The following is a 109,240-nucleotide window of genomic DNA, read 5'->3' as shown; positions in this document are numbered from 1 at the left end:
TAGAAGGAAAAGCCTGAGCTTCAGCTTCTGTTCCAGAAGTTACGCTGTACATCATTAAACATCTGAGAGAACCCCTTGGTTCCCCCATGAAGCTTCCCAATCTTTGTTACCTGCTCCAAAGATCAATCTTTCTTACAGAAGAAGAGGCTCTGTCCTCTGTTGAGCATTTTTTCATGAACAGAGATAAGTTTTCCTATCCATTTAGCCATAATAGCTCCAGAACATCTGAGAGCTTGAAAACGGCTAATGGAAAGCCATGGACGATGTGTCATTAAAAATGATTCACTAGAAATACAGCTTTTCAAAAGCCCAAATATAATAAACATCGGACTATGTGTGTTGACCTTACAGGACACTAGACAATGAAATTTCAAGAAAAAGAAGCAAAACGCACAAGGAGTTAAAAATAAGAAACAAAGCTGTCATTATTTACAGATGGTAAGATTTTAAATATAGAAAGTTCAAGATAATTTACATATAAATCATCAAAGTTAAAGGGAGAATGTATAAGATATAAGTACACTTTGTTTACTTCTATTCATGTGACATTCTGGAAAAGGCAAAATCACCAGGCCAGAAAACAGAACAGGCAATGCCAGAGCATGGTGGGTGGCGGCTGCAAGGGAACCACGGGGGAAATTTTAGGGTGGTGGGCCTTCCCGTACGGTCCCCGGGTGGTGGGCCTGTTCTGTATGGTTCTGGGTGATGGAAACTTAACTGTGCATTTGCCCAAACCCACAGAACTGGACAGCATGAAGAGCGAACTTTCCAATGCAAATATAAAACAAGGTCCTAGAATGGAATATGACAAGTAAATCTAAAATAACGACATCTGAATGACAAGCATACGATATAACTTCACTGTAGAGAGTAGATTAAAGATGGAGGTGCCTACCAAAGTAGCTGCTATTGGGACTAGAAACTAAAGACGGAAGAACCGAACCCGACTCTCTGCATCTGTTTGTCACAGGGTGTGAGCTACCAATTCTGAACATAGTCTCCTTCTGTCCTAGAGATGAACAAACAGAGACAGTGGACGTGGGGGCCTGGTTTCTCCATGTTGGGGACAAGGCGCAAATAAGTGAGGATGTGGGAGGTTAGAACACACGCTTTCATCAGAAACATCAGCAAAAATCCGTGTTTCATTTATAGAGAGGGATGAGGGGTGGACAGATAAATGACAAAGAAACAGGGTACACACACATGTTCACACAGGCATGAGTCGCTCTGTCAGCTGCGTGGTAACGTCACCAGTGACGCCCCGTAGCAACAAGCACACCAAATGCTGGGGTCGTGGTTTCTAAATATCATTCTCCAGGACAAGGAGGATGGTATTTCTCCATGATTTTTCGGAGAACTGGCTGACTCTGGGGTTGGGGCAGAGAAAGATGATCCCAGAACATCTTTTCGTAACAGAAAGAAAGACGTTGCTGAATAAAAAGAAACCCATAATCATGGGCGTACATCAAAGGGACAAAAGAGTCAACTTGAAAGGGCCCTAAATAGAAAAAAAAAAAAAAAACAGAACAACTGGAGAAGTACAGTGAATAATGTAGTATTGGGTCATAACCCAAAGTATAAAACAAATAGCCATGAGTCCAGATGGATACAAGTAAATGACTGCATAAATGAAGGGTGAAGAGGAGACTGAGAGCCCTTAGAAGATTTCCAGGAGCATATGGACACACTCTCCAACCCGAGCTGACAGTGGGCTAGACTTATTCACTTACTCCAAGGAACAGATTATGGAAGGGAAAATTGGTAACCTCACAGTGGACAGAGGGGCTGGTACCACCTTCATCAAGGTTTATCATCCCCAGTGATAAGTCACGTTGCTATGACACGTCCTGATATCATGCAATGAGAAAGTGGTATCTTCCCAAACACCCACACCTGAACTCTAAACTTGAGGAAGACACCAGAGAAACTGAATCTGAGGGACACTGCACAAGACTAACAGTCTTCAAAACTGTCAAGGCCACAAGAAACAAGCAAAGACTGAGGAGACTAAGCAGCTACATACGTTGGGGGTCTCAGACAGGCCCTGGGACAGAGACAGACATAGTGGGAGAGCCTGCGAGACCCAAATAAAGTCTGGAGCTTACTCACACTGGTGTGTCCTTGTTAATCCCTTAGTGTGGACAAGCGTTCCACGGTCGTGTAAGATGTAAGGAATCCAGGTGACAGGTACACAGTAACTCTTTGTACCACATTTTCAACTTTTCTGTTGATCTAAAATTATTCCAAAATAAGCAATATATGGGGCACCTGGGTGGCTCAGTCGGTTAAGCATCCAAATGTTGATTTTGGCTCAGGTCACGATCTCACAGTTCCTGAGTTCCAGCCCTACATCAGGCTCTGCGCTGACAGCACGGAGCCTGCTTGGGTTTCTCTCTTTCTCCTCCTGCCCCTCCCTGACGTGTGCACATTCACTCTCTCTCAAAACAAGTAAACATTTAAAAAATAATAAGCAATAGATGAAAAAGAAATTGAGATTTCAGCAAATTTTCCAACATAAGAGCAACACACACAAAAAAAAACAACTGCATTTCTTTTTATGAACAATAAATCGTTTAAAAATAAACTTTTAAAACACCATTTACTAAAACATTACAATTATGAAGTACCCAGGAATAACTAACCACAGATGTTTAAGACTTTATGAGAAAATTATAAAACTTCATTGAGAATTATTAAAAATAGAAAGACCTAAATACACACAGTGTTAGCCCACGTTCTTATATTGGAAGACACGTTCCTTTAAAACATCAATTCTCTCCAAATTGACCTCCAGATTCAGTGGATGCCAATCCAAACTCCCAACAGACTTTTATGTTTTAAACCCTAGGTTTTCCCTATTAAATGCAAAGATTACAAAACTTGGTTAATCAAGATATTGACATGGGGATTGGGAAATATGCAGCAGATCAGAATACCACAAGCCCAGACACAGGGCGAGATACATGTCCACAGATGGACGCTGGGTAAGTGTCCGAGGGGACTGTGTGGGTCACTGGTGCCGGGACCACTGAACATTCACGTGGAAAACACAGGAAGGCGTGCTCCGGTCTCCCACTATATGTAAAAGTTGATTCCAGTTGTGTTGGAGGCCAGGTGTGGAATCTTTTGCAAGATTACACAGAAAACTACCTTTGTAACCTTGGGAAAAGGAAAAATTTCAATAACGTAGATACAAAAAACAAAACCTACAAAGGAAAATATTGAAAATTTGACTCCATTAAAACTTTTTAGGGGCACCTGGGTGGCTCAGTAGGTTAAGCATCTGACTCGGTTTCAGCTCAGGTCAGGATCTCACAGTTCATGGGTTCAAGTCCCACATCGGATCGTGCGCTGACAATGCAGAGCCTGCTTGGGATTCTCTCCCCTTCCCTCTCTCCCTCTCAATCTCTCTCTCTCTCTGCCCCTCCCCTGCTTGCTGTCTCTCTATCAAAGATAAATAAACATTGACAAGATCATTTGGAGAGACTTGAGCAGAGCAGGAACCAAGTGCGGGGCGTGCTGAGGGCAGGGCCCATGTGACTGCCCAGCCACCCCCATGAACTAGCTGCATTTGTTAGCATAGCTGAACAAGGGACATCAGACAGCCCAGCAACTCAGTGTCAGGGAATATGCCCACAAAATCCTGTGCCCACCCACCGGAGACTTAGCAAAGCTCACCCGTAGCCCTGTACCCAACAGCACGGCTGTTCACGCACTCAGGCTGTCCCCTCTTTGTGCCCAGGCTGGGCCTGGGACTGGCAGACGTGTAAACATGGACCTGCGAACACCTGGCTGGGGCCCACCCTGCTGACAACTTCCTCCGAGTCTCCCGATGGCTGCGCCTGGGAGGGCCCTTCCCGTAACCAGGCCAGGCCGTGAGTTCACAGACAATCTTGTCCACAGTGCGGGTGAACTCCACGCGCTGCCAGACCCCTCAGTGGCCGTGAAGCAGGCATCCTTGTCACCAGCCCAGCAGGGGACAGCCACTGCATGGGAAAAGCCAGTGAGCATGCCCAGCCCGGCCGGTACCCACAGAACCAGGGGAGATATGGGCAGAGGGGCACGAGCCACTGAGTTGGGAAGAGATGAGCGGGGCCACCCACCGTCCTCCACTGCAGCTTGGACATGTGTGGCCAGAACTGCTTGTGTCCTGGAGGGTGAGGCCTGGGAGCGTAACAGGACACGGATCCACTTACATGAGACTCAAACACAAGCACATCTGAGCAATCACGACTCAAGGGTTCTATTTCCATTAAAGCTACAAAGAAATGCAGAGGAGTAGTGTCACACACGTCCAGACAAAGGTCACGTTTAGGAGAAAGGAAATCGGGTAGGACGGGCAGGTCTGGGTTACTGGCAACACTCTACCTTTAACTCAAGTACAAGTGCCCTGTCCCTCCTAAATGTCACACTACACCTTGTCTTTAAATCCTATGCAGGCATTTAAGGCGCTGCCTGATAGATGTGGTCAATTTCCGCTTAAAGTTTTTGTTTTTAGAGCAACACCATTCCTAGGTGCTTTTTGTTCCTTTGCTATGGTTTTATTAGTGTATCAAAGATAAGGGCAGTGACTACACAGCACGTAACCTGTGATGGGGAAGGGGTTGCTCACAACGGCGGGTTCGGGATCCCGCCTTTGCGTGTGTGAGACCTGAAGGCATGGGAAGTCGCTCCGTCGGGACTGAAGACCTGAGGCAGCGCTACTCACAGAGGCACGGAACATGCCGGAAGCATCCCCAGACACGAATTCCCACCTGGGACGTGGTGGCATGTCCTGCATCCTGACCGCCGTGGGATCGAGCACGCTGGCACGTGAGAGGCGGTGTGCACGGCACGGGGGCGGTGGCTCCCTGTCCCCAGAACCAGCCCAGAGCCACGGGGCTGCGTTCCCGTCACCTGCCCCTCCTTCCGGGCTCGGGGACACAGTGGTCCCCCACAGCCTTGCTCTTACTCCGCCCCATTCCTGAGCACCTCACACAAAACCACGGGGCCACGGTGGACAGCTGACACCACGCTTCCTTATTTTTCAAAATAAAGCCAAGCGTCAGCCTGGGTTTTGGAAATTCCATGAGAGGCCTGCCCAAAATCGGCCCTGGGGCTCCCACAGGGGTGGGAGGTGTGGACCACCGGCACCAGGACCCTCTGAAGGGGAAAATTAATCAGCAGACGGCCGTCCCAGAAGCTCATTCTCCTCTTCCAACCGACACAAGTAGACGTCTTCACGGGTTTCATGTTAATTCCTCCCGCCGTGGCGCGAGGCCAAACCCTGGGCACCTGGCACGTGTCGGTTGCCTCAGGGACAGACAGACAAGGTCAGCGCACCCTCGGGCAGCACGCACCCCAGGAGAAATCACACGGCTCACTCGGGAGTCGGGAAGACAGGCCGCCCCCACCCTGGGCCCACACAGCAGGTGCACTGTCCCCAGCGGCTTTGCGTGCCAGAGAAGGAAAGGTGGCTCTGAGGGCTGTCACCGAGAACTCAGGTGAGACAAACGCAGTGTCCAGGGCTGGAGCAGGCTTCATCGCGCAGGTAAACACTGGCTGTACAAGACGAAGAGAACTTCGTGGAATACCCAAGAACTTCATCTTGTGAGATTCAAAATTCAAAAATCTTTAATGTTAACCTTATAAAACAATCAAATTCCTATACGTTCTTTCTTTTTAATGCTTTATTTACTTTTGAGAGAGAGTGTGCACATACAAGCAGGGGAGGGGGGGGAAGGCCAGAGAGAGAGGGAGAATCCCAAGCAGGCTCCACGCCGTCAACACACAGCCCAAACTGGGGAACCATGAGATCATGACCTGACCTGAAGTCAGACGCTTAACCGACTGAGCCACCCAGGCGCCCCAAATTCCTAGGTGTTCTTTAGTCTATTGGTGGACATTTCTTTGATCTACCTCTGTGTGCATTTACTACTACTGCACAGCTTTAATCACTATAGATTTTTAATCTCTAGCAACCCCCATCAACATTTTCATGACTAGTTTTACTCACTGCTCGCTTCTGGATTAACTCGTCTAGAATCCTACTCCAAGTTCTATTGGGATTAATTAAATTTATGGACTAACTTTAGGGGGACCGATGACTTTTGGTGTGGAGACTCCTTGCCAAAAGTGTGGAATGCTTTTCCATATGTTCAAATTTTTAAAACATTTTCCGCCTTTTACCCTTTTTTTCCCACCCCCACCCCCACCCTGTCAACCACCAATCTGTTCCGCACCTTTAAGTTTATTCTGGTTTTAGATTCCACATACAAGTAAGACCATACAGTATTTGTCTTTATGACTTCTTTCACTTAGCAGAACGCCCATGACATCCACCCGTGTGGGAAGATCTCTTTCTTTCTCATGGCTGAATAACATTCCGTCGTATACACACCACATCTTCTTTACCCACTCATCCGTCAACAGACACTTAGCTTGTTTCCAGGTCTTCGCTACCGCGAATAATGCTGCAACAAACAGAGGGTGCAGATATTTTTTTGAATTAAGTGTTCTCATTTTCTACAGATAAATACCCAAAAGCTGGATGGCTGGATCATAAGGTAATTTCATTTTTAACTTTTTGGGGACCCCCACACTGGTTTTGGCAGAGCGGCTGCACCAGTTTGCACTCCCACCAGCAGTGCAAGAGGTTCCCCTCTCTCTGCATCCTCGCCAGCACCTGCTGTTTCTTGTGTGTTGGATCCCAGCCATTCTGACAGGTGTCAGGTGGCACCTCCTTGTGGTTTGCATTTCCCCGATGGTCGGTGACACTGAGCACCTCCTCACGTACCTGTTGGCTACCTATTTGTCTTCTTTGGAAAGGTATCTCTGCCCATATTTCAATCAGATTGGGGTTTTTTGCTTTCAAGTCGTAGAAGTTCTTTATATATTTTGGAAATTAGCCTTTTATCAGACATGTGATTTCCAAGTATTATATCCCCTGTAGGCTGCCTTTTCACTCTGTGGATGGTTTCCTTTGCTGAGCGGAAGCTTTTTAGTTTGATATGGTCCCACCTGTTCACTGTTGTTTTTGCTGTCTTTGCTTTTGGTGTCAGGTCCAAAAACTCGTCGCCAAGACTGATGACAAGGTGCTTACTGCCTGGGGTCTTAGATTTAAGACTTTCATCCATTCTGACATCCATTATGTTTGTGCACGGTGGAGGACAGTGGCCCAGTGTCATTCTTCAATGCTGCTGTCCAGTTCTTGCAACACCATTTGTGGAAGAGACTGTCCTTTCCCCATTGTGTGTTCTTGCTCCCTTGTCGTGAATTAATTGGTCACGTAGGTGTGGGTTTATTTCTGGATCCCATCCTGTTCCGCCAAGTTATGTGTCTGTTCTTGTGCCAGTACCATGCTGTTTCGATCACTAGAACTGTGTGACGTAGTTTAAAATCAAGGAGCTCGATGCCTCCAGCTTTGTGCTTTCTCACGACTGCTTTCAATTTTCAGAGTCTTTTGTGGTTCCACACAAATGTTGGGACTTGTTCCAGCCGTACAGATAAATGTCGTTAGAATCCGGACAGGGATTGCACAGAATCTCCATGGTGCTTTGGGTAGCATGGACGTTTTAACAACACTGGTTCTTCCAATCCTTAAGAATCCTGAAGATGTGTGTCCTCTTATACTAGACCCCAGTTTAATCTTCCCATTTCTAAATATTACAACTTTTTAAAAACAGGATTGATTACCGAATAGCACAGAATCTCTGAGATCTGGAGGCCGCAATCCCTGTCTCCTCAAGAATTACATCTTACATATCAAATAGGAGTGGGACATCAGAGATTTGTATCAAAACAACCAGAGAGGGACAGAGCTCACAGGACATGGGCCATGAGATGGAAACTACCAGAACCGGCTGTGGGAACAGGGCTCATCATCCTCTTCTGCTTTTGTGTATGTTTGCAAATGTCCATAACAAGCAGTTTAGAAAGAAGAGAAAAGGGAAAAGGAAACGGTCAATACTGCTGCCCAGGCAACAGAAAATTATGTCTTTACTGCCTTCCCTTCTGCCTTGTAAGACGACGACCCAAGAGCAGATGGCGGGTCTCAGGTGGGAGGGGTGCTGCTCCAGGGCCCTCCGCCAGAGAACGAAGGGCAGGGGGACACCCTGCGTGTGCCCAGGAGCAGCACTCGTCCACAGGGTGCCGTCACCCCCATTCTGTGTCCCCAGCGTGTGTGCATACACACGTGATGCACACGTGCATGAGTGTACATGGGTGACGTGAGCACTGCACGTGTGTGCCTGTGTGTGGTGTGTGCAGTGCACCACGAGCACATGCGTGTGGTGGGTGGTCACGTGCGGCATGCGGGTCACGTGCGGTTACACGTGGGGCGTGTGCACGCATCTGGTGTGCTCATGCAAGCCTGTGGGTGTCCCGTGTGATGGACACGCACGCATGTGCACTGGAGAGAGCGAGCCCAGGGCAGCCGTGGGATCACATGTGGCTCCCAGCTGCCCTCACTGCCTCGGTGGCAGCCACTCACCAGGTCCACACAGCCCTCCTTCCCGAGTTTCCCTCAACCCTTTGCACGTGCCACATATGGTGCCGTCACTGAACTCCCCTCGACTGCCCCGTTCCTCTAGGACCTTCGGTGACTTGACTCTGTCTGTCATCCTGCCAAGGGCTGCCCCGTCCCCTCCTCCCCAAGCTCTCCCTCCAACACCGTGGCCCCGCGTCCCACCCAACAAACGTGCATGGACAGCCCACGTCCTGTCCTGTGTAAGCCTCTCACGTTGTCAGTCTTTCACAGGACAACAGTGAGATGTATCCTGTGCACCTGCTATGGTGCCTGACACACTGGACAGCCGTGAGGAGGGGAGGTCTGGGAATCGCGTCCTCCCCGCATGGTGTGCAAACCCCTGTCTTCAAGTTACAACTCCTGAGCTTGTTTATGCTTCTGTGTCACTAGCATAAGGCCCGTCTTCTGGACGCAAGGTGACAGCTGGATTCTAGCGCCTAGCGTGTGAGCGGTGAGCGTCTGCCCGGACACGTGTGTCGAGAAGGGAGAGGCCTGTGGCGTAATGCTCATGCTGCGGGTGCCTCAGTGAAGGACAGCGAAAAATGCCGACGACCCTGAGTGCTGTGTCCACACCCTAATCCTGACACTTACGGATTATGGCCAAAGTCGTGAATCTCTGAGTCTCCACACCCTCATCTTTAAAATGAGGTCTCCGCCTGGTTCTTGCCGATGTTCAATTTCTGCTCGAGTTCCGATTACCTTTTTCCGTCGTGGTTATCTGCACGACCTCTCAATTGGAAAAATATCGCGTCCTTACTAAACGCTAAACAAACAAAAAGCCTCCAAGAGCGTGCCAGGAGCTGGGAGAGATTAACAAGAAGCCAACCATCCAGGGCCAAATAAATGTCCGTCCTGTCCTTAGACTGCTTCTCCAGTCCTGTCCCTGTGCCTCAGCACCGCCCACCCAGCCTGCCCGGTCCAGACGCCCCTGCCTGTGTGTGTCTCCACCTCCGTCTGTCTCTGCCTCTGTCTCTCTCACCCTCTCCCTGCCTCTGCCTCTCTGTCTCTAACACACACATTTTGTCTCTTGGGCCTCGAACGTCAGGTCAGCACCGCACCCGGCTTCTTCCGCTCAAGAACCCACGAGCGGGTGGCATCACGCAGACACGGCTGCCCCTTCGCCGGCTTCCCTCTGGGATTCGTCTGTGCTCCCGTCTGTACAAGAAGAGGGGTCTCCGTCAGGATCTCCGCTGCAGGCACGGAGCTGTTCACGTGGACATACCAACTGACAGACAACAGAAGGGGCATGTCCAGAAACGCGCCGTGCCCCTCGCTCGACGGGACCCCACACCCGCACACGGAAATCAGGTGGGGACACAGGTGCGCCCCTGCGTGACCTTCTCTGTGACCCTGCCTGGGACAAGCCACTTGTTACACAGCACATTGCGAACATGACGTCGAGCTGATGGGAGAAACTCCCCAGGTGCAGAAGCAAAAGAGCGAACACGCAGCGTCCTGACGAATTCATCCTGCCTTCCTACTGCTGTGTGTAGAGGCCAGAGGGGAGGCCGCCCGGTCCAGGGGTGTCGTCGGGGCACAGGCCCAGCTGCGTTAAAACGGGCTGCTGACGGGCGTACCTCAGAGCAAACACCAGCACACTCCCTCTTGGTGCCTCCGGGCACAGAGGTCACACGGCAGGTCCTCAAGGAGCCCGAGACAGAGGACGCGAGCAGCGCAGGACCAGCAGGATGAGCTGGGCCCCGAGCGGTTCACTGAGACTGCGGACCAGGCTAGTTACGGAGAAGACACAGGGAAGGGGCAGCGTGTGGTCACCCGGACCAACGAGCCCCTGGCAGCCAGGGAGTCCCTGGCTGTCAACCTCAGAGGGCAAAACAAAGAAGCCAAAACAAGACAGCACACTCATCTGGACATAACACCAGACAAATGTGTGTTCCCAGGACCCACAGGCACCTTGTCTGTTTGTGCCTTAAACAACACAGGAAGGGCTGCTGTCTCCTCCCCAGGCTCCACCAGCTTGTCTGGACCCGGACACCACCCTGTGCGGCCTCAGACCTTGGATGGATACGAGGTCTCAGGACGAATCTGAAAACCAGGAAACGTTCAAATAATAAGCAGCTGCTGTGTCCCACCCTCGTGGCCGGACACACTGGGACACAGAGCCACCATCGGCCTCCCGCACGCCTCCCGCCACTCCAGCCACGTCACCCGTGCGAAGGCCCTGCCCAGAAGGGGTGGCTCCGTGGTTCGGACTGTTTTCAGGTCAATTATTCAGCATCACGTGAGCTGCACTCCCTTGAAAATTGGGATTTCGGCATTTCAATGTTTGGAGAGATCTCTTACCTCCCCGTCTGTCCGGCAAACTTCCCTAGAATGAAGATCGTATTTGGACTCTGATGACCATAATAAATTGACAGGAAACCCAAAAATCGGAAATGGGGACACACAGGACGCTTGCTCACATGAAACCACTTCTGTCCAATTTGTAGAGAAAAAGAGAATCCAGGCTAGTAAACGCACGTCCAGGGAACAGCAAAGCCGGGCCGATGTTCGCACCTGTAAACGCAAGGGAGATCAGGAGCTCAGAACTACGTGCGTGTTTTACAACACTGTGTAACTAAACCTCGTTCATGCTGTAGGCATGGAAAGGAGATTCTTTAAGCGGTGACCTCAAATGTGTACCAGCGGCGATCCAGAATCACGGCCCCAGGAACGTCTGCATGTCAAACCCTGGACTCCGGGGACGTGTCGCAGCCGCCCTATACGCAGCCCGTGGTGCAGGGACCCTCAGTCAAGGTCAACGGTTGAGAAAAGGCAGACTGTGGGAGATGGTCCTCGTCCCTTGTCTCTCCTCCCTCCACAGAGACCGTCAGAGCCACTCAGCCCAGAAACCCAGCTCGCCAGCCAGGCGTGACCCACAGGATGCGCCGACGAGCACATTGCAGGGCATTGCGCACAAGGCAGTCTCCACCCTGTGACGCTGGCAAACACTGATAACGGCCAAGGTGACCCATTTGCCACCTGGCGTTGCCCACGGCCGAGAACAGGGGACAGAAGACGGGCTCCCTGGGAAATCACTGCTGCCACATCTCAGGTCAAGTCAACTTAAGAGATACTAATGACCATTCAGAAGCTAACAACGTTGGTTGTTGTTTTCACACATTAAAAATTGTTTCTCGGGGCGCCTAGGGGGCTCAGTCGGTGAAGTGTCCAACTTAAGCTCAGGTGATGATCTCACGGTCTGTGAGTTCGAGCCCCGCGTCAGGCTCTGTGCTGACACCTCGGAGCCTGGAGCCTGCCTCAGATTCTGTCTCCCTCTCTCTCTGCCCCTCCCCTGCTCGAGTCTTGTCTCTCTCTCTCTCTCTCCCAAAAATAAGTAAACATTAAAACAATTTGTTTTCTCAAGACTTGGAGCAGTTCACCGAGGAGATGTTAGCTAGCCCCTAACACGGTGAGCAGAAGCACACAGCCGACCGCAGGGGTGAGGGCAGCGTGAGGGGCGGAGGCCGGGGCAAGTGTCCACGTTCCCAGCAGTCTCCACCTCCGGCCGACGCCACGGTTCCTGGCCGGTCTTAGAGTCCACTTGAGGGTAGAACACACAGCAGTCACACTGAAGCGTCACCCATGCTGCAACAGAGGTCTGGAGGAAACGCCAAGATTACTCTTACAGGCTCCAGGGACGCGGGAGAATAGGAAGTAATACGAGCACCTTGATGCTGATAAATTCAACAGCTCTGATGAGGCACACGCGTTCTTGAGAAACACTACAAAAGCTTACTCGGGCAGAAACATAACCTGAATAAGCTTCTGTTCATTTAGAGTTACCCCCACACACACCCCACATACACACAAACACAGGAAACTGCAGGCCACGACTTTACTAGTGAATTCTGGCAAACATTTAAGGGAGAGATAATAGCAACTCTACAAAAACTCTTACAGAGAACTGCAAAAGAAGGCTTCCAAAGTCATTCTATGAGGCCTGCATTACATTAATGCCCAAACCAGACAATGGTACGAGAATGGAAACAGACCGGTATCTCTCTTAAGACACCAAAATCCTCAACATAGTAGGAGCCAATGATGCCCGGCAATATACAAAATCGTACAATACGGGGGCGGCTGGTGGCTCAGTGGGTTGAGTGTCCAACTCTTGGTTTCGGCTCAGGTCATGATCTCACGGTTCAGGAGTTAGAACCCCGCGTCAGGCTTTACACTTGCCTCGGGCTTTCTCTCTCCCTCCCTCTCTGCCCCTCCCCTATTCGTTCTCTCTCTCTCAAAATAAACTTAAAAAACAAGTATTAAAATTTCTAAAAGAAACAGAAAAAAAAGAACTTAAACACAGAGGTCCTACTCAGATTTCAGGAGATGTTGCCATTCAGACACAGGTGCACTGACAGTGCAGAGCCTGCTTGGGATTCTCTCTCTCCTTCTCTCTCTGCCCCTTCCCTACTTTCACACACGCTAACTTTCTTAATAGTACGTTCTGACAAAATAGGGTTTATCCCAAAAAGGCAAGGTCGGTTCAATATTCATATAAATCCATCAATCTAAAGCATCGTATCCGCTAACTACAAAAAAACAGTCGAGATTACCTCAATAAACACACAAAAATGGCAACTGAGGAAACCCCCACATCTGTTCCTGCTAAAGACCCTTCAACAATCATGAGGAGTTACTCCAATGGAGCGAGCACATGTGCAAGCACTGCTGACGTGGTAACTCGTGGGTCAAACAGGGAGTATTTTCTCCCCATCAGAAACGACGCAGGTCGCCGTCACCAGCTCTTCCAGCACCACGCTGGGCTCCAGCCTGTGCAGGAAGACAAGGTGAGAAAGTGACAGGACCCCCTATGAAGACAATCCAGGGGACGCCTGGGTGGCTCAGTCGGTTAAGTGTCTGACTTTGGCTTAGGTCACAATCTCTTGGTTCACAAGTTGGAGCCCCACGTCGGGCTCTGTGCTGACAGCTCAGAGCCTGGAGCCTGCTTCGGATTCTGTGTCTCCCGGTCTCTCTCTTCTCCTCCCCCGCTCACACCGTCTCTCTCTCTCTCTCTCTCTCTCTCTCTCTCTCTCTCTCTCTGTATTAAAAAAAAGAAGACAATCCAAAAGAATCTATTTTAAAATCTGTTTGAAGGGTGACTTGGTGGCTCAGTTAAGGGTCCGAATCTTCCATCTCAGGGTTGTGAGTTCAAGCCCCAAGTTGGGGTCCGTGCTGGGCGTGAAGGCTAATTTAAATAAACAAATACATTTTTTAAAAATCTGTTAGAACAGGTGAATTCGGGAAACCCTTCAGGCTGAGGGACAGATGTACTCCCCCTGCCCCCAACCTTTACTGTTGGGGAAAAGCTGTCTTCTCCCTTCACTCCTGCAGATCCAAAATTGGAGACTGGCGGTCTTTCCTTCTGAGGCAACTATTCCACTCTCCCCTCCTGTGGCTTGTGTGGTTCCTGATCACCGCTCCTCTGTAGGTGGCGTGTGTTTTCTCTGGCTCCTTTCAAGATCTGCTCTTTTATTGTTTTTTTTGTGGTTTTTTTTTTTAACGTTTATTCATTTTTTGATATAGAGAGACAGAGCGTGAGTAGGGGAGTGCCAGAGACACAGGGCGACACAGAATCTGAAGCAGGCTCCGGGCTCCGAGCTGTCAGCACAGAGGCCCACGCGGGGCTCGAACTCACAGACCGCGAGATCATGACCTGAGCTCAAGTCGGATGCTCAACCGACTGAGCCACCCAGGCGCCCCTATTGTTTGTTTTTTAAAGGCTTTATCTGTAAGGAATTTCTGCGCCCGGCGTGGGGCTTGAAATCACAACCCTGAGATCAAGAGTAGCAGGCTTGACACTGAGCCGCCAGACACCCCAGTGCCCTCAGCTGTCATTTGATTTGCCCAAGTACTGACTTCCTGGCATTTACTCACCTGCTACGCCCTGACTTCCTTGATTTGTGGTTTTGTTTGTGTCATTAATTTGGGGAAATTCTCAATTAGGATTTCAAATCTTTCTCCCGGTCTCTTCCCTCTTCTTCCACTGTTCCCGTGTGTGTGTGTGTGTGTGTGTGTGTGTGTGTCACACCTTTCTATAACTGTTCAACAACACCTGGGCATTCCGTTCTGCTTTGTTCACCCTTCTTTCTCTTTGCTTTTCAGTTTGGGAAGTTTCTATCGACTGATCTTAAAGCTGTCTTGAGGGTTTCCTTCTTCGGCTGGGTCAGGTCTACAGAAAGAGCCATCAAAGACCTTCATTCCTGTGAGTGTGTCTTTATTTCTAGTATTGCTCTCGATTCTTCCTTGGAGCTCCCCCTCTGTTCACGTTCCCCACCTGCCCTTTCCACATGGCCTTGGGCCTTGGGCATGTGCCTCATGCTGCCTTCAGCCACACCCAGGTCTGCCGCGATTTCACAGGGCGCCTGGGCCCTGGGCCGTGACCCCCCGGGGCCGCTCAGGCACCCTTGCCCTTGCACGAGACAGGGCGCAGCTGCGGTGAGGCTTCTCCCTCGGTGAGGAGGCGTCTGGGGTGAATGCAGAGCAGCTATCCCTCCCCGCCTCCGGACCAGAATGACGGGCTTTCCTCTGATCTTCCCAATGGGAACTTTGGGAACTCAGCGCTGCCCCTGGAGACAACAGCCACTGGCTGGGCCCCAGGGGCTTGAACTCTCCAGCCTGACCACCCTCGGCCCCTGATGGGCTCCCACTCCAGCTGCCTCTGTGCACCTGCTGCGTCTCCAGTTTTCACGGCAGCGGTGTGCCCTCTGCCCTCAATTCCCTAGTGGACCTCAGAAGAGTCACTGATTTCAGTCTGTTCGCCTTTTCTCTCGTTATGAGGGAAGAAGAGAGAACTTCTGAGCTTTCCACGTGTCACAGCAGAAACCACAAGTCTCCAGAACGAGCCCTTTGGAAACTGCAGGGCAGTTTCTTCTCAAGAAAAACACTCTCTCCAATGGCCCAGCGGTTCCACTCCTGGGTGTCCGCCCAGCAGAAGCGTGTCAGTGCGTGAACACAGGGCTGACACGCGTGCATTCCCACCAGCTTTACCTGGGACAGCCAAAGGCTGAAAACAACCCACACCTCCATCAACAGGGACGTGCATAAACAAACGTGATAACATCCATGCAAACGACACCAGTCGGCAATAAAGCGGAACACACTCACATATGCAAGACCAGCTTTTGTGGAAGAAGACAAAACTCAGCACAAACTGTGTAAGTGCGTTTACATAAAATTATAGAAAATGCAAAATAAGCTTCAGTGACAGAAAGTGGACAGGGTGGTCACCAGGAACGGAGTCTGGAGGGGCAGCAGGGAGGAAATGCAGACAGGCATGAACAACTGGGTGACAAGCTGCATTTATCTTGACTGTGGCAAGGTCTTCATGGGTGAATATGTCAAAACCTACCCAATCTTACACTCTATAAATGTTCAGCGTATGCTTGATCAACTATACCACAATAAAGCTATTTTTAAAAAGAGGAAAAAATAGGGGCGCCTGGGGGACTCAGTCAGTTGAGTGCCCAACTTTGGCTCAGGTCATGATCTCACAGTTGGTTCATGAGTTCGAGACCCACGTCGGGCTCTGTGCTGACAGCTCAGAGCCTGGAGCCTGCTTTGGATTCTCTCTCTCTCCCTCATCTCTCTCTCTCTCTCTCTCTCTCTCTCTCTCTCAAAAATAAACACTAAAAAAAACTTTTAAAGAGGAAAAAATAAAATTAGTTTCATGTAACACTTAGGGATTGGTTATAGAATATACAGAATTACTGGGGCACCTGGGTGGCTCAGTTGGTTAAGCGTCCGACTTCCGCTCGGGTCATGATCTCGCGGTTTGTGGGTTTGAGTCCCACATTGGGCTCTGTGCTGACAGCTTGGAGCCTGGAGCCTGCTTTGGATTCTGTGTCTCCCCCTCTCTCTGCCCCTCCCCCAATTGTGCTCTGTCTCTATAAAAAATAAATAAAATGTAAAAAAAAAAAAATTTAGAATATATACAATTACTTCTGTCACTGAAAAAGAAAACATGAAGTTTACAGCAGGACTTTTGTTTTTACTGAAAATTAATTCAGATCAAGAAGACACCTGTAATACATGTGCACTGTAGAAAATGATATTTTTAAGCAAATATACCAAAACTTACCCACCTAGACAAATAAATGCTGCTTTCCCCAAAACACAGGCTGTGAGAAAAAACATTCTACTGTGGTATGTGGCCATTACGCAACACAATTTTTGGACTGTCTCCTGGATTTGAAATTACTTCAGTTTATGAGCAACATAAGAAAGCTACTTTTATTGTTTTATGATCACACCTGGTAAATGAAATCCTTATTACATTTCCCACTTTAAAGCTAGAATTTCCAAAATGTATTTGAAAACAACACAATTTTGACACAGTGTAACATGGCCTTTTTGCAATTTCCTTAGTATTTTTTTTCAAGAATATTATCTCGGAACAAAACTGGCTTTGTCTTTCCTCCCATGGAACGCACACACTGAAAAATCAGTCACCGTAGAATCATAAAACTACATGTTTGTAAGAGGAACAAGAATTAATTTCTGGAGTAGAACAGGGGTATGCGAGAGGCCTGAACGTGACACAGACAGAAATATTATTCCAAAACCCCTATTTTATCACCACCACGCTCATCCACCCTTATAATAGCACGCATCTTCTGTTTAGAATTTTTTATATTACCTTAATCGTATAATGTTAGACACATTAACAAAATAGTAATAAGGACACCTAAGTTGTGAAGTACGAAAGCTGGAACACAGGCTTGGTGTCTACATCAGGAACTGGACGCCATGAAGTCTGGGCTCTTCCTGACCCCACCTTACCTCCCATCCCACTACTCCACAGCCAGCCTAGAGAACAGCAGGAAGAATCTGGAGTTTTAACTCCCATGTTCCAAAATATGTGACCCTACTTGTGTATGGCTGGGCTTGCTCATGCTCTATAAAAATGGCTTTTGATTCAACACAATGTTCCAAGATCAACAATCCCACGTAGTCCTGTGTGGCCCGTTCATTTTTACTGCTGTATTTCATTGCACAGACGTGCCACAACTTACATCCCAGTCGGTCCACGTTGCTTGGTCGCTTCCAGTCTGGCGCTACGACCTTGCTCACATCCCCTCGGGCACCCGTGGAAAAGGTGTGTCAGGACTGTGGGTCCCAAAATGGACAGCAGAATCACAAGCAGAGGCTTGTTCGAGGTGCAGATTCTTGCAGTCGATCCCGATCCTCAGCCAGTAGCTCTGGGGCCAGAAATCTTCATTTTCACAGACAGACCCGCATGGTCTCCACACATCATCCTTAACAAACCATGTTCTAAAGACAGCTCATAATTGCTGGGGCCAGGCAGCATTCACACATTCAGATTTGCAAGATCGTGTTTTCCAACTTGCTGCATTATTTTATACCCAAACCAACAGTTATAGGCGTTCCAACAGTATATATGCTTGACAGAGTTTTCCCAAATCTAATGGCTGTGAAATAGTATTTCATTTTGATTTTTTTTTATTATTATTTCTATGCTTCCTTATTGACTAGTCAAGTTTTCCCTTTTGTGACACACCTATTCACGCCTCCTGCCCAATTTCTAATTCTTCTACTGACATGTAGAATTTTGTTTATACCATCCTGGATATTAATGCTTTGTGGATTATATATGCTGTGACTACCATCTGTGGCTTACCACTCACCTCTTCTAGCATGCCCTGTAAAGCACAAATCTTCACTTTTAACATGGTTGAATGTATCACTTTTTTCTAGTATGATTAATGCATTTTTGGAGAGTTGCTGAATAGACCCAAAATCATACAAACATTCTCATATTTTTTTGAAAAGTTAATGTTTTTCCTTTCACATATAATGTTTGCACTGGTTTTCTTTGGTGTGAGGTAGGGATCCAGATTCGTTTCCTGTTCCATCCACACTAGAACCATTAATAATAACTAATAACACTAATAACTAATAACACTAGAACCATTAATTACACAGGCCACTTTCTTCCCGACTTGTGGTTCTAGGAGATGACATGTTCCAAATTTTCACAGATACTTGAGTCAATCTGATCTCTTCCTAACCTCACTGGTCAATTTCTCCAGCCCTGTGCCAAAAGTACATTCTATCTACCACAGCCCTGCCAGGATTAGGAAACCATTTTCTTCTCCTTTCCTTCCTCCTGTTTTCTGGGATATCACATCAATCCTGGCCTTTGTTTCAAATAAATTTAGGAATCAGACTGTCAAATTCCCCCAAGAAACTCTGGAACAATTTGCATTTGAAAGAGCATTTATTTAATCTACTTGGCAATATGGGAAAACTAACATTTTTACAATATTGACTCTTCCTTTTTATCTGTTCATTTTTTTTTTAATGTTTATTTATTTTTGAGAGAGACACAGAATGCAAGCAGGGGAAGGGCAGAGAGAGAGGAAGACACAGAATCTGAAGCAGGCTCCAAGCTCCGAGCTGTCAGCACAGAGCCCGGATGTGGGGCTCGAACTCACAGACGTGAGATCATGAGCTGAACCAAAGTCGGACACTTCACCGACTGAGCCACCGCAGCGCCCCTTATCTTCCTTTTTAAAGTTTGAGAGAGGGAGCATGAGCAGGGGTGGGGCAGAAAGAGAGAGAGGGAGAGGGAGGGAGGGAGGGAGGGAGGGAGGGAGGGAGGGAGGGAGTCAGTCCCAAGCAGGCTCCTCTCTGCTAGCACAGAGCAAGACAAGGGCCTGGAACCCACAAGCTGTGAGATCATGACCTGAGCTGAAATCAAGAGTCAGGGTGCTTATCAACTGAGCCACCTGGTGCCCCAATATTGACTCTTCCTATTAATGTATGATGCTCTCTCATTTTTTTGTTTAATGTCTTGGTTCAAGTTTTTAAGTATTTCCATGGGTGATTTCAAGTCTCTATTTTTATCAGGTTTTTCCCACTAGGTACCTTATGTGTGTTTGTCCTTAGAGTAAGAACTTTTCGAATTCTGGGTGATTTACTATGATGGTTCTAAAATTGTAAGCCCATTAAAAAAAAGAAAACCCACTAAAAAAAAAAAATACTTCTACTCTAGTTCTAACTTACCACACTTCCTAACCCCCTTACATAAGGTAACCACATTTCATCATTTCCTTATCTTTTCAAAGTTTTCCTTTGTGGTTACCCTTGAAATTTTACTATGTACCTTATAAAGACAAAAGTTAAAATTTTAATCCCCCCAGCCATTAAAAAAAAAAAGAAAGAAATTTAAATACTAACTGCAGACACCACTTTAGAGGGGTGGGTGTTGGCATTTTGCCCACTCTGAAACCACTGCTCTGGGACTTTTTCTCCCTATAGCATTTCAAGACGGTCCACTAGAGGAGAACTGGTGAAAACCATCCTCGTTTATCGCTAAGTGTCTGCATCTCCCACTCATTCTTGAAAGACAGCTTTGCAGAGTCCAGGATTCTGGCTGCTTCTTCCTCTCAGCATCTGGAGCTCAAAGTGACTGGAGAGACACGGACTTCCAGTTCTAGTTCCAAACCTTCCAAAGGAGGGTTAGGTGGAGCACAGAAACACCACAGCCAGGGGCTGAGAGGTGAGGGGACACAGTGCCGAGGCTGAGAGAGGTGTTCTCTTCGCTTCCGGACACCCCCATCACACTTCGGGCCAGATTACGCCTCCTGGACCCCGTGTCTAAAGTGGCTCCGGGGCCCACAAAGCCCACAGGCATCACCTGTGCCTCAGAGAGCTCTCAGGGCTCCAGAGATCTGCCTAATCCAGTTTCATTTTGACCAAAAGCTCCTTAAAAATGTTTCAAGCTTGGGCGGCTCAGTAGGTTGAACATCCACTCTTGGTCTCGGCTCAGGTCACATCTAACGGTTCGTGAGTTCAAGCCAGCACTGGGCTCCGTGCTGACAGTGCAGAGCCTGCTTGGGATTCTCTCTCCCTCTTTCTCTGCCCCTCCCCTGATCATGCTCTCTCTCTCTCAAAATAAATATTTTTTAAATGTTTCAATAAAATTATTTTTAAATTACTCAATACTTTTATAGGATTTCATTCTCAGCTTCTTCCCACCGTCATATGGACTATATAGCACACTTTGCATGTAACAATTTAAGTGTTCCCAATTTCTGAACTTAACTATTAATTTATTAAGGGAAACCAGAAAATCTAGGCATAGTGAGACACATCTGAGTGGCATTTTGACGAACTTATAATAATAGCAGTTTTGCCTTTGGGATTTTTTTTTTTTAATATTTATTTAAGTAATCTCTACATGTGGGGCTCAAACAACCCTGAGATCAAGAGTCACCCACTCTTCCAACTGACCTGGCCAGGCGCCCCGCCTTCTCAATCCTTTATACTAACATGTGAACTTTTAAATGTAACTGAAGACATAATTGTGAAATTTGGACACTAATCACATGTTTCTACAGGGTCAGGGAAGAAAGACAAGGAGTCCGTGAACTTCTGCCCTCTGGGGGCTGACTGAAGGCAGGGAGCCCGACCAGTGTGAAGAGGCAGCAGGACGATCCCCGGCCGGGACCGAACGTCTCCTCGGGTTCCCACAACCACCACACCGCTTCGACCACGGGGGACAGCGGTTGAAAGAGCAGCCAGTCCAGATGCGTACTGTCCCCACAGAACGAGCAGGGCCTGCTTTCTGTAAATGCAATTTTTTAAAGACTTTCAAACAAGCTTACCGCAGTAAGAACAGGGCAGACGTCTTATGAAACCTGAGGGACTCTGACAACACCTGCATTGTATCAGATTGTTAACTCCCTCCAGACACTGCAGGGAGGACAAGCATACCTACTTGGCACTTAAAGGGAGCCCAGCACACAGGCAGGATTACAGACCTTTGAAGTCTAAAGTTAAAATTTTTCAAGTGGGCAATACTAGAATTTTCACCAAAGCAAAAAATTTAAAAAATAAGTAAAGAATATGGGGCGCCTGGGTGGCTCAGTCAGTTAAGCATCAACTTCGTCTCAGGCCACGATCTCCCCATTCACGGGTTCGAGCCCCGCATCGGGCTCTGTGCTGACAGCTCAGAGCCTGAATCCTGCTTCGGATTCTGTGTCTCCCTCTCTCTCTGCCCCTCCCCCATTCATGCTCTGTCTCTCAAAAATAAATAAAACGTCTTTTAAAAAATTTTTAAATAAAGAATAAAAAAAGACTCCTAATAACATAAAATTTTTACAATAGTGATTACAGAATGTGGATTTTTAATGAATTTCATGTGGCAATGAAGACATTCAACACTTAAAAACAATTACACCAATACAATAAAAACACTTGCTGTACACAACACTTATAAATGCATACTTTCCCCCCAAAGAAACTTGTTTTTCACAGATTTAAGCAACAAGTGATTTACATAGGATTCTTCAAATTCCAAAATATGTACACAATTTTTGTCTCTACAGAAATCGATGTGCAGTGGTTGAGAAAGAGTGCTGTTTTGTCCAACAACGTAGTTCTTATGAAACTTTCTATCAATACACATTTTCCAGTAACCACACATTTTCCTTCCATTATCAAATGAAATTCTGGACATGTGAGCATACAGAACAAAACCACTCTCATTTCCAAACACGATTTCAGATGAGATCACATGTGGCTGATCACGACTTAATCTCAGCCACACAAGTACACACATGCACATGGACGTTCACACACGCGCACACACACACACACGCGTGCGCACGCACGCACACGCACAATCCCAAATCTCCACGACTCCCGAAAACACCACCACTAAGGCCACAGCAGCAGCTGAATGGAAGCACGTCAGAGGACGACGTGGTCGTGATAGTAGGGTGTCCTGCTCCTGAGAACTCTCCCCAAAAGCATGAGGCCTTGTGCCCTCGTGGAGACGCGGGAGGAGTGAGGTCGGCCACTCCCGTTGGCGAGACAGTGAGCAGCTGCCAGCCACGGAGGGCACTAGTTTGCAGAGAACTAAATGGCCATCAAAAATATTTATTTCAAAGCTTCCACTTTTTTTAATCCGGCAGAGATCTGGTTCTTAAATCTGATTCAACTGTGTTTGTATACGTTTTTCAGTGCTCCTAACAATGATTCTAAGACACCCAGACATTCAAATTAAAACACAACAGGAGCCCAAGAGCATGGACACACAGATTGGAGGCCCGAGGTCGCCCGCACTCTGGCGCTGGGGGTGTGGTGCCCCTAGGTCGGCAGGGGCCAGAAGGCAGGCTTCAGAAATGACTTCCTGTGCCCTCCAGGCACCGACCTCAACCGTCCGTCCGTAGCAGGACGGGTTTCTCCTGGTCCTTCTTCCCTTCCAGACCGTGTCAATCATCTCAAAATCGTTCCAGAGAATTTGGGGCTGGAATTCCTCACGAGGTACCACACGTAGGACCTGAGCCACGGGAGCCTCAAGTGAGGCGCGTTCACTCAGGACCCAGGGCGGCCCACGCGCTCCTCCGCCAGCCGTCACCACCAGAAGTGGGGCACCCACGATCGTCTTCACGGTCACCCTCTTGTGCCTCTCCAAGTGCACACACTCAAAGAATTAAAAATAGGAGGGCGGTATGCAGAGACAGCTCTTTATCAAAACTGTGACTGAGCAAGAAACACGAACTCACAAACAGTGGACAACAGTGAGTCCTACGAAGGCAAGAGCGACGGGCTCGCCCGGGCAGTGACAGGGCTGGCACGCGGGGGCGTCCCGGCTGCCGAAACGGGAGCAAGCTGCCGGCCTGCGACGCATCGCTGCAGCCGCCCCTGCCGGCCGCTATGATTGTCTGTCCTGCCTTCGGAACTGAACTGGGCATCCCAGCCACACGCGGTGGCGAGACGCCCCCGGTCTCCAAACATGCTGTTCTGAGGTAGTACTCATTTATTTGCATTGTTGGCTCTCAAACACCACCAAGGAAGTGAACCCCCTTAGAAATACGCAAACCAAAGTGTAGAATAGAAAATAAATAAGGTTTGTTTTCAGGTAGCAGGCAGGGCCTTCTTCAAAAGGTCAAGTCACATTCAATGGATAAGTCATCTGTAACTTCTCAAAACTGTTTATAACCATGGCTATAAACTAAAGTGCTTTAAATTTTGATTAGTATCTGAAATCAGTGATTAGAATCACATTTTTGAATTTGCTAACATGAGACCTCAGGAGATTGAAATGATTTTCCACAAAAAGAGCAGAAACTTTTTCTTTTCAAACGACTCTCCAAATGTAAAGTCTGCATCCTACTTCTGTTAGCGTCTAACATCCAGGTTGTTTTACGTAACTACGACGGGACGGAGATGAAGCTCCGTGACAGCACGGCACACGCTAAAACCTCACGCGAAAGCAACCCTCAAGTCTTCCAGCGCACCTGCCGTGCGTCAGCCAACGCGGGTGCAGCTCCGCGACCTTCCCGGCACAAGGCAGACGTGTATAATTATTCCAGAAACGCTACACTCTACTTGCGCCTCACAGTAAGTACGCGGGTTCACATTTAACTCACGCAAACGTAATGCCCTCCTGTCAGCTGTCAGACGCCAGCAACTCACAACACACGACGTGCTACGGGGAAGGGGCTTCGTCTCCACTGCACGGAGGGCGCCAGCACACACACAAGACGAAAATAAAACTTAGGACCATACGTTTTGCTGTACATTTCATGCAAGCTGGGTACAATGAGAAAAGAACATACAAATCACCCTCGTGAGGGCCCGACTCTCAGAAAAAGGGCTTGACCAACAGGAGAAAAGCGGCACCGGTCCACAGGTCCACGGCGAACCACGCGACTAAGGAACGCCGGCAACCTCATTTCTCTTGTAACAACGCAGGGATGTTGATGTTCCAGCCAATGGCTTGCCTGTCAAACCCGCAGGTGAACAGATTGCACATGGGGTGGTCCTCGCTCCACGCCGAGCAGCACACCATTCTTCTGTGGCCCTATTATCACACAAACCAGAATTAGTATATCCTTCCCAAAGCAGAAGCGCGATAAAACCTCAGCCAGATTTACAACTACACGAATCAAGGCGATGGAGTCGAAAGAAAAAAACATGAACAGGCGGCATTAGTCAACACGAGCCACAAACCGTGCACGTGGCAACAAGCTTTCGGCCACGTGCTGCGGAGAGGCCGAGGCGGGGCGAGGGGCGTCAGCACACGTGACCAAAAGCATTTTGTGATTCTTTAATTAAACGAGTAAGATTATAGTCAGGGAAAAAGAATATATGATCAATTTGAAGATTTTTAATGAGCTAGATAATATTTGGGAATAAAATAAATGAAATCCATTCAAAGACCTCAAAGACCATTTTAACAAATAGTTGGCTCAGGTAATAAAGTGGCCAGAAAAATACATTTCATATCAAATAAGACAAGGATAAAATAAATGATCTTTCAAGTCAATTCCTGCTACCTTCAGGAAGTCCAGCTAAGTTATCAGAATGCTGGAAAAAATTACTGCCAAACACTAGCAAAGTTTTTAGAATGTGATATACCTAGTGTATACGTGTAGAGACACAGCAATGCCTCGGCACATGTGAATATACTTCCAGATTAACGTGATCACGGTCTAGTGATAAAGTACAAGAAACAGGATTAAGGAAAGCTGACAGAAATTTCAGAAGTAAAAGGAACACTCAGAAGAATGGCACAGGGGACCCCCCCCCCCCCCCCGCCCGCCGGGTGGCTCAGCTGGTGAAGTGTCAGACTCTTGGTTTTGGCCCCGGTCACGATCCCACATTTCTGAGATCAAGCCCCGCATCAGGCTCTGCACTGACAGTGTGGAGCCTGCCTGGCATTCTCTGTCTCCCCCTCTCTCTCTCAATCTGTCCCTCCCCAGCTTGTTCTCCCTCTTAAAAAAAGAAAGGAAAAAAACAAGAATGGCACAGAAGTTCCCTGGTAAAGCATCCACATGTGGAAAGTGCTCTCTATGACAAAGAACACAACAGTCCACAAAATAAAGTATTGCCAACAGAAACCCACACAACAAAGGGTTTCAAGAGCAATGTTGTTAGGCTTGTTAAAAACCTCAGACGAAAGAGGGAACGATGCATCCATTAACTGGCAGTGATCAGGACTCTGCACAGGAACCAGTTAAAGATCAGTCAACTCAAGGCACTGCCGACAGAAACCCTCAGGTCAGGTGCTTAGTAAGGGGGTAAGGCAGGGCCAGCCAGCACGCAGAACGCTGGCAAAGGAGCACTCGCCCAGGACCCACCTGGAGTCCAGCCTCCTGTGTCCCTTGGACCCGAGTGCACACGGACATGCCTGGGGCACATGTGTACTTTAGAAACGCCCCGCCCCCTCTCGGGTCACAATGTGCACCCTGCACAGAGCGCTGCACACCGGCCACGGGCCAGTGTGCCTTCTGGAACAGCTCACAGACACGCTGCACCCAGAGCCTTGTCCCTTGGCCCCTCCAGCGCTCTACAGAGCTCGCTTAGCATGAAACACACTTTTGGGAAACACCACCTGCACTCTCCCCAAAGTAAAACAAGTTCACGCTGTCAGCGACCTTCACTCTAGCTACCAATTTCAAATAAGGTTGTTGTTTTGTCTTCTTAAAGTCTGTCGGTTCAAAGAAGCCGCGGCGACAGAAAGCAGGGACTGCCGGCTGTGGTTCCGGGACACCGAGCCCAGCATTTTTCTATCTGAAGAAGTGTCACAAGTTCAGAATTAAGTGAAACGTTACTCATCAATCTTAAAAATAATTCTATTCGACACAACACTTCAGGAGGAAACAAATCCGAGCACCACAAATTCTACAGTTTCAACAGGGCTACACGTGTACAGACAACCAATGCGAGTTGCCTCCACGAGATCAGCACCACCAGAACCTCTCACAACTCCGTACTTTCTCGAGGAAGACGTTCTCAAAGTAGAAGTCGTGCACGCCCGACCTCGTGTTCCAGGCGCAGCCCTCACAGGCCGCACAGCGCCGTCAGGTACCACACATGGGTCCCAGCGTGTTAACGACGCAGCGTGCACGCACAGCAGGGACTCTGCAGGTGCCAAGCTCGAACCTTCCCTTTGTCGGGGGGGGGAGGTGAAGATTTTATTAAGCACTCTAATTTCACGAGTACCTTTTCTGTGACGTGTACTCAAAGAATAGAGTTTCAAAATGACCTTAGGACAGTACACGTACAAGCCCCGAGGGGGAGAGCAGGTGAAACCCCGTGTTGAGGGCAGAGGCCTTTCACGGAGAGTTGGCGCCACGTAAAGTCAGGCCTCGCTGACAGCCAACACCCTTCGCCGTTGGCCTCTGAAGCCACCTTCGGTCTACAGCTCCTAACACCAGGGCCGGCCTGCGGGTCACAAACCACTCTGTGAGGCTTTACACAAGACGACAGGGGGCGCCTCCACAAGGGGTCAGCAGAGCCACGGCCATGGGGCAGCAAGTGTGGCAGGCGCTGGGGGCACAGACACTGACTGCAGCGTCAGGGGCCACACGAACTGGCTCGCCCACGCGGCTGTCACACTGACACATGGAGAAGGCCGTGGAGGAAAAGGAGGGGGGCCAGGGGGCAAGGCTCAGTTAAGCACCAGGCCTGCAGAGGTGCGGCCTCAGCGATGGGGGTTGAGGGGTAGTGGGGGAAGATGGGAGGGGAGGGGTGGGGGGATGCAGGAGGGAGCGTATGGGGGGTTATGCATCACAGCAACATCCACTGCCCCACAGGAGCCGTCGGGAACCACCTAAGTGCGAACTCCCAGGTGGCACGCCGGGAATGTGCATCAGCAGGTCTGAGCCGCAGCCACGGCCACGAGCACCACACTCCCCCTCCCCCGCAACATCTGGGCTGACTCCCAGCAAAGCTACATCTAGATGGGCTTTTCCCGTCCTGCACCTGCCAGGGAAAGGGCTCTTCCGGTCTGGGCGGGGCGGGTCCTCTTCTGAAAGAGGCCCCTCGGCCCACACCTCTGCGTCCGGTTGAGGGCGCACACTTTCACTTGCCAAGAGGTGAGGCTGTGCTGTCCCGGAGGGGGACCGCCACCATGGGCGCCCTCTGCTCCCCACACGAGACTGGGGGGCGGAGTGCGCCATCTCATTTAAGTTTAAAAACATGTGGCACACTCAGTTCAGGTACTGGGGAACCCTTCAACTTTAAATTTTGTGAGTCCTAAACACAGATCAAGTACTTCCAGTGAAATCTAGCGTCCAATGACAGTAGGAAAATAAGAATGCGACACCTCTGGTGTGTTTATATCGATTACAATTATAAAAGCACTTATGTCTAGTATATCTGGATAATTTAAACATATCCCTAGTTTCTCTCTTTTTAGAAAACCTAAAACGACGTGGGGCTCGTCGGTCAGTGGTGACCTAGGACGCAGACTCCACGCTGTCCCCAAGGCTCGCTGCCAACACGCGGGGCGAACACGCGAGGCGAAAGCACACCTACCTGCCGGCTGCTACGGGGGAGCCGCGCCAGCCGCACGCCCGACATGTCGAACAGCCTCACTTGCCGGTTGTCGTGTGGGAGGGCGATTATCTTCTGGCCGACACATACATTGATCCTGCGAAGGGGAGACGAAGTGGGTTATGGATGAAGTCGGGACGGCACAAGTCTCCGAGTTTACAGACTATCACGCGGTGGGAGACTTCGCACCATTCACGCTTCAAGGCAGGTGCTATCTGTCTGCAGCGTCAGCACACAGAGACCGAGTCACTTACCTGTAATGACAGTGACTCAAATGCAGCCCCACAGCGCTTGCCCAAAGGTGGTTCATTCTTCTCCTTCGAAGCTCACCGCCCCAGCCCGATTTTATACTCACATTTCAGCAGCACACAGGGGATACTAAATCTGCATGAGGATCAATAAAAAATAATCCCCCCTGCAAAAAATACTTCCCCGGAAGTCTAATGCACTTTTCCAAGTGCTCTCTTAAACACCACATGTACATGAATAAAACACTGCATGACAAGCCACCCTCTCAGGACATAACAAGCAGCCCTCTTCACCTGTTGATGGCAGAGTCTGTGCGAATAGTCGCAATGGGGGATCTCATATTCCTTAAATCCCAGACCTTCACGGTGCGGTCATCGCTGCCCGAAACAACATTATCTCCCACGGTGAACACGGCCGAGGTCACGGTGCTACAAGTAAAGGGCACAGGTTCAAAAGATCATCAGCAAGTCCCAGGATGCAGACACAAGTCCTCTCCACCTGCGTAATGAGCACACAATCCCGCTGCCAGAGAGACTGGTGAGGCAGGTGGAAAGGCTACTGGAGATGTGGAAGCGGACAGTTGTCTCCGAATCCACTAACTCCTGCTTCAATCTCCCTGTGAGTGTAAACACAATGAGCGTTAGAAAAGTACAGTCCATTCTACTCAGCTCTACCTTCTCAGGCAATGGAGCAAAGAGAAGCTACCGGAAGACATCGATTAGACAGAACCTGCCAAAATGTCTACATACTCGCACCTGATAGCACAAATGTAAAAAAAAAAGAAAAGAAAGAAAAGAAAAAGAAAAATCCAGCCTAACTTTCAGTTTAATCAGAACATTGGAGAAAAACCTATTCCTTTAACTCAACCACCACCACCAATTTAAAAACGTGCCAAGAATTTAAACAGAACTTTCTCCCCGGAAGATTCACAAAAGGCCAAAAAGCCCATGAAAAGATGCTCACCGTCAACCATCAGGGGAACGCAAATCAAAACCACAGCGTCCCATCTCACTCCCCTTAGAATGCCTTCCATCAAAAAAACAGAACACAAGTGTTGGTCAGGACGTGGAGAAAAGGAACCTCAGGCCCTGTTGGTGGGAATGCAAGCTGGTGCAGCCACTGTGGAGGACAGTGTGGAGGACAGTGTGGAGGCTCCCTGTATAGTTAAAAATAGAACTGCCCTGCGATCCAGCAACACCACTACCGGGCACGCATCCCAAGGAAACGGATCAGTACCCTGAAGAGGTACCTGCGCCCCCATGTTCACAGCGGGCAGGACACGCAAACCACCTGATGTTGACACACGAATGTACAAAGAAGATGGGATGTGTGTATGAACAACGGGGTCTTATTGGGCCATAAAGAAAAGACAGAAATCCCGCTGTCATCACGGGGATGAATGTGGACACCATGCTATATCAGGCAGTGGAGGGGGGCCCACGTGTGATGCACAGAGAACGGGGGAGGAAGGTAAGCCCGGACTTGAAGCCAACGGCCCCTCTGAACCCCCGTCTCAAACACACAGGAGCATCAGGCCTGGCCTGGTGCAGAGGCCGCGACAAGCTGGGAGGGACTCTGACGCCCGGCCTCCCCCGTGGACTCCGGTTCTCAGGGAGTTGTGGCCAAGTTAAATTTCAGTGAACATTCTGCTAAATTAATGAAAAAAGTCTCCACAAAAGACCGTCTCACCTTATGTTAATGAAATGCTGAAAGACATTAGGTTTTTAATAAATCACCATCCTGACAGGTATTGTAGGGCATCAAAGGGAAAAGCTGGCGCGGGGGCCATGGCTCTCGAGGCACCCTCGGACTCGGGTCCCCGGGGGAACCCACTGTGCCATGACTGCTCGCTGGAAAAGCTCAGACTCTGCCGAACTCCAGCCGACTCATTTATCTTGTCGCCGAGAGCAGCCGGGCGTGTGCTTCCAGCTGACAGCGCACTACCTTCTCACCGCACACCACTGGCCGATCTGGAACATTCCGCTCCCTCCGCGGATCTCAATCACCGGAGAGACTGTAATGCTAGCACTCCTCATTAGGACTAACAGCTGTCTTCCCAGTCACACAGAGACACAAAGCTGTTTTGCATAACAATCTGCCGGAATTTCATAGCTAAGAAAAAAAAAAAACACCCGATGTGTGGAAAATGCTGGCCCGGAAATGCCAGGCAGTGCACTCTCCTGGCCCCACATCAGAAACAGCGCAGAGCCCCCCGCTCCTCACCTTTCAGATGGAGCTCGCCACAAAACCAAGAGATCCGTTTGCATCAGAAGGACAGAGCAGAGGAGCAAGCACTCAGGCAAGGGCAGGGGCGTCCTCTGGACGGGAGTCCGCCTTTGAAGAGCGCGTCCAGGAGGAAATCAGTGTGGCCCATCGCCCTACCAAGGACGGGGCAGTGTTTGTGACATCCCTGCGGCCCAGCACAGGCCGGCAGGACAGACCACACCTGCCCTCACGCCTGCACACAACGGAAGACCTGTCCTGACCACGTCCTCCCTGGCTACCGCTTCCCGCTTCCCAGACCGTCCTTTGAAAGTAAGCCCCGCACAGACGAAGCAAGTCCTCTGCAGCCTGCCCTAACATGGAGGGTCCTGGAGAGCACACGCACTGTGCCCGGCCCACCCCGTGTACTCCTCAGTGCACACACGACGCACATGGGCCTGTGTCTTAAGATCTGAGACAACTAAATGGAAAACAACCCTTTTCCAAATGATACATTTCTGAATACTCCTTGATGGCGAACTCTCAAAAAAGCAGGCCCTAAGATAAACATTTAAAGGAAAAGTCACACTTGTGTCACATCTGGTTCGCTTTCAGGATCTGGAATTCAAATGCTCCCGGAAGAAGGAAGTTAAAGCAGCGCCAGCTCAGTATCCAACCCGGTCCCCCTCCTCCCTGGTCCTGTCTTCGGCAAACCGAGACGTCGTCACCGACAGGACCGAAGTGCAGGACTGCCCGCTCAACGGAGCAGGTCCCGCTCGCCTCAGGGAACATGCCACAGCGAACAAGGGCCAGCGCCAGCGGGGCAGCGACGGGACAGGGGCAGTTTTCGGGCAACAGTGTAACTGTGACACTGAAACGTGCCGCTGCTGGGACTTGTGACAATACCTCAGAGAAGCTTCGCAATCACCAGGGTCATCACGCCGCAGCGATGGCTGCGAGCAGCATCACAGGTGCATCAGAACGGTGCCTTTCGTTAACCAACTTCTCCTCCAGCGCATTTTATCAACTAATCAGTAACTTTTCCACAGATTATTCAAAGATGATCATTCTACACAACTTGATTTAAAAGGGTTACAGAGATTTTTAAACAAGGGGGTTACAGAGAAGTTAAACTTAGGAAGATTCACAGGGTAACCTCATGCTTGTAGTATCAAGGGCCAAGGCTCTGATTTCCTTTCTGTGAAGCCTGGTCACTATTTCATTCTGATCAAACAATGTAACAGCCAAGCATAAATAAGTTTTGAACATTTGTAATTACATCAACTGTGACACGGGGCACCTGGGGGGCTTGGTCGGTTAAGCGTCTGACTCTTGATTTCGGCTCAGGTCTTGATCTGGGTTCATGAGATTTTGGCTCAGCAGGGGGCCTGCTTGGGATTCTCTCTCTCCCTCTCTCTGCCCCTCCCCTTCTCTCTCTCTCTCAACATAAACAAACATTAAAATACAAATAAGTTAGGTGAAGAGTGATCTCCCTCAGGTTTTAATAACCTAACTGTCCATTCCCTTAGTTTCTGAATTCAAGACTTTGCTAGTTACGTGCTGATGCGCTCACAGCCAATGTCCCAAAGTCAGCATCACGTGACTCTGGGCATAAAAACTAGGATGTGAACAATTTAAAAGGCTTCCCTTCTTTTTTAAATCTTCAAAAGGAAAACTGTTTCTACATCAGCCTTGAAATAATATGATACAGAAAAGCCCTGTTCATCAGAACAACCAGGAAAATTGAAGTTAGAAAGGTATTAGGAACCGTAAGATTTTTACTCTCCAGAAACTGCAAAGTTGAAGAGAGAGCGCTCTTTCCTGAAGAAGCCCCAGAGGGCACGGGTCCGTCCTGGATCTGAGGTGAGCTGTCACAGGCCTGGGAAGACCCCTCTTCTTCACCTGGACGTCCCTCACACCACAGTGGGGGTGACTCCATGTAAACCCGGGCTGCGGGTGCCTGAGGGCCCTTGTGGCCCGGGGACCGTGTGCAAACACGTTTCAGAACTGGGAGTGTGAGCGCGTCCACCAGAAGTGGCACAGGACACACGGAAGATGATACACGTATGACATGTGGACACATGCACACGCATGTGCTGGCATACCCACCAGACGTGACACTGGCTACACGGAACATGACGTGTGTGCATGTGTGTGTGCATGAAATGAGCCAGAACTGAGCTCTGACACAGAAGTGACGCTCCTTCAACTCTCTGAGGAGCAAGTGTCCTTTACGCCAGCATATGATTTACTCACGGAAGGAGCCTGAGGGGCGAGACACCCTTGGCACCAGGAGGCACCCGTGGGCCCCACACTCAAGCACCCACCCCCTCACTCTGAAAGGTCAGAATTAGCTACCAGCACAGCCTTCCAACACCTCACATTTCCTTTCTCATCCAGAGGAGCAACCCAAGCAATGGGCCCCTGGTTTTTTAACACATGTGGAATTCACACTTACCTTCCCAGGGGGCCCAGTGTTCACAGCCCCTCCCCCAGGACAGGTGCCGCCTCGGCACAGGGCACCGCTCTTCACCAGACATGTCACGGGCGTCAGCAGTCACGGTAACGTGGGTGGGGGAATGCCACACACACAACAGGAAAGCACTTTCATCTGTCAAGTTCACTAAGCTTCCGCCAAACTATACTCCCTTAAGCAAAGGTTCCGACTCTAAAGCTGGTGACTCTCCAGGACTGCAAGTCTTGGAGCCCCGTCCACGCATCAGGCAAGGAGCCCAGGAGACCAGCGAGGGAGGGGGTGCAGGGCTCCCCAGTGCCGAGTCTCACAGCAAGCCTGCCTGCACTCCTGGGATTCCAGGGACCATTGTCACAGTGACACCCTCGACAGTATCCAATCACCTCCAAGTCCGTGCACCCCACACTGGCCCTTGGACAGCCCGCCACAGCACACTGACAGCAACCCACTCCTCACACGGGGCTGTCCTCAGGCACACCCGCTGGTCCGAGAAGCTGACTTTGCACACGCTGTTCCCGGCCCTCCCTGCAGGGACGCTTCACCAGACAGGGAAGGGGGGACACAGCACTCAGTCCACGGGAGATGCCAACACAGACAAGCACTTCCAGGGAGCCAACCTAAACACTCAGAGCAGAAACAGCACGTAGGAGGTCGCTGAATGCACCCAAAGTCCCTCTCAGAGCACCCACTTAAGACAGTCTTTTTTTGGGAATGCAAGCTGGTGCAGCTACTCTGGAAATAGTATGGAGGTTCCTCAAAAAACTAAAAATAGAACTACCCTACAACCCAGCAATTGCACGACTAGGCATTTATCCATGGGATACGGGTGTGCTGTTTCGAAGGGGCACATGCACCCCCATGTTTATAGCAGCACTATCGACAATAGCCAAAGGATGGAAAGAGCCCAAATGTCCATCAATGGATGAATGGATAAAGATGTGGTATATATATACAATGGAGTATTACTCCGCAATCAAAAAGAATGAAATCTTGCCATTTGCAACTACGTGGATGAAACTGGAAGGTATTATGCTAAGTGAAATTAGTTAGAGAAAGACAAAAATCATATGACTTCACTCATGAGGACTTTAAGAGACAGAACAGACGAACATAAGGGAAGGAAAACAAAAATAATATAAAGACAGGGAGGGGGACAAAACACAAGAAACTCTTAAATATGGAGAACAAACTGACGGTTACTGGAGGGGTTGTGGGAGGGGGGATGGGCTAAATGGGGGAGGGGCCCTAAGGAATCTACTCCTGAAATCATTGTTGCACTATATGCTAATTTGGATGTAAATTTTAAAAATAATAATAACATTTAAGAAAAAAAAAAAAAGACTGTCTTTTTTAGGGGGCGCCTGGGTGGCTCAGTCGGTTAAGCCTCTGACTTTAGCTCAGCTCATGATCTCACAGTTCAAGAGTTTTGAGTCCCGCGTGGGGCTCCATGCTGATAGCTCAGAGCCTGGAACCTGCTTCAGATTCTATGTCTCCTGCTCTCTGCCCCTCCCCTCCTCACACTTTGTCTCTAAAAAATAAAAAAAAATAAAAAAAAAAAAAAAAAGACAGTCTTTTTAAAAAAGTCCTGGTCCTTGAGGGACTTTGGAGAAAACACTAAGTGGAGCACCTCACACTGAGAACAGAAAGGAAATGGAGCGTGACTCTGCTCCGTCGGCAGCACCCGCACCCCGCGGGTCCAACGCCACGGCCGAGTGCAAGCAAGTGCGGACGCCGGGCGGGTGATCCGAGCCCACGGAGCCTGGCATGGGCAGGGGCCAGGCACACGCACCACGCCAGCTGTGCCATCGGGCGGCTGCTCTGTCCCCACTCTGCTCACCGCACGCCTCGGCCGTGGCTTCTGCTGACACGTGCAGGTTGGTCCAGACACGACTCAGCTGTGAACGAGTCTGTGACGGTGCAGAGTCAGGAGGTGCTTAGTCTGTGGTCACAGCCTGACGATCTTCTCTTGGGTCATCTCGGTGCGAAGTGAAGCGACCTGACAGCTCACGACCAAGCTGTCAAGTACACTGAGTTAAATGCACTAATTTCCCCGAAGTCCTTATTTTTATTAGTTCCCTATCAGCTCTACTTAAATGGGGAATTTTGAAAGCGTAAATAAATACTACATCTCCTCTTACTTTTAAAAACTATACTCCAAATTGGAGACAACTTTCAAATGCATCAGCAGGGGACTGTTAAGGAAACCGCGGGCCCAAAGCCGGAGGTGCAGGGAGTTGCAGGGGCCACACGGGACACCCCCGAGGTCTCCCGGAGCAAAGCGGCGGCACCCGCAGAACGGCCCCGTTCACAGGAAAACCAGCCTCGCCTGCGTGCATGAGGTGCAGGGGACCCGGCCCAGCAGCTCGAGACGCACACAGTATTCGCTAACATCCCCTGCTCGTTTCCAGGACACCATGACAAAACGTGTGCGAATACAAATGACACTTGCAAAAACACACCTTAACACGACCACTGGGGCAGAATACCAGAAGTTGACACAGTCCAGGAGTCCTTTCTGTCTCTCAACCAACTACTGCCAGTAGTTACAGAACTCTCTAAACCTTCTCAAAACAAAATTATTTTCAAACCATCTAATCAAAGAGAAGACAGGGGCGCCTGGGTGGCTCAGTCGGCTGAGTATCCAACTCTTGATTTTGGCTCAGGTCATGATCTTATGGTTCATGGGACCAAACCCTGCATCAGGCTCCGCGCTGACGATGTGAAGCCTGCTTGGGATTCTCTCTCCTCCCCTCTCTGCCCCTCCCCCACGTGCACACACATGTGAGCATGCACTCTCTCTCTCAAGATAAAAATAATAATAAGGGGCACCTGGGTGGCTCAGTTGGTTGAGTATCCAACTTTAGCTCGGCTCATGATCTCACAGTTCATGAGTTCAAGCCCCACATGGGGCACGTGCTGTCCGTGAGAAGCTTGCTTCAGATTCTCTGTCCCCCTCTCTGCCCCCTCCCCTGCCTGCATGCACATGCTCTCTCAAAAACAAACATTTAAAAAAATAATAAAAATAATAATAATAAAAAGAAGACGACTGAACCAGACTCTCAGGCACTTGGGCAGGGAGTGCAGAACTGCAAGAGGCTTAGGCTCAAAGGCATTTGAGGCCAGCATGATGCTACGGGCCCTTCTGGAGCCATCCCCCAGTACTGAAAAGAAACCGTGCAGCACAACACGCTCCCCACGTCCTCCTTCTCCTCCTCCCGGACAAGGGCTTACAAGTGGCCACCAAGAGTAACAGACTTACAGTCCAAAAGCAGTCTACCAAAATCTCAGCCTCCAAGGTGGTCTGTCACCAGACTGCCACGCATCCACCCCTACCACGGGCCTGCACACAAGCTGAGTCACTGACCAAGCACAGAATTCAAGACTTAAATCAACCACTATCCAATTGAAGGGGTCATGATGTCGAAAGGCTTTCTCTCTTTTTTTTTTTTTTTAAGCATAGAGAGAGAGAGAAAATGCATGCATGCCCAAGTGGGGGGGGGAGGGAGAGGGACAAAGGGAGAGGGGAAGGGGGAGAGAGAGGGAGAGAGAGGGAGAGGGGGAGAGAGGGGGAGAGAGGAGGAAAGAGGAGGAAAGGGGGGGAGGGGGAGAGGGGGAGGGGAGGGGGAGAGGGGGAGGGGGAGAGGGGGAGAGGGGGAGAGGGGGGAGAGGGGGAGGGAGAGGGGGAGGGGGAGGGGGAGGGGGAGGGAGAGGGAGAGGGAGAGGGAGAGGGAGAGGGAGAGGGAGAGGGAGAGGGAGAGGGAGAGGGAGAGGGAGAGGGAGAGGGAGAGAATATGAACAAATGAATCCCAAGCAGGCTCCACACCATCAGCACAGAACTCATCGCAGGGCTCGATCTCACAAACTGTGAGATCATGACCTGAGCTGAAATCAAGATATGGACACGTAACCAACTGAGACACGCAGGCACCCCAATGCTTTTTCTCTTTAAAAGTATAAAGAAAATTGTCAATAACCTGACACAAAATTCAAAGCCACTTTCACCTTCATACATAAATGACCTAGAACTTGGTATTTACTATGAAATATCTTCCCTGGGAATTTGGGAATGAAAGCACATGATCATGTCTTAACTTTAAAGCAATCATTATGAAAAAAAAACTATGAACATTATCGCATCTCCAATTAAAACCAAATACAAAAAATAAAAATAAATAAGTGTTGTTACCAATAAAAAAGCAATCATAATTTTTAATCTGATTTTTTTTTATTTTTTGTTAGATATAGTGTTTTGTTTTCTTTAAAAGAAAGCACCGAAGTTCACATTTGGAGGATAAAGTTATTATTATATAGGGAGAATTAAAGCAAAACAGAAAGAAAAAACTTTGCACTCTCAGAGATTTTATCCACGGTGAGCTAATTCGAGTTTCTTCAATGCCAGAGTTTATTCACACTTATGAACACTGTCAGCTGGGTACAGACTAGAGTCATTGGCCACCCACAGGGAAAGCTTAATGACCAGTGACTGCCTCAACTGTCAGTCCCTTTTTATAGCAACTGAAACAAAACAAAACAAAACAAAACAAAACAAAACAAAACAAAACAAAACATAAGAAAAACGTGAGGCGGGGGTGGGGGTGGGGGTGGTTCCGCCAGGCCCCCAGAGAAGCAGTTGTGCTGGGCAGTGCAATCCTCGTGGGCAGCTCTGTACACACAGCCCACGTGGTAAGAGTCCAGCTGGGATGACCGGTGTGCCCGTGTCTAGGCCGGCGGGAGGGTGCCACTGCGTCCCAGGAGGGAGGGCAGGGCGTCCTACAACGACACTGCCTGAAAAGCTCACCTACTCAATCATCCCGTCAGGGGAGAAACTCGTCAACACACAAGGATTTAGCTTATTTCAGATGAAAAGCACTGGATTTCAGCTCCACCTCCTGACAATAAGACAAAAATCTATGAAAACAAACTGCCAGCGTTTGAAATTCCTGTGACGTTCCAAAATATTTCAGTTACCCATTTCTGTTATTTCCGAGAACAGTACACACTACAATCTCTCATCCCTGACTATTAGGAGAACAATCTGTTACATAAAATATCTAATATTTACCTTCATATAAATCGGTACCCCTTGCTACTATAGCAGATAGTCAAATAGTAACAGACACACATTTATACTAAGTAAATCCTATTATGCTAAAATTCCTATTATAATGAACAGCTTTCACAGTACAAAGTAAAAATACACATGGAACACAACAAAGAAGAAAAGAACATTATTTGTCCTTTCTAAAAATGTACAAGAACCTTAAGCAGAGCTTACGTGAAGAAGTAATAACAACAGCAACATAAATTTCCAGAGAAACCGTGTGGCTATAGATTTGTACCCTTGCAGTGAAGCACTACACCTCAAACTCTCTTTTCACAAAAAGGCACAGAATCCACACAGAAGCATGAGGAGAACAGTCACCTCTCTCCCAGATCCTAGAGAAATCAAACTAGGATGGGACACCTGGGTGGCTCAGTCGGTTAAGTGTCCAACTGGGACTCAGGCCATGATCTCACGGTTCGTGGGTTCAGGCCCCCTTGTCGGGTTCTATGCTGACAGCATGAACCTGCTTAGGATTCAATCTCTCTCTCTCTTTCTCCTTCTGTCTCTCTCCGCCCCTCCCAGCTCATGCTTTCTCTCTCAAAATAAACTTAAAATAAATTATAAAACTACACAAATAATCTTAAAACCTATACAGCTACATCTTGCCTTAAGAAAACCCAATATACAGAAATTCAAAATCACTGAAGAGCTAAGTGAATTACTCACATTATATAAGATACTGGATTCCAACATACTTTACTGGAGAATGTGTGTTGAGTTTCTTGTAAATGAAAATATGCCGTAAGAGACTACGTTCTGGAGAGTGTGTCCCACCTACAACTCTTCGGGTGATACCAACAAGTAAGGAACAGCATGTCTGAGCTGTGCTTTTAACGTTCAGAAAAGAAATGGGTTAGGGGCACCTGGGTGGCTCAGCCGGTCGAGCATCCGACTCTTGATCATGGCTCAGGTCATGATCTCAGGGTCGTGAGATGGAACCCCACCTCAGCATGGAGCCTGCATGGGATTCTGTCCGTCTCTCCCCTGCCCCTCCCCCACTCATGTTCCATGTTCTTTCTCTCTCTCAAAATAAACGTTAAAAAAGTAAAATACAAAAAAAAAAAAAGAAAAAGAAAAGAAAGAAAGAAAGAAAGAAAGAAAGAAAGAAAGAAAGAAAGAAAGAAAGAAAGAAAGAAAGAAAGAAAGAAAAGATAGATAGATTAAAAGGACTCAAGAAAATCACCCTGGAAAACCAAGAGTTAGCTCCCAGTCTAGGAGACAGCACTGCAGGCACCGAAATGACTTATTTCCTACAGGGGCAGTCACTGCTGGATGCCGGAAATATGGCCTTGGGCCCGTGACAGCAGCCATGGTTGGGGTGGCAACGGACGGTGCAGCAGCGGTGGCCGTCAGACGGACCCAAGGCTTGGGGGAGGCAAGAGACCCGAGCATGTTTGAGAAGCCACACTCAGACCGTCACAGGTGAGTGAGGAAACCGAACACAGTCCGAAAGCAGCCAGTTCTCCGCTCTCGGTCGGGAACGAGGCTGTGCGTTTGGTTTGATAAAAGCACGCCTTCTGTAGGTGCACACGTAGTTACTGGCACAGATACCGTATTCTGTCGGATTTCTTTGTCCCCGTGGGCTCAAACCTAGGGAACCCGTGCCGGAGGCAAAAAACCAAAAAAAACACAAAACAAAACAACAAGAGCTACCGACTAAACAGAGCCTTCATCTAAAAACCCTGTAAAATGTCCCACCTCCTGTTTTTTCCGAGCGGCCGCAACTCCCAGAGGCTCACTGCTAACGGATCAGGCAAGGCTGCAGCCCCACCTGCTGGCCACGCCGTGCGGGCTCTCCCCAGGCAGCGGCCTCTCCACCCTGCGGGAACAGAGACTCCCACCTGCCGCCGCCGGCCACAGCATGGCCGAAGGAGCAGAGGAGGGCCTCGGCCCGCGGGCACGGCGCACAAGCCCCCGGCCAGCCCGTGCCAGTGCCCCAAGGCCTCTGAAAAGGTAAAACGTGCCCTTCTCTGACACCACTGGAAATCAGTGCCAAAGGGAGAACGGTCTTATTTTCATACCTTGCACATCAACAAACATGCTAGTTCATCCTAATTTGGTTAAGAGAAAACGCACATGGTCTAAAGGTGGTGCTTGTCCACTTATTCCATTTTCACTCACAAGTCCATGTGTCCTCACTACATACAGAAAATGAAAGCATCAACTTCTGTCTTGGGGCATCCAGATGCAAGAGGCCTCAGGGACAGACACGGCTCCATGCCTGCTCTACGCCACTACTGATCCCGTGAGAAAAACAAACCAAAGAAACCTTGTCACAGGTCCATGCTAGAAATAAGAATCCCTGGGACACCTGGGTGGCTCAGTCGATTGGGCGTCCGACTTCGGCTCAGGTCAGGATCTCGCGGTTCGTGGGTTCAAGCCCCGCATCGGGCTCTGTGCTGACAGCTCGGAGCCTGGAGCCTGCTTCGGATTCTGTGTCTCCCTCTCTCTCTGTCCCTCCCCCACTCATGCTCTGTCTCTCTCTCAAACATAAATAAAGACATTAAAAAAAGAAAAGAAAGAAAGCCAACATTTAGGGGAATAAAAGGGGCACCCGGGTGGCTCAATCGGTTAAGCATCCAACTTCGGCTCAGGCCATGATCTCACAGTTTGTGGTTCAAGCCCTGCATGGGGCTCTGGGCTGACAGCACAGAGCCTGGAGCCTGCTTTGGATTCTGTGCCTCCCTCTCTCTTTGCCCCTCTCCCACTCGCACTCTGTGTCTATCTCAAAAATAAACATTTAAAAAAAACCTTATAAAAGAAACAGTAAGAACCCCTTCGTAACCAATCATGTTCCTCACAGTGTATCTCTCCAGAAACGACCGTTATTTCACACATCCACCAGGTACAAAAATACACCCCAAATCATAGACACATGTGAACCATGACCCCAGCATTTCCTACGCTGCACAGTCAGAGGGTGGCAGACAAGACAGACCTACTATTCAAAAAGTCTTAACGCAGGGCACCGGGGTGGCTCAGTCGGTTAAGCGTCCGACTTCAGCTCAGGTCACGATCTCGCGGTCCGTGGGTTTGAGCCCCGCGTCGAGCTCTAGGCTGATGGCTCAGAGCCTGGAGCCTGCTTCCGATTCTGTGTCTACCTCTCTCTCTGCCCCTCCCCCACTCATGCTCTGTCTCTCCCTGTCTCAAAAATAAATAAAAAACGTTAAAAAAAAATTAAAAAAAAAAAATAGTCTTAACGCTTAAACACACACTTCCAACAACACCCAATAACACAAATAAATTCTTGGCTCTTTTTGCAGAAAATAAAAATAAAATCTTTCAGACAATCAAAAAAAGCAATTGAAAACAGAATGTGACCAAAGATACTTTAAATAACACCCAGAAAAATGACTCTGGAATCACACTTAGAGTCGGGCCCCACAAGAACCCCCCCACCAAGCTCCCTGTGCCTTGGTTGGCCTCCACACATCTGGAGGAGGGCTCCGGACCCCCTGTAAGGACCGCATGTGTGCTGTGCCCAGAGTGCAAGGCCTCCCGTATCACAGGAGGGAGGCTCCCATGGGTGCAACAGAGGGCTGTTCACCTAAAGTTCACACTGCCCTTCTCAGCCCAGCCCCCAAGGCTCGGACCAGATGCCACTCATCCAGTGTGGGATGGGGAAAGTGCAGCGAGTCCGGGACAGACTCCTGCACCAGACGTCATGAGTGCTCAGGACAGAAGGGGCACGTCTAAGAAGCCCCAGCAGCCGAGTCTGGAACAACTAAAACAATAATTACAAAACAAAGACCTACAACCGTCAAAGTGTAATAATCCTTGAGCCTACAGCAGCCTCAACTACGCTAACGAACAAAGCGCCAACTGATGAGTGTGGAAAGAAGGCCAGAATCAGCAAGGCCACCACTTCTACACACTTGAGGTGATAAGAGACCCAGGAGAGGATCACTGAGGACGTCAGACCCAGTGGATGAAAGGTCACCAGGGAAGAAGACTGCTCACGTCTCCCTGCCACTTCACACATTTCAATGTGGAAAACACATCTTGCGGTAGGGACACCTGGAGACGCCCCCGCGCTCCAGGCCCACATCCCCGATAGCAGGACACTCTGCTGGGGACACAGAGCACACAATGGTGGCTGTGAAGACTTCTGGCAAAAAGGCAACCAGGAGAAAAGCAGAGTGTGGGACTTTCTAGCAGAGAATGGCTTAGATTCTTCACAAAAACAACCCACGCCATGAAAATAACAGCAGGGGCGCCTGGGGGGCTCAGTTGTTTGAGCATCTAACTCTCGACTTTGGCTCAGGATCCCAGGATCGTGGGCTCGAGCCCCGAGTCAGGCTCTGTGCTGACAGCGCGAAGCCGGCCTAGGAGTCTACCTCTCTGCACCAACCCCACTCTTGCCCTCGCCCTCGCCCTCGCCCTCTCTCTAAATACATAAACTTAAAATAAAAACAGTAACAACAAATGGTCAGAAGACTAACCTAGATTAAAGGACCACAGAACAAAATGAGTGCATGTAATGAATGAAGCCTGATTGAATTCTAAAACAATGTATCAGAGACATTTTAGCGACAACAGGGATAGAGCTGAACGTGGGCCGGGTATCAGATGCCATCCCAGAACTCTGTTTCCACCCTCTCCGGGGAACGCCCAACAACTCTCCAAAGACGCGCTCGGAGTGCAGGGGAGAAGCGGCAGGCCAAGGGCGGCTCCTGGCACAGGGCCCCGGCAGACAGCACTCATGGGCGCTGTGTGTCCAGACGCTGCACATGTCCGCGTGTGCACACAGAAACACGACCGATGTGGTGAAAACAACACCACCGGTGAGGCCAGGAGCAGAGTACATGGGGTGCCGCCACACGATTCCCTCCAAATTCACGTACGCCTGAGCCTCCTCAACATAAAGCACCCGGGAGAAGAGACGAGCAGGCTCTGGGCAGGGCTGTGCGCACGGGGCCCCGGCTCGCCCTAAGCCCCCATTACTCCACACGGCTCCCCTGTCCTTGGGGCCAAGAGCGAGCCCGCCCTCAGAGCAGCCGGAGGACAGCCGCCCCCCTGCATGGTCCAGGCTGGCCTGACCGGAAGCCGTCCCCTGGACGGGACCGAGACCTGTGAAAGCAGGGACGCGGCGAGAGGTGCCCTGCACGCAGGCACCAATGCCGCCAGATAAGCCGCTGCGAACGGAGACCTTCGGTCCCGGTGCCGCGGCCCCTCCAGCTGCCAGCAGCAAGTCTGTCACAGTCTCTCAGGACACACGGGAGGGGGGACCTAGCACACACAGGCCATGCTCGCACCGCTGTCCCAGAGCACACCACCTCCCTTCCGGCCCCAAGCTTCTTGAAGACCTCTGTCTGTCCGGTTTCCGTGTGAACACGGCACGAATTCTCAACACTGAATCTCTAATTTCGTATCTGACGTTAGACACATAAAACGGGCTTGTTTAGGGAGTGCGTCCAAAGAAGGAATGAAGAAAATCCGTTATTTTCAAGCAACCAAATGAGCAAGCATGCGTTCATTAACAAGTGTTTAGTGAGCACACAGGACCTTTCTGGACACGCAGAAGCTCAGGACACACACTGCCAGAGAGACAGACACAGAGACGATCCGGTCCAGAGAGGCACGTGCAGGGGCAGCGGTGGCATGGGGAGCAGGTGACAGGATACAGTCAGGAGGTGTGACAGGAAGGGCATCCTGCTCACGGAGGGGATGGGGCACGGCAGGGGAGCGGGGATGTCTCTGGAAAGATGGTCATGTGATTTATCGGGAACGGTCTGACTGGAGAAAAGTTTTTGGAAAGAAGTAAGAGTTCTGGGGGTGCCTGGTGGCTCAGTCCGTTAAGCGTCCGACTTCGGCTCAGGTCATGATCTTGCGGTTCGTGAGTTCAAGCCCGTGTCGGGCTCTGTGCTGACAGCTCAGAGCCTGGAGCCTGTTTCAGATTCTGTATTTCCCTCTCTCTTTCTGACCCCCCCCCCCCCGTTCATGTTCTGTCTGTCTCAAAAATAAATAAACGTTAAAAAAAAATAAATTAAAAAAAAAAAAAAAGAAGTAAGAGTTCTGTTAAGACACAGCTATGCCTGAGCTGCCCAATAGATGGCCAGGCAGGGGTGGGGGGGGTGGGGGGGGTGTGGGGGTGTGTCCTCCCCAGCTCTGGCCAGGCGCTCAGCAGAGGCTGTGCGGGCCACCAACTCTAGTGTTTCCTGACTTCCCCACTGCCCCATCCTACCACCATCCAATTCCCTGTGAGAACTTCAGTGACTGAATCTTTTAAAGTCTTACAAATACCCAAATGGAGCTAAACGTTTAGGGAAAGAGCAGCCAGTTTGGAAGACGTGGAGCTGGAAGTTAATACTGGAAATGAAGATACGAATTAAGTTTTAATATCCACCTGCAAAACTTTTTTCACGAACAGTTAAAGAGAGATCTCTAAATGACTGTGACTCACTCCGTATGGCCCTGGAAGACATTCACGGAGTGGATGGAAGGGTCCCTGAAATCCCAAAGACGGAAAGTCGTGTCCCGGGAGGAGGTCACCACAAGCCGCTGGGTGGGGTGTGTGCAACAGTGCGTTAGCTCCTGGTCATGCCCTACAACCAAAGATGACAAAAATGCAAGATCATCCACGTGTAGGCACAGTTACAGCGATGCTTTCTTAAGAACACAAGAATCAAAACCTCTTTATGGTCTCTACTGCTCACGGTCACCGTACAAGGGAATGCAAGTAGGGAAAGATAAGAAGTCACTTAAAACTAGCGTGTGGGGTCACAGCAGAACTGGTTTTCCCTCGGGAACTGGAGTCCTTTCATCCACACATTTAGAGGGATCGGCAAAACAAGTGCGAGCGTGACCCACCTCCTGATGCTGACGGTCAGAAGGTCTGGCAAATCTCTTTAATAGGCTAAATATGTGAACAAACTAATTCTTAATCTTTAATTCCAGAGTAACTTCTAATACTAGAATATGTGGAACCCTTAGTAAAACATAATCTTTAACACTCAATGAGGAAATTCACTTACTGACAAATTTGCAAAAACGTCTGTAGTGGGCATAACTCTAAGATGTCCCGGTGACCCCCTTCCCTGGCATACACACCCTGGAGGATACCTTCCCTTGAGTTGGGGCAGAACCTGTAAATGCGACGAGATATCACTCTGGTAAGCTCGGTACATTAAAAGGTAAAACAGATTTTGCAGATGTAACTAAGACCTCCAAATCAGTGCCTTCAAGTTAATCAAAAGAAACTCTGTCCTAGGTGGGCGTGCCCTAATCAGGCAGGCCCTTGAAAAGAGATGTTCTCCTGGAAGCGGAAAACACAGCAAACAGCTGTGTGGGGAAACATCTCTGAAGGGGCCACGAGGGATATGAGGGCACGCTCTGGATGCTGAGAGTGGTGGGTCCCCAGCTGACAGGTCGCCAGAAAACAAGGACCTCAGTCATATGGGGACCTCAGCCATATGCCACAACAAAACGAATCCTTCCACCAGCAGTAAGTAAGAGGACAGAACCTAACCCTCGGATGAGATCACAGCCTCAGACCACACCTTCGTTTCACCCATAAGACCCTGAGCACAGGACCAGCGAGCATGTGCCCAGAACTCCAGACCCAGGGAAACCATGAGCTTATAAATCCATGTTATTTTAAGACACTAAGTTTCTGGAAATTTGCTACAAAGCAATAGGAAGCTGACAGAACAACCATTTTTCAAATATCTAGGTATTACATGCTACAGTTAAATCCCTTAAAGATAAAATAGGCTTAGCTAACAAACAGTTCTGTAATTTAGAAAGGGTCCCTGAAAAATCACAATCTGGGTACCACAAGAACTAAAAATAATCCTGGACAAGAAGTAATTTGCAAGGTAAGATATAAACACATGCACATAAATCAAAAGCACGCCAACTGGAAATCACAAACACTTGAAGTACCTGTTAGAGAGTGAACGAGTTCCGCCGTCTCCACGTCAAACAGATTCGCCGTTCTGTCCCAGGAGGCCGTCACGGCCTGCTTCCCCCCAACCAGCCAGTCAGCGGCTATGACCACTCCCTGGTGGCTCTTAAGAGATGTCAGCGGCACCCGGATGGTAGGACAGTCACTGGACACATCCGCGTCAACATCAGGCTCGTCTTTATCGGAGCACTCCACTTCATCTTCGCCACATATCTGCTGCTGATGGTGAGAGCAGAGAAGAAATTCCCTGGGAATCTTGAGTCTTTTCTGACACAGCTACACAATCAGACTGTTGTCATTTGTCTTTCTAGGACTTGATCATCGTTATGACCAACAAAAGCACGGTATCTGGCAAGTATCTGGAGCTTGATGACTGTTTATCAACTTCATGATTATCTACTTGGTTAAAACCCACGACCACGTATAAGAAGAGAACAAAATTAAGGCCACTATGACATCAATAAGCTACAGTCCATTTCCAGTCAGCAATAAAATGGCAAATAAAATGATTTTATTTTAAATTTTTACCACATATTAGGAGCAATGTACTAAAATATAAAATACATTTGAAAGTCAGTAATTTATCACAATAAAAAAAGAAACATTTCAATTCTCAGAAGGCTACTTAGAATTCGATTGCTATAGAAACAGATATGAGTTCATTTTATTTTCCTGTAAGGTCTTTTGTCAAAAACTAAAATGAAAACACAAAAGGCTTCAGCTCTTTAAGAAAACATATCGATCTTTCATTCAACAAATATCAGGTGCTTACACACTGCCAGACCACACGCCAGTCCCACAGCAGAGAAAGATGACCTCTGTCTCACATGGACATGCGGAACAATGGAACTAGAGCCACAGAGACTGGAAACGTCCTCATTTCACGGAGTTTACATGCTAGCGAGGAAGACAGACCACACACGGGCATATGTATGCGCGCGTGCACACACATACACACACATCCATACTCGTATGGCAATGTATGGCATATGTATACACACGCTAGTATGGAAATACGTGCCATGTAAACACACATGCTAGAGTGGTAATGTCACAGATAGTACAGGGAAATGTGTCACATGTACACGCACATGGTACAGAAATATAGATCACATATACACAGTGTAGAGATATGTGTCACACGTACACACGGTATAGAGATATAGGTCACACATACACACGGTGTAAGGATACACGTCACACGTACACACACAGTATAGAGATATGGGTCACACGTACACAGTGTAGGGATACAGGTCACAGGCACATGCACAAAGCGTAAGGATGTATCTCACACACACACACACACACACACACACACACACACACACACACACAGATTCAGGCAGTAATAAGCACTAAGAAACAGAGCAGATGGAGGGATGGGCAGTCGCGAGGGCTATTTTATACAGAATTATCAGGGAAAGACCCTCTGCTAAAGTGACATCTGAGTTGGAGCATGAAGAAAACAAGGGATCCAGGCACAAACACTCAGGGGAACAGCATTCCCAACCGAAAAGCAGGTGCCAAAGCCCCAAGAAGCTACACAAACAGCAAAGTCACGGGCGTGGAGGTGGGAAAGGTGGATTCAGAGGAGGAGGCGGGAGAGACACAGATCACATTCCATACGGAGCTGCCCAAGGACTGACAGCCGGGAGCCGGGCCGCATGAGCGAGGCCCCACAGCAGGAGGAACACACAGAGAAGCAGAGGAGGGTGCGGACGGCGTGAGGGTCTGAGGTCTGTGTAGGAAACCCGAGGGGGTAAGGACAGTGGAAAGTCACGGAGGGGGGCAGCGGCCACCGGAGGCAGCATGCCAGGAGTGCACGCTCAGGGCACTCCCAGGTCAAATGCAGGAAGCACAGGGACTCTCCATCCAGCAGGAAAGTTACACACATGTTATGCAGAGTTACCGATCTCAAAGCACACTAAAGACTACAAAGCAAAGTCAGGGAGGTCTGCAGGGTGGAGAGCATAAGAGGGATGAGGGGAGAACACCCAGGAAGAGGGCCAAGCAGGCCGGCAGGGAGGGAGGTACACCGAATGCGTCCGGTCTGGGCTAGCACCAGGGACTGGCAAAGGGCTTGGCAAGGTGGCAAGTACAAGTCCAGAAAGACCACTCCTGACCTCGTGCGTGCAGAGAGGATACAACATGAGTGGCCAGGCCGGAACGGGGAGCCTTGGCAGGGACTAGAGGTGACGGCCCCTGCGGGCTAACAGCATGAGGACAGACCCCAGGAGCGTAACCTGCTCCAGGAGAAAGGACCCTGACCGGTAACCACACCCCAACAGGAAGAGCAATGTGGTCCCTGGAGATGCCACATGGGGATGCTGTGATTCAGGGCTCTCCCCCAGCCAACAATGGCCCCTTGGCCACGAGGTTCCTCAGCTCCCACAGCCACTCGTGAGGAGCCCCCGGGCCCTCTCTGGCCCTGACGGGCAGGGCCAGCCTGCACGGTGCCTCAGGCAGGCACAGAAGAGGGGTGCCGGGTGGAGCCGCGGCTCAGCAGAGATCTCTGGGTAAGTGTTACATAAAGGGTAGATGGGGAGACAGGACAGAGAAGTGCATTCAGAATTACAGAAGAACCAGAAGCAGTGAGATGTCACAGACAGATGGAAATGGAAGATGGAAAACAGGTGAGGAAGAAGAGACGCATCAAAGATAATCCCAAAATTCCTGAGAGTTTTGCTCACTGCTGGCACACAGAACTGGTGCACCTGCTGTGCTTTTCCCTGAGAACTGTGAAGGAAAAAGTGACAAGTAAGCGTGAATGCAGGGATTTCCTCAGAGCGGGTCCAGGGGACCCCCATTTCAGAGAGCTCTAGCTCTCGGGACGCACGATGGAAAGGTCAATAGGAACCTTCACAGAAATCATTTGTCCAAACTAGACAAGAATTGAAACTATTTTAAAATGCAAAGATAGTAAGTCGCATTCACGAATAATTATAAGTTTTTAAACTTTTTTTTCGTGTTTATTTTTATTTTTGACAGAGAGAGACAGAGCATGAGCGGGGGAAGGGCAGAGAGAGAAGGAGACACAGAATCTAAAGCAGGTTCCAGGCTCCGAACTGTCAGCACAGAGCCCAATGCAGGACTCGAACCTACAGACTGCAAGATCATGACCCGAGCCTAAGTCGGACACTCAATCGACTGACCACCCAGGCACCCCTATAAGCTCTTTTAACACTTGACGTGAAGAGCAGGGGAAGGAGAGTGAGAATGGTCTGTGTGCTTTTTGCCCACATCTTGGGGATAATCCATTTCAGTTGAACCATTTTGACCGCCAGCAACAGCGGAGGAGAATGTCCAACATTGTTGACTTAATGCTAAGTGGATCTCCCAAACACAAGCAGCCACAGGACCAAGGAGCCACTGAATCACGGTTCTCGTGAAGGAAGGGTCCCTGGAAGCCACGTGGGTAACCTGATTCGATCTTCCTGTTTCAACAGGGAAAGTGAAGCCACCCAGTGAATTAAAGCAGTTGCTCGACATCACACAGCTGGGGTCCCACAGTGACTTGACAGGCCATCTGAAAGTGTCTCCACTCACCACCCAAACACTTCTTTATCAAATATTTCTTGGTAGATGCCAACTAAAACTCTCTGGTCCAAGCTAAATTTTAAAAAGCTGTACTGGTGAAAACGAACAAGATCTTTTTTTTTAATTTTTTTTTAAATGTTTATTATTGAGAGACAGAGACAAAGCGTGAGCAGGGGAGTCACAGAGAAAGGGGAAGACACAGAATCCGAAGCAGGCTCCAGGCTCTGAGCTGTCAGCACAGAGCCCAACGCGGGGCTTGTACTCACAAAACCGCAAGATCATGACCTGAGCCGAAGTCGGACGCTCAACCAACTGAGCCACACAGGCGCCCCACCATCTTTTTTTTTTTTTTAATGTTTTAATTATTTTAGAGAGACAGAGAGACAAAACATAAAAGGGGGAGGTGCAGACGGAAAGGGAGACACAGAATCCGAAGCAGGCTCCACGCTCCCAGCTGTCAGCACAGAGCCCGATGCGGGGCTTGTACTCACAAACTGCAAGATCATAACCTGAGCCCAAGTCGGATGCTCAACTGACTGAGCCACCCGGGCGCCCCAAAAATGAACAAGGATCTTAACAGACTAGAGTTTCTTCTAAAATGCAGGCGAGCCGCTAAGTCAACCCGAGGCAAGCCCAGGCGGCGAGAGCTTATGACAAGTGCCATCTCCAGGGCAGGCCGTGCGGGACCCTCCGAGGCTCCGTCACTGACTGACACGGGCTGCCCCAAGTCACCCCAAAAGCCTGAGGTGGCAACTATCAATCACAGACAGTCCCTGCACCCAACGCAAGCAAAATCACAAAGAAGAAAACAGGGTCAATTCAACATCGTAAATAATATATTACGTTTTTATAACGTAAGTACTATATGTGATTTTTTCCCTCTGCCAAAACTAGAATTTTTCTTACTTCCTTTGAAAACAAATCCATACAACATTAACACATTTGCTGAACCCTCTCCCTGGCCCCTCTGCCTTATCATCTGTCAGCACTATTTCTTGAGCCAATGGCCACGTTAAATAACAGTCTGGTTATTCCACGAGGGAAAAAAACATGTTAAAATAAAAGACAAAACACTCCATTAAAAATGAACTGTTCAGGGGGCGCCTGGGTGGCTCAGGTTGTTAAACGCCTAACTGATGTCAGCTCAGGTCGTGATCCCAGGGTTGTGGAATTGAGCCCCATGTCGAGTTCCTCACTGAGCGTGCAGGCTGCCTGAGATTTCTCTCCCTCTCTCTGCCCCTACCCTGCGTGCACTCTCACACTCTAAAATTTAAAATAAAAATTCTAATTAAAAATAAAAATGTACGACAGAGTGGCCAATGGTCTGCAGAGCAACATGCCTAAGTTTTATTGTGACTCCTGCGACACATACCTCACCCATGACTCTCCGTCTGCGAGAAAGACACACTGAGGTAGTAGGAAACACAAAGAGAATGTGAAAGATCCACTATCAGAAATGGATGCAAGAGCGAGCCCAGAGCCTGATGGACACAGCAACTGCTGCACTTCTGCAAGGAAAGGTTCCTCCTGCTCCACTCTCTGTCCTCCGTCTGCAGGAGCAATGATCCCACCTCCCCCTCGTCTCCCGGGTCCTCTTTGTCCTGGTATGACGCCAGCATCCCATATGGGGGGCCCTCCTCCTCCTGGGATGATGCCAGTGGGACCCTCTCCTGGAATGAGGCCGCCTATGGGAGGCTACATGCCAATGACGCCTGGGGCCCCCAATGATGAGACCTCCCCCGCCTGTCCCACGATGGTGCCCACTTGGCCAGGAATGACCTGACCAGACAGGTAAGGAGAGACAGAAACCTCCTTATATCCATTTTATATTACTTGTTCTACTTCACCAGGAGATCATGGTGCTGTGACTCTGGGTGTTTTCTAACAGCATGACAAGGAAGACTTGCTCCCCCTTCCTATCAAACAGAGAATAGTTTTTCCAAGGGAGTAGCGGGACAAAAAAAAAAAAAAAAAAAGCAATTTTCATTTGTATTGTGAGATGTGAAAATAAAATTGTCAACTGTTTTAAATAATAAATAAATAAACAGATAGATAGATAGATAAATATAAAAATGTGCTAGGAATTTACCCAAGGGATACAGGAGTGCTGATGCACAGGGGCACTTGCACCCCAATGTTTACAGCAGCACTTTCAACAATAGCCAAATTATGGAAAGAGCCTAAATGTCCATCAACTGACGAATGGATAAAGAAGATGTGGTTTATATATACAATGGAATACTACTTGGCAAGAGAAAGAATGAAATCTGGCCATCTGTAGCAATGTGGATGGAACTGGAGAGTGTTATGCTAAGTGAAGTAAGTCATACAGAGAAAGACAGATACCATATGTTTTCATTCTTACGTGGATCCTGAGAAACTTAATAGAAGACCATGGGGGAGGGGGAGGGGGAAAAAAGTTACAGAGAGGGAAGGAGGCAAACCATAAGAGACTCTTAAAAACATCTGAGAATATACTGAGGGTTGATGGGGGGGTGAGAGAGAGGGGAAAGTGGGTGATGGGCACTGATGAGGACACCTGTTGGGATGAGCACTGAGTGTTGTATGGAAACCAATTTCACAATAAATTTAATATTAAAAAATAAAAATAATCATTCAAAAAATAAATAAAAAATAAAAATAAAAACGAACTGTTTAGATCTCCTCACTGAAGACAATTCCTACTCATCACTGTAATTACTTAACCCATCTCCAAAGAGAACAATGTTTACAACATTTCAAAGAAAGAAACAAGTAACACAACACTCCAAGGCGGAAACAGCATGGCCAGAGGGCGAGTGCTGTCCTCCTGGCGACTCCGGCCACAGTGCATCCCTAGCTCCGCGCTGCCCGGCGCCGTGTCCGCCCACGTGAGAGCACAGGGCCAGGCTGAGTGACCCCTCGGCTCTCCTGCGACGGAAGCAAGGAGAAGGCTACCCGAGGCCTCTGTGTGACCAGAAACGGTGCTAGGCTGAAGGGAACAACTACATCTGAGCGGAAAAAAGTTAACTGAAGGCTTTATGGTCTAAATCCACCCATCCTCCTTCTCAATATGCAACCCGTTGTCAACCACCTACCTTTACCTCCTTGAAGATGACATCACACACACTGACTTACACAGTTTACCTTACGTTTGTTTATTTAATTCATTTAGTTTTGAGAGAGACAGAGCAGGGGAGGGGCAGAGAGGGAGGGGAAGAGAGAGACTCCCAAGTAGGCTCCGCACTGCCAGCACAGAGCCTGACGTGGGGCTTCAATTCACCACCTGTGAGATCATGACCTGAGCCGAAACCGAGACCCTGACACTCAACCGACTGAGCCACCAAGGCGCCCCCAGTTCACCTTACGTGAAAGACAGACTCGTGGTCTAAAACATATAAAACGTTAAGAAACGTGACCTAATTGTATAGTTTTTAAATATTAATAGCCAACGTTTACTAGCTGTGGAAAGGGGGGCGAGAACATACATGCACACATATATAAACAAAGAACTTCACTTTCAACACTGTCCTCTGTTCAGGCTTCCAGAACAAAACACCAAGACCGGGCAGCCAGGATCAAGGTGCAGCCTATTCGGTTTCTGGTACAAGCCTTCCCAGCTTGTCATTACATCCTCACATGGCAGCTCCCAGGTACAGCAGGGAAGGGAAACACATGCAAGCTCACTGGTGTCTGAGGAAGGACACTAATGCTATGCCAACAGGAGCCCGGCGTCAGTACCTCACTTCCAAATACAGCCACACTGGGGGGCAGTTAGGGCTTCAAACTCTAAAGGGGGGTCACAAACATCCAGTCTGTAAGACCATATAAATTTGGGGGCGCCTGGGTAGCTCAGTCGGTTGAGCATCTAACTTCGGCTCAGGTCATGATTTCACAGTTTATGGGTTCCAGCCCCACATCAGGCTCTGTGCTGACAGCTCAGAACCTGGAGCCTGCTTGGGATTCTGTGTCTCCCTCTCTCTCTGCCCTCCCCACCTCGCACTCTCCCTCTATCAAAAATAAATAAACATTTAAAAAAAAAAATTTTTTTTTAAGAGACCATATAAATTTGTCCTAAACTCTGCAAGTGTCCAGAACCCTACAACATACCCCAAGTGGCGCTTTCATGGTAAGTAAAGGTGCTGCTTACAGTGGTGTCAGCAACAGGCTGGGGCGTTGGCAGCTGGACGGCGTATCTCCAAATGTGGGCGGTCTGATCTCCAGAAGCTGAGGACAGAAATCAGGGCACAATTACCCACAGTGCACATCAGGTATAAGATGCTTTCTGCTAGGTTCTGGCCAAGCGTCATCAGACTTCTGTAACTCAATGATCGAGAGCTGCTTCTGAGACTGCATGATGCTGCTGACAACAGGCTAAATGCACACAATTAAGATGGTGGTTAAAAATACCCCCTCCTTTCATTTTACGGTGAAAAGCTGTGAAGGTTCAGGCAACACTTACAAGTACAGGTTATCCTGTCCATCTGTCGAAGCTAAGTAAACCAAACAGTACTTCAGAAAAGTGAGCCCCACACAAATACGTCCTCCCCTGCGCCAACATCAGTGGGCTCACAGCCTGCTGGGCCCCGCGGGTCTGGGGCCTTACTGCCACCGGCCAGGTGTGCCAGGTGCTGTGCACATGGGACAGAGAGAAGGGCCGGGGAAAGGCACACAGACGTGCAGGGCGGGCATCTCCAGCTGCCCTCACAAGGTGCCGTCTGAACCTCGCTTCCCTCTGTGGCTAAGAGGTTCCCCAAAGCGGCCACGTGTGGACAGTGGCACATTTCTCAAGTTGTCAGACGAGCTCACTGCCTGCCCTGCTAGCTCTCCTGCCCCGCGTGCAAGCCTCCATTGAGCATGCCTCTCCCCTGTCTCCTCACCCCAACTCTGGCCATCACCGGTCTCCCCCACCCTCCCTTCTCGCCCCAACTCTGGCCATCACTGTTCCCCCCCACCCTCCCTCCTCACAATCACTCACCGATTACATAAAGTGGAAAATTCTCACCTACTTTATTCCCCATGTGTTTACTTGGGCATCAACTAGCTGTGGTCAAGGCCTGTTCAGACCCACCATATTCTGCTCACATGGAAAAGCACCCGATTGGCCCCACTCTCACCCTCTACCCCAGGGTCAGCAGAATCTGGCCCACGGGCCACAGCCACAGCCACTCACCCGTGCACTACCTCTCCTGCTTTCACACTAACACAGCTGAGTGGTTGTGACATGGACCATGTGGTTGTCAAAGATGAGAACATTTAGTTACGATAATTTACAAAAAAAGCTTGCTGACCTCCACTCTCTCTAAACATTTACCCCTCGAGATTACTGTCAGTGTCCCCCAAAGTCACAGGAGTCTACAGTCAGACAATTTTACTGGAAGACTCCTCAGTTCAACAATGAAGCTGTTGTACAAACTACTACATAAAATCACGGCAAAACCATGCAGCCACCCCTGAGGAGCGCCCAGAAAGGAGGAAAAACGTTGGCCCCGCAGACTGCCATGACCTGGGCTACTGTTTCTGCCCTCCTCTGTTTCAGATGCACGCAGGACTAGGAACTAGCAGTAATGACAGGTGTTCAGAAAACCAAGTTCCCTCTGTGGTGCGAGCAGAAAGTGGGCAACCACTAAGGGCTGCGCAAAAACCAGCTCAGGGTGGGTCTCGTGCAGTCGCCCGGGAGAGCCAAGCTCACCTGACAATACACTACAGGCGAAACAAGTGCCACTTGATGTGTCCTCCTTCCTCCATCCCTCAAGTATTTCACAAAATGAGATCTGACTTTTACGGAAGGGACCAACGAGAAAGGAACGACTATGGCTATTTTTAAATTATCTATAACTTTCTTTAATTAAAGAAAAAAAGATCAACATACCAGTAAGAGCCAACTGCTCTGATGGATGAAACTTGATAGAATTTACTGCAAAACAAAAACATTACAAAACAGGTATAAAATAACGACGTATCATCGTTTCTCATAACAATGTGCATTACAAGGTAACTTTAAGAATTAAAAAAACTTAACGTTCAATATTAGATCCTCCCACCCAGTTAACCTAAGAATAAATGCAGAGATGCATGAAAAACTCACTGAACATGAATGATCAAATTACTGACACGTAAGACATACAGAAAAACAACACTAATAATCGACTTCTTTCTGTAGACAAGGAAGTCCTCTCGAGTGAAAAATGAATCAGGATGAAAGAGAAACCATACTTATGACAACAGATGGGGACAGACCACACCAGGGACACTGTTTACTGCCCACCCTCCCTCCCGTCCCGTTCCAGGAGACGCCGGGAGCAGAGGCGGCAGGCCTTGCCAGCTCAGAGAGAGTCAGGATCCACACGGACGGTCCCCTCCTCAAGCTGGGGGAGGACCGAGGTGCTTCGCAGGAAGAAGGAGCAGGAGTGGGGTACACAGAAGGAGCCAGAGTGTGCAGAGGCCGGAGCCTGGCTGCTGGGACCACCCTGCGAGGGAGCCAGCACTCACACCCACACAGCGAACACACGACAGGACAGAGTGCACAGAAAGTTCCAGAAAATGAAGCAAGTTCTTTCAGAAAGATTCCACCAGCTACACCACTGGGAATTCTCTTTTCCTGAGGAAATGAAAAGCCCAGCGAGTGTAGACTGCGGGTAAGTGTGGGAGGAGCAGGTGGACACCACAGCCTCCTCAGGACCGGCAGCAAGCTGTCATGACCCTGTGCGCGCGCGCGCGCGCGCACACACACACACACACACACACACACACGCACGGCAGGATGCCCCTAGGGCCAGGAGCAAGTGGCAAGCTCTGTGGCCACCTCTCACCTCGACGTCCGTGCAAACCTGAACGCACCACCAGTGCCACAGGTAGCCCTCACAGCCATGACACATGCTTCGTGAAAGAGCACGTGCGGAGCACTCGGCCGGGAACCGGGCACACAGCGGGCGCTTCACGACTGTCACAGCTGCAACATGCACACCGTGCACCAGCTCACCGAAGGGATGGCGCCACTGAATGGGGACGGGCCTGCACGTGCACACAGGTGCCGCCCGGCAGGGGGCGGGCTGCAGCCAAACTGCGCCCCGTCCCCCGGCAGAGGGTCTGCTGACCGTGGCTGAGGCAGAACAGGAAGGTGAGCCCCGCCAGCACCTTCTCCAAAGATGCGCAGCACCCCCAACACGCGGCTAACTCAATTCCCAGAGGCCACACCGGGAGCAGAAAGGGAGAGGCCACCAGAGACCAATGTTCTCCACAGCAAGCTTCAGAGGCACCTAATCTTTAAATGGTTTATGTGCCTAACTTTACCACAAACATAAAAGAACAACAAACAGGAAGAAGCACCATCCCCCGCACAAGAGGGCTCTACTTGGGGGTCGGGCAGGGGCAGCCACGAAGCCCAGCACGTGACTCTTGAGGCAGAGGGGACGCGGCACAGGAGGGTCCTCTGTTCAGGTGATGCCGGAACGAGGCAGGACAGACACGGCAAACCACCTGCATTGAGCTATGCTCATAGAAATCCCAGGCGGGGAGAACCACTCCCTTCAGGCTAACGGGACCTTGGCCACGTCATTGCAACACCACCTAGTGGAAAGACCAAAGCCAGGACACAAGCAATGCAGACACGGTGTCTGTGAGGACAGCACCCCAGAAGGGAAGGCCAGACATCAGCGCTCCACCTCCCGTCACCCAGCCTCCTGACGCCCAGGGCGGTGTGCACCCCACGTGCTGCGGCAAGAGGACACGGGAGAGAGGTGCGCAGGGTGGCTGGTGAAGAGCTGGGCGTCCAGGCCGTCCAGCGAGAGGGGAAGCTCCAGGGAAGGGACAACAAAGGAACAGAGATGCCGCACCGAGTATGGCCACCAGAAAGGCACGTCACACAGGAGCACAGGGATGAGTCAGGGACGGATGCAGAAACCAGGCGGAAGAAAAAACAAGGCACGTTACAAGCAGCTGTGAACAATACACACGTAGCCATGAGTAACGAGAATTGTGCTGTCACCACTTGGTGAGGACAAGAGTGGAGGATCTCATCCGAGGCAAGGGAGACGGCCCTCCTTCCAGCAAGAGGAAGCACTTGTCTAAAACTCCAACACTCAGAAATAATAAAATAGGCTATTTCAAAAAACGGAATAAGGGCGTGCCCGGCTGGCTCTGCTGGAGGAACGTGTGACTCCTGATCTCAGGGTCATGAGTTTGAGCCCCACAATGGGGTAGACTACTTGAAAAATGAAAGAAAAGAGCAGAATACGTAAAGCTGTCGACAGTGGTTCCCTTCAGGGAAGTGAAATGGAGTAAAGAGGGCAGGGAGCAAAGTGCTGTAACTGTCTACACGGGCTGGCTAATACCCTCTGAATTTTCCGATGATGTGCACGTGTTTCGTTTTACAAACGCTTTCAAGGAATAAACATGTGGAGGAAACAAGCCACAGTGCCTCCCTGCGCCGTGAGCACTGCCTCCCCCGCCTGGGCACCATCCCGCAGCTGACTAAAGACACTCACGTGCTGAGGGACCCCATGGGAACGAGACCCCAAAAAAGGGGAAAGCGTGGGTCACAGCCCAGACAGGACAAGATGCGTCCCCCACCCAGGGAAGGGCTGGCACCCAAGCCCAAGAAGCGGAGGGCAGGCACACCCGGGCTGTCTGTGAAGGGCAGGGGTGCAGCGGTGGCTGGGCAGGGGAGAGTGAATGAGGAAGCAGCCGACAGGCACCGGAGTGGAGGGCGTGCCGGGAGGAGGGAAGCACAGCGGGCGCCCGGAGGGAAGTGAGAGAGACGTGGTAGGACACAAGGGAGCGTGCAGGGGCGGCTCACAGGAGGGGACGAGCGGCCATACCGGCGGCAACAGGAGGTGCGGCAGGAAGCCCGGGATACACAGCATCCCTCCCTGGGCCCTGACACGCGCAGAGCACACGCCGAAAGAGAACCTCTAAAACAAGTACACGATCGCAGACGATGCCCACACTTCAGTTCCAAAGCTGTCGACAGGTGGCTTTCTAGGCGCCCGTAAATGAAGCGCAGACAGGTCCTGCTCTGCGTGCAGGGTAGTGGAGCGGTCCCTTCCTGAGGCTCCCTGCCAGAGGCGGCACACCCGTCCGCCCGTCGCGAGGGCCCGCCCGGCGGGCAGCCAGGTCAGTGCCCTCCCAGCACAAGGCACAGCCCGCCCCGGAGCACTCACCTGACCCCACGTGGCCTGAGTACTTGACGAGGCACCGCCCTGTCTCTATGCTCCACAGCAGGGCCGTGTGATCTGCAAGATCCAAAGAACAGGAGTGACCGACCCACCACCAATTCTACAGTCTTCAAATGAAAGTGAGAAGTTACATAACCACTAGTATCTCTTCCGACTGTAGATCAGAAACCACGTTTCCAAGACAGGAGAAGTGGGTGACCTGTCCTGGGTCAAGGGGGTGGCAAACAGATACCCAGGGACTTGGGACTCATGGCACATGGTCACACTGACTGCACCTCGCCAGGGTCCTTCTAACCCATCACAGCTTCACTGTTTTGTTGAATTAACACTTTCCAGATCATCACACAGTAAATAAATGCAAAACTCCAGTTACAAATTATTTGAGATCATATGTATGCGTTTGGGCCTTTCCTCTTACATAATAGAAAATCTGAAAAATAAATGTCAATTATCCAAACGAGATCTCAGAGATACCAGAAACAGACCCTTTCATTCTTTCTTTTTAACTGTAAGGGAATTTCTAAAACACTGGGGAGTGCTCACAAGTGAACATAATTTTAAACAAGTCAACTCTCTTCATTCATGGTTCTATCTGCTGTAAAATTTTCTACTTCTATTAAAAAGCAGATCAGGGGCACCCGGGTGGCTCAGTCAATTAATCTTCTGATTCTTGATCTCGGCTCAGGTCATGATCTCACAGTTTGTGGGATCAAGCCCCATATCAGGCTCTGTGTTGACAGCATGGAGCCTGCTTGGGATTCTCTCTCCTTCTCTCTCTGCCTCTCACTCACTCTCTCTAAATAAATAAATAAACTTTTTCAAAAACAAAACAAAGCAGAATCTAGTGGGGCACCTGGGTGGCTCAGTCAGTTGAGTGTCCGACTTCGGCTCAGGTCATGATCTGAGGTTCATGATTTCAAGGCCGGCATCAGGCTCTCTGCTATCAGCACACAGCCTGCTTCAGATCCTTTCTCCCTCTCTGTGGTTGTCCCTCCCCCCACTCTCTCTCTCTCTCTCTCAAAACTAACTTAAAGAAGAAAAAAAAAAAGCACAATCTACTAAGTACCTGGAAAAATCATTTTCAATAAGTGAGCACCATTTTTAACTTCAGTCATTTTGGTCGGAAAGGGTATTATTAGGTTACGCACCTTGGATAGCTTTCAAAACCTATCTTTTCTTTAATGAGAGAAAAGGGTCTCTAACACCTGCCCCGGGAGTCCCACAGGCTAAGAGGGCTGCCAGCACCCCTGCCTCCACCTAAATCCTAGAACAGCTAGCCCCCTTCAGAAACCGCACAGCCCTTCCCCGGGCCGTACCTCACAACTCAAGCAGACACACGCTCGACTGTAACAAGAAAGTACCTCGCCTGTTCAAAAGACATTCTACCTTATGCTGCCGTAAACACAGGTGGCGCAATCACGGAGCCAGCACCTGCTCACCCGGACACCTGACGTCACACCTGCTGACAGCAGCAAGGCCTGACGGAGCACAACAAGGCCAAGTGCTTGGTTTCAAGGACCGTTCGGCCTCCCGCCAGCTTCCAGCGCCAACTCTGCCACCCACCCCGCAGGGAGTCATCTGCACCGGCTGTCACGCCCGACAAGCAGAGCGACTGGCTGTGGACTTACCGGCAGACGCGGTGCCCAGCACCACGGGCTGTGTCCTCGCCACGCTGACGTCCCAGATGCCATCCCTGTGGCCAATGTACTCCTTCACGAGCTGGCACACGGCCCTCGACGTGGTGGTCTTGAAGCTGGAGACGATCTAAAACCGTGACGGGAAGGAGCATTGTGGACGATTTACTGACCGAATGTTTTTAAGTTAAAAAAGGTAAAACGGAAAAAGATGTGTTGAACGTCATACACCCCTGAACAGGATATTTAAAGCATTAAGGGCACACAACAAAAGCGCAAACAGCAGCATCCCTCCAGCTGGGTGTCACAAAGCAACAACAAAGGCTGTCCTAAGGCCTCTCAGAAGACCCCCGACCCCCCACAAACCACGTGTGTCCTCCCGTGACGAAGAAGAGGGGCCTATTTACACACTGCGAGTGTCTTCCACAAATCCAAACCAGCAGACAAAATTTCCAAATTCTTTAAAAAAAAAAAAAAGCTACCAGGACATAAAGAAGTGAAGAAGTCAGGAAGGTATACCCATACCCTTAACACTACCTTTTATTACTGGGGAACTTTCATTTTTTTCCCATTTTTGGTAATTTACACCAACCACGTATTATCAGGAGGAAAAGAGCCCAAGGTGGGGAGGAATCCAAAGACGACACTTCTAACAGATGAGGTTTGTCCAACAGTGTTTATTGCGCGCGTGCTCGGTGCCGGCGCTGCGCCAGGAGACACACACAGAGCGACAGCAGGCCCTGGCCTCGGGCAGCTCACAGTCTGACGGGAACAGACAGGAGAACCACAAAGGTGCACACGAGGTGAGGCATCGTCTCGTACGATACACACGGCAAACAAGTCTCACTTTCTCTTACAAGGAAAAATAGAAAGTGTGTGAGCAAGAAACTAATTAAACACAAACAACTCTTCAGAGTTTGCTTTTTAAACTGTTCTCAGAGAAAAGGAATGGCTTTTCAGCTTTTAAGCAAATCAGAATAATGGAGATTAATCAGAATAATGACACTGTAAAATCAAACGAAAAAGAAAAATCAGTAGTGTTAAACAGCTATTTGGAACACGGATTTGGCGAAGCCCTGAAAATGAATCAAAGTTCATTCTTATTTAGTATGAAGACATTACAACACAGTCCACTGTTCCATCAATTCGGGTATGAACGTTCAAACCATCCTCCGCTGCAGAGAGCGACTAGAAATGTTTATGAAGACGGACTCTTCCGGCAGTAATACCGACAGGCTCCATCTGACTCGGTCTGCATTTTACCAAAGGACTTGCACAAACACAAACTCCTCGTCTTCTTTTTCCTTCTGAAAGCCCCTCCCCCACCCACACTAGCAGAACCATCCCTCCCAACACAGAAAAGGGCTTTTGCTGGCGCAAGGTGCCATTCGGATGTTCAAGAACGCAGCTGTTAGGAACGTGCACAGCTTGCCCCACAGGAAGTGGCAGTACGGTTCAGTTTCCAAGCCTCCTGCTGTGTGTGACACAGACGTCACTGTGAGGAGAAATGAACTAGTGGAAGCACACTCCTCCCTCACCCACCCCGCTTGGACAGGAACCACACAAGGTCACCGCTCAATACTCATGGCAACCGCATTTCTGGCGGAATTCTGGAAGCAGAGCACATGCAGCTCATCAACACCGTAACAAATCACGTCACGTGTTGCTTCCAAATGCCCACTACGCTCTGAATACCTATTAACTCTTTGTTTTTAAAAATGCTGACCCCTTCACTACTGCGAAGAGGCCCCACAAAAGACTGAATTACTTAGTGTTCATGACAGAGAAGCACAACAAAATGACAAAGTGATGCTTACACCTGTCACCCTAATTATCGTTCTCATTAACATACAATCTAAACTACTCCAGGGGCGCCTGGGTGGCTCAGTCGGTTAAGCGGCCAACTTCGGCTCAGGTCACGATCTCGCGGTCTGTGAGTTCGAGCCCCGCATCGGGCTCTGTGCTGACAGCTCAGAGCCTGGAGCCTGTTTCCGATTCTGTGTCTCCCTCTCTCTCTGACCCTCCCCCATTCATGCTCTGTCTCTCTCTGTCTCAAAAATAAATAAATGTTAAAAAAAAAAAAAAAATTTTTTTTTAAACTACTCCAACAAGACCAGAAAGGTCTTTTTCACAATGCGAGCTATTTATCTTTGTAAAAACACGTGTGAACATTTTCACAAGTTTCTCTAACGTTAGACGGTCAGGCATCCCTCCCGACAGACACCAGCGACCTGTCCTCAGCCACCCAGGAAGGGAAGACCTCTTGGTTGCTGAACGCATGTGCGTTTCCCACCATCCCACCACGTACACACTACTTGCCTTTCAGGGCTGAGTCAGGAGGCAAGTAACGAGGCCTCCTTGCTGCACACACACTCAGTGTTACTGCCAAGAATACACACTACGGCACGGATCAGAATGTATTCTGGGATCAGATTCATTCTTCAACCTTCAGGTAACATCTTACATTATTACTCTTCAATGTGCACAATAAAGATCATTAATATGTTTCTTATACACTGAGATAAGTTTCTAGTATCTAAAACAAAGGGCACTTTATATCTAATACATTTTTTTTTTAAAGCAGAGTATTATTGTATATAACCTTCCCTTTGTCCAAATCTTGTATTTTACTATTCCTAGTAAGGGACAACTTTATACAATCTGTTCATCTTCTACTTCAGAAATGGTCAGAAAGTTTCTGAATTCTAAGACCATATACATTGTACACATAAGCTGTGTCCACAAGAATAAACAATATAATTTAAGATAATATAACAAGAAGTTAAGACGAGCAAGAACATAGTCTCACAATACATTTCGAAGAAAACTCTGATGTTAATTTATTAAAAACTTAGAAACTAATAAGCTAGATAATACATAACAAAATTTTTTTAACTAAGCACTTATACTCTGGAGTTATCAAAGGAAACACAAGAAAATGTAATCAATGTTTGTATTTTTTAAATAACAAAGTTTTCCAATAAGCAGAAACAGCAGCAAGACTGGATCTGCTTTATTACTTGTAGTTAATCTCGCTGGGGATGTCATGCTACATAACTTGAAGCTCAAAGGGACGAACTGGAAAAACAGAGTTGACGGTAACTATGCCATCACAGCAGACTCACCACAAATTTCAACTTTTCCCTCAGGTTTAGCAAAAGGAATGTACATTCATTAAGGCTGGGTAACTAATTTATCTTCTGTATATTCAAAATACTTCAAAGTAAAAACGCACACAGAATTACTTCAAAATATTACTTCACGGCAGTACTCCCTCACAGACAAACTTATTCCCAAATAATTAAATCCTTGCCACTTCAAGAAGGTCAGAACAAGATTATTTTTAAAGAAGTAAAATACCACACACGTCCCTATTTGCCCTGGAGACAAGACCTTCACATCTGGATAATGCTCAGAAAATGAGAGAAAAACAGTGGGTGGCGGAAAACGTGCCTGTGGTGCACTGCATTACTCCATTACCTTTCTCCAAATTCAGAGCCTCTGTATCAAGCCAAATAACAATACAAAATGTATTTTCCCTCCAAAAAGACACCGTAGCTACTAATGCGTATCTTTTACTCTCACAGGAACCGGGGCAAGGGAGTGTCTAGGTGTCCATATGCTGTGGCCATCTCACAGATCTAGGATATTCCCTTTAAAAATCAAAGTTTTCTAAACAGCAGAAGTTCCTCTTTCTCTGTTACATGTTTATAATTGGAAAATATGCAACTTCAGGTACACGTCCGCACACCTCAAATACCACATGAGCGGCCCGAGAGCCAGCGCCTTGCGTACCTTGCTGGTGGAGGCCTTGTAAGTGGTCTTCAGCTTCTGAGAAAGCTGGCTGGTGCTGTGGCTGGCTGCAGAGACAGAGAATCGACAGTCAGGGCCGCAGAATTTCAGAGCCGGGACAGACTGGACAGCAAACCCCACCTCTCACTGCCAACGGGAAGACAGTGAAACCCGAGGGTCCATCTGTCCACGCTGGCATGGAGGTGACAGCACAGCTGGAACAAGACGCCAAGCTTCCTGGCACCCCTCTCCGCCTCACCCGCCCCCACCCACACCTGACTACGGGCCCCAAGCACTGCTGACCGCAGCAAGCAAACAAACCCACGTCCTTCATGAAATCCCAAATCTCCCCCACATGTCACGTGTCGGCGGTCCTGTCGGGAGCGCTCACCCTTACCTTTTGTTTTGAGCTGGCCCTTACTCAGTTCCGCCCCATCGATTGCTTGTCCTTCGGCAGCTAAACGTTCATTAAGAGTCTCAATCTCCCTACGCACTGGGAATAAAAAGGTTTTTTCAAAAAGGTAAGACGTGAACTTTTATGTTGAAACATATTCACCGCTTCCAAAACTTGAGGGTGTAAAAATATTATGAGTAAGTATTATCTAAACACAGACATGAATAATACACTAACATTAGGTTCGCAGACTTCTCAAAATACTTGCGACACCTCTCACACACTGAGAACCACTGCTCTCCCTACACTGGGAAGACTGCGCCCCCAGGGCTCGCGGGCAGGGCTCCTGGACCTCAAGGTAGGCCATCTCCTTTATCCTTTATTCTATACACTTAAAAAAATTTTCCTGATACTATCCAAAATTCAGTGAAATGTTTACAGTCTAGCCGAGAACACTGAAATTGGGAGGAAAAGCATACAACAAAACATAACTATGGCTGCGTGGGACCACAGAGCGCCAAGTAAGGATTATATGTAACAAAGATTAAAACTCTGGGGTGCTTGGGTGGGTCAGCTGGTTAAGCGTCCGACTTTGGCTCGGGTCATGATGTCGCAGTTCGTGGGTTTGAGCCCTGCGTCAGGCTCTGTGCTGGCAGCTCAGAGCCTGGAGCCTGCTGAAGAATTGTCTCCTTCTCTCTGTGCCCCTCCCCTGCTCACGTTCGTTCTCTCTCTCTCAAAATAAATAGACATTAAAAAAAGAATTTAAAAAAAAAGAATTAGTTTGAAAAAAATTGAAGGAGAGTCACAAAAGTCTCAGAACCACAGGGAAAGAATGAAGAGGAAGGTCATCGGTCATCAAGAAGGCGATCAGCAGACACCTGTGCCTATGTTCTCCTCCGGAACAGGTCTGCGGGACCAGGGCTGTCTTCCAGCCACAATGTTGAGGAATGACACGTGGCCAAGGAACAGGATTCAGCCGAGGGCACAAGCCACTACAGCGAGGCAGCAGGACCATGACCTGGCCACACATCCCCCCCAAGCCAGGCTGTGCACCTGCCAGGACGATGTACCCTCTACTCAGGCTATGGTGAGACGAAGGGGCCGGGTCAGGTGACAGAGAGGATAAGGGCAAAGGCTCTGAGCAGACCTTACAGAGGCAGGGCGCCACCAAAGCCAGGCAGCACGAGACTGTATCAACTCAAAGTACATCCAGCAGTAGTCATTTGTAATCCTACAGTTTTTCTTGAACAAACTACATGAGTTCATAAAATATTAATAAGGCCTTACATCACAACAGTAACTCAATAATGCTTTGATCATTACAACTGATACTTTTTTATTTAAGAGACAGAGAAGAGAGAATAAGCAGAGGAGAGGGGCAGAGGAAGAGAGTGAGCGAGACACAGAATCTTTTTTTTAAGTTTATTTTTGAAAGAGAAAGAGAAAGCTCAAGTGGGGTAGGAGCATAATGAGAGAGAGAGAATCCCAAGCAGGCTCCGCACTGTCAGCACCGAGCCCAAAACATGGCTCAAACCCAAGAACCAGGAGATCATGACCTGAGTCGAAATCAGACGCTCAACCAATGGAGCCAGCCAGAAGCCCCTACACTGCTTGATTCTTTAAGCAAATGAAGGCACTGCTTCTATTAAAAAAAATCTAAGAATAAAAACTAAAGCCAAGCTAATTTAAAAACTATTTTGATTTGGGGCGTCTGGGTGGTCAGTAGGTTAAACGTCCAACTCCTGTTGGTTTCGACTCAGATCACAATCTTCCGGTTCATGAGTTGGAGCCCCACGTCAGGCCATGTGTTCACAGTGCAGAGCCTGCTTGGGATATTCTCTCTGCCCCTCCCCAGCTCGTGCGCACACACGCTCTCTCTCTCCAAAATAAACAAATAATAAATAGATACTTCTGATTGACCTTTAAAATAAGTCGAACAGATAATACTAAAAAATTCTCAAAATACAGTATATTTTAAAGGAAAACATGAATCAATAATTTCTCGATTTATAGTATACTTTGTATAGTGATAGTTATAAGAAGCATTTGTTTTTCATAAAACCACCATCTGAATGAGCTACTGTGGCCAGCAGAATGCTACCCACCCCAAAGGTAACCTGTGAGCACGTGAGCCCCATGGCTAAGGGGCCCTGCGGGTGTGACTACAGCGAGGGACCTCTGACGGGGAGGTCACCCTGCCTGGCCCGATGACCCAGCCTTCTCTCACGTCCTTAGGAATGGCTCAGAGATGCTCACCACTGAAGGCTTCGAAGACAGACAGTGGAAGGGCTTTGAGGCAAGGGGTGAGGCGGGCTCTAGACACCGGGACTCTGTCCTCACGATGCACAGAACTGAAAATCTGCCACAGTTCAAACAAGCAAAAGACAGACCCTCCCCCTCACCTCCAGAAGCACAGCCCTGCCAAGGCCTTGACCTGAGTCTGCTGGGAGGGGCCCCCCATAGTTCCCACCGGTGACTTGTAAGGTAATCAATCTGGGTCACTCGAAGCCACTATGTGTGTTACAGAACACAAAATGGATACAGTGGTGACCGTCTACCCAAAATTTTACAAAAGCTTATTAGGACAGAAGATACTCACATTCTAAGTTCTCAATGTAAAGGTTTTCAAACTCTCTCTCTATTTGACCAAACAGCTCCAAAAGTGTACTGCGAACCGAGGAAGGCAGCTTAGAATCCTGAAGAAAAAAAAGGAAGATTCTGTTTAAAATGAATGAATAAAGGGGGCGCCTGGGTGGCGCAGTCGGTTAAGCGTCCGACTTCAGCCAGGTCACGATCTCGCGGTCCGTGAGTTCGAGCCCCGCGTCGGGCTCTGGGCTGATGGCTCAGAGCCTGGAGCCTGTTTCCGATTCTGTGTCTCCCTCTCTCTCTGCTCCTCCCCCGTTCATGCTCTCTCTCTCTCTGTCCCAAAAATAAATAAACGTTGGAAAAAAAAAATTAAAAAAAAAAAATAAATAAAATAAAATAAAATAAAATAAAATAAAATAAAATAAAATAAAATAAAATGAATGAATAAGAAACTCTTTTCCAAAGCGAATTCTCATTTCTCTTAAATTCTTTTTATATATTATTTCTTATACGTAAAATGCTTACAGAACTCACAGTTCCACATTTCTATGTACGAAACTATGATGAAATGATATAAATGGCTATCCAGCATAATACAGGATTCAAGAACAAGCACTTCCTCAAAATAACATAATTTTCCCTTTTACAAGGGAGGAAACAAGCCTACCTTATTCAAAAACCTCCACATTTATAGAGAAGGAAGACAGTTCCCATAAATGCAGTTTCATCATGCAGTCTTTAAAGTTCTACCGTGTGACATTATAAATTAATCTTAATAAGCCACCTACTAACAGAAGAGCTTTTAGAGAGCTCTCCCATCCACAGTGCTTCAGGCAAAATCCTGGACATCTCCTAACACCTACAAGACTGTGAGGAGGGAAACATGAGAAATCTGACCGGTAAGAGCAAACGGTGTCTTTACAGGAGAACATCCATGTGGTGAGTGTCAGGAGTACCACGCCACGCGTGCCTGCACGCCTGCCCCCGTGTTCTGCACAGCTGGAGTCTCCTCTACGCCTCATGGGAAGTCCATGAGCAGAAGCAACGCCTCTGCAGAAGTCTGAGGTACAAGTGACTGGGCGGCGTCCCCGGCCCCACCCATGCTCACACACATGCACTTTCTGGACGCTGCTGGTCGTGGGGAGCCCGCACAGTCTACACTACTCTCCTCTCCAGAGAGCAAGCCCGACGTGCTAGTTCGTGTGACCCCACACTCAGAGTATTTCCAGAACGGAACTCGTAATGGTTCTAAAGTGTTTCAGTACTTAATTGCCACCAATGTAAGTGACTTTTCAAGTTTCCGTGCAGCACAAACTTTCTGATGTTTAGTCAGTTGCAAATAAAAAAAGGACATACGATGTTTATTAAATTAAACTTCTCAGATTAAGTTCTCAGGAAGACAGAAATTCTAAGCAAAATGATCTCTAATGACATAAACATTTCAGCAATGTTTTGAAATCACATAATGTTCCAGTAAATTTGACAAGCCAATAAAAACTATATACGAAGCCATGTTTAAAAACTGAAATTTGGCAGAATGGGTACTATGGCCTCCCTCAACACCCTTCTAAAATACCAATGAAAAATATGAAAAATAAAAATAAGATTTTGAAATAACAGTGAAAGTAAAATAAACCACGACAGTAGCATTTGCCATGCCGTCCACCTTGCCTCGTGGCCTTCGCATCCGCTCTTCCATCTCCGTGCCACGCTCCTCCCACACCCTCGTGCAGCCGGTCCCCTTCGCACGGGCACTTGGCGAGAAGCCGTTCTGACTCCCACACCAAGGCCACATCTACGTGCATCGAGTCCTGCTCACCTATACCCACAGTCCCTTAAGATCTTTACCGTTCAACAACCGAAACATCACATTTACTTGATAAACGCGTCTTAACGTCGAATGTCATTGCCACTGGAGACAAAACTGGGATGGCAGCGACAGCCTCACCCTACAATCAGGAAGCGAAACGGGCAGTGAAACGAGAACGTTCCCACCAGGCAGGCGGAGCCACGGGAGTGCCCCGGACGGCCTACTGGTGCCATTCGTCTTCACGGACCCCGACGGAGAGGTGCTGAACTGCAGGGACCATTTCAGAAACGTGAGGACAGAAAAGCTACTGTGACTGAGCAAGGCTCTCACGTGCACGTCACTCCATCACATCAGCACAATCACGGGTGCGGGAGGCCTCGCTCCTGGGCACATGCAGACTCGGCCACGCTCCACAACCGGGGCCCCGCGGGCCTGGGCCGAGCGCCGCACTCCTACAAGCCCCACGTTCACAGCTCTGAGAAGGTACAAGTACCGCCGCAGCACGTCCACGCTACCTCTGCGCTGGCTGGTACTGCTCCCAAATAGGCGTAACCTCGTCCACAAAGTGCAGGGCTACCGTCCCAATAGAATCCACGGGTAACTGGCCCACGGTTCGCAGATCCCTCCACCCACACCTACCATGCCAGCTGCTGGCAACCCTGCCGCGGCACTAGCCCGCGCACCTCACACCGGCCGGCGGGGAAGCCGCGCCAACAGGCAGGTGCCGTCCGGGGACTGCTGAAGCCACCGAGGCGAGGGCCCCACGGTGCGGCAGCCGGGCCGGTCAGCTTGCGGACTCTGAACAGCCCCACAAAGGGTCACCCTGAGATGCAGTTACCTGCTTGATCTACATCACAATGGAGGATGGGCACTCAGAAGGCCGAGCAAAGAACATATTTACCCCCGACAAGTGAACTCCAGAAGACACTAACAAAGGCGACTGCAGGATTTTCACCACTAGAGATATAAGTAAATCAAATTAAAAAACGTATCCTAGACTGTTTACCTGCACCGTCCAATACGGTAGCCAGCAGCTAAGTGTGGTTATTTAAATTTAGATGTAAATCAAGGAAAATTTTAAAAAATTCCTCAGTCACACTAGCCACCCGTGTCTCTGTGCAGGCAGTTATGTATCACCGCTGTTTTTCCCGGTTATTGAGGGAAGGGGAGCTGGTTCTGTTTTGTTTTGGTAACGCACTCTTTTTCTCTACTCTGGAGACCTGTATGTGACTATTTCTGGAACATTGAAAACACGATCAGCAACCAACTCACTTGTCCTTCTAACATTTCTCTTGGCAGACCCGTCCTCTCCTGCTCCGAGCTGTTCGTTCTTCGTATAGAAAGGCTATGAGATTTGCGTTTCTGTTTTGCTTGGCGAGCAGTGGAGCAACTCCCGCTTTCTGTGGGCATTACTTCTAGAAGGTGATGTCCCAGTCGCTCCTGCAATAAGCTGAACAAGAGCAGGAAAAGCAAGGACTTTATTTCTGATGTGACAAACTGGAATGAAGGAAAATAGTAGACCATTGTTACTTTCAATTCCAAATCTCTCTACTATGGTAATATTTACCATGTAATTTACAATGTGACAAAGTAATGTGTTTTAAGACAGAGGCCATAGCCTTTGTTAATGAGGTAATTTTTATCAAGTTTCATTAAGTTTTAAAAAAAAATCAAATAGCAAAGACAGGCTTAAACAATTCTCCCTTAACCAACTTTCCCCAGCCTCTGCCTACTCCCCAGAGAGAACCAATTCTAATCACATGTTCTAGACTACAGATTCTAGAGCAATCTGTCCAAGAGAAATACAACACAGGCCACATGCCTTAACTGTAAATTTTCTAGTAGCCACATTAAGAAAAAGTAAAAACAGGTGAAATCACTTTTGATGATTTATTTAGCCAACTATGTTTAAAATACTATCACTTGTGGGGCGCCTGGGTGGCGCAGTCGGTTAAGCGCCTGACTTCAGCCAGGTCACGATCTCGCGGTCCATGAGTTCGAGCCCCGCGTCGGGCTCTGGGCTGATGGCTCAGAGCCTGGAGCCTGTTTCCGATTCTGTGTCTCCCTCTCTCTCTGCCCCTCCCCCGTTCATGCTCTGTCTCTCTCTGTCCCAAAAATAAATAAACGTTGAAAAAAAAATAAAAATAAAAAATAAAATACTATCACTTGAGGAGCGCCTGGGTGGCGTAGTTGGTTAAGCGTCCCACCCTTGGTTCAGGCTCAGATCATGATCCCAGGGTTGTGGGATTGAGCCCCTCATCAGGCTCTGCACTGAGCATGGAGCCTGCTTGGTTCGGTGGGTCTCTCTCTCCCCACCGCCACACGTCCCTCTCCCCTGCCAGTGCTCACTCTCCCTCTAAAATAAAAAATTTTAATTACAAAAATAAATAGAACACTATCACTTTAGGCAATGTAAAAAACACTAACAGGTATTTCCATTTGGGTGCTGCATCTTCAAAAAAAATTTTTTTTCAACATTTATTTATTTTTGAGACACAGAGACAGAGTGTAAGCAGGGGGAGGGACAGACAGGGAGAGACACACAAAATCTGAAGTAGGCTCTAGGCTCTGAGCTATCAGCACAGAGCCCGACGCGGGGCTCGAACTCACGAACCATGAGATCATAACCTGAGCCGAAGTTGGAGATGCCACCCAGGCACCCCCGGGTGCAGTCTCAAAGGCAATCAGCCACACCTCACATGCTCACCTGCTCGGGGCTGCCATAAGACAGCACAAATCTGGACATCATTCAAATTTCTACATAATATAAACATTTTCACTTACCCACTTTGGGCATTATCTACTTGTTTCCTGCTACTGATTCCCCCTCCCAATATCACAACCCTGTTACTTAATTTTAAGTAATATATTTATTCACACATGATGTTTCTTTCTTCAACTGTAACTTGTGTTTAGAACATGACCTGCTCATTTTGTGTTCTTACAGATCCCTCCTTCTCCCAGTATATCTATTAGTTTATGTAATTTTAAGATATTCATGGGCCTCCCTTCTTTACTGACAACGTCTTTGACCCTCCCCATCTCTGCCTCACTTTGTAAGAAAGGTTCCACGTGTCCACTTTTTTCTCAAGCTCTCCCGCACAGCCATCCATCTCCTCTGTCATTTGAGAATGTCCTAGGAACACAAGCAGAGTATGTGCCTCTTCAAGTTTTGAGCTTCATGCTCTGGAGATCCATGCAAGTTGTTACCTGTACCAACTGTTACTTCCTTCTGATTGCTGGGTAGTATTCCACAGCACGGAGGTACTATAATGTAACCAACCATTCATCTGTTTCAAAAAAAAATTTAGTTCTTTCCAGTTTCTTACTATTATAAATAAAGCTACTATGAACAATAACATACAGGTTTTTGTGTGAATGTAAGTTTCCATTTCTTTTGGATAAATGTCCACGAGTGAGATTTCTGGGACATATGATCAATGTATGTTTAGTTTTTTAAAAAATTTTTGAGATATTAACTCACACATCATATAATTCATTCCCCACATTCAGCCCTGGGCAACCACTAATCTACTTTGTACATAAATTGGCCTGTTCTGTCCATTTCATATAAATGGGTTCCTACAATATGTGGCCTAATCTATCATGATTAGCTTTTTTCACTTAGCCAAGGTCCACCCATGTTATAGCATGTGTTGGTAATTTATTCCTTTTTATTGCCAAATATTCCACTGTACAGACACACCACATCTTATTAACAGTTGACGGACATTTGGTTGTTTCCATTTGCGGGTTATTATGAATAATGCCACTATAAATGATAACGTGTAGGTTTTGTGTGCATTTGTGTTTTCATTTCTCTGTGTACACCCACAGGAATGGAACTGCAGTAACTCGATGTTTAACCGTGCTTAGTATTTTTTTTTTCAATGTTTATTTATTTATTTTTGGGACGGAGAGAGACAGAGCATGAACGGGGGAGGGGCAGAGAGAGAGGGAGACACAGAATCGGAAACAGGCTCCAGGCTCTGAGCCATCAGCCCAGAGCCCGATGCGGGGCTCGAACTCACGGACCGCGAGATCATGACCTGGCTGAAGTCGGACGCTTAACCGACTGCGCCACCCAGGCGCCCCCAACTTAGTATTTTTAAGAAACCACCAAACCATTCTCCAAAGCAGTTATAATCTCTTATATTCCCATCAGCAATACAGGACATTCTATTCTCTGCATCCTCATTTAGTATGGTCACTGTGTTTAATTTTAGCGGCTCTGGTAGGCGTGCACTATCTTGTTACGGTCTTCATTCACACTTCCCCAGTGGCTGGTGATACTGCACATCTTTTCCTGTGCTTGTGTGCAATCTAAACATCTTTCTCAGTAAAATGTCTCCTCGCATCTTTTGCCCATTTAATAGGACTTTGGGATTTTACTGCTGAGATTTGAGAGTTCTTCAAATATTCTTCATGAGTTATGCATCAGGTATGTGTGTTGCCAATAGTTTCTCCCAATCTGTAACTTTTTTTTTTTTAATTTGTTTTTTATCCCCACAGGGTTTTTCACAAAGCAAAACCTTTAAATTCTGAAGAAATCCCATTGGTCAATTACCTTTCTCCTAGAGATCATACATTTAGAATCATGTCTAAATACTTTTTACCAATCCTATCTCCTAAAAATTTTGTTTTCTTCTTAAAATTATAGTTGTACAGTTTATATTTAAATATACAGGCTACTCTGGGTTGATATTTTTAAGGTGCAAAGTTTAGATCCAGGGCTATTTTTGTTTTGGATTTTCTTGTTTTTGCTGGTATCCAATTATTTGAGCACATGTTGAAGACTATCCATCTTACACTGAATTGAGAAAGTTTGACATCTTGCTCAAAAATCGATCGGCTATACACAGGTGGGATTATTTCTTGGCTCTTTATTCTGTTCATCTGATCTATAGATCTCTCTGCCAGTAAGTTGTTGTTGCCGTTTTTTAAGTTTTATTTATTTATCTCTACACCTAACATGGGGCTCAAACCACAACCGTGAGATCAAGATTCAGATGCTCCATTGCCTGGGCCAGGCAGGCTCCCCTGCTGACAACACAGTCGTGACTACCATGCTGTCTTGAAATCATTTAGTGATTACTATCATTTTTTTTCAAAACTGTTTTAGCTCTTCTAGTTCTTTTGCCCTTACCATATAAATTTGGAATAATCCTTCCCACATCTACAAAAATCTTCATGGAATTTTAATAGGAATTCTGTTTAATCTGCTCATCAATTTGGAGAGAAGTGGCATCTTTATCATGTTGAGCCTTCCAATCTGTGAATACAGTATATGTCTCAGTTTATTTAGATCATCTTTTCTTCCCTCAGTTTTGTAGACTTCCACATAAAAGTCCTACATATGTCTTTTCAAATTTACACTGAAGTTTGTGTTTTTATTTTCTGAGTAATTTTAAATAACATTGTATTTTTATTTCCATTTTGTGTTAATTGCTGGTATCCTACACTATTGTTGAACTCATTAATTTCAGGAGAGTTTTTGTAGATTCTTTGGCATTTTCTACGTAGACTACTATATCATCTGAAGAAAAAAAAAAGACAGTTTTATTTCTTCCTTTCTGATCCACAGACCGTTATTTCTTTTTCTTATTGATCTGGCTAGGAATTCCAGTATTATGTTGTAAACAGTGACAACAAACATCCTGTTTTGTTTTGACCTCAAAGTAAAAACACTCTGTTTATGGCCATTAAGTATGATGCTAGCTGTAGGTTGATTGTAGATTCTGTCTACCAAAATGAGAAGGTTGCCCTCCTGGGAGTGTCATGAATGAGTGTTGAATTTTGTCATCTGTGTTTTCTGCATCACTTAACGGTGTGGATTTTCTTTAGCCTATTAACAGATGAATTATACTGATGATTTTCAAATACTAATCCAAATTTACATGCGTGGAATAAGCCCTACTTATGTATAACTTTCTTTAGTGACTGCTCTAGGTATTTTGTTTGTTTCTTTATTTTCAGAGAAACAGTACGAGCAGGGGAGGACGAGAGAGGGGGAGAATCGCAAGCAGGCCCCATGCCATCAGCGCAGAGCCCAACGTGGGGCTCAAACTCACAAATCATGAGATCATGACCTGAAACAAAATCAGGAGTTGGATGTTTAACCAACTGAGCCACCGAGGCACCCCTAGGTAGTTTATTTTCACAACTATCAGTCTACTGATTCTCAACATTCTACCAGTTCGTGGTCATGTACAGAAACCTCACCTTCCTGTCTCTTCACACTTCCCCATTTGTAACAGTCAAGTGAAATACTTCCTCTACATACACAGAGAACATCAAAGAGCTACACTTCAACCTCCAAACAGAAGAGGAGCGTCTATAGAATTTACCAAAGTTTGTTCTTTCCATTGTTCGTTGTTCCCACATTGCTTTATATCGTTTCCATTCTGTTCACAGAACTTCCTCTACCTATTCTAGAGAGGTAGGTCTGCTGGTGACAGATCACGTGAAAGATGTTTTCCCTTGATAGAGAATTCTGAGCTGATAGTTCATTTCCTTCAGCACTTGAAAAGTAAGCCACTTCCTTATGGCCTCTATGGTTGCTGACAAGAAATCCACCATCAAATTGTTTTTCCACTACTGGTAAAGTGACATTTCTCTCTCGCTGCTTTTTTTGTCATTAGTTCTCAGAAGTTTGACTATGATGTTGTCTTAGCATCAGCATGGATTTGAGTTTTATCCTGTCTGGGTTTCACTAAGCTTCTTGATTCTATATGTTTATGGCTTACCAAATTTAGGAAATATTCAGCCAGTATTTCTTCAGTATGTTTCAGCCCCACTGGCTCTCTCCTCTTTCTGGGATGATGACAAGAACAGTGGGTCTTCTGTCACAGTCCCACCAGTCACTGAGATTTTGTTCACTTTTTTCCAGTCTATTTTCTCTGAATTGTTCAAATTGGGCAATTTCTATTTCTTCAGTTTTTCCTATGTTCTTTTCATTCTGCTGTTGTCATCCACTGGGTTTTTTGTTTCAATTAACACTTTTCAGCTCTAAATTTCCATTTGTTTCTTCCTGTGTTTCCTTCCTGAGATTTTAGTGTTTTTGTTCTCCATTTATTTCAAGCATCACTAATTGCTCACTGAAACATTTTCATGATGGCTACTTTAAAATCCCTGTCAAATCATCTGCGATACCTGTGTTGCTGTCCATGGTCTTTTCTTATTCAAGTTGAGATTTTCCCAGTTCTTCATATGACATGTAATTTTCTAGTGAAGCCTCAACATTTTGGATTTGATGTTATCAGACTTGGAATCTGATTTAAGTCTTCTATTACAGCAGGCCTCTAATGATGATGCCCCAGGAACTTGTTTCTGCCAGGTGGACTGAAAAATGGAGATGGAAGGCAGCGCTCTCCGTTCAGCCTCCACTGACCTTGGGTGGAGGTACTCCTCAGCGCTGCTGGCTGGGCTCTAAGTTCAACCTTTCCCTTGGCTTCTACTCACACCACCCTAACTAAACCAGAGGTCCCTTTTACTATACCCGGCATGTCCTCCTTACCACAGGTGGTGGTGAAACTCCTGAATCTCTACTGGGCTTCCTCTGACGCCACTCCAGCAGGAAAGGCACACCCTTATCACGCAAAAGAGATGAAAATCCCACCTCACCCAGGCTTCCCTGGTATTACCTGGCAGAGAGTGTCACCTCAACACAGCTTGTCAAAAGTGAAAGTCCAGATTCCCCATCCAGGCTTTGAGAAGAGTGAGGGTGGGGGCTGCAGTGTTTTCTAAGAGCATCCTGTCTCCAAGGCTGTCCTGTTCCCGGTCTTCTGACTACAGAGAGCAGGCTTTTCTTGAGGTTTCTGATCTGAGCCCTTTGATGTCGCCAGGTTGCTACTTCTTCAGGCCCAAGTCTGGGATATATGTGGCAAAAAGAAACCCAGGGCACTCAGCTCTGTGTCATTTCTCAGGTCCCGATACACCAAGTCACCACACTTTCTTCTCTCCACCTTTCAGTCTTGGATGTTTTCTAACGTCCAGGGTTTTTAGCTATACTTAGCGGAACAGGGAAGGACATCTACTCCATCTTTCCTCAATCACAAAACCAAAGATCTTTTGTGTCTCAAATTACATATATACAGACCTTGTTTTAAAATGGCAACAAGAGGGGCGCCCCGAGGGGCTCAGCTGGTTAAGCATCTGACTGGCTCAGGTCTTGCAGTTTGTGAGTTGGAGCCCCACATCGGGCTCTCTGCTGTCAGCACGGAGCCCGCTTTGAATCCTCTGTCCCCCTCTCCATGCTCCTCCCCCACGTGTGCTCATGCTCTCTCTCTCTCTCTCTCTCTCTCTCTCTCTCTCTCTCAAAAATAAACATTAAAAATATATATAGGGGCATCTGGATGGCTCAGTCAGCTAAGCGTCTGACTTCAGCTCAGGTCACGATCTTGTGGTTCATGAGTTCGAGCCCCACATCGTGGTAGAGTCTCTCTCTCTCTCCCTCCCTCCTTCTGTCTATCCTTTCCCCACTTGCACTCTCTCTCAAAACAAACTTTTTTTAAAAATTAGATATATATACCATATATATACATTAAAAGTGGCAACAAGAGGGGTGCCTGAGGCTCAGTCCATTGAGTCCACCTCTTGACTTAGGCTCAGGTCGTGATCCCAGGGTAATGGGATGGAGCCCCATATCAGGCTCTGGAGCCCCATATCAGGCTCTGCACCAAATGTAGAGCCTGTTTAAGATTCTCTCTCTCTCTGCCCTTCTCCTTTGCTCGCATGCATGCTCTCTCGCTCTCTCTCCCTAAAAAATAAAAAATAAATAAAGATAAAATAAAATGACAAGAAAGTAAGTCTTGCTTTACAACACACTAAAAACTTTCAAATTGGTCAACAAATTGTGTTTTTAGGTTTAAATTCTGAAATCTGTTAATTTATTAAAATTGCCATATATTTTCTATAGCATTACGTAAACAAAATTCAACTGTCAAATCTGAAAAAAAGGACACACAGGGGCACCTGGATGGCTCAACTGGTTAAGCGTCCAACTTCGGCTCAGGTCATAATCTTGCAGTTCGTGGATTCGAGCCCCATGTCGGGCTCTGTGCTGACAGCTCAGAGCCTGGAGCCTGCTTCGGATTCTGTGTCTCCTCCTCTCTCTGCCCACCCCCCACCCACGCTCATGTTCTGTCCCTGTCTCTCAATAATAAATGTTACAAAAACATTTTTTTAATAATAAAATAAATAAAATAAAATAAAATAAAATAAAATAAAATAAAATAAAATAAAATAAAATAAAATAAAATAAAATAAAATAAAATAAAATAAAATAAAATAAAATAAAATAAAATAAAATAAAATAAAACAAAACTAAGGACACAGAGGGGCACCTGGGGGGGCTCAGTCAGTTGAGCACCCCAACTTGACTTCAGCTCAAGGACCTCGTTGCACAACGGTAGCGGGTCTGACTCCAACTTAATTTCAGCTCAGGTCATGATCCAGGGTCATGGGATCAAGCCCCGCATCAAGTGTGGCACTGCGCATGGAGCAAGATATTCTTTCTCTCTCCCCATCTGCCTCTCCCCAGCTCATGCTCTCTCTAAAACAGAAATAAATAGGGGCGCCAGGGTGGCTCAGTCGAGTAAGCGTCCCACTTCAGCTCAGGTCATGATCTGTCTGTGAGTTCGAGCCCCGCATCAGGCTCTGTGCTGACAGCTCAGAGCCTGGAGCCTGCTTTGGATTCTGTGTCTCCCTCTCTCTCTGCCCCTCCCCTGTTCATGCTCTGTCTCTGTCTCAAAAATAAATAAAAAACGTTAAAAAAAAATTTTTTAATAAAATAAAATAGAAATAAATAAGGGGTGTTTGGGTGGCTTGGTCGGTTAAGCGTCTAACTTCAGCTCAGGTCATGATCTCACAGTTCATGAGTTCGAGCCCCACATCAAGCTCTCTGCTGTCAATACAGAGCCCACTTTGGATCCTGTCTCCCTGTTTCTCTGACCCTCCCTCACTCGCGCTCTCTCTCCAAAATAAGTAAATGTTAAAATAAAAATAAAGTAATACTAAAAAGGACACTTAGAAATAAGATTATGTATTTTTTGTCTCCAAAATTTTCATTTGGTTTTCTTTTTAATCTTCTACTTCCCTCACTTTTTTGGATATTTTATGTGTTAAAGCAAGTCACGAGGCCAACCCAGACTCAAGTGGAGGACAAACAGACTTAACCTCCTGAAACAAAAAGAATGAGAAAGAGTTTGGAGCCATCTTTCATCCATCACACCTCACTCCATTTACCAATTCTGGCTATACAATGAATACCATTCTGCTTCCCTAAAAAAAGTGTCAGTGAATGGAACTGATTTTGCCACTTCACACACTTAGTGAAATAAAATGGATATAAATGAACCGCTGAGTTAAACACCTACTCAGAATAAAATCCAGTGAAGAGCACCACAGTTAAGAATGTGAGTTTTATAGCCACGCAAACCCCTCCCCCCAACTCTTCAAAGCACTGGCTTTTTTGTCATGAAGCCGCAGCTCAAATGTTACCTTGTCAAAACAGCTTCCTCCGACCACTGCCAGTCGCAGCACCGCATGACCCTCACCACCTTTGTGGTTTACTCGCTTAATGAGTGTTTCCCCCACGGCACCATCAACACCAGGAGGACTGGAACATTATTTTGGCTCGCTACTGCCCGTGGGTCCCACCACATTGCCTGCCGTAAGTACATCCCCAAAGATTTGATGAATGTGTAAGTGAATGAAAGAGCACTACATCCGCCACTAAGCTGTGTAATCTCTGTCAACTTACTTAACCACCTTCCTAAAGCTTCATTCCATCACCTGTAAAGCAGGGATAGCAACAGCATGTATTTCATTAAGTCATTCATCAAATAATTTTCAAGTTCATAAATATACTAGGTACTGGGAATATGGCAGTAAACTAAACAGACTTGGTCTGTACTTTCAGGTTACTTACAGTTCTAAGACAGACCTTAAATATAATCTCATAACCTATTACAGAAATTATAAACTGGGATGAGCATTTATATTTGTGTGAAAGACACACACAAATATTATGTATTATGAGAAAAAAAAAAAGATACCGGCTGAAGAGTTAGGAAGACTTTTCTGAGAAACTGACATTTAAATTGAGACTGAAGAATTAATGTTAACCATGTGGAAAACAGAGGAGTGGGTATTCCAGGAACAGGAACAGCATGTGCAAATGCCCAGAGCTGGGAATAAGATTAGTTTATCAGAGACACTAAAAAAAAAAAGATAACGTGGCTAAAACATTGCAAACAATGGAGAGAATGGTACAAGGTAAGTGGGAGAGGGAGGCTTAGATTCTGTTCGTGTTTACATTTTATCCTAAAACAAAAATGAAGCCACTTCAAAGTGTTAAATAAGAGACACTAGATTTGCATTAAAAATCACTCTTGCTGATGTGTGGAAAACACGTAGAAAAATCAGATGACTAAGAATGGAGAAGTCAGTTAGGAAGTTAATAAAATAGTCCAGGCAATTAATTATGATCCTTAAAATTAGAGGGTACATGAATGGACTGGGGTGTGGAGGGTGGGTGCGTAGAGAGGGGTCAAGAACAGCCTTCATTTCTGAGGTAAGAAGTAGGTGAAACAAGTATCAGATTATTGAGATGAGGAAGCAGACCAGGAGAAGAAATCAAGACCTAAATATGGAACATTTTATGTTTGCAAAAATTGCCTTTGAAATATTTAGAACACAAAGGAGGAAGGAGGTACTTAAGTCTGGGGATGAGAACTGGCCTGCATTTATAAATCTGGGAGAGGTCTACACTGAAAGTAAAAATGGGCATCTGGACACCATCAGGCCTCCAGACCCAACGCCTTACCAAGCATCACTTTTTTAACAAGAAGGAAAAAAAAGAGTTTACAATGAACACTACTGAGAGAGATAAACAACACAAATTGAACTGGCACTCCCGTAAATGCCATACAGAAAAATTATTTCTGACTGAAAAATTAAAAACAAATTTTTCAGGGGCGCCTGGGTGGCTCAGTTGGTTGTGCATCCGACTTCGGCTCAGGTCACGATCTCTCGGTTTGTGAGTTTGAGCCCCACGTCGGGCTCTGTGCTAATAGCTTGGAGCCTGGAGCCTGCTTCGCATTCTGTGTCTCCCTCTCTCTCTACCACCCTTCCCCTGCTTGTGCTGTCTTCCTCTGTCTCTCAAAAATGAATAGTAAAAAAAAAAAAAAAAAAAAAAATTTTTTTTAAACAAATTTTTCAAATGTTTATTTTTAAGAAAGAGAGATGGAGGGAGGGAGGGAGGGAGGGAGGGAGAGAGAGAATGAGAATGAGCTGGGGGAAGGGCAGAAAGAGAGGAAGACACAGAACCCGAAACAAGCTCCAGGCTCTGAGTTGTCAGCACCGAGCCCAACACAGGGCTTGAACCTGCGAACCGTGAGATCGTGACCTGAGCCAAAGTTGGATGCTTAACCAAATGAGCCATCCAGGTACCTGAAAGAATAAAAATTTTAATGAAATTTAGGTTTGAAAATTTGAGAGGTTAGAGATAGTTGAACTAAAGACGTAAAGAAAAATAACGGCAGAACCTGTATAGGCAGATTTTATATACACAAAGATTACACTGATGATAAATTTCACAAATTTGAATATAACAAAATTAAACTGTTAAACAAGTCACATGATCCCACTTAAGAGTATTTCAGTAACTTATTATTTTTTTTAAGTTTTATTTAAGTAATCTCTATACCCCACGTTGAGCTTGAACTCAGGACCCCAAGATCAAGACTCACAAGCCCTTCCGACTGAGCTAGCCAGGCACCTCTCAGTAATTTTTCTTAATGGAAACATTTAGGAATTAGTTAACTGTGCCATCTACAAAAAAAAAATTGGTCAAGAAATCAAACTGACTTAATGGAATCTTACTCAGAAATTATATTCTTCATAGAAATATAGGGAGACAGAATTGTTTTTCAGTGATTACACATTAAATTAATAACCTCATTAAGCATCTCACCTGGTATTTTGTAAGTCACATTTTGTAAAGGAAGAAAAATATCAAACCCCTGTGAAATCGGTCCTGAGAGAGCCTCAGAGAAATAAGATTTTATCTTTACACATTTCAATCAAGTAAATAAAACAGTAAAGGGTCTTTCTTTCCTCTCTGAAAACCTGAATCAGTGGAATCATTCTGATAAGTATATGCTGGAAAGTTAATGCATTTCAAAGAATCTACAAGTTGGTTATAGACATGCAAAAACTGGAAGATCAACCTTCCTTTCAACTCAAAGTTGTAGGTGTTCTGGTTTTTGGGTTTTTTCTTGTTTTGTTGTTTTTTTTTTAATCATATCTACACCAAACGTGAGGCTTGAACTCATGACCCTGAGATCAGAAGTCACATGCTCTACAGACTGAGCTGGATGGGCACCCCTCAAAGTCGTAGGTTCTGAATCAATGATTTTCTCTCTCAAGTGTCATACCACTGGCTTTCCAACTCTGTACTCTCAGCAGGAAATAAGCAGTCTTCTATTCAACTAACTTAAAAATCTTCACCCTCTGCCTTTCGCTGGAGCTTTAACCTCCCTCCTCCCCACGTGGTGTTGTTCCTGGCTCTGCTTGCTTCTGTCACTTCACCAAATAGTCCATATCCTGGTAATCTTTTCACACACATCAATTTCCAACCAACTATATACACTTCAAACAATTATAAATCACAAATGCGGAACAGGCTTTGGCTCTCCAAAACCTGGCATCGAATGGAGATTTCTCACCCTGAGCAATGTTTATCCCTGAGTAACTTTCAAAGCTTTGTGAGAAGCCATCTCGAAGGGTAGTGCTAGTCACGGTGTTATCAGCACTCAGACTACCCGGCCGATTCAGATTCGGCCTCTTCCGCTCACTTCCACAGCCACATCCACCAGCCTCCCAGAACTGCACTGGTAGGTTCCTCCAGCCTTTCTAGCTTCTTTTAAGTCTCTTCTCTTTTCCCATTGATAATCTTCCCATCACAATTTTCTCCCTGAACCTTCTCTAAAATTTGCTCTCGTCCTCTTCATTCACATCCTCCACCTCCTCCAGCAGTCTTCGCTGGTGCCAACACCCCTTCCTTCCGCACCAGACCCTCCTGGAGGAGAACACGGCCCAGTCTGGCTCGGGGACCAAAGTATGTATTGCCTTCACCTCAGCATAAGTCAGTATTAGTATCAACTTTATAGAAATGCTTGAAAAGTTTAAGGATTTTTCAGGTTGAGATCATGGAGAGAGAGGCAAGGAAGCTGCAGGTGTTTGAAAAAGGAATATTGAAGTGATATAGCATGGAATCCAAGCTAGACAAGGCAAGCTAGACAAGGAAGGAAGTGCAGATGGAAAGTACTGGAGAGACACTGGTAACAGATGGAAAACTACCACAAAGGTTTGGTGTGAGGCTCACATGGATCGGTAAAAACAGCCACTAATGTCCAACATCCCTGAGGTACGGTTCCCAACTATTTAATAGGCCAAACACTTTATTGAAGTAGTCATAGAACTCTGGGAGGGGCAGAGAAAGGAAAAAAAAAAAAACAAAACTGTAAATGAGAAAAAAATGTCTTCACTCTAAAAATTATCTGTTATAATCAACGTTAAAAGTAATGTCATTTTACCTAAATACAAACAAAAACAAAAGCCTGAAATTCCAAAAGATAATTACTTTTCTTCAAAATATTCACATTAACCATTATTAAAGGGCAGACCACATTAACAAGGCTTACGAAAAAAAAAAATCCTACTTCTTCAAGCATGGGGCATGAACTGACGACCTAGAGATTAAGAGTCGCCCTCTCTACCAACTAACTGAACCAGCCAGGTGCCCTAATCCTCCTAGTTTTTGAAACATTTTTTTCAAGGAAGTATGAATAGTTCCCTCCGAAACTCCAACCTCCCTGTCCCACCATCCAAATACACATATTTAATATAAACTCTCCTGCCCTTGTCACATGCTGTCACATGCAAATTACCCCATTTACAAAACATTACTCACAACTGTATACATATCCACTGGGACTTTTAAACATTTTCTTTTAGCAAGAAAAGAACACTTGAGTAGTTAATTTCATGAATGCTAATCATATGCAAAAGAATGGTCAAAAAATGTAATCTCTACGTGGCACTTAAAAGTATAAAACGCGAGGGGCGCCTGGGTGGCTCAGTCCGTTAAAGTGTCCGACTCTTGATTTCATCTCAGGTCCTGATCCCGGGGTCGTGGGATCCAGCCCTGCAATGGGCTTCACGCTGGGTGTGGAACCTGCTAAAGATTTTTTCTTTCCTTTTTTTCTTTTTCTTTCTTTCTTTCTTTCTTTCTTTCTTTCTTTCTTTCTTTCTTTCTTTCTTTCTTTCTTTCTTTCTTTTTCTCTCTCTCTTTCTTTCTTTCCCTGCTAAAGATTTTTTCTTTTCTTCCTTCCTTCCTTTTCTCTCTCCCCGCCCCCCCTTTGCCCCCTCCCCTGCTTGTGTGCGTTCTCTCTCCAAAAAAAATAAAATAGGCATGTCTTTTAGAAAAAATAAAAACAAGAAAGTGAAAGTGTAAAACGTGACTGAATTTCCCCAAGAAGCTCAATAAAGTTCCCGACATTTTATGGTTCAAGCCCTGTGACCTGCATTCTTCGCGGGACGAAACACCAAACCCAACTGCTGAGCAGTATCTACGCAGAGGGGAAACCCCAAAAACCGGTCATCGTTCTCAACCTGCCTAAACTGTTTTGCCATTGATCTAGATGAAGGCTCAGAACACATGCTTTCACTTCTGTGAAAGACACTGAACTGGGGGACATCACTGACCGGAAAATAACCGCCAAGGTTTTTCAAGAGCAAGTGCAGAACAAATGAACGGGCTAACAGAGCTACCCCGAAACAAAGTGCCAGAAGAGACTGAGAGGAGAGGAAGCAGCGTAGTGCGGGGGGCTCCGCGAGAACGCGTGGCACACGTACACACAGCATGACCTTCTCAATAACAAACCGAAGCTAGGAAATGTCGCACAGCGGGTGTTTAATGTGGCCGGGGTCCGCTACTCCCCGTGTCCTTGGGCACTACTCCCCCTCGGCCGGACCCCGTCTAGGCACCGCGTTCGAGCTGCACTAGGAATCCGGACACCAGCACTCGCTCGCAAGGAACCCATGCCAGCGAGAGGGGTGTGCGGAGGAGGGGGACCCCCCTCGACGCCGCTTTATTCCTGGGACACTCCAAAGGTCACAACCTAGAGGCCGCTGGAACTGGAATAAAGGAAACTTCCCAACAAGCCTCTCTCCTAGGACGAGGCTGGACCTCCGGCCTCTCAGGTCCTGCCGACGGCGGAGCCGAGGAGAGACCGAGGGGGACGCCCGGGGTCCCTGGAACGGACCGACCCCAGCCCTCGCCCCGCAACAGGGCGCGCGGGCTCGGGAGGAGTCGGCGGGGGCGCGGGGCGGCCAGGCCCCACCCGCACGCCCCCAACCCCGCTCGGAGACCGCGGCCCGCCTGCACCGGGGCCATAGTCCCGGGAGGAAAATGACCTCCCGGAACTCACCTGTCCTGCCGCCGCCGAGCCCGCCGACCCCCAATTACAACCGGGCCGTGTGTTACCGCCCGTCCGTTCTCAACCTCGCGGCACTCGACACACACTGGGAGACGCTGGACACCAAGTCTCCGCCCTGACGCGGCCCCGCGACCCGGCACCCTGACGCCCCGCACTTCCGGCACCGCCGGAAGCTCCGGCCTCGCCTCGCGCCCAGGCCGCCGGAAGTCCCAACACGGCCTCCGCCCTGCGCCGGAAGTCCCGTCCGCGGCCGGCGCCTCGGCCCGGGCCGCCGGAAGTCCCTCCCCTCCCTCTGCTCGCGCCGGAAGTCCTGCGTCCGCCCGCGCTGCCGGGGCCGGGGCGCGTGGGGATCCTGGGTCAGCGGGACGCGGGGGCGCGGCTCGGCCCCCAGGCCTGCGTGCCCGGGCCCCGCGGGGCCGGTGCTCGCGTGGAGGCGCGGCCCGAGGGTCCTAGCCGCGGCCGGGGAGGCGCCGGCAGGGCGCACACCGGCGCGGCCCACGGTACTCACGGCGGCGGGCTCCCGTGGGGGTCCCGGGCCCCCACAGGTTCGCATCCATCGGCTCGGGCCGTGGGGGGGGCTGGCGGCCGTCCAGCCCCGCGTGCTCCCCGCGGCCCCACGGTTCCTCGCGCGGCTCTTCCCCGCGCAGCCGAGACGCAGGAGGCTGCTGGTCCGCGCGGGCGCCCGGTGGAGGTAGAACTATTAATATTGCAGCTCATCTGCAGAGGATGACTCATCCGCTTTCCTTTCTGAAATATTTGTTCGCCATTGGCTAAAAAGAAAAAACAAAATCAGCTGCTCACTGCAAAAGGTGGGACTTTGTCGTCTCTGGTCTAGGCTGGAAAAGGGACAGAAGACTGGAGTCCTTAGGCGGGTGACCATCCTCTGCTCTACAGACAGCTCTACCTAGGCGTTGAAAGCTTACCTGGATTAAATCAGAAGTGTGGAAACATTTTCCATATACGTGGGTCAACATTCTTGCTCTTTCCTTTAAACACAAAAGCTCACCATTCAAATTCAAGAAGCCCTGATGAGAATGTTGCACCAGAAACAAATTTAACGTATTTGGAGATCCAAGTAACCACAAATTATGTAGAATAAATCCTGAAGTTATTTATGCATTAAGTGTAGCAAAAGCTTAGCCCTAAGAAAGAATTCTGTAAGAAACTAAGTGTTTCAAACTTTTGGAGGTTGTGGCAAACATTTAACAGGGAAGAGAGATTTTCCTCTACTCTGCAGTGTTCTTCTGGCTGGTCAAAGAATTCAACTGACATGAGACAGATTAGCAGGAAAATATAAAATTTAATTAGTAATGATTTATTAATTCACGAGGAATTCACGTAAACATGAGAGCTTCTAAAGACAGGGAAAAAGATTCCTATGTCATCCTGAAACCAAGGAGAAGAGGTAGGGGCCTGGGACTTCAAAGAGAAGAAAGCAATGTTTGCTGAGCCATCCAGAAACAATGGAACAGAGAGGACTTTGATTAGATTGCTAGTTTCCTCCCTGTCCACCATAGCTAGGTCATATTCTACAGTAACTTGTGTGGTGATAGCTTCTTTCCTGGAACAGGTCTTCCGTCTTAAATCTTTTAGGCAGTTTGGGAGAAGGGGGAAGCTGTCAGAGCTTCTGAGTCTTTTCATCTTTGCTTGTTTACAGCTCAAAATAATCTTCACGCCTAAGTGGCACATCTTGGGGTGGCAAATTTTGGTTCCCTACATAGTCAGATAACAATTTTATTTAGCACCTAATATGCAGAAGGCATTCTCCTGGGCATAGCAGCAGATAGAAAAGCTTTATGAACAAAACCATCTCCAGGGAACTCACATGCTTATATGCAGTTTTACTTTGCACAGCATCTAGTTTGGATGAAGCCTAGGATATTGTCAATAGAGGTAATTTTTTTCTTTGGTATATTTAGGATTCCATAAAAGTCACTATATCTAAATGAGCGCATCAATGAGGTGTCACAAAACTAATGATGGAAAGGAGTCAACACTTTGAGGCCCTACTGTGCGCCAGGCACTTCGCATGTTTGATAATTTATTTAATCCTCCAAACAGTAAAATAAAAATTATCCTAACTTGAATTCTAAGTAAGCATGAAAATGTTAAAATTACTTGTCACAGGTCAAAAAGCTAGTATTCAGTGGAACAAAGATTAGGTTAAAATCCAGGTCCACATCAGAGCTCACATTTCTACCATATATTCCTCTGATGAGGCTACTGTAACAAAATACCACTAACTAGGTGGCTTGAACAATAGAAATTTATTGTCTCAGGTCTGGAGGCTCAAAGTCCAAGATCAAGGTATTGTCAGGGTCGTTTCCATCTGAGAGATGTGAGAGAATCTATGCCCCTCTCCTAGCTTCTGGTGGTTCGCCAGCAATCTGGCGTCCCTTGGCTTGTGGCAGCCGTAACTGCAGTCCTCACCTGGCATTCTCCCTGTGTGAGGATCTGTCTCCTCAATGGGCGTTCTTTCTCTACAGTCATATTAGATTAAGGGGTCCCTCTGCCGCCACCATGACTTCACCTTAATGAATTATATTTTTAACAACCCTTTTTCCGGGGCGCCTGGGTGGTGCAGTCGGTTAAGCGTCCGACTTCAGCCAGGTCACGATCTCGCGGTCCGTGAGTTCGAGCCCCGCGTCAGGCTCTGGGCTGATGGCTCGGAGCCTGTTTCCAATTCTGTGTCTCCCTCTCTCTCTGACCCTCCCCCGTTCATGCTCTGTCTCTCTCTGTCCCAAAAATAAATAAAAACGTTGAAAAAAAATTAAAAAAAAATATTTCCTGATAGGGACATGATTGCCCCCAGTATGATGTCATTACTTTGCATAACTTGACATCTTCAAAATTAAAGTGATGGAATGCAAATACTGTGGCATGTTAGTAAGTCTGGAGTGTTTGGTCACGTCATTCATCGCGTTATAAAAGGGAGCCAGAAAAAAAAAAAAGTACATCATCTCTGAACTTCAGTTTCTTCATACAAGTAAGGATAACATCCTGTAGACTTTCTTAAGGATAAAGTGAAGTAATAGACATAAAAAGCACATAGCAGGGTGTCTAATGCAAATCTCCACTAGAAGGGAACATAAAGACCATCTAACCTTCAATCACAGATAAAGGTGAGAAGGCCAGAGGTTCTAGTACAGCGTTAACTCAGCAGCAAGCAGCGAAGCCCAGGTAGGGACTGAGGTCGTCCAAGATCAGGGGGCTTCCAATGCACCTGCAGTTGTCATTCAGTGGGCCATGGACTCCTGTGGCTCCCCAAACCCTTCCAGGCTCCATTAGGGCACAATGAATTTCTGCCTCGTACTAGGATGTGAATTGCCTTTTTCACCCTCATCCTCTCCTGAGCACACAGCAGAGTTTTCCTAGAGACTACATGATGTGTGGTGACATCATTCTCTAAGGCTAATGGAATGTGTGCTTGTGCATTATGATGTCTGCTAGGACTTTCTAAGGTAGTAGACGTAGGGCTATGGTTCTCAAAGTGTGGCTCACGGATCCCCGGGGATTTCCAAGACTTTTAAGAAGTCACAGACTTCTTCTTATTATTTTCATAATAATCCCAAAAGTTACTTACCATTTACCAGTCACAGACTTCTTATTATTTTCATAATAACACTAAAAGTTATTTGCCATTTTCACTGTGTTGATATTTACACTGATGGTGCAAAAGCAAGCTTTGGGGGAAGGATGGGAGATAAAACTAGTACCTTGTCACTTACCAAGACCATGCCACCAAACAGTACTAGTAGTCCCTGTATTCTTCATCACCATGCACATGCAGTAAAAAAACAATTGCACTTACCAGTGTCCTTGATGAAGCAGTAAAAAATATTAATTTTAATAATCTGAACTCTTCAGTATTTATGTAATACTCTATGTAACAAAACAGGGAGTACACATAAAGCACTTTTGCTACATCCTGAATTACAATAGTTGTCTTGAGGAAAAGCTCCTCTGAGAACGGGTTGCAGGCTGAACTTTTTTCATAGAACCCTATTTTTACCGGGAAGAATGAGTAACATTAAGGTTACTAAAGCCAGGGTACTTGGCAGACATTTTGTTTCCATTTTTTTTTTAATTTTTTTACTCTTTATTTTTGAGAGAGAGAGAGAGAGAGAGAGAGAGAGAGAGAGAGAGAGAGAGAGCACAAGTAGGGGAGGAACAGAGAGAGAGGGAGACACAGAATCCAAAGCAGGTTCCAGGCCCTGAGTTGTCAGCACAGAGCCCAACGCGGGGTTTGAACTCAGGAACTGCAAGCTCATGACCTGAGCTGCAGTCAGACGCTTAACCAACTGAGCCACCCAGGTGCCCCCTCTGCAGACATTTTCTAAAAAAAAAAACCAACAAAACAAAACAAAACTAAGTGAACTTGTCACTACAAAGAAAATAACTGATTTTTTTTTGCCAAAAACAGATTTGAATAATCATGCTAAAGTTCAACTTAAAAAAAAAAACATGTATCTGCCACCAAGGGCTTGACAGCTTCCCAATGCTTAAAGACTTTTCTGATGAAATTGGTGATGATATTAACAAAGGTGATTGGTATGGAATAATGAAATGTGTCAACATTTGTAAGATCTGCTTAATTCAGTGAAGCAACATTTTCCAAGTGGCCCGATATTACAAAATTATGCATGGGAAAATATACATTCAAGTTTCAGTCAAAAGCAACAATGTTAATGTAGTAGAATATAAAATGTTCACTAATGTGGTTTCAGATTCCAAAGAACAAATATCCTTTAAAAAACCACTACTTGTGGTGTTTTGGTGTATTATCAAAAAAGAACAACCATGATCATCTGAAAAGGTTAATAAAATACTTCCCAATTTTCCAGCATTATCTGTGTGAGGCAAGATTTTCTTTATATACTTCAGCCAATGCAATATGTAACAGCTGTCTCCTATTGTCAGACATCAAACAGATTTGCAAAAATGTAAACAAAATCTCCCACAAACCTCTTCTGACATTTTTGTTTGGAAAACATAATTATTTTTTTATTAAAATGTTATTTGTCTGTATGTGTTATATTTGTCATTAAGTGAATTAACAAATATTTAAATGAATTAAATATTTTAATATATGTTTTAATATTTCTACTATAGTAAATACGGATAGATACAAACAGTAAGGAAAAGCTCTTTAAGTTTCTCAGTAAATTTTAAGACTATAAAAGGTCCTGAGACCAAAAAGTTTAAGGACTCCTGCACTGCAATTTGCTTAGCAGTAATTATTTCATTAAAAATCTTTCCGTATTTCAATAAAAATTATTTTAAATTTCACAGGCAGAGAGGAAGGAACCTCAGCTACGTAGACATTTTATAATTATTTTAAAATGGAAAATAATTTCACATGTAATCTGAATTATGATACCCCTGGGGTGCCTGGGTGGCTCAGCCTGTTGAGTGTCTGATTCTTGATTTTGGCTCAGGTCATGAACCCAGGGTCGTGGAATCGAGCCGCGCCTTGCGCTCTGCACTGAGCATGGAGTCTGCTTCATATTTTCTCTTGCCCCTGCCACTCTCCCTTGTGCACTCTAATAGTTTTTTAATACTCCTAATATATAACCATGCTTTATTCAATTTGAGTAAGTGAATGATTGTCACCTGATGGCAAATTTGGTCGTTTTAATAATTTAAAAATTTTAACAGATAAAATTTTAACAGTTAACAAATCAACAGATTTTACCATTGAATGGCAAATTAACCCTATCCAAGTGCAGAATGTCCCTTAACCTGCCTTGACCTCATCAACTTTGCTAAATGACCTTTCTTGGGGAAATAAACACTTGAGAATGTATAGAAATTCCTCATTGGAGACAAACCCTTCAAAGACAGCAATAAGGTATGTGTGTAGGTGGGGGTGTATATAGCGTGGCGTGTGTGGTGTGGGTGTGATGTGCGTGGGGGGATGTGGCGTCTGGTAGTGTGATGTGGAGGGGGTGTGGTGTAAGTGGTGGGGTGGGGTGTTGGGTGTGTGGGGCGGGTCTGTGGGGTGTGATGTGGGGGGGAATGTGTGGGGGTGAGGGCAGGGGGGGGTGTGGGCGTAGGCTGGGTGTGATTTGAGGGGGTGTTGGGGGTGTGGGTTGTGACAGGGGAGCAATGGGGTGTGATGTGGGGGGATGCATGGGGATGAGGGCACGTGGGGTGTGCGTGCAGGCTGGGTGTGACTTGGGGGCTGTTGGGGGTGTGGCTGGGGGGACTGTGTGGGAATGAGGGCACAGGGGTGTGGGTATGATTTGGGGGCTTGATGGGCGTGTGACATGCGGAGGCTGTGCGGTGAGATATGGGGGGGGGATGTGTGGGGATGAGGACACGTGGGGTGTGGGTGTGATTCGGCGGATGTTGGGGGTGTGGGGTGTGACATGGGGGGGTGTCGGTGTGATTTCGGGGTTGTGGGGACGTCGGGGGCGGGTGTGCCGCGCAGCCTGCCGGACGAAAACACCAACAGGGACGTCGCTTCGGACCCCATTCCCGCGGAATCCTTCCACCCTTGCTCTGGCCGGTCCTCGGCAAACAGGACGCCCCACCCGCGGAGGCCGTCCGAAGTCTCGGCCCCGGAGGTCAGGTGACTGCGCAGAAGTAGGCGCACAGACGTCACGACGTCTCAGAGGGCGAACGTGCGGGGACCTCTGACTTCTAGGGGCCCCTGACGCAGCGCCCGGGGCGCGCCGACTGGCTGCTGCGGTCGGGGCCACTCGCCCAGCCGTCCATCTCGGGGCACCGCCGTTAAAACTGCCCCGCAGCACAGCGGGCTCCTCACAGCGGCCGTCGGAGAGCGCCGGCAGCATTGGAGCCAGGTCACCCGGCCAGAGGCCCTGCACGCGCCATCGCGCGACCCTGACGTCTGGCGCAGCCGGCGCGCGATTGGCTGGCGAGCATGTGGCGTGCCCTGGCGCGAGCGCTGATGGTTGGGCGCCCGGCGCCGAGGGGCGGGTCCCAGGTCTGGGGGCGGAGCCTGCGGGAGGGGAGCCCGGCAGAGCGAGCTTTCCCCGGCAGCCGGTGTCGGAGGTAGGCGGACGGAGGTGTTGTGGGCTCCGGGGACCGAGGGGGACGGCGCCGCCCCGTCGCGCTACGTTCTCCGCGCGAAGCCGCTCCCGCTCTCCCTGGGGACTTTCCGTGGCGAGTAAAAGTTGAGGGAAGGCCCGGGAGCCGCCCGTCCAGCAGGGGGGCTGCGGAAGGCTGACCAGTGGGGCCCGGAGAGGGGGAGGAGGGCCGGGAGCCCCCGGGGGGAGGGGAGGGGAGACCCGGGAGTGCGGAGGGGAGGACGACCGCGAGCCCCCTTGGAGGGGGAAGGCCCGCCGCGCGCCGTCGGCGGGGCCACGAGCCGCTCCGGGGACGTGGACTGACGGCAGGGGTCGGTGACCTGTGTTTGCGCCAGGGTCGCGGGCCAGGTCCGACGGACCGCCACCATGCCCGAGATAGACACCGACGGCCTGGACGAGCAGCAGGTGCAGCTGCTGGCGGAGATGTGCATCCTCATCGATGAGAATGACAATAAGATTGGGGCCGACACCAAGAAGAACTGTCACCTGAATGAGAACATAGAGAAAGGTGCTGTGTCCCAGCGCCCTCCCCTCGGTCAGGCTGGCCCAGGCGGCTCTCTGGGTCCGGACGTGTGGTTTCTAACCCTGTCGCGCGCCACCTGTGGTCTGGCCGTAGGGGAGCACCTGTCTCTGTCACACAGCCCCGGGCCCCCCCGAGCTCAGTTTTCCCGACCAGCAGCAGCTCAGTTTTCCCGACCAGGAGCAGCTCAGTTTTCCCGACCAGGAGCGTGGCCAGATCTGGCCACCTGCTCGCCTTCTTCTAACCGTGGTGGCTGGGATGTCATAGTCGTGCAAACTCATTAAATAGCAGGAGACTATGGAAAAAAGCAAAAGTGGAGCAAGTTACTAGTATTCCGGATCCCAAGCTGAGAATGGGGCGAATGACTGGTATTTTCAAACTAAATTAATTGCTTCTCTTTGGCTTTCAGGATTATTGCATCGAGCTTTTAGTGTCTTCTTGTTCAACACTGAAAATAAGCTTCTGCTACAACAAAGATCAGATGCTAAAATCACCTTTCCAGGTGCCTGTGCTTTTAATAAAGTACAGTATTTTCTTGGGAACTGTCACTTGACTCTGTCACTCAGAATTTTCGGGAACCTGGGTCAAAGGGAAACCCTGTGAAAGACTTAACTTCATATTTTGCATAAAAGAAGCTTATGTATTGACTGCAACCTAATAAAGATAGAGATAAAAATTGTTATATATATGTATGTATATTCATATACATCTTTTAATATATATTTTTTAAAGTTTGAGGGGCGCCTGGGTGGCTCAGTCGGTTAAGCGGCCGACTTCGGCTCAGGTCATGATCTCGCGGTCCGTGAGGGCTGTGAGTTGGAGCCCTGCGTCGGGCTCTGTGCTGACAGCTCAGAGCCCGGAGCCTGTTTCAGATTCTGTGTCTTCCTCTCTCTGACCCTCCCCTGTTCATGCTCTGTCTCTCTCTGTCTCAAAAATAAATAAATGTTAAAAAAAAAAATTTTAAAGTTTGAGAGAATGTGCATGTGGGGGAGGGGCAGAGAGAGATGGAGAGAGAGAATCCCAAGCGGGCTCCAAACTGTCAGCGTGGACTCCATCTCACAAATGGTCAGGTCATGACCTGAGCTGAACTCAAGAGTTGGATGCTTAACTGAGCGACCCAGGCACCCCTTAGTATATATTTTTATTATATGTATTTTAAGTTTGTATTTATACACTTTGATCTTTCTGGTTAAGAAGACATTAATAAAGAACTTACCTAAACATGTCTGTTTCACAAAATGATTGCTGATAGCTCATGATAACTTATTTAGAAAATCTCAGCCACTTGATTTTCTGTTGTTTTTAAAACTCTTATAAATTTTCTTGATCTTTTATATTTACTTGGAAGAAAGTTAACCTACATCTATGTTAATATGTTCCAGGTTATTTTACCAATACTTGTTGTAGTCATCCATTAAGTAATCCAGGAGAGCTCGAAGAAAATGATGCAATTGGAGTAAGGCGAGCAGCACAGAGGCGTTTAAAGGCTGAATTAGGGATCCCCACGGAAGAGGTAACCAATTTTACTGCAGTACCATACAAGCTGAAATCTTGTTTAGAAAATTGAAATACGTTAAAACATTTTTAATAAAGTTTTAAATTTAAAGTAGTTCTCTGCTTTGTGAACTTGTGAGTTACTGGCCCTAGAAATCTAGGCACCTTCATTACAAATTATTTAAATTTTGATTTCCTCATATTCCTTGTCAGAATTTAGCTCAGTGCTGAAGTAGATTCATCCGTTAACCAGTATGTAAAGTTTATTAATGGAGTCACCTGGGTGGCTCAGTGGGTTAAGTATCTGGCTCTTGATTTGGTCTCAGTACATGATCTTGCAGTTGGTCAGTTTGAGTCCCGAATCGGGTTCCACGCTGACAGCTCAAAGCCCGCTTGGGATTCTCTCTCTGCTCCTCCCCAACTTGCATGCACTCTCTTCTTTCAGAATAAATAAAGTTAAAAAAAAAAATAAAGTTGGCTACTTTTATAACGGATGAGTTCAAAGATAATTGGTTTCTTATGGAAATACTCAGGAATATGAACTACAAATCTGATTCTGTAAATTGAAATCATCTTTTTCTTTCCTGGAATTGTCACCTTTAAATAAGACCTGAGTAAATAAAGTATATCTCATCCAGTTAAAATGGTACTTTTTTCCCCAAGAAGTATTATTAAGGTGTGAAGGAGAATGTCACACATCTGGTTTGAGTGACTGTGCCTTTTTTTTTTTAATATAATTATTTCAATAAAATCAACTGTTATTTTATTTTCATCCTAGGTTCCTCCAGAAGAAATTAATTATCTAACACGAATTCACTACAAGGCTCAATCAGATGGTATCTGGGGGGAACATGAAATTGATTACATTTTGTTTGTGAAGAAGAATGTAACTTTGAATCCAGATCCCAATGAGATTAAGAGCTATTGTTATGTGACAAAGGAAGAGCTAAAAGAACTTCTGAAGAAAGCAGCCAGTGGTGAAATTAAGATAACTCCATGGTTTCAAATTATTGCGGAGGCTTTCCTCTTTAAGTGGTGGGATAACTTAAATAATTTGAGTCAGTTTGTTGACCATGACAAAATACACCGAATGTGAATTTCAGGTGGAGATGAAGGGTTAGTAAAATACTGAAAAATTTCTCTACTTTGTAAACTTAACATGATTTTTTAAAATTTGGTTCCCCGTAAGAACTCTCACTTGGAACACTGATACTTTACAATCAGTATTTGTGTGGAAAAATACAACCAACTTTTTGATTTTATATTACATCCCCCATATGTGTGCATTGCTATTTGTAAAAGACATTTATGAGAGGCTATCGTAAAAAAAGGGCAAATTAACTTGTCTAATCACAGTGCCAACATACTCGAACAAATAAATGAAGCTCTTCAGTTTTCATATGTTGTGATAAACATTGCCAGCACACTTGAGAGCACTTTGCTCTTTGCCAAATGCATTATAAATCATTAAATTTTTACCATAGTCTGGAACAATGCACAGTGGGAACTCTTTGCTTAGCTACTTCAAAACAGTCCAAGTTAACATTCTGTGTGAGCACATTTAACTAGTAGAGCAGGTTCAAGGGAAATAAAATGGTGTATGTCCTGATTTTTGTCACTCTAAGTTGATTTTAGGGATTAATCATTCTGAAAGTATTTTGATACTTAAAGTTGAACATTGCTTTTGGTAATGATATTGGTTACAACTATGCTTTCAGATGAAATCCTGCCATTTGCAGTAACATGGATGGAACTGGAAGGTATTCTGAGTGAAATAAGTCAGAGAAGGACAGATAAATGTTTTCACTCATACGTAGAACTTGAGAAACTTAACAGAAGACCATGGGGGAAGGGAAGGGGGAGGGAAGGGGCAAACCACAAGAGACTCTTAAATACAGAGAACAAACTAAGGGTGGATGCAGGGGGTGGGGGGTTGTGAATGGGTGATGGGCAGTGAGGAGGGCACTTGTTGGGATGAGCACTGGGTGCTGTATGTAAGCCAATTTGACAAATTATATTAATAAAAAAAAATTTTTAAGTGTGCTTTCAGAATTACAGTGGACAGGGTTGCAGGTACCCCTGCAATTAGTCAAGCATACAACTCTTGATCTCAGAGTCATAAGTTCAAGGCCCACATTGGAAGTAGAGTTTGTAGAACTGGAGTGGACAGGCTCTCTGTAAAGGAGAAATTGGGTCAGATCAGACATCCTATACTCTAAGACATCCTGTACTTTACAGGATATCTTTGACACTTGACATTTGGGTTGGATCATTCTTCGTTGTGAGGGTTCATCCTGTGCGTCAGAGGATGTTTAGCAGCATCCCTGGGTTCTACCCACTAAAAGCTATTAACACCCCTGCCCGTGACAGTCACAATGACACCAGATGCCAGTGTCTCCTGGAGGACAGTTTCCCCCAGTTGAAAGCCACTGTTCTACAGAGTCAGGCCATATTGTAGGGGGAAAAAAATTCATAGACTAATGTCCATGTTAAATAGATTTGGGTTATAGAATATGTATAAATTAATATTAAATTGTACTTTAATGCATTTTCTAAAACTCTTGCCATAGATTTCTCAGATTTGGTATCTTAAGACGGCTGTCTTATCAAATGCTGTGTAATAATAAATAATGAAAAAGATGAAAAATTATTAAAGTTAAATATATATTTTTTAATATTTATTTTTGAGAGAGAGTGAGCGAGCAAGTTGGGGAGAAACAGAGAGAGAGGGAGACACAGAATCTGAAGCAGGCTCCAGGCTCCAAGTTGTCAGCACAGAGCCCAACATGGGGTTCGAACCCACAAACCGTGAGATCATGACCTGACACAACCGAGCTACCCAGGTGCCCCACAAAGCTAAATATTTTATAAATTCAGTAGAAAAATCCATTTCGTGTTAACCCTGAACAGTTAACTTAAAACTTCAGGAAAGACCATGTGGCAAGTATTAATTTTATTGAAAAACAAAAAGAAGTACATTTTGATATTGTTGTCTGGTTGGTTAAAATTTTAATGCCATAATAGAATAACCCACTTAGGTAGCTTAAATATGATAAATGTCATATAGCTTCAAAATGCATTTATGATTTCTAGTTTTTAGTTCTCTGGCAAGTTTTAGGCTGGCAGCCATGGGTAAGTAACTCAGTAGCTACAGTGGCTCGTGATGGCTGTATTGGACAGTAGATCTGAACATTCTGTAAATGCTCAGCAAGTGGTAGACATTGCTGCTGTTCTCTGAAACACGGAAGTATGAATGTTCTTTGACCTGATGGACTCCTTACAACTCTCAGCTTTTTAAAGCCAGTGAAACTTAAATTTAAAAAAACATTTGTAAGAAGTTTTCATTTATCTATTTTGAGAGAAAGAAAACATGAGCAGGGAAGGGGCAGAGAGAGAGGGAGAGAGAATCCCAAGCAGGCTCCGCACTGTCAGCACAGCCCAACACAGGGTTCAACCCCATGGACCGCAAGATCATGACCTGACCCAAAGTCACATGCTCAACCGACTGAGCCAGCTGCCCTGAGACATTTTTAAATTTTTATCTTAAACTTTAAAGTTCACAGTCTCCAAAATATATAACCGACAGCCCCTTTAAGGGTCAGAAGTAGTCTTCTATAAAATTGATTGTTCTGCCCTCAAACCTATATTGGCCAGAGAACAAGAGCAAAAAACGAGACACTAGGGTGGGAGCACGTGTTATTCTCCTGCTTGGTCCCCACAGAGTGGACAGGCACAGATGACAAGTCAAGTGGCTTTGGGAGCTCAGAGGCCTGTCAGCAAGTCCCTGGGCTGCACCTCACATAATTCTCAGGGGGAAACTGTCCTCCCATCTGCTCTCAAGAGCACACTTGCTGGACAGTTTCATTCCAATCTGGGGGACCTTCCCAGGGAATGGGGGACCCGTGGGGTGTTTGTAGTATTTCAGAGCACCTCTTCCCCACTCTTCAGCTGGATCCTTCCTGGACTTCTCTCCAAACTTTCACCGAGTGAACTCGAGACTGGATTTGTGCGCATTTAAATATACAAAGAACCATGTTTTGCATACTTCCCTTTAATCTACGTGCTTTAGACTCCCAAATTTAAATCTCTATGGAATTCTATTTCATACTGAGATGGCCCGCCGTCTCTGTGACAATTCTATGTATTTATTTTAAAGATTTTAAGTAAGACGGACCTGGACTGCGTCCTGACTGGCCCGGTTCTGCTCTTGCCTCCTGATACCTGTTTCCAACACAGCAGCCAGGGAGTGTGCCCTTTGACACTTGCTCAGCATGCAGCAGAGGAAACCCGTCAGTGGTTGCCCCCCACCCCGCCCATGACATGCCTGGCACCACTGTTCTCACGACTCCCCTTGCAGCCAGCTCTGCGCAGGCCCTGGGGCCCTCTCACTGCTCCTGCTCCCACTTAACATCTTTAAACAACTTCTTCCTGGGAAAATTTGTTTCCAGACATATCCATGACTCACGATTGTTCAAAACCACTCAATATTGGCCACATCAGTGATGCCTAATCTGACCATTACCCTCCTTTCCTGGTTTCTTTTTCTATCACTTACCACCCTGTAATATACAGCATGTAATTTACTTGTCCACCAGGGATGTGAGTTCTGTGACGGCAGGGGCTTATTATTTCTTCCAACTATTTTCAAATTTCAAACCTACTGAAAAATTGCAAGGACAATATAACAAGTCCCCATATACCCTTGACAGATTTGTTAACTGTGAAGTTTGCCACACGCATGTGTGCTGAAACACTTACAATTTATCATAGATAAGATATCACAGAGGGGCAGAGAGAGGAGACAGAATCCAAAGCAGGCTCTGCGTCATCAGCACAGAGCCCGACACGGGGCTCAAACCCACGAATCATGAGATCGTGACCCAGGCCGAAACCAAGAGTCGGATGCTTAACTAGTTAACTGAGCCACCCAGGCACCCCTAGGTTTATTTATTTTGAGAGAGAAAGAGGGCATGCATGCATGGGGGCGGGGCAGAGAGATAGGGAGAGAGAGAATCCCAAGCAGGCTCCATGCGGTCAGTGCAGACCCACGCACTGACTCACAAACCTCGAGATCATGACCTGAGCCAAAACCAAGAGTGAGACACTTAACCAATGGAACCACCCAGGGGCACCTTTGATTTGTTTTTAAATTGAGAGGCCAGGGGCACCTGGGTGGTTCTGTCAGTTAAGCAACCGACTTTGGCTCAGGTTATGATCTCATGGTTTGTGGATTCAAGCTCCGCATCAAGCTCTGTGCTGACAGCTCAGCGCCTTGAGCCTGCTTCAGATTCTGTGTCTCCCTGTCTGCCCTTCCCCTGCTCATGCTGTGTCTCTCAAAATAAACATTAAAAAAAAAAAAAAAAAAAACTCTGATCTGGTTGTCTTTAAAAAAGAGGCCATATTAATGTATATGGGCTGCGTTTCTTTTTAAATTGTTAAACTAGAGGTGATTTTATTTAATCTGGGAAATAATTTGCCTTAAAGGCCTCCTGATCTGGACAGAGTTCAACTACATATAAATTCAGATGGAGAAATGTGGGATCTAATGTGGAGGCTAACTTTATTAACATTAGAGTTTTGTAAGGATATATCTATCTATCTATCTATCTATCTATCTATCTCCTAATTTCTAGAGTAACAAGTACACTTTGTATTACTTTCAAATCAGTAGAGGGACTAATGTAAGATACAAAATATTTCAAAAGAAGGCAAGCAGGACAGCGATAAATATATACAAGGACAGGGGCGCCTGGGTGGCTCAGTCGGTTGAGCGTCCGACTTCGGCTCAGGTCACGATCTCACAGTTCGTGAGTTTGAGCCCCGTGTCGGGCTCTGGGCTGATGGCTCAGAGCCTGGAGCCTGCTTCCGATCCTGTGTCTCCCTCTCTCTCTGCCCCTCCCCCATTCATGCTCTGTCTCTCTCTGTCTCAAAAATAAATAAACATTAAAAAAAAATTAAAAATATATATATACAAGGACAAATTAAAAGCACAAAATAAGAGTGCTTTTAAAATCAAGTCTGTCAAATATATGACAACTTCTAAGATTTACTCTCTTAGCAACTTTCAAATATACAATACAGCATTACTAGCTATGGTCACCATGCTGTCCATGGCATCCCCAGGATATCACCCACACCACACCCTCTGCCTCTGGCAACCACCGATCTGTTCTTGGTATCTATGACCGTGGTGTTTATTTAGAGTCCACAGATAAGTGAGATCACACAGTATTTGTCTTTCTCTGTGTGGCTTTTTTTAAACTTAGCCCAATGTCCTCAAGTTCTGTCCAGGTTGTTGCAAATTGTATTTTTTAATATCTGAGTAATATTCCATTTCATGTGTGTGTATTTATACACACACACACATATACATACTGTCAGCAGAGCCCAACATGGGGCTCAATCTCACAATCATGAGATCATGACCTGAGTTGAAATCAAGAGTCGGACACTTAACTGACTGAGCCCCCAGGGACCCCGGAACAGCGTGTTCTTTTTAAAAATGCACTCTGAGATTCTCTTCTTCTCTGACATTCTATAATATTGCACATAGGGGTTTAATGGCATTATCAGCTATAATGGAGTATTAAATATATGTCATCCAGCATTAAAATCCAAGCCTGTGATTTCTATTTTTGTTTTAAGTTTATTTATTTTGAGAGGCGGGGAGGGGCAGAGAAAGAGAGAGAAAATCCCAAGCAGGCTTGACACCAGCAGCACAGAGCCTGATGTAGGGCTCAATCCCACAAACCGTGAGATCACGACCTGAGCCCAAACCAAGAGTCAGATGCTTAATTGATTGAGCCACGCAGGCACCCCTATCATTTCTATTCTTAATTTTACACTGAGCTGTGAGGCAAGTATACATTTCACCACCCTCCTTGGTGGATTAAGGGAAGGCTGTGTGTGGTTTTCTTAACCAGCCAGTTATTTCAGTATTTGGAAAAGTCCTCACTCAGAGAGTACAAGCAGGTGCAGGCATGCCTGCACACTCACACTGAAGCCGCCATATACGGAGGGGCTCCAGGAGCTACTCAGCTCCCCCGCCAGGTTTCAAAGAGAACACGGTGCTTCTGTGGGTCCCTGTGACCCTGGATTTAAGGGTGGTGTTTCATGCCTTTCCTGTCCCTGCTTTAATGGTGTCCAAACCTTCTCCTTTAGACAAATGCCTTCTGGAGGCACGTGTACTGGGGGATCACTGGAATCTTTGATTCTGTAATTCCCACATATTTTCTAAAATCCTTTTTGGAATAAGGCAAGCTTAAGATTAAAGAGAACAAAACAAAAAAGGAGACCCAAACAGTGGTAATGATTCCTGAAGCCTGTTTTATCTTCACACTCCACTTGGGCACAGATGATGCTTTCCAGGGATTGCCAAAAGCCCGTGGAACAATGGAAATCAGAAATGTTGGCGTGCTGTAAGATTTCCATCATAGCGAAGTGCAAATTATAACACGTTCACCCATTCCACGTCATAACTTGGGCCGCTGGAAAGAACCTGGCTATGTGCCAGTAGTCACTCCTCAAGACTACGGCTAAGGATGGGTCCCGCCACGTGTAAGGGGAAAAAAAAACCAAGCAGAAGATTGGAGGCCACAGTGCCCAGCACCCCCGGGGACCCTGAAGAGCTCCTCGATCTGCCAGCCAGAACAGAAAGCCTCATGGTCCCCAGCAACGGGCAGATACTCACAAGTGTCCTGTCTTGGTGGAAGAGTTCGCCTGGATTTAGGACTGCTTGGTCTCACCCAACACATCCTGAAAGCAAGACCTGAAATGATCCAGCTTTCCAAAGAGTTCAGCTGCACCCCAGCTGGAGTCTAGGGGTAACTATATGCAATCCAATATTGAAGTCCCAGTCCTGCCTTTCCTGGTCTTCATTCCATGCTAATCCATGAGGTGAACAAATTCCACCACTGTCCTGGACTTGAGAAGATCAGCATGTATTTTGGCTTAACCTGCCAATGTGAGAATGTCTTAACTCACGCGGAACTCACGCGGAACTCATGGAACACATGCATGGCACTGACGGCTGCACAAGCACGTGAATGTTCTTCGTGCCTCTGCACATACATTTGGAAACGGTGGGTTCTATGTGTATTTTACCACACACACAAAACAGAGGTTAAGAGGCTGAAACCCCAAGTTCTGAGAGCATCAAGCAGAGAAAGTATCTTGAGGATATGCTTTAAGTTAGGGTTAAGTTGTTAAATGAATTAATAAGATTAAATTTCTTTTTGATAACTGTGGGAGAAGTCTGAGGCAGAGGTTGGAACAGGGACAGAAGTTCAGCACAAATAAAGGTAATGTCAGATTTTCTAGGCGAGGGCAGAGTTCCCAAGTAGGCAGCCTGCAGCCAGCATGGAGGGTGCTTATAGGAGCCAGGGACAGGAACCGTGTCACCCAGACAACCAGACTCGCAGGTGTGCAGCTGGCTGGGCGGGGGACTCAGGCTCCCTCCATCGAGGCAGGGGCTTGGGCCCCAGGTGACCGCAGAGCGCTTCTCTGAGGCTGCAAGGCCTGGACCAGAGGGCCAATTCTCGCCCCGCCAGAGGTCTTTGAAAATTGCAGCTGTGGTGAACCGCCCCTCTCCTTGGGCTGCCTCCAGATGGAGTGACTGTAATTTACTATCTCCATTCCTGTTGTCTTTCTCCAGATTTCCAGTTGTCTGTAGAACCCTTATTGCAACAGAGGAAGCTCCCGGCACGCCACACGACCCCGTCCTTAAGGCTGCCCAGGCTTTTCTGCCCTGCTGGCATCCACGGCCACCTCCGGCCAGTCCCGTACCCCTTTGATTGTTGTAGCCTTGTGGCAAGTTGTGCACTCAACAAGTGTGAGACCTCCACTTTTATTCTTTTTCAAGATTATCACGGCTATTCCTTGAGATTCCATATGAACTTTAGGATGGACTTTTTATTTCTATAAAAGCATGGCTGGGATTTTGTTAAGGGCTGCACTCAATCTGTCTACCACTGCGGGTGACATCATGTCCTCCGGTACAGGAACGCAAGAGGTCTTTCCAAGTTTGCCTTTGCATTTCTTTCAGCAATGTTTTATGCTTTTCTATGTACACATCTTTCACCTCCTCGGTTAATTCCTAAAAAAAAAATTTTATTTTTTTTCATGCTATTGTAAATGGAATTATTTTAATTTAGTTTCTGGGTTGTTCATTGTTAGTGTATAGAAACATAACTGATCTTGCAGGCGCCTGGGTGGTTCAGTCAGTTGATTGTCCGACTCTTGATTTTAGCTGAGGTCATGATCTTGTGATTTGTGAGATCAAGCCCTGCATCGGGCTCTGTGCTGACAGTGTGGAGCCTGCTTAGGATTCTGTCTCTCTGCCCCTCCTCTCTCTCTCAAAATAAACAAACATTAAAAGAAAACCTGATTTTTCAAACATTTTTGTTATTTTGTTTTGAGAGAGAAAGTGGAGGAGGGGCAGAAAACGAGGGAGAGAGACAGAGAATCCCAAGCAGGCTCCGCATTGCCAGTGCAGAGCCCGACGTGGGTCTCGACCTCACAAACCATGAGATCATGACCTGAGCCAAAATCAAGAGTTGCATGTTAAACTGACTGAGCCGCCCAGGCACCCCTAAAACATAACTGATTTTTGTAGCTTGATTTTATATCCTGCAAAATTTGCTGAGGGTTTTTTTTTTTGTACAAAATACTTAGGGTTCCCTACATACAAAATTGTATTGTCTGTGAACAGAGATGATTTAATTTTTCTTTCCCAATTTATATGCCTTTTTCTCGCCTACCTGCTTTGGCTAGGACTTCAGCACTGTTGAATAGGAGTGGCCAGAGAGGGTGTGCTTGCTTGTTCCTGATCTCAGAGAAAGTTTCAGTCTTTTGTGAGAGCATGATGTTGGCTGGGGTTTTCCAGAGATGGTGTTTATTACGCTGAAGTAGTTTCCTTTTATTCTTAGTTTGAGTGCTTTTACCGTGAAAGGGTAATGAATTCTGTCAAATGCTCTTCCTGCAGCGACTGAGAGGGTCATGTGGTTCTTGTGTTTCATCATGTTAATGGACTACATCAGTCACTTCTGCAGGTGGACCCATCCTTGACTCTTAGGAACTTCATATGATCGTGCTGCATAATCCTTACAATGTGCTAGTCACCTTGCAATGTGGTTGGCTAGCCTTTTGTAGAGGACTTTTGTGTCAATATTCATGAGGAATATTGGTCTCCAGTTTTCTTGTGGTGTCTCTGTCTGGCCTTGATGTCAGGGCAATACTGGCCTCATGCAAAGAGTTAGGATGTATACCCTCCTCTTCATTTTGGGGGAAAAGTTTAAGGACTGGTGTTAGTTGTTCTTTTACATATTTGGTAGAATTCACCAGTGAAGACACCTGGTCCAGTGTTTTTCTTTGCTGGGAGTTTTTGCTTTTTTAATGGTAAAAAACCCTTAAACATTACATATACCATATTAATCCATTTTTAACTGTGTAATACCAGTTAAGTATATTCACATTGGTGTCCAACAAACCTCTAGAACCTTTACATCTTGCAAAACTGAAACTCTGTACCCAGTAAGCACTAATATCTCCTCCTCCCCTGGTTCCCACTCTTCAATTCCCTCTTGCTAGGATTTTGACTACTTTGGGTACTTCAAGGTGGACTCCAGGCATTTTGTCCTTTTGCAAATGGCTCCTCTCACTTGGCAGGGTCCTCATAGTCCATCCATACTTCACATGTGTTAGGGCTTCCTATCTTTTAAAGGCTGCACAATACTCCTCTGTGTGCATTTGCTATTTCCTGTATCCGTCCGTCCATCCATCCATCCATCCATCCATCCACCCACCCACCCACCCACGGACTTCTGCTTTCTGCTGGCGGCTACTGTAATTCTGCAAGAGACATGAGGTTGCATACCTCTTCGGGATCCTACTTCAAATTCCTTTGGGTTTATATCTAGAAGTGAGGTTGCTGGCTCATGATGATTCTAACTTTTGAGGAGCCTCCATACTGTTTTCCAGAACGGTTGCACCAGTCTGCATTCCCACCAATGGTGCACAAGGGCTCCTTTCCTCCACAACCTTGCCAGCACCTGCTATTTCTCAAGTGTCTGTCCTAGTGGGAGTGAACTTGTTGTGGATTTCTCTATAGTACTGATTTTCTGCATCTTCTCATGTGCCTGGTTGGTTATTTGTGTATCTTCTTTGGATAACTGTTCCAAGTTTTCTGCCTTTTTTGTTTGTTTGTTTATTTTTGAAAGAGAGCATGAGCCAGGAAGTAGAGAGAGTAGAACAGAGGATCTGAAGCAGGCTCCACAGTGACAGCAGAGAGCCCGATGCAGGGCTTGAACTCATGAACCATGAGATCATGACCTGAGCCAAAGCTGGATGCTCAACTGACTGAGCCACCCAGGGGTCCCACCTTTTTTTTTTCTTTTTTAAATCCAAGTTAATTAACATACAGTGTAGTAACGATTTCAAGAACAGAATTTAGTGGTTCATCGCTAACATATGACAGCCAGTGCTCCTCCCAGCAAGTGCCCTCCTTAATACCCATCACCCCTTTAGTCCATCCCCCAACCCAGCACCCCACCAGCAACCCTGTTTGTTCTCTGTGTTTAAGAGTCTCTTATGGTTTGTCTTCCTGTTTATATTTTTCCTTCCCTTCCCCTATGTTCATCTGTTTTGTTTCTTAAATTCCACACGAGTGAAATCATGTATCTGTCTTTCTCTGACTTGTTTTGCTTAGCATACTACACTCTAGTTCCATCCACGTTGTTGCAAATGGCAAGATTACATTCTTTTTGATCGCCTAGTAGTATTCCATTTTGTGTGTACACACACACACGCACACACACACACGTGTTTATCCATTCATCAGTTGATGCACATTTAGGCTCTTTCCATAATTTGGCTATTGTTGATTATTCTGCTATAAACATTGGGGTGCATGTGCCTTTGAATCACCATTTTTGTATCCTTTGGACAAATTCCTAGTAGTGCAATTGCTGGGTTGTAGGGTAGTTCTGTTTTTAACTTTTTGAGGAACCATCATACTGTTCTCCAGAATGGTGGCACTAGTTTGCATTCCCACCAGTAGGGCAAAAGAGTTCCCCTTTCTCCACATCCTCACCAACATCTGTTGTTGCTGGAGTTGTTAATTTTAGCCATTCTGTCAGGTATGAGGTGATTATCTCCTTGTGGTTTTGATTTGTATGTATTTCCCTGATGATGAGTGATGTCGAGCATCTTTTCATGTGTCTTTTGGCCATCTGGATGTCTTCTTTGGAAAAATGTCTATTCATGTCTTCTGCCCATTTCTTCACTGGATTGTTTTTTTGGGTGAGTTTGGTAAGTTCTTTACACATTTTGAATACTAACCCTTTATCTGATATGTCATTTGCAAGTATCTTCTCCCATTCTGTTGGTTGCCTTTTAGTTTGTTGATTGTTTCCTTTCCTGTGTAGAAGCCTTTTATCTTGATGAGGTCCCAGTAGTTCATTTTTGTTTTTGTTTCCCTTGCCTCTGGAGACATGTCAAATAAGAAGTTGCTGCAGCCGAGGTCCTGTTTTCCCCTCTAGGAATTGGCTTCCTGTCTCACCTTTAGGTTTTTCATCCATTTTGAGTTTATTTTTGTATATGTTGTAAGAATGTGGTCCAGTTTCATTCTTCTGCACATTGCTGTCCAGTTTTCTTAACACCATTTGCTGAAGAAATGGTCTTTGTCCATTCGATTATCTTTCCTGCTTTGTCAAAGATTACTTGGCCATATGTTTGTAGGTCCATTTCTGGGTTCTCTATTCTGTCCCATTGATCTGAGTGTCTGTTCTTGTGCCAGTACCATCCTGTCTTGATGATTACAGCTTTTTAATACTTTTAAAGTCTGGAATTGTGATGCTTCCAGCTTTGGTTTTCTTTTTCAGGATTGTTTTGGCTATTCGGGGTCTTTTCTGTTGCTATACAAATGTTAGAATTGCTTTTTCTACCTCTGTGAAGAATGGTGTTATTTTGATAGAGATTGCATTGAATATGTAGATTGCTTTGGGTAGTATGGACATTTTAACGACATTTGTTCTTCCAATCCATGAACATGGAATGTTTTCCCATTTTTTTGTGTCTTCTTCAATTTCTTTCGTAAGTTTTCTATAGTTTTCAGTGTATAGACTTTTCACCTCTTTGGTTAGGTTTATTCCTAGGTATTTTATGGTTTTTGGTACACCTTTTTTTTCTTAAGTAGGCTCCATGCCCAGCATGGAGCTCAATGCAGGGCTTGAACTCAGGACCTGAGATCATGACCTGAGCCAAGATTAAGAGTCGGATACTTAACTAACTGAGCCACCCAGGCACCCCTTCTGCCCATTTTTTAATCAGATAGTTGTAGTTGGTTGTAGGAGTCTCTTAAATGTTCTGGATATTGGGGCGCCTGGGTGGCGCAGTCGGTTAAGCGTCCGACTTCAGCCAGGTCACGATCTCGCGGTCCGTGAGTTCGAGCCCCGCGTCAGGCTCTGGGCTGATGGCTCAGAGCCTGGAGCCTGTTTCCGATTCTGGGTCTCCCTCTCTCTCTGCCCCTCCCCCGTTCATGCTCTCTCTCTGTCCCAAAAATAAATAAAACGTTGAAAAAAAAAATTTAAATGTTCTGGATATTAATTTTATAAGATAAATACTTGCAAATGTTTTCTCCCATTTCCTAAAGCTATCTTTTCACTGTTATTTCCTTTGAAGCACAGAGATTTGACATCATCCCATCTATCTTTTTGTTTTTGTTACCTGCACTTTCCAGCTCCAGAATACTGGGGGCACCTTTTTCTTTCTTTTTTTTTTTTGCTGGTATTTCTATTTTGTTCATACTTCACTTTCCGGACTCTGTGTATGTTTTCCTTTAACTGAGTGTCTTTATGATGGTTGTTTTAAAGGTTTTGTCTGGAAAGTCCACCATCTCATCCTCCTAAGAGACAGCATTTTTTCCTTTAATGGGCCATATTCTACTTTCCTGCTTTTTTAAAGTATAACTTGTGATTTTGCTGACAACTGGACATTTGAATCTCATCATGTGGTCACTCTGGAAATCAGATACTCTCCCTTCACCAGAATGGCTGGATTTTTTTGATTGTTGTAAGGGTGTGCCATGCCAGCCAGAGGTGAAAACTCGAGGTCGTCTCAGTTCTTCTCTGAGTACATGTCCTTCCCTGGGCAATTGTTCCAAATTCCCTTGAACATGCATTTGTTCTTCTAAGTCCTAATCCTTAAATGTTTGATCCACAAAAGAAGTACAGCAGGACAAATACAAAAGAAAAAGAAACAAGAACTGGCCTTTTAAACTCCCTGAAGCAGATTCAGGGGATGGGACTGTAAGAATGGGAGTCTGTCCCTGTCTACACCTCCGCCACCAAAAGCAGCAATCCACAGTCTAAACCTAGAACCCCAATCTGTGGGGGACAAGGTTCTTAGCACCCACTTCGACACCCACAAGCAGCCACAGTGACTACCACAGGGCTGGGGTGGGGGATATGTGAACATTAAGCTATAAGGGCTAAAATGGACCAAAATTAACGGATTTGCCAGCCTAGTTCTTCCCTGAAAGACATGAGCCTCCAGAGAGACTTGACTTCCAGAACAGTTACCACAGGCAGATTCTCTGCGCCCCTGCGAAGAGATGGGCTCCTGAGGCCTCCCCAACAGCACGTGCGTTTATTTCTCCTCATGAGATCTTAACGAATCTTTTCAGCACACATAACCCGAAAACCTTACTTTGTATCCCCAAAATGCAGCAGCTCTTAGACACACCTGTGCTGTAAGAAGAAAATGTCATCACATTACGGAAGACAGAAGCCCGTCCCACACGGCACAGTCACCAAGTGCTCTGCCCTGGGAGGCGCGCTCCCTGAGACTATGTGGGAAGTGGTGACAACAGCACTGTTTTAAGGTCAAGAAATGTTTTAAGCACTTAATACTCTGACACACTAACTTCCCACATCGCAATGTGGGGGTTCTGAGCTGACACATACGGCACAAATTCCACTCAGAGTAACTGAAAACAGAGCCCAGGAGG

At 47.1% G+C, this 109,240-nt stretch overlaps 2 protein-coding genes, 1 long non-coding RNA gene and 1 pseudogene across 18 annotated transcripts; 3 read left to right on the top strand and 1 right to left on the bottom strand.

Moving 5' to 3' along the window:
- Nucleotides 1-5,595: 5,595 nt before the first annotated feature.
- Nucleotides 5,596-85,866, bottom strand: WDR37 (WD repeat domain 37). 13 transcript variants are annotated; one of them, XR_006600200.1, is made up of 17 exons: nt 85,679-85,865; nt 69,938-70,115; nt 66,869-66,965; nt 64,273-64,368; nt 63,879-63,943; nt 60,078-60,213; nt 58,435-58,506; nt 55,146-55,190; nt 53,424-53,500; nt 45,733-45,973; nt 44,252-44,393; nt 28,363-28,497; nt 27,803-27,917; nt 10,927-11,020; nt 10,808-10,832; nt 6,776-10,549; nt 5,596-6,452 (listed from the first exon to the last, which is right to left on the bottom strand). XR_006600200.1 is itself a non-coding variant. In XM_045060793.1 (16 exons), exons 2-16 carry the CDS (start codon nt 70,073-70,075, stop codon nt 10,327-10,329), a joined length of 1,698 nt encoding a protein of 565 aa, XP_044916728.1. In that variant the 5' UTR covers nt 70,076-70,115; nt 85,679-85,866; the 3' UTR covers nt 5,596-10,326. The 13 variants fall into 13 exon arrangements, 11 of the variants coding, with proteins under 11 accessions (XP_044916728.1, XP_044916727.1, XP_044916732.1 ...); XR_006600199.1 differs by having other exon boundaries at nt 5,596-7,869; nt 9,098-10,549; XM_045060793.1 differs by having other exon boundaries at nt 5,596-10,549; nt 45,733-45,970; nt 85,679-85,866.
- LOC123386407 lies at nt 25,717-31,541 on the top strand. Its single transcript, XR_006600201.1, has 2 exons — nt 25,717-26,958; nt 27,079-31,541. It is a non-coding gene; the product is annotated as an uncharacterized LOC123386407 (long non-coding RNA).
- Nucleotides 50,631-51,089, top strand: LOC101095024 (annotated as a pseudogene).
- A 5,924-nt stretch (nt 85,867-91,790) lies between the features above and the next one.
- LOC102901899 (isopentenyl-diphosphate Delta-isomerase 1) lies at nt 91,791-95,845 on the top strand. 4 transcript variants are annotated; one of them, XM_023256273.2, is made up of 5 exons: nt 91,791-92,187; nt 92,558-92,730; nt 93,152-93,244; nt 94,125-94,255; nt 95,015-95,845. In XM_023256273.2, exons 1-5 carry the CDS (start codon nt 92,057-92,059, stop codon nt 95,330-95,332), a joined length of 846 nt encoding a protein of 281 aa, XP_023112041.1. In that variant the 5' UTR covers nt 91,791-92,056; the 3' UTR covers nt 95,333-95,845. The 4 variants fall into 4 exon arrangements, with proteins under 4 accessions (XP_023112041.1, XP_023112043.1, XP_023112042.1 ...); XM_023256275.2 differs by having other exon boundaries at nt 92,169-92,298; XM_023256274.2 differs by having other exon boundaries at nt 92,169-92,308.
- Nucleotides 95,846-109,240: the final 13,395 nt, after the last annotated feature.

This window comes from Felis catus, chromosome B4 (genome assembly GCF_018350175.1).
Source record: "Felis catus isolate Fca126 chromosome B4, F.catus_Fca126_mat1.0, whole genome shotgun sequence".
NCBI classification, from domain to species: Eukaryota; Metazoa; Chordata; class Mammalia; order Carnivora; family Felidae; genus Felis; species Felis catus.
The sequence above is the reverse complement of the archived record's forward strand: the minus strand, read 5'-3'. Positions and strand labels throughout refer to the sequence as shown.

Bases quoted from the DNA above. Each gene is read 5' to 3' on its own strand.
- WDR37 (XM_045060796.1), bottom strand. From the start codon at position 71,774: ATGGCTGTGCGGGAGAGCTTGAGAAAAAAGTGGACACGTGGAACCTTT. The intron at 58,507-60,077 runs GTAAGTCCACAG...TGGATCTTGCAG, and splicing joins GCTGGGCACCGCGTCTGCCG to ATCACACGGCCCTGCTGTGG. The intron at 44,394-45,732 runs GTACTTCAAGTG...CTTTGGTTGTAG, and splicing joins ACTCGTTCACTCTCTAACAG to GGCATGACCAGGAGCTAACG.
- LOC102901899 (XM_023256273.2), top strand. From the start codon at position 92,057: ATGTGGCGTGCCCTGGCGCGAGCGCTGATGGTTGGGCGCCCGGCGCCG. The intron at 92,731-93,151 runs GTGCTGTGTCCC...TTTGGCTTTCAG, and splicing joins GAATGAGAACATAGAGAAAG to GATTATTGCATCGAGCTTTT. The intron at 94,256-95,014 runs GTAACCAATTTT...TTTTCATCCTAG, and splicing joins TAGGGATCCCCACGGAAGAG to GTTCCTCCAGAAGAAATTAA.